The following is a 136,223-nucleotide window of genomic DNA, read 5'->3' on the forward strand; positions in this document are numbered from 1 at the left end:
AAGAAGGATTATCTCATCCCAGAGGGCAATGGCAGACCAAAGACCAGAAAGGAGTTTTAGGCTTTTTGGGTGTTCATTTGTTTTTTTTAAGATACGAATGTAAGGCATCTGTTTAGCGTTTGCTAGGTGTTTACTGCATGACAAGCTCTGCCTTAGAAGCCAGGGGTGCATAACTGGGGGGGCCTCTGCCCCCCAAGTTTGCCTGGCTGGGGACCCCGAGCCTCAAGAAGCAGGACTGCCTGGACTCCAGGAGGATCCTGCTCAGCCTAGGACAAGGCTGAAAGACTCCCAAGAAGCAGGGTGAAGGTCAGGGAAGAAGAATGGGTGACCCAGGGTTCTAGTGTCATTAGCTCTCAGTGGGGGAAGCAGCAAGGAACTCCAGGGGCTGGAGGCGTTAGGAGGTGAGGCCAAGTGTTGAAAGGCAACCAGCACAGCCACTCACAGGCCATCAGGAAAGAAGTCCCCTCCTCCAGGTATCCCCAGGATGCCAAGTCTGCTCCTGCTGCTCTTCAAGTTATCCTCAAAGGGGCTCACCACGTGCACTGCTGATAGGGGGAGGCTCAGCTCAGGGAGGGGGGGGAAGGACCCCCACCCAGCACTCCAGGTCCCAAGGGATTCCCATTGCCCAGAACTTACCCAGCTGCAGCAAGACCAGAGCAACCTGCAGAAGGCCCCTGGGGGCGGTGATAATGAAAAGAAACACTGCTGCCCCCCCTCTACAAGCCCCCTTAAAATGGTCCAGAGGAGGCTGGGGAGGGAACAAGCCTCCTCTGGAGCCCACAGGTGAGCCTAGGGCATGGCTGAGCTGGGCACAGGCTAAATACTTCCACACTCCCCCATCTGCCTGCAGTGCCTCCTGATTTTAGAAAAGATACCAACATCCTCCTTACTCATGAGGATTTAGTGAGGTCTGTAAGAGTTAATGCTGATGGAAGGCTTACCACACAGTGGGCTTCATGTTCTCATCTGTAGGATGAGAACCTACTGCACTGGCTCTGGTGGAGGTTGTATAACACAGTGCTTAGTACAGTGCCTGGCACACAGTAAGTGCTCCATCCATGTTTGCTCTCAGTCTTTCATAACTCTTGTCCAAGGGGAGGGAGGGGCATGATGATGGAGGGGGCTGCACAGCAAGATGATGCTGTCTGGAGAAAAAGTCGAGAAGTGTTCATGGGGCAGGTACCATCAGAGCTGGGGCTGGCAACAGAAGAACACGGAAGTGGAGAGGGCACAGCCTGGGTGAAGGCACAGAGGCTAACGCACAGGGCACATCCAGGGAACGGTGAGGCGTCAGCAGAGGCAGGAATGCAGGTGCAGGGGTGAGTCGTGATGAGAGACGAGGCTGTCAAGGCCTCAAGGCTCTGAATGCCACGCTGAGGTGCTCAGACTGGATCGTGGAGGCTGCCTGGAGTCATTCGAGGTATAGAACAGAAGGCCCTTGGGGAGATTCAGCCACCAGCACGATCAGCTCAGAAGAATGTTCCTTTATGCATTGGGCATTTAAGGAGTTCCCAAGATCTTAGTTCGTACAAATAAGACCACGACGATCACCTTCAGCTGCACATCTTTGGACAATCATCCAATTATTTCCTCTGAATAAATTCTTAGGGAGTGGAATCCTTGAAGCATATAACTGGCATAATTTATATCTGGATTAGTCATCAGATGGAATGATTCAGTCAATTGCCCTTGAAGTAGAGGTCTCTTGACACACTAATAATGGCCAGTGTTCGTGGAGCTCTCTCTGTGAGCCCTGCTCTGGCTGAATGCTTTGTGAGCCATTTCTCCTGTAATCCTGGCAGCAGTTTTAGGAGCTCATTATAGAAGATTGTATGGTGAGGAAACCGAGGCTCAGAGAGGTTAGGTAACTTGCCCATGGTCACACAGCCTGTGAATCAGCTCTGCCCTTGCTGTGTAGAGAACCATGAGTTGGAAGACACTGGGAACAGAATCAGAATTGGGCTGGGGGGAGAGAGGTTAGGGGAGGAGGGAGAGAGGGAAGTTAGAAGAACTGGAGAGAATGTTGAGTTACATGGGAGGGCAGGTAGGGGTGGGGGACAGACTGTGTGAGCTTAGGCTAGTGACTCCAACTCCAAGAAACACAGACCTAACTATGATGTGGTTGTAAAGAGTAAATGAACCACATGGCAGGAAGTGCTTAGCACAGGACTTGGTGCAGGCCCCCAGGGGTTCACTAACATGCTGTTCTCAAAAACCCTGGAGGCAGTTTGAAACAGCCAGCAAAGCATGCTTGGTGGTGCTGCCTCTTTGTGGTGATGCTGAGCATTGCATGAAGTGGCCACTGGGGAGACCCAATTCCCAGAATGCTCTCGGACAAAGGCCTGGGGGGCATTGGGAAAAGACAAACCTCCCTGCCCGTGAATCCCAAAAGGGGCCTGCCCCTCCTTTCAGGCAATGGAGGAAGTATCAGGCTGGAGGGAGCCCAGAGGAAGCTACCAAGCCAGCACTAGGGGGTCAGAGGGTACTTTGAGGGGGAAGGAATTGAGTAGGCTGTAGTCAGGGGAGGGAGGGTGGGCCTACAGTGTGAGGTGGGGTAAAGGTTGGAAGGGAGTGTCCAGTAGGAGGGAACACTGTATGAGAAAGCCCAGTCAAGACAAACGTCAGATCTAAGAAACCAAAAAGGACAGAATGGCTGAAATGAAGATTTAGGGGAAGGGGCAAGGGTGGGGTCATCCATACTATGTAGGGATCTAAGTAAGAGTCCCCACAAGGAGTCTGGACTCTGTTCTGAACATTTTAAGAATGTTGGCTAGGGGCGCCTGGGTGGCGCAGTCGGTTAAGCGTCCGACTTCAGCCAGGTCACGATCTCGCGGTCCGTGAGTTCGAGCCCCGCGTCAGACTCTGGGCTGATGGCTCAGAGCCTGGAGCCTGTTCCCGATTCTGTGTCTCCCTCTCTCTCTGCCCCTCCCCCGTTCATGCTCTGTCTCTCTCTGTCCCAAAAATAAATAAATGTTGAAAAAAAATTAAATAAAAAAAAGAATGTTGGCTAGATAGAAAAGCCAGGGGCGGGGGGGGGGGGGGGCGAGGGGGAGATAAGCCAGAGGCTGCTGCCCTCATCCAAGACTGGAGGGGACAGATAGGACACGTGGTGGCAGAGGATTGGGGCAGAAACTATATGAGTGAATGGGAACACCCAGGGAAGAGCGAGAAGGGCCTGAGCCAGAGCATCAGGTGCTGGGGTAGAAGCCGGAGGAAAGCTGGAGTGAAGGCTCCAGAGGAGCAAGGGTTGCAGCCGAGGCCACCTTTCCTTCTCCCCACCTGGCTTTTTTGGGAGAAGGAGCAGACCAGGGATGAGTCTTACCTATGACCTTACAGGCTGTGAGGCCTCTGCCAGGTCACTTGCCCTCTCTGATCCTAGATGTGGGTCTACACAGGGGGATGATGGTGCTATGACCCACCTCCTGGGTTGGCAGGAGGGCCAGAGCAGTAGTGTGCTGGTAAATGTTTAATTTACTGGCTCCCCAGGCAAGAGGACCCTGATTTGTTGATCTTCGTGGTATAAACAGTGCCATCAAGGAGCACCTGGGTGGCTCAGTCAGTTAAGCGTCCAACTTCAGCTCAGGTCATGATCTCATGGTTTGTGAGTTTGAGCCCTGCAGCAGGCTCTGTACTGATAGTTCAGAGCCTGAAGACGGCTTCAGATTCTGTCTCCTCCCCTGTTCGTGCTCTCTCTCAAAAATAAACATTAAAAAAAAAATGTAATAGTCCCATTGTGACCTATTTCAAGCTACCCAAGAGAAGTTACTGAACACAGAGTTGTAGAAGCAACATGCTAATACTCTAATAGAGTATAGCCACCAAACAGATAACAAGAAATATAAATAACCTCAAGAGCGTAGATAATAATAAAGTCTAGTAAAATCACCAAGAAGCAACATGTTTTGAGTGTTACTACCTGTTCTTTTTTGGTTGAGTGTGTGTGTGTGTGTGTGTGTGTGTGTGTGTGTGTGTGTGTGGTTTTTTGAGATATAATTGACATTATATTAGTTTTGGGTGTAGATGATTTGCAATTTGGATATATTGCAAAATGATTACAATCGTCTAGTGAACATCCATTACCACACATAGCTACAAATTTTTCTTTGTGATGATAACTTTTCAGTACCTTTGTTTTTAATGTAACACATTTTTGTAAAGTTTTACTTATTTAAGTAATCTCTACACCCTACATGGGGCTTGAATCCATGACCGCAAGATCAAGAGCTGCACTGAGCCAACCAGGTGCCCCAATATATCACATTTATTTATTTATTTATTTGGGGGGAGAAAATCAAGGGCACAAGTAATCAAGGGCAGAGAGAGAGAGAGAGAGAGAGAGAGAGAGAAAGAGAGAGAAGCGGGGCTCATGTTCATCTGAGCAGGGTTCAAGCTCACCCGATGAGGGGTTTGTGCTCACCTGAAGCAGGGCTCGAACTCATGAACCATGCGATCCTGACCTGAGCCAAAGTCAGATACTTAACCAGCAGAGCCACCCACGTGCCCCAATATAATGCATTTAAATCTAAGTTTATATCCTTCTTTTTTTCACCTTATTTAATTTTTTTTTTTCCAGCTCTTCCCTAATTTCTTGGCTTGGGCCTCCCCATTGGAACTGGGCGGGTCCAGAAGCACAGCAGTGGCCCCTTGCCACTCTGCCGTGGCCAGACCCAGGCCAGAGACTCTTCCGGTTATTACAGCAACCAGGCCCTTGATGCTCTGACACACTGCAGGCATCTTGCACCAGCCTCTCCCCCTCATTTAATTTTTAATAATGGCTCTGTTTAAAATGATTCCTAAAAAGGTAACAATATCAGCTCTGGCCCCTATGAACAGCACTAGCACACCACTCATTGGCCCACAGCAAGAGGATGTGCAAAGTAAGCCTCCAGATGGGCCCGGGTCTCAGGCATCCAGGAGAGGCCCAACCTCTGCCTAGGGGGCTGCTGGGCAAATATTAGAGGAGACAAGGAGAAGCACCCTAGTCTCAGTGTCCCTGGGTAGGCTACAGGTTTGCCCACCACCCCACCACTCCTGCCCAGGTTCACATTTGGCAGGCACAAGACCTGCTTATTCCCAGGGGCATCGCCTCACAGAAGACCCAACACTAGCTCCTGCTTTGGGGGGGCCTTATTTCCCCAAACTGCCTCAGGAAAATCATAAGTGGTAGAGTCATTGGTGAACATCTCTTTATTGGAAAACTTCGGTAGGGGTTGGGGGCTCCTTAGACCCTGCTGCTTAGGCCTGCAGCTGGACGTGTCTGCAAGGCTCTGTGCCCTGAGCCAGCGGCAGTGGGTGAAGATGCAGAAGCCCATGCCTAGTATAGACATCAACAGCACCATGAGCAGAGTCCCTGACATCTGCATCAGCAACAGCATCAGCAAGCTGGGGAGACTCCCTGGTGTAAGAGGCAGAGGTTGATCAGGGCCTGGAGAGGCAGTAAGTACACCAGCAAGGGCTGGAAAGGGGCTGGGCAACAGCTTCCACCCCCCAGACCGTGTTGTTGACTTGGAGAGAACGGGTGTACTGGGCTAAGTGGTGCCTATGTGACCTCAAGCCTCAGTTTCCTCATCTCTAAAATGGGGCTGGTCATTTACCACGTCTACTGCATAGGATTCTTAGGAGAATCAAGTGAGGTCATCACAGAAAAATGGAAGCTTCCAGGCAACAAAGGGTAGCATTTATTAATATATAGTGGGTGGCAGTTACCCTTCTTCAGGGTGAGGAGGCTCAGAGGGGTGAGTGGCTTCCATAGTGATGGGGTGAGCGAGCTTAAAGCTAACTTGTCTGAGATTTTGGGCTTTACTCTGGCAGGCCATGAATGAGGGCCAAGTGGGGGAAGGGGGAAGGAAGAAGCCAGAACCAGGTTCTACTGGGATTGCCAAGGGTCCCCGAACCTGGGGCCCCAGTGTCTTCCACTGTGAAGGGGACCCTGAAAAGGGCCCAAACTCTGGAAAGGGACTCCCTCGCTCACCTCTGGGCTCCCTGGAGTCAGAAGCCTAACTCAACTAAAAGGACCATGTCATCTGGTGGGAAGCCTCCTCAGTGGCCTTGCCGGAGGCTGGAAGATAAAGATATCTCACCAGAAGGCTTTAAGCCATCCACCCACCCAACCTCTACACATCTAACCTTCTGACCTAGTATCTGCCCACTGGTGCTGAAAGTTGAGAGAAAATGAAGCTATTTATCTCAAAGCAAGAACAGAACATGTTTACACCATGATGTCAGTGACTAAGAGCCTAGACTAAGAGCCTTCTCTCAGTAAGGAGAGAATGAGAGAATGAGAGAGAATGGAGTTGAATGAGTCTCTAGGCATCTGTTTAATAAAGATGAGACCAGAAGCTCAAAAGTGGCAGACCAAGCTTAAGGCCCTCATTTTATACTTGGGGAAATTGAGGCTCAGAGAGGGAAGGGATTTGCCCAAGGTCACACATAGAAAGGGGCTCAGGGGGCTCTGGCTCTCCAGAGGCCAGATCCCTCTTTGATTCTCCTGATCAACAGATAACTTGAGTGGGTCTCATAGTTTGGAAGGGCCAGGGTCAGCTTCCTCAAAGGCCTTCAGAAGCACAACAGTACCTTCCATAGGCCCATCCCCCCACTGCTATGAGTACCTCAGAGCCTACCCCTAACCCCTACCTACAAAACCAAGAGACTCCAACCTGCCAAGGCTCTTTGATGGGGTGACCAGGGGCAGGTAACCACACAACAGGTGCACACTCTCAGAAAGAGCTGAGGGGCAATACAGAAGGGGCATCGGGGCTGGTTATGAAGAATGTTCAAGGTTGACTAAGAGGAAAAGTATTTCCAGCTGAGGAAGAGTGTGGGGTGGGATAAGAGAGGCTAGGAGGCAGGTGATAGGGAAGAACACAAGGCTGGGGCAGGTCCAAGAGCTGTGCCCCAAAACACAGAGGTCTGACTCTGGCCAGCAGCTCCCAGTTTTAGGGGGAACTCAGAGGGTGGAAGGTTAGAGACTAACTGAGCAGGGAACTGGTGGTAGAACCCAGATGTCATAGGGATGCTGGTGTGAACCTGGTGGGGGGTACAGGGCGATGCAGGACTGGAGAGGGGCATAGAAGGGGGCAGAGAAAGGGCTGGAGAATTGCGGGGGCTCAGAGCATTTAAGGGAGCCGGAGGGAGCGCAGGAGACTGAGCAGAGGTCAGGGAGGGCCTGAGAAAGGAACCCAGCTGCTGTGGGATGAGAAGGGCAGCAGAGAAAGGCTCACCGTCAGAGACCCCCAGACATCAGACTCACCCTGCAGCTGCAGACACCCCCAGAGCATGAGCCACAACTGGAGCCCCCATCTTGTCTCACTAGCCGTCCTGCCCAGTCCCTTGGCTCCTATAAGTCCCCATCCAGATGCAGGGGGTCTCTCTGGGGTGGGGTTAGCCCCCCCAGTCTGTAGCTGGGCTGCAAGGGGCATGGCCAGGGTCTCGGCTGGAACCGATTTGTGGCTTGGAGCAGTGCTGAGTGACAGAGACCTAAGCCTGTTTCTGCTCCACATCCAAAACCCCATTCCCCACCTCTCTACCCCTCCAAGTTGTTAACAGCCAAAAAAGGGGCTGGCCCAGAATCAAGGAGGAATGTCTCCCTTCCTACAGTGCTCCCAGGGACAGCCCCTGCGCCCTACTACCGGGTCACTCTTTTTTCTCCAAGACTCCTGAGTCTTCTGTGATACTCATATGGGAGCTGTCTTCACCTCAGGCACCTTCAGATTCAGGTGGTTCCTGCCCAACAGACTCCCCTTCCAGAAGTATTGGTGCTTTAGGCTTGCAAAGAGGTCAATGCCCAAAGGAGGCTGACAGCACCAAGGGTGGGATCCCAGGCATCTGCAGGGGAGCACTGGTGGGTGGGGAGGTACAGACAGGCCCAGTGCTGGCTATTGCAAGCAATGCATAGCCAAAGTTGGCCTCCACCTCTGAGGGCCCCCAGGCTTGCTCCCCACCACCACACCCCTGCTCATCCCCAAGAGGAAAGGAGAAGAGAACTCAACTTTTTGAGGATTTATTGGGCCGGGGGCTGTCCTGTCTTCCAGGCAGGTCCGAGCAGCTCCTGCACCAGGGATGGGCTGGCCGGAGAATCAGTCCTGAGGGTGCCCGCCACTGCACTGCTACATTTCTCCGTGTGTCTGCTGCTCCTCCGTCCAGCCATACTGCCATAGGGCCAAGCCACTGGGACTCCTGGGTCCCCAGCTTGCCAAGTGATCTTGGCTGTATTCCTGGCCCTATTTGGGCCTCAGTCTGCTTATCCTCCATGGGAGGATGTTACTTCCTTGTCAAAAGACAGGTCCACTCCCACTCAGTATCACAGATTCCATGGAAGCAAATAGGGTTCAGGTGTCCCCTTTCTGTGAGTTACTGCAGCTGCTGCTCCTTGAGGCCTTTGTCTCTCACTTTCCATTGGGCTCAAATATACTCAGACGCCAGGGCCTCAGACCCCAGAAAGCCAGCATCCACATCCCCTGGCAAGAGGAGGAAGTTGGACCAGAGCAGGGAGTAGGCCAACTCACAGACCAGGTACCAGGGCGGGATCAGGAGGAGCTGGGCTTCTCCACTGAAGGGTAGAGCTTGCGCAGGCTGGAGTCCAGGAGGAAGTCCACTGATCTGTGGGACAGTGGACAGTGATGAGCAGGTGACCAATGGGTGCTAGTGGGGGAATGGGAGGCACGAGGTCAGGGCCAGCGAAGGGATTCCTAGATGCAGGACACAGTGCCATTTCTCTATTCAGTTGGGGAAACTGAGGCACAGAGAGGTTAAAAGGCTCACCCTTGGGCCTTTGGGTCAGCTATGTTCCCTCGGAAAAAGACTGCTCCTCCCACTCTATGTTGATCTAGGTTGGCCCATCTTTGGTTCTATGAGCAGGCACATGACCCACGCCTGGCCAATCAGAAAAGGGAAATTGGCTCAGGACTAGGCACTCAGTCCAGAATAGACCAATGACAGCCTTCCTTGGGATTTTTTCCTTCCTTCCTTCCTGCCTGCCTTCCTTCCTTCCTTCTTTCCTCCCTCCTTCCCTCCCTCCTTCCCTTCCTTCCTTCCTTCCTTCCTTCCTTCCTTCCTGCCTTCCTTCCTTCTTTCCTCCCTCCTTCCCTCCCTCCTTCCCTTCCTTCCTTCCTTCCTTCCTTCCTTCCTTCCTTCTCAACTATAAGAAGCTTGCTATGGGTCTTGCTAAGCTGGTAGGATGGAAGCTGGGAACTGCTGGAAGCCATCTCTGCTCCCCTGTGGAGAATATGAGTGAAGCCAATAGGGGGTGGTGTCAGAAGACGGACAGCAGGATGGGGAGACCAAGACCCCTAATGACATCATTTGGGTGCCTAGATCCAGCCATGCCTGAAAGGAGCATAACTCTGGACTTTTCAATTTCATGAAGCAATTAATTCTTATTTTACTTAGCCCAGTTTCAGGTGGGCTCCTGTCACCAAAATCTCCCCAAACCCATCCCCTCCAATGCGCACCTGTTCCTGCCTGCCTCCGGTTGTTTTGTAACACTAGGTTTTCTTTCTAGAACTTACTGGTCCTGTGTCCCATACCCTCAAGGCATCCTCCTTATGTTTACTGCCAAAGTACCTGCCAGGATCATATGACGAGGACACAGACTGTCCTTTCTACCTGAGGAGTCCTGAGTGCCAGCCCTGCCTCTGCTGCTACTGTTGTGTGCAAAGTGGGGACACCATGTCTCTCAGAGCTTATCTCCACCTGTAGAGTGGATGATCCCTGAGGCTGGAAGGGGCACTCACCTGTCAATGGGGTGGATGATGACAGGGATGACCAGAAGCCCCAGTGCAGTGGTAGTCCACTTGCGGATGGACAGAGGCCAGCGGGTGGCAGTGCCCAGGATGTAGAGAGAGGCAGCACACACACGGTTGATAGTGAAGCCTGGGATGGCCACAGAAGCCAGAGCCTGCCACACGAAAGTGTCCACCACAGCCACAGTCACCCTGGTGCTGCGGCCTGCTTCAGGGCTTCGTACCTGGTAGGGACAAGAGATACTTCATCCAGCAAGGCAGAGGTGGGAAACGCTGTGGACAAGGGGCATGAGGTTGGACCAAGGGAGGGAAGTGGCTGGTTGGGGGTGTTGGGTTCTGGACTGTACCAATTCAGGGCTGGGGGCAGGATGTAGCACCCTACAAACAGGATGGGGGTATGGACTGCACCAGGCAAGGTTGTAGGGGTTGGACTGTCCCACAAGGGATTTTACCACATGCAAGGCTGGGGACTAAATCACAAGGGAGTGGACTAGGGTCGGGGGTTGAGAGGCAGGCTAACACTCACATCTCCTGCCTTCTTGCCCTTGTCAATGGCATCCGCCAGCACGTAGGAGCTGGATACACCATAGCTCAACCACACCACAGCCGCTGGCACCAGGGAGCGGAATGCCTCTCCCACCTCATTGGCATAGCCTGTTGGAGAGGAGACATTTAATTCCAGGGGTAGGAGTGGGTATGGTTTGCTCCACAAGGGGGCACTAGTCCTAATTCCCAGCCTGCTAAGGAGGAGCTGGGTGACCTTAGGTAAGTGATTTTACTTCTCCGAGCTTTGGGAGCGCTGAGTACAGTCACCATTGTCATCACTCACTTGCCTTCCCAGTCTGGGTTCTAGAAGCATGAGCACTAATGGAAAGACTAAGAGCAAGTTCCCTGATGAGGTACTCACCATGTGCCAGGCCTTTCCTGTGCCTTATCTCTTTCTACCCTTACAACTACCACCCCATGAGAGAGACGCTGCGTTCATTCCTTTATGCTGAGAAAACCAAGAGTCAAACTGAATCGGTATGAGGCCCCATAATCTGACTCTACAGCCAGTAACCCCCCCTCCCCTCCTCCTAGCCCGTCTGGAGCTTACACCTGGGAGACTGATCTGTACAGACAGACCCCGAGGGCAGGGGTGGGCCGACCTGAGCTGTGTGACTCTGGGCAAGTCCCTAGCCCTCTCTGAGCCCAGTCTCTGGCCCGGGCAGAATGAGAACTAAGATCCTTCCACCTTCTCCAGGCCCCTGACCAGCGTCTGGCGACCCCTACCTCTCCAGCCACATGGTGAGGGGTCGCCGAGCCCCTCGCGCACCCCCGGCCCCCTCTCACCTAGGTACCGCACCCACGTGTCTCGGAAAATGTCGCGCTCAGCACCCCGCGGGGGCGGCTCGGACATGGCGTTTCCACCTCCGCACCAGCCACTGCAGCCGGTCCTGCGCCGATACCACTTCAGCTTCCACTACCTCTCCAATCTGCCGCGGCAGGACCGGCTGAAGGTCCGGGACTGAAGGACAGGTCGCGCTGTCCCCGCCAGCAGGGAGCGTCTGCAAATTACCCCGCGCACTGAAGCCCCTCTCCCAGGCTTGGGCTTTACAGATTAATTTTCTTCACGTTTTTTCTGGGTTTGAGCGGTTGGCGCAGTCCTTTCCCACGACTGACTGACTGTAGTTTTGGAGCCTAAGAGAAGGGGGTTCAAATGCGGGAAGCTACACTTCCTAATTACACTTCATAGCTGTGTGACCTCAGGCAATAGGCTGTACTTCGCTAAGCCTCATTTTATTAATGTATTAATGTATTAAATGCGGAACACAATGTTCACTCCTCGGACAGTTGCAAGGATTATTTTTAGGTAACCATTTGTTAAGTTTACTGATCAGACCATTGACTAAAGACTCTAGACAGATTACTTTCTTAAAGCCTCCCACCAACCTGGGACCCCCATTTTACAGATGAGGAAATAGAGGCACAAAAAAGATGGGTCACTTTCCAGGTCATACAGCTAAGTGGTGAAGCTGGCATTTGAATCCAGGCCGTGTGGCTCCAGATTCCACGCTCTTAAGGGGAGTTGAGTTAATGAGTCTGGGGAGTGAATGGTGAGCACCCTGGAGAGGTGGGTATTTGGTGTGCCTTCCTGGCAGGTGCCATGTTCATTTATCAAGCTCTGGGTTCTAACTGGATCCATATAACCCTCAGACCAAGCTTCCTGGGGGCAGGACCTTGAATGAATGAATGAATGAATGAACGAACGAATGAATGAGTCAAGGGAAACAAGACTTCAGGAAAACGAGCAGAACAGAATGTGTGGTCTTGAGGGGGTAGTGGTTATTAAGAAACTCTTCCCCAGCTGGACCTCTGTTTACTCATGTGGGCAATGAGTGCACTTCACTAAAGCTCTGAATCCTTTGGATTTTGCCAGCGAAGATGCAGCCATTAAAGGCAGGTAGTCCTGGGTTCAATCCCAGTTGTGCCACCTATTAGCCACGTCAGTAAAATTTATGAGTAGTCAGTATTTACTGAGCACTCACTTGTTAAGGCTCTCTTCTAAGCGCTTTGCACGTAATTTCCTTGAATTTCTGCAACAACCCAGGGCCCTAACGAAGCACAGGGTTGTTGCATGGTACCTAGTATGCGCTCATTAAAGAATTAGCTTTTATTGTCATTAAATAAAGACAGAGAAAATAAAGACCACTGATTCAATATTAAGGGCCCCATTTTCAGCCCTGGCCGTCTCTGTCATCGTTCGGTCGTGTAGGTCAGCCGGTTGGCGGTGACCTCGCAGGAAGCTGGGCTTGGGCCCAAAGGGATCTCCAGCCCCGGAAACATCGGTAATGCTGACGCGGAATTAGGAGACGGTCCCTAGCACCACGTGAGCGTCGTTCGTCCGCTTCCCCCCCACCCCCCCCCCCCACCTCGGGCCCACCACAGGCGCTGCACGCACTCCCCAGACCCGTACTTAACAGCGCGCAAGAACCTTCCGGCGCTTAACAAGGAACCGAGTGGGGCGGGGCCTCCGCCCTGACCTTGAAGGCGGCCAGTAGCGCGCCCTGGTGCCCTTAACAAAGATGGCGGAAGACAGCAACGGGCTGGGCCAGCCTGGAGGCAAGCTGGCTGTTGGGCCCCAAGGGAAAGCGTGCGCCAGAGGGAAGTAACGGGTGACTTCTGCGCATGCGCCCCACCTATTGCCGGCTAGGTGCTGCTGAGGCGTAAATTTGCCGTTCTGAGGGAGGGGCAGAGAGGAGCGAGGCGGCGGGCATTGATTTCCACTTCCTGTGCACTGAATGTTGCTTTATTCATTGGTTAATTTTCCTAACGGAGCGTTGTAAACCAAGGTCGGGTGACCCCTGCCAAGCGGTCTGGCTGCTGTCCACGCAGCCCAGCCCCTACTCAGTTTCACCAGACCATCTCCCCACGCTGGGCCGGGGCCTGGGTCTCGGAGGGAAAGCAGTCCCTGCGAGGGCCCAGGCGGGTTCGTTTTCCAGTGTTCGTTTGCAGGGCGTGGTGTTAAGTGCTGTGGTTGCCCCCAGGGTCCGTGCCCTCCAGTCCCTGGTCGCCAAGCGCCCCCTGTTCGTCACTGTGGATGGAGGGGCTGGGGACCTGTGAGGCCGTTTGTGGCTGCCCCCAGATGCTGGCCCGGGCTTTGGCCCCCTGCCCGGGCAGCCTCCCCGCCAGACACCAGGAACCCAATGCACCAGCCGAATGCCTCCCACAGAGATGGGACTGCCAAAGCATTGCTGAGGTCAGTCAGGAAGCGGCCTGGCCGGCACCGTGGGAGACTCAGACTGGGAAATGCACTGACTGAGATCTACTGTTTTGAGCCCACTTGTCATTTTTGTGTGGGGTGCTCAAATGGAGAGTTAACTTGATGAGAGGCCGGCAGCACTGAAAAGGGGGGGTGGAAGCCTCAGGACTCACCCCCACCCCTAACCTCCCTGGCCCATCATGGAGCTGGGATCCCTAGAGGTAATTTCCCTGTGCTTTGTTTACGTTGGAGGACAGTGGCTGGGCACCAAATCTCAACTGTCCTGAGAAGCTGAGTCACTGACAATCAGTAATTAAAGAGACAGCCAGTGGGTCCCAAGAATTGCAAAAATCTCAAGGTGGCCTTCCTGTCTACCCCTGAGTGGGAAGATCTACACTGACTCAGACCATCTTCTGAGACCTGGTAGGCAAAGCCAAAAGATCCCAGCCTTGGTGATAGAAAGTTTAGAAGAGTTTTTGACCCCCACCATAACTCTAGCAACCTGCTACCTTGCTATACTCCTCATTATGATCTAGACTTAACATTTTCATTTGGGAACAAGTTCCTCCCCTACAGCTGGCTTCCCTGAAGTGTTAGGTCTCAATCTCTCCCCCCTTTTCTAATTTCTTCCCTGCTGCCACCCCCATCTCCCCCCCTTTCACTTCCTGTCTCAGCTGTCACTGGACAGGTAAAGTTGGCACAGCTTATAGGATGGTAGATCCTATCATGGTGTCCAGCCCCTGGGACTTCTTAGCAATTTGAGAGGCAAGGGGACCCTCTCCTGCTACTCTCCCTCTTCCTAATTCTGAAATGAAAGTTTCCCAAATCCAGCCCAGGGTCTTTCTTGTAGCCCAGTTTTTTGGGAGGCATCTGGATACTGGGCAAATGACTGCTACAAGGGACAGAAACTGACAGGGAGACACTGAGGGAGCCAGGCCTTCTGTGGGAGGAGGCATTACTTTGGGGTGACTGCCCCCAGCTGTTTCATCTTCTCTTCTGAGGCTTTGTCTGGAAGCAGGACCTCCACAGTGAAACTGACCTTCTTGGCATGAATGAAGCTGTAGGTATTGTCAAACCGCAGGACATCTGAGGGGAGGCAGAAAACCAGACATTCAGGCAATTCTAACAAAGGGCAGCGAGTTTTGTTGACTGAACAAGGCAGTGTGGTCCATAATGAGGATGAAGGTAGCATAAGCAATGGTCCTTCACCTTCTGAAACTTAAATCAAGCTGGGTCGACAAGATATTCACAGAGAGAAAAAAATATATGAGACAGAACATGCCGAGCGCCAGATGAGTGAGAGAGACAACCATATCTGTTAACAGCTTGGAAGGAGAGGGCCCTATTGACTGAAATCATGTAAAAAGGCTTTTCAGAGGTGTTAGAACTTGAACTGGGCCTTGAAATGGCATAGCAGAATTAGTAGCAGCAGTAGTTGTCAAAATAATAATAGTTATGGGAAAATGCCTACTTATGTGTCTCAGCCCTGGCTTGGTAATCTATATATACTACTAGACTATTGCTGCAAGTAACTATGAATTCAGTATTAATCCTGCTTTATAGGGTATAAAAAGGAGGTCACTGTGTCACATGGTGAGGTGATAGAGCTGCAATTTCCCTCTGGTCTGCATTGTTGCCTGCCTTGGGCCCTGGAAAAAGACGAGCCCTGTTCAGTTTCTGGCCAAGGTAAAAAATACACAGAATTTTTGAACCAGGAATTCATCCCAGTGAATTTGTCCCAAATAAATGGACAAAGATGCTCATTTCGCCCCTGTTTGTAATCATAAATGATTAGGAAAACTCAAAGTGGGCATGCAGTTGGCAGAGAAGGCTTTGAAGCCTTGGCCGAGGAACAGACTGCTTTTAATCTAACCCTTTTTTTTGTTGTTGTTGAGAAGTTGTTCCATTTCAGTCAAGTACCCCTTCAAGAGAACAGAGTGTGAGAACAAAAACACTCACTCTGCCCTTTCCCTATCCAGGACTTCTCTCACTTTTCCCAGCAAAAATAAAAACTTAGAACAAGCCCCCCCCCCCCAAAAAAAGTATATTTAATCCTGAGAATTAACCTCTCCTCTTTCCTGCCCCTAAATAAAATACATAGTTTAGACCTTGAGTAGACACTCCACCTACACTTTTTTCACGGTATGAAGGAAGTATTACTCATTGATTTTCTCTCTGCACCAGAGGTTTTTCAGAACCAGTAGTCCCTCCGGAAAGAGAGACACTGCCTCACTGTCCTGGACAACAGAGCCCTAGCAACTAAAATCAGTCATGCTAGGGGAAAGGTCTGAGCTCCTTGGACCAAGCACCAGGATCTAGATGGCTCTGCCTTGTATGATATTTTGCTCTCAGAAACAAGGAAGAGGCTGTTCTAAGGCCCAGGCCCAAGGGAAGTGGAGTTCATGAACTACATGGTTCATTTTGACACTAATCATGTACTCACAGGCCTGTAGGGCCCTCAGAGATCCTTCCAGGCTAGGGCTCCTCAACCTTTGTTGGGGAACTGGCCCCTTGAGAATCTGATGAAATCATACAACTTCAGATCCCCTGGACCCCATCATGGACCCTTGGGGGCAGGGGGTCCCAATGGGAAAGGCACCATTCTGAAGAGTCTCAGCACATGGGTGTAATCATGCCTTCTCGTTTATGTATGGAAACAAATATATATTCTAAATTAACTTCCTTTTATTTCTCCCAGTGGGAGATTATATTGCTTTTTAAATCATGTGTTTAGATGGGTTATATTATCCATGAATTTCATTTGAGAATAGAAAAGGGGATGTTAGACACTCTATGTTATAAAAGGGAGGTGGTTTGGTCTTTTAAGATTCACAGTCACATCTATGGGGAGTCCACAAACCCCAGATTAAGACCTCCTGCTCTAGGGGAGCCTGGCTGGCTCAGTTGGTAGAGCATGTGACTCTTAATCTCAGGGATGTGAGTTCAAGCCCCACGTTGGGCATGGAACCTACTTAAAAAATTAAATTAAAAAAAAAAAAAAGACCTCCTGCTCTAGCCCACTCCCCTCATTTTAAGAAGGAAAGCAAAAGCTGGGGCGCCTGGGTGGCTTAGTTAAGCAGCCAACTCTTGACTTTGGCACAGGTCATGATCTCACAGTTCGTGGGATCGAGCCCCACATGGGGCTCTGTGCTGACACTGCAGAGCCTGCCTGGGATTCTCTCTCTCCCTCTCTCTGCTCCACCCCTGCTCATCCTCTCAAAATAAACAAATAAACTTAGAAGGAGGAGGAGGGGGAGGGGGAGGGGGAAGAGGAGGAAAGCAAAAACTACTTAGAGACACCTGCCCAAAACACTTGGAGAGTTGGTGGCACAGGGGGACTCAGAAACCAAGCCTCCTGGAGCCTGGCTAGACTCTCTTCTCCCCAAGACTCTCTTCTCCCAACACTGCCTGGAAGTACTGCTGAACCTTCATCTAGTCTTTTAGGTCTTCTAGACCATGTTAAGTACTCCTGGCAGACAAAGTCTATATCTTTTCTTCTGAATCTTCTTTCCAAGTATTCTAAACTCAGGCCCTCAGGAAATTTTAGTTGAGAAAAAAAATAAGTGAAATCAATTCAGACTTTGTTTCTCCTTCTCAGCCATTAAGTACACTTGGGCAAGGACCCGTGTGGCCTGGGGAGGATTAATGTGTTCTTACCACTGGAGGCTGGCACAGAGTTTTAATTTCTCCACTGAGCGATTATGTTCCACTTTGCAGGGGGTCACCTGGCTCTCCAAGGGCACTGCCCTCCCACAGGTAAGTTTGTAACCTAATACTGCATTCTCTCTGGGCTCAGGTCTAACCTGAGCCACGGCTCCAGACAACAGCTGATCCCACCTCATTGTCTTTACACCTGGGAGGTGGATGCCCTGACCTGCCTCTAATCCTCCTTGGAATGGACAAGAAGCGGCAGTCAAGGCCCCACAGGCCGATAAACGTTCCATCTGGGAATGTATCCAAGAAGAGCTAAAATATATTTGGGATTTGCAAACCTAAACCTGGTTATGTTATAAGGTTCCTGGTCCTCTCTCAGGCTGTGTCCTTCCGGTACTATAATTGGTAATGAGCACTGCTGGAAAATGGGTGGGGCACTGCTGTTGGCTGCATGAATTTGGGTAAATTACTTCCCTGGTCTGGGACTCCACTCTCTGTTCTGTAACATCAGGGCAGACCTGATCATCTCTAAGATAGCTATGGCCTAGAGATCTGGACCAGGACTCTAGGATTGTCTCATGTCCTCTGTCTTTTGGTGTTCATATAAGCTACTTTGTGGGAGAGGTGACATCCCTTCTCTATACCTCAGCTTCCCCGTCCATTAAAAAAAATTCAAGTTGGGGCACCAGGGTGGCTTAGTTGATTAAGCGTCCAACTCTTGGTTTTGGCTCAGGGCATGATCTCATGGTTTGTAAGATTGAGCTCTGCATCAGGCTCTGCACTGACAGCATGGAGTCTACTTAGGATTCTCCTCTCTCTCTCTCTCTCTCTCTCTCTCTCTCTCTCTCTCTCTCTCTCTGCCCCTCCCTGGCTTGCTCGCTCTTTCTCTCTCTCAAAATAAATAAAGTTAAAAAAATATTTTAAAAAATTCAAGCTTGGGGCACCTGGGTGGCTTAGTCGGTTAAGCATCTGACTTCGGCTCAGGTCATGATCTCATGGTTCCTGAGTTTGAGCCCCACATCGGGCTCTGTACTGACAGCTCAGAGCCTGGAGCCTGCTTTGTATTCTGTGTCTCCCTCTTTCTCTGCCCCTCCCCCACTTGTTTTCTCTCTCTCCCTCTCTCTCTCAAAAATAAATAAAACATTTTTACAAACTTTTTTAAAAAAATTGAAGCTTATATACAAAATACTTTATGCTCTGTGGATAATAGTATCTGGGCTGGTGTGCTAGGACTTGTTCTTACTGAAGCATGTAGTAATATGCCTTCTCCTCCAAGGACCTAGCTGCTTGCTCACTAACAAGAATACTCCTCCTCCGTGGGGAGCCATACCACAGAGCATCTGAGGAAAGGGCTGTAGAGACTGAACATTGCCTGGCATGTGGGGAAGTACACGGCATCTGAGATCGGGATGATGTTGTGAGGCATCTGGGGGCTAGCTCAGATCTCCTGGTGATGCTGCCCTAGAAATGGGGCACAGGGCTTCTCCCGTCTCCAACACCATCTCCAGGATGGCCCTTCTCCCTGCCAGGTCTTGCCCTAATAATAATAATGGTGACTACAGTGTGTTAAGTGCTTGCTGTATGCCAAGCATTATGCTAAGTGCTGCACAGACCTATCCCCATGAGGTAGAGAGTTTGATCCCCAGTTAGCAATCAGGAAACTGAAGCCCGGGGAGGCTGTCACTTGCCTAAGGACTAGTCTATAGTCAAATCCAAGTGGCTTAATGATAAAGCCCTTGCTCTCATTGACTTTCCATGCCTGGCCCATTGGCTCTAATAGAAAGGAAACTGGAGACTGGAAGGGAAGTGTGTGTGTGTGTGTGTGTGTGTGTGTGTGTGTGTGTAGTTTTTCTACTTATAAATGTAGTACATGGTCATTGTAAAATTGTAAAACATTGCAGAACTCATGTAAAAAAATTAAAGCCCTCTATAAGCTTCTTACCATCTCAGAGATAACCACTATTCCCCAGAATTATTTTTAATATACATGTTTTTAAAAAAAGCAGAGTGTATACCATATGCTATGCTTCACTCTTTGTTTTTTTAAAACATGTACCAGACATCTTATGTGTCAATTTATTCCCTCTAATGTGTATATTGTATTCCATATACATGTATGCATGGACCATAATTCATTTAACGAGATCTTATTAAGGCCATTTAGTTTATTGCCAGTTTCCCAGACTGCTAGGAACATCCCTGTACCTATATCCTTGTGTCTTTGTATAAACATTCCTGTAGACTAAATTTCCAGAATTAGAATTGCTAAAAGGGAATTTTAATAGATACTACAAAGTTGAGTGAGGTCAAACACTTTTTCAAATGCCTGTTTGCCATTCTTATTCCTCTTGCCCAAACTTCCTATTCATGGTCTGTGCCCATTTTTTTTGATCAAGGTGGAGATAAATGAAGCTCAGAGGGATCAAGACTGGGCTTTTCAGCATCACTCACCCGGGGATCCCTGCACCCACCCAGGCAAGTTCTGCCTCTCTGATGTCTGGGGAGAGGAACATCCCCAAGAAATGTCTGATGACAGTCATAGATCCAGTTAGTCTTGAACCAGATAGCAAATATTCTGAACCTTGTGATCACCTAGCACCATGACTCATCTCTACCTGGGAGTATTTGGTCAGAGTCCCACCCTGCTGCTAACCAGGAGGGTCACCTGGTCATTGTACCTGTCCAAGCCTAGGTTTCCTTATCTATGCCAGGAGAGGGTTGATCTGATGGAGCCCTATGTCTAGTTCTAACAGTCTGAGAGCATAAACCCATGGAGAAAGAGGGACCTCACAGGCAGACAGCTAGGGCAGGGGCTCTAAGCCAAGACTTACAGATGCCAGGATCACTGCAGGTGAGGGTCCCATCCTCAGGGACCAGGTGGGCATTGTACCTCTGGTTGGAAAGCACCTCCGTCATCTCCCCTGCCCGCTGCCGCTCCCCCATTTTGGTCTTCAGGAAAATCCCAAAACCGATGTCTGAACCATCTGACATGAACTGCCACCTGCAGGAGACATCCACCCATTGAGACGCGATTCCGTCCATGTGTGCACTCTCTGGGGTCCTGCCTTCAGGGCTTCTCCCAGCCCAGCCCACCCACTGGCTCAAAGGCACAGGCTGCCTCGTAGGGTCCAGAGCACTACCTGAGGACACAGCCAGGGAAGAGGATCTCATACTCCACTTGGTGGGAGGAGCCACGAGAAATCTGCACACTGTGCTCATACTGCTGTTTCACTTGATCTCGCACATAATACTTCTTCGGAATGTCACCCCCGTAGTTAATCTAGAAGCAGAACACAGAATGAACTGGAATGGGCATTTGAGCCAGGCTTCCCGGGTGATCCCCTAGCCCTATGGGCTACGCGGCGGGGGGCATGCAGTCCCCTACCTTGGATTTGCACTTGGGGTCTCCATTAGAATCAGTCATGGTACCCCCATACTCCATAGGCAGCTGGTCAGGGCTGATATATTTCAGTAAAACCTCCTTCCAGTTTGCTGGGCAGTAGAGGGAAGGAAGGAGAAAAAAAGGGTCACCACTAGGCAAGATTTCCTCACGGCCCTGGTGGTCAACACAAAAGAGGCAGGAAAAACCCTGTCTGCCCCAGGACGCAAAACACAGGCATTAGGAGTACACAGTATACACACAGATCTGCAGGGGATTCAGGAGGAACCATCACCCAGAGGATTGCCCTGCCCTGAACTAAGAATCAGAACACCTTGAGTCGTGTCTCCCCTGCCTCTGGCCAGTTGAACAACCTTGGGCATTGCTTCACTCTGAGCCTGATTCCTCCCACCTTGCAAGGCTTCAGTGGGGGGTGAAGTGAACTAAGTACTTGAGAAGATGCCATAAACTGTTAAGTGCCTTACGCACATCAGAATATATTATCACTCCTTGGAAGATGATACAAATACCTGCAGTGCAGGCAGAGGGAACAAAGAAAGGGAAGGGCATCCCACGTAGAGGGAACAGCATATGCATCAAGCAGGAGGGCCTGAATCAACATAATCTGTCCTGGGTAGACTGAATTCCAGGAGGGCACAACCCTGTGTCTCATCCCCTACTTTCATCTATACGAATCATGCTCAGTCGTGAGTTACTGAATGCACCACTGTAGCGTGGCCCTTGAAATGGGTTCCCTTGGCTTTACCCCAGCCACAACTTTACTTCTGCTGTTTTTCAGGCTGTCTAAGCTGCCAGTGACTCGCCCCCCCCCCCTTTTTTTTGTAAATAACCAAGCCCTTTCCTGACTCGGAGAGTTTGATTCTAGTGCAACCAATGCTGAGAACCAAATTCCTAACCTATTATCAGCCAAGTACAATATTTTGATGCTGGAAACCTTTCCATGCTGACTATATAGACCATAAATAGGCAGCAGCTCCAAGTCATGGGGTACAACCCAGTATCCTCTGTTGTTGGTACTGGCTGGAAGCCCACAGAGACTGTCCAGAGTCTCCCAACCCTCTGATTTCTAGGGTCCCGGGACCATGCAACTCCTGCGACACAGCGTCTGTGGTTTGGGGAGTGATTTAATCTGTGCTTCTAAGCCTCACTGACCAACCCAAAATGAACGTCTTCCCTCCTCTGCTGAAGATCCTGTATCTTCCGAGACTGAGATGGGTTTGGTTGAAAGGGTTTCAGGTGTGGGTGGGAGAACAGACGGCACCTTCTCTACAGCTCTGCTGCCAGGAAACCCAACCACCACATGCTCATGGTGGGTGGTAGCAGCAGAAAAGCCAAGAATCATCAGAGCCTTTTGCTCAGATTTTGTATGTCTTCCCCCAGCTCAGCTGGAGAGTTGGAATAAGGCCAAAAAGAACTTCCCATCTTACAGAGAGAGTAACTGAGGCAACAAGAAGCAGAACTTGTTGCTGTCAGAGTCAGGACCAAATCCCAGAAGTCCTGTACTTTCTAGAATGCTCCACGCTGCTCCCGGGGCTCATTAATACGCACTGGGAAGATTTCCACTTTCAATGTGTTGCCTAATGGTGAACATTCAGAAACTTTCAGAATCTGTATTGCCTACCCCTAAGTTCAACTCCACGGGTGGCATCGAGTCTGCCAGGAGCCAGTCCCAATCTACCTCTGTGGTCTTTTCTTCCCACCAACTTCACCTAATGTTGTGGTAAAACTCAGCTCCTCTCTGTCCGTGGCTGGCTTGATTCCTATGCGTCTCTTGCTCTAGCTTCCCTCTTGTGCCCTGATGTTCTCCCAGCTCCCCAGCACATCCAATCCCTGCCGGGTGTGGTCCTGCCAACCTCATCAATCACTCTTCATTCTCCCTGGTGGGCTCCTCTGGCTCTGCCTGCCCTTGAGCTTGGACAGTCCCCAGGACTGAGCCTCCACTCTTCTGTGGGCATCCTTTATCTACTCACAAGGTTTTAGTTGCTGCCTGTATTTGATAACTCCCGAATTTCCAAACTGGAGTTCTCTCCTCAGCTTCAGGCTCAAGTAACCCCAACATCTGTGTATCTCAGAGATTCCCCAAACTCAACATCAAGCTTATTCTTCCAGTTGTGTTCTCTAGCTGAACGAATTGTACCAGAATGATTGTGATATTCAGTCATTCATGCCAGACACCAGAAAGTCATTTCTAGATTTCTCTTCCTTCCTCTATCCAGTCGACTGAGTTCTGCTGTTTCACTTCCTAAGTAAGTCTCTAGTCCATCCTCTTCTCTCCATCCCTACTGCCACCTCCCCAGCTCAGGTTTGCAACACCTCTTGCATGGACTGTGGCCACACTGCAAATTGGTACCTGTGCTTTGCAAGCTTGCCAGTAAAATGTGTCTCCATTTGAAATCTGATCCTGGTTGGGGTGCCTGGTGGTGCAGTCGGTTAAGCATCTGACTCTTGATCTCAGCTCTGGTCACGATTTCACATTATGTGAGTTTGAGCCCTATGTCGGGCTCTGCGCTGATAGCATGGAACCTGCTTGGGATTCTGTCTCTCCTTCCCTCTGCCCCTCCCCAGCTTGTGCTCTCTCTCACTCTCTATCAAAATAAATAAACTTAAAACATTAAAAAATAAAGTAAAAATCTGATCCTGGTTAAGAAGATGGGGTACACATATACAATTCTACTTTGAATACTACTACATTGAATACTACTCAATGATGAAAAAGAATGAAATCTTGCCATTTGCAACAACGTGGATGGAACTGGAGGCTATTATGCTAAGCAAAATAAGTCAGAGAAAGAAATATATTATTTGACTCATATGTGGAATTTGAGAAACTTAACAGATGATCATAGGGGAAGGGTATGAAAAATAAGATAAAAACAGAGAGGGAGGCAAACCATAAGAGACTCTTAAATACAGAGAACAAACTAAGGGTTGATGGGGGTGGAGGGGTGGGGGAAAATGGGTGAGGGGCATTAAGGAGGGCACTTGTTGGGATGAGCACTGGGTGTTATGTGTAAGTGATGAATCACTGGAATCTACTCCTGAAGCCAAGACCACTGTATGTTAGCTAACTTGAGCATAAATTTTAAAAAATAATAAGGGGTGGCACCTGGGTGGCTCAGTCAGTTAGGCGTCCAACTTCAGCCCGGGTCACGATCTCACGGCTCGTGAATTCGGGCCCCACATCAGGCTCTGTGCTGACAGCTCAGAACCTGGAGCCTGCCTCAGATTCTGTGTCTCCATCTCTCTCTGCCCCTCCCCCACTCACTCTGTGTCTCAAAATAAATACATTATAAATAAATAAATAAATAAATAAATAAATAAATAAATACAAACATTAAAAATAAATAAAATATATAAAAATAAATAAAACAAAATAAATAAAAACATTAAAACATTTTTTTTTGATAATAAAATAGGGGCGCCTGGGTGGCTCAGTTGGTTAAGCGTCCGACTTCAGCTCAGGTCATGATCTCACGGTTTGTGGGTTTGAGCCCTGCGTCGGGCTCTGTGAGCCTGGAGCCTGCTTCAGATTCTGTATCTCCCTCTCTCTCTGCCCCTTCCCTGCTTGCACTCTGTCGATGTGTCTCTCAAAAATAAATAAACATTGGGGCGCCTGGGTGGCGCAGTCGGTTAAGCGTCCTACTTCAGCCAGGTCACGATCTCATGGTCTGGGAGTTCGAGCCCCGCGTTGGGCTCTGTGCTGACAGCTCAGAGCCTGGAGCCTGCTTCCGATTCTGTGTCTCTCTCTCTCTCTCTGCCCCTCCCCCATTTGTGCTCTCTCTCTCTCTCTCTCTCTCTCTCTCTGTCCCAAAAATAAATAAACGTTGAAAAAAAATTTTTTTAAATAAAAAATAAATAAATAAACATTAAAAATAATAATAAAATGGCTAGAAAGTTAATTAATTAATTAATTTAAGAATCTGATGCCTTTACCTTCCCTGCTCAGAATCTTCCGTGGTTCCCAGTAACCTGTAGAGTCATGTCCAGGCTTCTCGGCATGGTGCCCTGGATTCTCTGTGCCCTGGCTCTCGGCCCCTCTCCAGTGTGGCCCCTCTCTTGTCACACCCTGCTGTGCTCTCTACAATTGCCTAAACCACGGTGTGTAAGGTCTTTCCTCAGTGCTGTTCTTTCTGCCCAACAGGTTCCTGCCTGGCATCATCTTGCTGCCTCTTAACTCATTCTGTAGCACTCAGGTGAGGTAGGCATCTGCTCCTTCCTGGGTCAGGAGAAGGTGAGTGTCCCTGCTCAGTGTCCCCACCCACTTGCTTTCTCTCTTTTACATGTAATGTGTTGTCTGCATCTCCCTTCCCCAAGAGGGCCTGGAGCTCTTCAAGGGATTCTGTCTTACTCATCTTTGTCACCTAATCCAAGGGGCCTGGCACATAGTAGGTGCTCATCAAAGGAAGCAACTCCTAGTTGCCCCTAACTGAAAGCAACCTCTGCTCCTGTTTCCTCCATGCACCTTCTCTCTGCTGTTTCTAGTACCTTTTCTAGCTTGTATCATCGCTTTCTCTCTAAAGGTCTTCTCTCTCCTATTACCCTGTAAGCTCCTTAAGGGCAAGACTGGTATTTTGTTCATCTTTGCATCTACAGTGCTGAGCTCAGTACTTTCTTCTAGAGCGTCTGAGTGAAAGAGTTCTTATTAAAACAGAAAGGCAGACCCTAGCCCGGCCCCTATTTGCTCCTGGGTCTCACTGCTACCAAACCAGCAAAGGAAGCCTTCACGTTAGAGACATCTAAAGCTGTCCCCAGTTTGGCCCACAGAGCATCCAGTGGCATTGAGAAGAGTCTGGGCTACTCACCCCCCAGGACCATGATCTTCTTGCGAGTGTCCTCACTCAGGAAGGGCTTGATGAGGTTATAGGCCACAGGAAACAGCTTGGGGGCTGGAACAGAGACCAGGCAATGTGAGACCGGGAGCAAGGCTCACTTTGTCCCTAACAGTGTCCTCCACAGTCCCTTGTGTCAGGCCACAGGCTCCCCAGTGCTGTGGAGCCCACACAGCCCAGGGTGTGAGGCTTGGCACAAGCACCTCTTTGACATCCAGCTTCCCTGTCTAGAAAGTGGGTATTGCCTTCCTATCTCACCCGTCTGGCTGGCTCCAAGGAGGTAATAAATCCTAAAAGCTTTGTGAATTGTAACCCAGTCTGCATATGTCAGGGGTCTCCAGATCCCCTCCTCTGCCTCACCCCATTCTACTCCCCTGGACCTGTCCCAGTAACATTTTGGGCCCCTCTTTCCCATTTGACTTCATCACAGATAGTTCCCAACTTACCTTTATTTTTTTTTAATTGTTTTTTCAACATTTATTTATTTTTGAGAGACAGAGAAAGACAAAGCATGAGGAGGGGAGGGGCAGAGAGACAGGGAGACTCAGAATCTGAAGCAGGCTCCAGGCTCTGAGCTGTCAGCACAGAGACTGACACAGGGCTTGAACCCACAAACCATGAGATCATGACCCGGGCTGAAGTCAGGCACTTAACTGACTGAGCCACCCAGGCGCCCCTCAACTTACCTTTAACAACAAAAAGACGCTTCAGTGTCTCAGGATAGTTTTCCTCAAACATGCAGAGAAACTGTGGAAACAAATCACGGAGTCCCAAGGGCCCAGACCTCTGTACCAGGGAGGCAGGAGGGAGGCAGGCCCCACCTCCTTCAGGCTAAACTCCGCCCCCATCACCTCACCCACAGAGCATCCTAGCAGAGGGGCTCACTCCTACTTTTTCTCCTCCTCACAGCCCCCTCCCAGCCCTGCTCCTCACCTCTCCATAGGCCTCCACCGCAGGCTTCCAGAGATGCTTGAGGCCAAGACCCTCGCAGTCATAAATCAGGGTGACTGTCTCCACCTTCTTCCCCATCTGCAGAGGACAGAGGAGCAGAGTCACATCTTGCTGATTTGGTCATGGGCCCAGATCTGGACAGGGCCATACCAAGGGCCTTCCATGTTGAAATAATCACCCCCAGGCCAGAATTGTGGCCTAGGCTAGTCACTCTTCCTGCCTCGGTGTCCCTGTTCTTGTCCAGTAAACAACTGGGTGGATCTAGATTCTCTCTGAGGTCCCTTCTGTTCTGCAGTTTGACCTCATGGCCCCCCCCCCTTCCTCTGTGTGCAGCACCTGGTAGTGTTCAGTCCGTGGGGCCTCGTTGGGCAACTTTTCTGGTGAGCAGGCACGGAGACTCTCCATCCAACCTAAGCCCTTAAGGGTACATGCCCACCTAATGATTCTCTGTGTCCCCAGCCTGCAGGATCTCTGCACACACTGGGCTCTCAGTGCATGTTTGTGAATGACGGTGTTGGAGTGTTCCCAAATTTATCACATCATTTCACTGGATCCTTATGATAGCTGAAGAGGAAGGCAGAAGAGATGGTCAGTGTGGCTCCAGCTCTCCCTTCAGTCTTTTTCTTAGAGAGGGAATCACCTGTCCTCACCTTTTTGTTTTGAATACAGACTCTGAGCTCATCTCACCAGCGGTACCCAAACACTTGTCTGAGGACAGGCTGGTCCATGACAAAGATTTTACTGGTGCCCAGATGAATGAGAAAAACAATGATAATGTAATAAATTTCTTCAATTTAAAGGACTGCTCTTTATTCTGAGATTATGCCATTCCTATAGTTTTGGGGGCTGATTATGGCAATAGTAGCTGGTACATTTTCTTTTTAAGTCCTTACTTGGAAAAATAAAAATTTGGCAACGTATGTCGGTCCCCAAAACTCTGTAATTTCACTCGTCTGTGAAATCCAAACGTCTGGGCCCCAGTCCTGAAGCTGTGCTTAAATCCCTGTGTGATATGCCTGTTTCTGCTTGAACACCTCTACTGTGATGAACTCATTTTCAACCGTGCTAAGCCCACTTGCCTTTTCGGTCTGGCGGACACACTCCTGAAGAAGCCGCTCACAGTCCCGCATCTTGGTCTTGAGCAAGTCCTGTTTGGTGGCTGAGAGGAGCAGACCCTTGGCATCCAGAGGTCCAATGACATCGTACCAGACGGGGCAGCCATCCAGGTCATAGCCACACATGCCCCCTGACAGATACTTTTGGACCACCTGGGCAAAAACATAGAGGAGGCACCTGGTCAGCAGGCCCAGGGCAGTCGTGCCTTCCCTGTATCCCAGGGCCTTCCCAGGGGTTCATCAAGCTCTCCCTCCACAGCCTTCTCCTGGGTGCCAATAGATAACTCACCCTGGGAACCACTGGGGCTCACTTAGAATTGTTAGACCTTTCCTCTGAAGGTCCCAGTCCACCAGATTCGGGCACAGATTGTGGGTCTAACAGACCCAACATAGGGATGGGGCAAGATCATTTGTCCTCACCTCTGGAGGCTGCCAGCTCATGATGTTGTCAATGTCCTTTTGCTTTCGGAACTCCACGTGCTGCAAACACACAGGGCTTTAAAAGAGCAGGAGTGGGGGGAACCCTTAAGGGGTATCTAGCAATAGATGACAGTATGAAGAGGCCACCATCACATCTCAGGTACGTCATGAGAAGGCAACTGGCAGGAATGGAAAAGAAGGCACTGCATGGTTTAGAGGTCTGGGAAGAAGGGATTATAATTCTTGGCTGGCCCAGAACTATTAAAGTTCTGTGTTTCCAAGGAAGGGAATGCACTTTGTCACAGAGGTATAAGGTAACAATGGTCAGCTAATACTCAGATATGTCACACACGCCAAAAGCTGTGATTGGATGGGCAGGGTGGGCAAAGGAAGCACAGTGTGATTCTGACAGGCAGGAATGGAGGCAACAGCGGGATATGAAGCCAAATGGATCTCACCTTCCGGAGCATGGCTTCGGACTTCTGCAGGTCAAAGTTTCTAGCTGTAACAGGGAAACGTGGTTAGGGTTAGACCAGCAGGCTGGGCATCCAAGGACAGGGAGATTTCCCTATTCCCACGTAGGGGCTGACTCCCAGATCACCCCACAAGCAGAAGGTAACATGAAGACCTTCACTGGGTGCTTCTGGAACACCACAGTCCCTGAAGGTCAAGGATCAGGGCAGGTGGCTAGAGCCTTGCAACTTCAGGATTAAAAGAATTTTACCCTAGTGGATGCAATAGGTGAAAGATCTTATCTTCTCTCATGGAAAGTAAACCCTGGACCCCTTTATCATTCTGCCTCTCCAGTTACACAAAGTTAATCTTCATGGTCTAACATCCAGTTCTGAGAACTTGATCCACAGTTCAAAGATGAGCATAGTTGCCCCACAGTCTGGGGTGGATCTGGCAGAACATCCCAGTAGGATAGAGTTGATGAGCCTGAGTCGACCTTGCCCTATCTTCAAAGGATCCATGCATACCCTAATGAGACACAGAGGGCCCTCCTCCCATGGTTCCTGGAAAGCTTCAGAATTCAAGTTCACCTGGGCCAAGTCTTCATTTTATGTTCCAGCCCCAAGTCGTTCTGCTCAAACTTGAACACAAAGACCTCACTACCCCAAATGCCACCTCCTTCCAGGTAATCTGCACTGCTATTTGCACTCAGTCCTCATTGTTACACTGAGATCCGCCGCCGGGACACTCAGAAAATAGGGTCGCTTCCTCAGTCATGTGACATCCTCTTCAATACTAGTGAACTCGGTGCTGCCACCTGAGTCCTCTCGGCTATCATGTTGCCCATCCATGGATCCTTTCTCTAATCATTTCTCACAGCCCAGTTTCAAGTCCATCTACAGAACTTCCCTTTAGATGTTTCCCAATTGGCCAGTGCCCTTCTTAAAGTGTGCTGTCCAGGGACACCTGGGTGTCTAAGTTGGTTGAGCATCTAACTTCGGCTCAGGTCATGATCTAGTGGTTTGTGGGTTCAAGTCCTGCGTCAGGCTCTGTGCTGACAGCTCAGAGCCTGGAGTCTGTGTCTCCCTCTCTCTCTGCCCCTCCTCCGCTCATGCTCTGTCTCTGTCTCTGTCTCTGCCTCTCAAAGATAAATAAACATTAAAAAAAATTTTTTTAAATGATAAAGTGTGCTGTCCATAACTGAGCACAGCACCAGGTGTTGTCTACCCTTCTCCAACAAAGCCTAAGAAATTTCTCGGCAACAGTCCCACCCTTAACTCAGATGGAGCTTACAGTCAACGGAAACCCCCAAATCCTTTTCAGCTGTGCTGTTGGGAAGCCTCCATCCCATATGTTGTGAGGTGGTTTTCTGGACCCATCCCTATCAGATTTTCTCTTGTTACAATCAGCTTCACTTGATCCTTTAAAGAGTTTTTGAGATCCAGACTCTTACCAATTTTGCCAACTGACCTATGAACTCTGCCTCCCAGCTGCATGTCCTCTGTGGATCTGATTGGTATCTAGAACTGCTGACAGCCCTGGAAGCTGGGCCAGACAGGCTGCCCTCTGGACTGTCACCTTAATCACTGATCTCTGGGAGTGGCTGAGCACATTCCCTGACTCTGCTATCATGAAATCCAGTCCACGCTCCTGCACCCAAAGGGTATATCAAGAGATTTGACCAATGCCACCCCTCTCGTTGGTGCTGGGCACACACTGGTGAACAGCCTTTGCTCTTAGGAAGTTTCTTCTGATGGCCACCCTTTACGTGCCATCATGGCAGCAAGGGGCGGCTTTTAGAGGAATATAATCTGGGTTTGCCTCTCTGCCCCTCCACTTTTTCGCAGTTTGACCTTGCACAAGATACTGCACATCTCTGACTGAATCATCTAATGATCTGGAAACACATGAAAGATGCAAAGCAACATGCTATCATGATGGGGGAACCCAGCTGGTCTGTGAAGGAGTGGTAGTGAACTGTGAGCCCCCTTATCTCCAGGTGGCTCTCCAGTTAACTGGTATCTGCAAGAGTCCAACATCTAGCGTCTTCTTTGAGAGCGCTCCCTAATATCTGCCAGAGTCCAACATCCAGCGTCTTCTTTGAGGGCCCTCCACAAGTTGCCACTTGGCCCTGACTGCCTCCCCATGCCTGCTGAGTCAGGCCTCTCCAGAGCTCCTGCTGCCCTAGTCAGGGACAGCTCAAAGCATGGCTTAGGGCACTGCCAAAGAAGCTGGTCCAGGAGCAGCTGTCCTGGGTTCTTATCTGATCACTTCCTAGTCCTAGTGAAGAAGACTCAGACATCCTTTGCCCCCACCCCGCACGCGCGCGCATGCACACACACACACACACACACACACACACACACAATATTTCTACCACCTCCTCGTTTTCATCTGGCCACCTGACCCTGTACTGAAGCAGTACAGATTCGTGTGCCTGCTCTCAGGGCTTGGGGCCAGCAGAAAACTCAACCCATGTGAGGGAAAGGGGCCAAGAGTAGAAGCCCGAGTTCACACCTAGGTTAGAGAAAGACATTCTGCTGGCATGCGCCTTGAAAATGTTTCCTTTAGAATCAAAGGTAAGAGGGAAAATGTTTCCTTAAAAAAAAAAAAAAAAAGGCAACAAACACCGTAATTGAAATTCATAGCAGAGTCTGACCCAGCCTGAGCTCCTGCCCAGGAAATGTGAGGCACAAAGGGCAGAGGAGACACTTCCTCTGTCTGAAGAGGCAGAGCCTGTCTTCGGAGGGCAGCTGTGGCTTCCTAGAGAGACTGCTGGCCTGGGAGTCTGGGGCCCTAGGTTTCTGCCCTGATTCTGCTTCTCATTAGCTGTGTGCCTTCAGGTAAGTGCCTTCCCCGCTCTGAGCCTCAGTTGTCTTAACTGGCAAATGAGGATGACTATACTCTTCCGTATGCCTGCAAAGAGAGGGGTTATCCAAGGACTGGGGAGTTGGGAATGCCTGGGAAACCAAGTACCAGGAGCCCAGGTGGCCTTCTCTTAGATAAAAGAGCTCTGTTATTTTGTTCATCTCTTTGAAACAACACGTCTCTACCTAACAGCAGCTCAGTGGGGTGTTTGATCATCTTACAGCTGGCTCTTTAAGGCAGCACATTCTTCCCACGCTGCCTACCCGCCCACTTCTAGCTAAGCCCCTTCAGCAAAACATCCTCCACCCCTGGACTGACGCCATTGAGCCCCCGTTCCGCCCCTTCACCCAATCCAAGTGGGCTGATGGTGGTGCTGGTGGGGTGGTCACAGCTCTTTTTGGGGGAAAGGGCAAGTGGCACTTCCAGAGGCACACAGGGCTCCGTGTGGCTTCCCTGGCTGCACCTGTCATAGGATACATACTAGTACCTTTTCTGGACAGAAAAGGAAAATACATCTTTTCACCTGTCCCAAGACCCCTAAGGTATGTACATGTGTGTCTGTGTCTATAAATAAATAATCAGGCATGATTTGTACTTTAATATTTGGGGCTATGATTCTACATCATAATTGAATCTCTGCCAATCTAACACAGTGGAATTTTCTCTATTATTTCAGTGTCTGCTAAGAGAATTTCTATAAAGAAAAAAAAAGTGTGTCACAGGAACCAGAGAGGGTAGTACATGCCTTGAACCACAGGAGGAAAAAAAGGGAAAAAAGAAAGGAGAGATTTCAGGAGTTGGGGCACGGAGCTGAATTGGACTCTGAAGCTAGTAGAAACATGTACATTTCATCACCACACACAGAGTTCTGTCATGTTACATCCTGTAATAGGCAAGGCACCCTGTCTGGTCCTGTTCTAGCAGAGAGGAGCCTAAAGCAGACGTGTGCCCCTGGCCCCCACGCCATAGCCAGACCAGGGCAGAGTTAGAGCTAGAACTTGAGGCTCTGGAGCCTGGTAGTGGCCTGAGGGCAGTCTTATCAACCTAGGTTTGGCTGAGTGCTCCCACGTTCCCCGTGCACTCTGCCCCTCCTTCAAGCTGCCTAAACTGCTGGCAGCAGGTGGCTCGCCATCCCAAGAGGTCACAGAGGGGGCCAGCCTCTCCCAAGGGCCTGCACTCTGGTTCTAAACTTGGCTCTGCCTCTGACTACTCACGTGGCTTGGTCTTCCTAGGCTTTTCTTCAACCCATTTCCCCAAGTCCATCGGGAGAGTGCATTTATCAAATGGATGGAAAGGGCACTGGGCTGGGAGTCAGCCCGCCAGTTCTAGTCTTCTCTCTGCCTGTAATTCAAGCACTGTGTGACTTGGAGCAAGTTACTTCACCTCTCTGAGCCTCAGGGTTGTTATCTACCCAATAGGAGGATCTAGCTTATACAATTGCCAAGAGCCCTTTGGGTTCTAAAGGTTGAATTCTCCAGATTCTCAGATTGCCAGGAGCAGGGTTTCCAGAGTGCACCATTCTGTTACCCAGGACAAGCCCCTGCCCCAGCCTCCCGCAGCCCCGATTCCCTCACCTCGGAGCCAGCGCAGGAGAAAATAGTCATCTGGATTTGGCAGAGTGGGCAGCACATCCTGGACATTCTCCCGAAACTGTAGGGAGAGGCAGTAGGGTGAGCGGCAGGTCCCACCCCAACCACCCTCTGCCGGGGGCTCTCCGCAGGGACTTTGCCAGACCTCTCTTCAATACGGGTCAACTTGTAGACACTGGCTGAGCACATGGGCTGCACAGTACACTCTGCTGCCTCAGTGGATAGCAAGGAGGAGGCAGGAAGGAAGGAAGACACTACCTCTGCCTGGCTGTGTGCACTTCCACTCCAGTGTGGCAGGTGGGCATATGTGTTCCCAGCTGTGATAATAGACACTCTGGCACATGCCACAGTAAAAGCTATCAGTTTGCCAAGCGTTCCCTGTGTGCCCAGCACTGAACTTGGCATTTATCTTATTCATGCCTCACTCAGAGTCCCTGGAGGTTTCACTGTCCCTATTTTACAGATGAAGAAATTAGAGCTCAGAGAGGCTAAGTAACATTCCCAAGGCTGAACAGCTAGTAATCAGCAGAGCTGGGATGCAAAGCCAGGTCTGTCCGAGGCCAGACAGCACACTCTTGCCACTGTAGTCTTCTGCCCTTTAGTAATGGACTGGTGAGCAATGTGCTGGGGGAGCAGAGGAAGAGAAAATTTGATTATGACCGGCCCAGGAAGACAGTGGTCTCACATGACTTCAAAAAAATGGCATATGCATTGGGCTAGAAGGACTTCAAAGGCAGCAGGAGGAGGGAGGAGGGCAATCCAGGTGGAGGGAACAGTTCCAACAGGAAGCCATGAAGGGGGAAAGTGCAGGGAGTGCCAAACAAGGGATGTGGACATCCACCTCCAAGTAGGTGAGCACACCCCCACGTGCTCTCCCCATGCCTCCTGCTCCTGGCCACTCACCTTTCCCTACTCACTGACCTTACAGGACAGCCCAGAGGGGACCAATGAGGACCTGCCACCTCCACCCCTTGCCTAGGTCAGCCAGGGACTTGAACCATCCCATCCCATCCCCCAGACTCCCAGACTCCCAGAGGAACTGCTCATCCAGGGCCCAGGCATGAAGCCACCCCTCACCAAGGACCCTACCCAGCCCCTGGTTTCCAGTTTAATCACCACCTAATCCCTCCTCTGCTTGACTTCGCCTGCAGGTCAGCAGTAAAACCTGAAACCTCCCTATCCAGCCTCCCTGGGATGGGGGAGGCCCAGCCTGGGGCAGAGCCTTCATTGGGGTTGGTGCCTCAGCCCACTGCCATGGCAGGAGACATCTGGCCCCCCACCCCCTGTCCAGCGATGGAAAACTGCTCAGCTGTGAAGATTCCGAACCTTCAGACCGGACCCAATGGGTTCTGGCTCCCAGAACAGCCAACCTCCCCTCTCCTCAAGGGCAACAAAAAGTAGATTCAGTTGGTGGAGAGGGGGTCCAGCTTTCAAACTGCTGCCCCCTCCTCTGCCCAGGCGCCAAGGCAAAGCCAGGCTTACCTTCTAGCCTTCTGAAGAGCATCTGCCCCAATCCCAGGGAGGGGCCTGGATTGCAGGACAAGGGAGGGCTGGTCTGGGCTCAAACTAACCTCAACCCAGTGAGTCGCTGATAGGATTCCAGCCTTCACATGAGGGTGCTCCCTTCAACATCATCGGGTCCAACCCCTCACTTCGTCTCATCAAGGAGCACACAGAGAAGGACGGGTTTTGCCCAAGGTCGGCAGAGAGACTTGGTGCCCCAGAAAGGGCTCTCCAAGTATCCTCAAGAGCTGTCAGGGCCCTGTTCAGGGTGCCGCTGCCCCGTAAGAGGAAAACCTCCCGGAAATGGAAGGAAACCTGGGGCCCTGCCCCAGCCCCCAGGGCCCGGCTGCCAGTCTTGTGAATGAATATTGCCTTTGTGCCCTTAGCTACCTCCGAGGGCTTCCAAGCAACCACTTCTTCCCAGGTGGCACCGCCAAGGTCTCGTTCGGGGCTGAGGCTGGGGTGGCCAAACTTCCCCGGGGCCTCCTCGGCGGGCGGGGGGAGGGAGGGGCAGGCCTCGGGGAGAGGGGCGCGAGGCGCCAGGTGCTGCCGGCCGCAGCTCCACCAGCCTCCCGCCGGTCCCGCACCGTCGCTCGCCCCCCGCCTAGTTCCTTCCCAGCTCTCAGCTGCCGGAAGGTGAGGCCCCGGGCCGGGGGGCGGGGGCCGGGCCAGGATGAGGACTCACCTTGGCCAGCGCCTCCTTCTGCTTGGGGCTCAGATCGCCGACTCTGCCGCTCATCGTGGCTCGGGCGCGGGCGCGGCGGTTGCGGCAGCTGATGGAGCACGGGTCGCTCTCTGCCGCCGGAGTAAAGTCCCAGCCTTTTGCCCGGGCCTCGGGGCTGGCCGCCAAGCCCCGCCTCTTAAAGGATCCCGAGGGGTGGAGTAGGGAGGGATGCGTTGGGCGCGGGAGCCTCTGGCGCGTTGCCCTCTATCCTCCTGAAGTCGGAGACCCTGGCAGGAGGCGACCAGGGGTGCCCCACCCGGGCCGAGGTCAGTGGACATTAGAGGGTCAGGAAATCTGGGTTCTGGTCTCAAATTTATCCTTAGCTCCCCTGTGACCTTGGACGAGACACCTGACTCTCTGGGCCTCAGTTTCCCCATCTAGGTGCTATCTAATGACCTCTCCTGCAATCAGACCCCATAGGGCAGAACCTCACTGCCCCAGATGGTGGAGAGCTTGCCTGGTGCCGCTGTGGAGGGCCAAGTCCTGAAACCTAGACATCGCCCTGTGATGAACAATGGTATTGGCCATTTCTCTCTGGAGCCCCTGCCCTCTTTCTCTTTGCCATTGGTTTTGGACCACTGCTGCCAACCAGCTTGGGGCCTCTCAGTGTTGACAGACTTTTCCCTCCACCTGTGAGGCAGGCAGGCCTAGGGAACAAGGAACCACAGACCAGGTCTCCCAACCCAGGGCCCTGACCTCTGCTTCTGACCTTCCCAGCTCTCCAAGAGCTGCTCCTCAGCAGGCAGAGAGGAGTGCTTCCTCTCTGGGAATCAGAAGTCCTGGGTTTGAATCCTAAATCCTCCACTTCTGTCTGTCAGACTTCAGCAAGCGACTTCACCTCTGTGCACCCAAGCTTCTTCATTCATGACATGGAGGTGATGATCTGGATTTCAAGTCAGCTTGAGAGCATCAAGGGAGCTAACGTATATAAGTCACTCTGTGCCTTATGCACTCAAGTGCCTAACAAAGGGGTTGCCTCTGTGACCACTCCCTAGTGTGCCCTGCACACCTCCCTTTGCCGCCTGCCTGGCCAGGCTTTGGCCTCTGGTGGGGATGTAGGGTGGACATGGAGGAAGCCACAGTAAAGCCACCGCTCAATGAAAGCAGGCCTGCTATCAGCTTATCTGCTTCCCCTGCTTCTGCCCAAGGGCCAGAGCTCTGGGTTCCTATAATTGCGAGTCTGACTTGTGTGATGGATGCTTCAGTGCCATCTGACTGTCTTGCCATGTCTGACAGCCCCTTCCTCATACAATGAAGCCCTTTCCTCCTTTCTGTGCTCAACAGCCTCCTCCCTCTGTCTGCCCCCTCCTGCCTCCCCATAACACACACACTATATACTCTCTTCCTACCTCTGTGGTAGCAGCTGCTCACATACCCTGGACCATTCTTTCCTCCTACTGTGTGCCAGGCCCTAGGCACTATTCTGAAATGAATCAGACACCATCTTGCCTCCCAAAGATAAGATATAGGCACCATCACCTAGAATATAGGAGCGAGATAAATATTCCAAACAGAACAAGTGCCTGGGAGGTTAAGGAGGAGAATTTGCTTTGGGTTGTAAGAATCCTAGAAGGCTTTGTGGAGGGAGAGACATTGGAGCTGCACCCTAAAATATGGGGTAGGGAGGAAATAGAAGGAAATCCATTCATTCCATGCTGGCACAATGGCGTAAGCAAAGTTCAGGTGGTTGATGGGAAGCATGGCTCCTGCCAGAGAGAAGGGGAGAGGAAGAATAGGCAGGAGGGACCGGCAGCACCACAGTGTGGCCCTGCTTAGTAGCATCGGCCCTGCTACACCGTGAGGTCCTTGGGCACACCGTCCTGGCTTACTCATCTCTGAACCCCCACAAGCCCCCTACCCTCAGCAGAGCATCCTATACACAGGAGCTGTTCAATAAATGTATGCTGAATGAATGAAAGTGAGAAATGCTCCAATAGGCATGGAGCCCGGTGCTGAGGGAGCCCAGGGAAGAAGACCTAAGCACAGATCATTCAGGGATCAGGCAGCTCACCTCACTTGACAGCTGTGGAAACTGAAGCCCAGAGAGAGCACGACCCCAAATCGTTAGTGGCGTGACAGATGTGGAGAACTCTGCCCGGTGCCTGGCACATGGAAAACCACCACTTAGTGCCTGCAGAGCTAGGCCCAGGAGTTTGTGGGCATCCCACCTCTCAGAGTTGGTTCCCGCCAACTCTACGCTCCGGTCTCCAGGAGAGTAGAAAGCAGGAGGATCCCAGTTAGAAGGCAGAGGCCGGCTACAGCAGGCCTGTTAAAGACACCTGGGAGGACTCTGCTCTGCACCTGACAAGGCCCCCTACCATGAGGGTCTGCTACAGGGTGCAGAGCTGAGGGTCTCAGATTCAGCTCTGTGACTGAGAAGCCCCCAACTCCCACCTCTGGGAGGAGTTTTCAGGTTGTCCCAGCTGTTCTGCCCTAGTTAAAGAAAGAACCATCGCCTTCTGGCTTAGGGCAGGACAAGGCTGCCTTCCTTGTTGGACTTGTGGCTCAAATCCTTATATAAGACCCTCCCAGGGACAAGATGTAGGACCCATTCAAAGGAAAATAGTAGAATAGCCCCTTTACAGCACTTTACAGTTTAGAAGGCACTTTCAGATCTAGCTTTTCATTTAAGCCTATGGTGACCCTCTGAGTCAGGTGATTTATTGAGGAACCTAGGGAGAGAAGTGATCCTGTAAGAATATGTGCAAATTTAGGACTTGCACCCAAGTCTCTGGCTTCTGGGCCCTATGCTTCCAGGCACCCATAGGCTGGGGTGTGGACTAGCCTCGGAGTTACCTGCATAGGCTACCCAGGAAAACGTTTACACAGCAGGAAATCACCCTCAGCCCCCAACAAACCCCCAGGAATCTGGAGTTACCTACAATAAAGGCCTAAGTGAAGTACCCTTCTTCCAGTCTGTTTTTTCCAAGTCCTGTGGCTACCTGCTTCTCCTTCCTCCACTGAAACTTACCTATCTCTGGCCCACTATGGAAGGACTAGTTAATCTGATAATATAAATCCTAGAATAATAATCTGGTAAATTCCTCTGAGCTGGTTACTAAGAGAGAACCCCTCCTCCACATCCCTACCTTTTCTCTATCCCCCTACCCCTGTCCAGCAATTCTCTCTCCCTGCTAGTTATGTTGTTCCCCTGTTCAAGATTCTGCAGTGGCTCCCTAGTTCCTTCAGGCATCAGCTCAGTCTCACTGACTTGCATTCAAGGCCAAGGCCTATCTCATTCCAGCATCCTTTGGGGCCTTCACTGCCGCTCCTCCCCTCCACACACTTTCGTTTTAGTCAAAGAAGCTCTGTGCTGTTCCTCAGACATACCTTGGCCCTCCTGCCTCTATCAAAATTGCTTCTCTCTCCTGTTTCTTCCTGCCAGATCCTCCTGCCAGATCCTCCCAGGCCATCAGAACCCTGTTCCTGCTGTTTCCGGGAACCTCTCCCTGATTTAACCAATCCAACATGAGCCCTGTAAAACAGTAGCCCCTCTCTCTTGAACTTGACACTGACTACTCTGTATTGCAGTGGTGACTATCAGGCAATGGCCTGGCCCAATAGGAAGAGCCCAGCATCCTTAGTCAGGCAGGTCCCAGGTGAGATCCAGGCCCCACTGCTTGCCAGCTGTGTGACGAGGGTGCTGTGCTGAGTATACCTTGCCAGGCAAGGTGATGTTAACAGCTGAAAGAAGGCTGCTGGGCCTAGGAGGTCTAGAAGGAATGTGGGGTCACTGATGGTTCTAGTCTTGGGAGTTAGTGCCCTGGGGCTAAGATTCCTCTGTGACATGGCTACAGACGTGGGCAGGAGCACTGGACTGGGGTCTCTCTCTCCCTTTTTTTTTTAAGTTTATTTATTTATTTTCTAGAGAAAGAGTGAGCAGAAGAGGGCAGAGAGAGGGAGAGAGAGAGAATCCCAAGCAGTCTCCATGCTGTCAGTGCAGAGCCCCATGCAGGGCTCGATCTCACGAACTGTGAGATCATGACCTGAGCCGAAATCAAGAGTTGGATGCTTAACTGACTGAGCCACCCAGACTCCCCAGAGCTAGGGCTTTTGACTGTGTTCTTGAGTGAATGTGCTACAGTGACTATTTAGCAATGAATACTGGGGAGAGGGGGTGTGCACCTCGGGGCTATCTGCCTTGACCTCTGGGCCTTGGTTGACTCTTCTCTAAAACAAGGGCACTGACCTCCAGATCAGAGGCCCCTAGGTGCGTTGTCCTCTGATTCTCTGGTGCCAGCAGGAAAGGGGTGGTACTGAGATTGGCACAGTGGTCTGAGACCTGAACAGTCTCTTAAACCCTTCAACAAATATTTGTGGAAAACTCTACTTCCATACGGCCAGACAGAACTTTCCAGAAAGCCCTTGTGACCATGCAGAAGGGCCCTGACTCCAGCCTCCATGCTTCCTGTCCTTATCCCAAGCCTGCCATGCAGAGTTTCAGCTGCCTTAAGTTTTTTTCCAACAAAGTGGGGGAAGGAATGAAGAAATCTACCCTACCTGGGATGACACGGTCCTGACAGTGGAGGTGACAGCAGCAGAATGAGGAGGCAACAGTGATAGACTGACTCCTGTTCCTGCCTGCACTGTCCTCCAGATGGTCAAGGCTTCAGCTCCTAACTGGAGCTGGGAGCCAGAGCACCTTTCGTGCCTTGGCTCCATGAGTATTTAGGCAACAGGCATGTCACCAGGCATGGGGACACCTCAGAGAATGAGGCCAACCAGGTCCTGCCCTCAAGGAGTTCCTGGTCCACAGGGAGAATGGCTAAGGCAACAGGTCATTCCAGTATAGTGCAGCCAGCAGCACCACATTGGTGCAGTCAGGAAGTTCTACACCCAGTCAAGAGACCTAATGACTGAGCAGGAGTCTGCCATATTGGAGGAGGCAGGAGTCCTGGAAACCATTCACTCCCCCCTTCCTTCTTTCCTCCCTCCCTTCCTCCCTCCCTTCCTTCCTTCCCTCCTTCCTTCCTCCCTTCCTTCCTTCCTTCCTTCCTTCCTTCCTTCCTTCCTCCTCCTTCCTCCCTCCTTCCTTCTTCTCTCCTTCCTTCCTTCCTTCCTTCCTTCTTCTTCCTCCTTCCTCCTCCTTCCTTCTTTTTCCTTCCTTCCTTCCTTCCTTCCTTCCTTCCTTCCTTCCTTCCCATATTTCACTGAGCACTGTGGTAATCCTGGAGTAAAAAAACTGCCCGCATGGAACTTGGGGTTGGGGCCATGCCCAGACTGAGCTTGGGCTGTGGAGAAGTGAGAGGGGCTAGTAGGGGCTCAGATAAAGAATCAGGGCTTGGGGGTACATGCATGTAGGAGAGGCAGGGGTCAGGAAGGACCTTTGAGCGGTGGTGAGGGGTTATTCTAAGACCCTTGAGCTGGGGATGCTCTGTGTGGATGGCGGGGGTGGGGAAGTCTTCTCCCTTTTGGGGCCTCAACATCCTTGGTGTTGAATAATACTGGGACATCTGCTAGGGTAAATTCAGATTGCAGGCAGAAAGTACCTTTGAAGACTGAAGGGCCACAAATGGATCTCCCTTGGGGAGGGCAGGGTATGTGTAGGAGAAGGGGTGGGGTAAAGAGCCCCCTTGCCAGACCCCTCAGGTCCCAGCCCAGCCCTGCCCAACTGCCCACAATACAGATTGGCAACCTCTCTATTCCCTTACTCTTTCCTCTCCTCCCCAGCTCCCAGTGAGGAGGGCAGGAGTCTTCAAGGACTTCAGGATAGGAGGTGGCAGCCGGGGTTCCTCCCCTGAGGCAGCTCCTTGGCCCCTGCTGTTGCCTCTCCCCCTGAAGTAATGCAGTGAGAACAAGGAAGCCTGGAGCCAAATCCCACCTTTTCAGAGGGCAAAGTCACCTGCCTTCTCCAGGTGCCTGTTTCCTGGGGAGAAAAATAATCCTTGCCTCTTTCGCAGGGCTGCTGTGAGAATTCCAAGTGAAATAATGGCTGAAAAAGTGATGGGTGCACAAATGTGTGTGGGATTATTAGTACTATTATGTGTTAATTCTGAAGGCACAACAGACTGGAGAAACTGAGCCTGCCCAGCTCCTCCCAAGGAGCCCACTTCCTCTTCACTTCCGCAGTCCATCCTGGCTTTGTGAAGACGCAAATCCCCTCCCCGCCCCACTTCCCACAACCGAACCCCCCTAATTAAGTCCCTTACCTTCCCAGCTATCATTATCTAATCCCTAAGCCTTTTCTCACCTGTCTCCAGTTGTCCCAGGGATTCAAATCCCTTTAGAATGAGGTGGCCCAGTTAGCTGTGAACCCAGAAGCTGGGGGCAGGGAGCAGGGGCTTCAGGACTCCCCCCGAGTGGAGGGGACAGTGGAGGAGGGTAGGAAGGGTACTGGAGACCCTGCCCTGGCTCTGGACTAGCTGGCATGAGCCTGGAGACTTCCCTTGGGCAGAGTGGGTTTTCATTTCTACACCTGTACCCTGTATCCGAGATAGAATCCAGATTCTACAGTCAGACTTGCTCAGGGCAGGTCAGTGCCTTTGAGAAACAGAATGGCATGGGATAAGCCCCCCCTGACTCTGGAGTCAGACTACTTGGGTTCAGGTCCTGGTTCCATCACCTACCAAGGTTACTTGACCTCCATGCCTCAATTTCCCTTCCATTAGATGGCAATGATAATCTACTACCTCATATGCCTTTGGTGAGATTAGATGAGCTAATTCATGCAAAGGGACCTTGAACAGTGCCTGGAACATATTAAATGTACTGGCTGTTTTTATTTGTACTTCTTATTTCTTCCCCCCATGATATTCTTGCCATTCAGATCTTAACACACACACCACTTCTCAGAGAGGCCTTTCCTCCCTTGGTACTGAAACTGAAGTAGCCCCCAGCAACCCACCCCCCATGCTATTTTATCTCCTTCATATGGCACTAACCATGGCCTGAAATTACCCTGCTTGTATATGTGGTGATGGTTTCCTATCTATTCGGAAGGGCAGGAGCCATTGCTGGTCCTGGTCACTGTTCCATGTCCAGTGCCTAGAACCCAGCAGGCGCTCCATATCCATTTGTGGGCAGGACCCAGCATTCACTCTGTCCCCCAGGGGCTGGGCCCAGGGAAGGAGCAGGCCCGTGGCCACCCCTCCTTTGGTAGCCCTTCCTCCCCGACACCACAGTTAAGATGCTGCTACTCTGTACCTCTGATCCTGCCCTGTGTGATCTTTGGAAAGTCACCACCCCTTTCTGGGCATCCGGGGGAGGGGAGGGAGAGGGCAATGTAACTAGACAAATTTCTTAAAATCTGCTTTTTTTTTAATGTTAATTTATTTTTGAGAGAGAGAGAGCACGAGTGGGGGAGAGGCAGAGAGAGAAGGCACCAGAGGATCTGAAGAGGGCTCTGTGCTGACAGCCCGACGCAGGGCTTGAACCCATGACCCGTGAGATCATGACCTGAGCCGAAGTTGGATGTTGAACCTACTGAGCCGCCCAGATGCCCCGACAGTCTAAGAATTTTCTAAGAAAATTTGTTACATGTCCCGGAGCTCATGCCTATTAAGTGAAAGGACCTCAAGGATCTCTGAGGTCTGAAAATGCAGCCCCCAGCCTAGCCCTCTCTTGTTGCCACTGGTCCTGAAAGCTCCCATGGGGGTAGGGGCGGGGCGCACTCCCCTCAGCTAAGCATTGCCTTCCTGAAGGCCCTTTTTGAAAACAGCAGAGTGCAGCACGGGGCCCCAGCGTGGTCCCCGGGGACTAGCCTGCCTCCTGGTGGCAGCTTGATTACATTGGCCCTCTTCCATCCCGGGAGGGTACTCCTGGGTGGCAGACACACATTCTGGATATGGACTTACCTTCCCTGCCCTTCATCCTACTTCCAGCATCGCTCACGGAATGCTTTGTCCATTTTTATGCACAGCCTGGCATCACATTGAAGAATTCATTTCACAGCAAAGGAAGAGCAGCCATGGGCTTGTGCCCGTGGAATTCACCGGCCTTACCACATATTCTATTACTGGTGTCGATTCTAAAACATTTCACTGGCCCAACCCTGTTCCACTTGGGGGAACACATGCCATGCCTCACACTTTTGTTAACAGCTTCATTTCTTCCTAGGTCCCTGCAACTTAAGGGGGTGAAGGAGATAGGGTGCATTGGGGCCTCCTCCACACAGTTCACAGCCCAGCCCAGGGCTAGGAAACCTTGTAACCCAAGACACAAGCCATTTGGAATGACAGCATATTCTCGTGAAAGCCTCCCCCAGCTCCAAAGTGTTTGGTCCAACTCCCATTTTACTTTACAGTTGGAGACACGAGCCAAGAAAAGGGAAGTGGCTTGCTCAGAAGAACATGGCAGAAAGAGTGACAGCCCTGTCCCTGCCAGCTCCCCACCCAGCCCCAGAAGTGAAGCAAGCTAGGATCTGAGGAACTTGGCTCCTCTGGAGCGGCCCACAGGGCTGAGCATCCTGTTTGTCCCTCCCTGAGAGCAGGGAAGCCCGAGATACGGCACCAGGTCTAGCTGCCTGCCTCTTCTCCCAGCTGGGATCCCTTCCTTCCCTGTTGGGTCCTCTAGTCTCCTCCTCCTCAGATGCTGTGATCCCAAGCAGGACCTCTCCTGGCATTCATTCCCTGCAGTCAGTCTCCTGACCTTTGCTGCCTTGTCCCTGGGCTGATACTCCCTCCAGCAGTAGCTCCCATCTTCACTGCCCCTCTACCTGCCCCCCACCCCAACCCACCACACACAACAGCAGAAGGGCCCTAGTTGGGCTGGGCTATACCCTGCCACGTTTACAAGCACTTGTCTCTTCGAGGGTAACTAAGGGTTACCCAGTGGGAGGACAGACCACAGAGGAACTCTGATTACTCACCAAGTTTACAAGGGTGCTCAGGCTCCCACTGAGGGAAAGCCAGGATATGTATATTCGTGGGGAAGCAGAAACTTGTTCCAGGCTGGTGACAGACACAGGCAAGGTTCTGTGCCTGGTTTGTGTATGTGCATTAAGGGGGCAGTGAGGACCCCTTGCCTGGGTGGGCAGGATGGGGGTTAGGGAGCAAGTAGTGGGAATGGGGATAGGCAGACAGTGGAGCCAGCAGCCTGGCTGATTACAGGGTGTGTCCTTGCAACCCTGTCATTGGGGCTGACAGATGGGCTGGGACATCCACAGAATTGGAGAAACAAGACTGTCAGTGGACACCAAGGAGACTGCACAGTGCATTTTGCAAATTATGGAGAATGTTTTTTTTAAAAAAAATATTTATTTACTTTTGAGAGAGAGAGAGCAATAGAGAGAGCATGCACACAAGTGGGGGAGGGGCAGAGAGAGAGAATCCCAAGGAGGCTCTGCACTGTCAGCACAGAGCCCCATGTGGGGCTCGAACTCACACACTGTGAGATCATGACCAGAGTTGAAATTAAGAGTTGGGCACTCAACCGACTGAGCCACCCAGGCCCCCCAAGAATGATTTCTTTGACGTATGAAAGAATGTTAGTAACCTACGCAAAGAAATAATGATATAATGAACACTGATGCGATTTAAAAAGCAGAATACTCCTGGGTGCCCTTCCCCAATTATATCCCACAGGTGAACTGAAGTTTGTGTTTCTCATTCCCTTGATTTTCTCTATAGTTATGTTACGGATGAATTTATCTCTTAAAAATATAGTCAGTCTTGCGTGTTTCTTCTTTAATTGAGGTGAAATTCACATAACATAAAATTAACAATTTTAGAGTTAAAAAAAGTCTAGTGGTACTTCGTACATTCACAATGTGGTGCACCCAGCACCTCTATCTAGTTCCAAAACATTTTCATCACCCCGGAAAGAAACCTTATACCCGTTAAGCAGTTACTTACCATTTCCTCTACCTGCCCCCTGACCCAGTCACCAATCAGCTTTCTGTCTCTACAAATTTATCTATTCTGGATATATCATACAATATCTAGGCCTTTTGTGTGGGGGTTATTTCACTTAGCATAACGTTTTCAAGCTTCAACCATATGGTAGCATGGGTCAGTACTTCATTCCTATTTATGGCTAAATAATATTCTATTATATGGACATATCAAAATTTATCCATCAATCAATGGACATTTCAGTTGTTTCCACCTTTCAATCATTGTGAATAACACTGCTATGAACATTGGTGTACAAATCTCTGTTCGAGTCCTTGCCTTCATTTATTTTGGATATATACCCACAAGTAGAATTGCTGGATAATATAGTAATTTTACGTTTAATTTTTTAAGGAACCATCATATTATTTTCTATAGCAGCTGTACCATTTTACATTCCCATTGTTGATCCGTTTTGAGTTAATTTTTGTATATAGCGTGAGGTAGGAGTCCAATTTCATTCTTTTGCATGTAGCTGTCCAGTTGTCCCAGCACCATTTGTTAAAGAGACTATTCTTTCCCTTATTGAATAGTCTTGGCACCCTTATTGAAAATCAGTTGGCCATAGATGTCTGGGTATATTTCTGGACTGGCAATTGTATTCCATTGATCTATGGATCGCTTTATGCCAGTACCACACTGTTTTGATTACTGTCCTTTGTAGTATATTTTTAAATTGGGAAGTGTGAGTCCTCTAAATTTGTTCTCTTCTTTTTCTTTTTAATGTTTATTTACTTATTTGGGAGGTGGGGAGAGAGAGAGAGAGAGTGAGAGAGAGAGAGAGAGAGAGAGAGAGAGAGAGAATGAATACTCCAAGCAGGCTCCACGCTGTCAGTGCACTCTGTCATGGGGCTTAAACTCACAAACCGTGAGATCATGACCTAAGCCCAAATCAAGAGTCAGATGCCCAACCACCAAGCCATCCAGGCGTCCCTGTTCCTTTTTTTCAATATGGGGTATTCAGGGCTCCTTGCGATTCCATATGAATTTTAGGATGAGTTTTCCATGTCTTCAAAAAAGGTCATTAGGATTTCAATAGGGATTGCATTGAATCTGCACATTAATTTGGGTAGTTGGGCCATCTTAATAATATTAAGTCTGCCAACCCATTAACATGGATGTCTCTCCATTTATTTAGGTCTTCTTTAATTTATTTCAGGAATGTTTTGTAGTTTTCAATGCACGTTTTTCAGCTCCTTGCCTAAGCTTATTCCCAGGTAATTTAATTTTTTATGGAAACTATCACAAATAGAATCGTTACCTTAATGTTCTTTTAAAATCTTTCATTGCTGGTGTGGAGATACACAACTGATTTTTGTGTGTTGATCTTATACATTCTGACTTCTTAAGAGTTTATTTTGAGAGAGAGAGCATGTGCAAGCAGGGGAGGGGCAGAGAGAGAGAGGAAGAGGGAAAATCCCAAGCAGGCTCCATGCTGTCAGCCTGGAGTCCAGTGAGGGGCTCCATCTCACAAATCGGGAGATCACGACCTGAGCCGAAATCAAGAGTAGGGTGCTTAACCCACTGAGCCACCCAGGTGCCCTTAAATCCTGATGTTTTGGGGCTTAAATGATATTATTATTTGAAGACTTGCTTTTTGTGCCAAGCATTCTATTAGAATTGTCCATGATGATATGCACAACTAATACATTTGTTTTTCTCTGTTGCGTGGTATTTTACATAAGAAGATCCTACAGTTTATCTCTTCTCCTAGTGATGACGAGTCAGGCTATTTTAGTCTTTTACTATTCAAGCAGGGCTGCTCTGCATATACCCAGGGAATGGTTCTCACCTGGGACTGCACATTAGAGTCATCTGGAGTACAAGTCTTTTGTCATTACCAGCAATAAGGCCCTATCTCCCAAGATTCTGTTGATTTGGAGTAGGGTTTGGGCAGCATTTTTAAGAAGATCCTTAGATGATTCTAATGTTCAGTCTGTGTTGAGAACCACTACTCTAGAGTGTATACCTAGGAGTGGGATTCCTGGGAGTGTACATTTTCAGTTTGATTTGATGTAAAATCGTTGCCAACTGTATGGTACAACCAAGCCATACCACCCTCAATAGTACAGATTCCATTATTCCACATCCCTACCAACCCATGACATGTCAGATTTAAAATTTTTGCCAGTTGATCTCTCGTGTGATCTTAACTTGCATTTTCCTGATTACTGATGACGTTGAGCACCTTGTTATATCTATTGACCATTCTTGTTGCTTTTGTCAATTGCCTAGCGTACCCCAGGCCCTTAACTATCTATCCATTTGTACATTCTGCAGAGGAATCCTTTGGTTGCAAACACCTTCTCCCAGTTTGTGGCTTCCCCTGCCATTCTATTACAAGGTTCTGATTAACAGAAGTTTGTCATTTTAGGGGTGCCTGGGTGGCTTAGTTGGTTAAGCGTCAGACTTTGGCTCAGGCCATGATCTCACGGTTTGTGAGTTCGAGCTTCGGGTCAGGCTCTGGGCTGACAGCTCAGAGCCTGGAGCCTGCTTCAGATTCTGTGTCTCCCCCTCTCTCTGCCCCCTCCCCTGCTCACACTCTGTGTGTCTCTGTCTCTCCATAACAAATAAATGTTAAAAAATAAATAAATAAACATTAAAATAAAATTTAGAAGTTTGTCATTTTATTGTAGATGCATTTTTTTCAATATTTTCCTTTATAATCTGTTTTTACATTGTAAAAAATCTCTCCTGACCTTGAAGGAAATACGATAGCCTTTTATATTTCTTTCTAAAAATGTTTGAAGTATTACTTTTCATATTTAGATCTTTAATTCATACTGAATTGATTTTTTTGTGTATGATGCGCAGAAGAGGTCCAATTTCATTTCTTTTCCTTACGGTAAACTCATTTTCTTAGCACAATTTGCCAAACAGTGATCATACTGGCCCTCCCCACTCCCCCCAACTGCAGCGCTTCCTCTGGCATAGCCACATTTTACGTATGGAGGCCAGTTTCTGGCTTCTCTGTTGGATGCCTGCTTGTCTGTCTTTGGACTTACATCAGACTGTCTTATTCTCTCCATCTTATTCTTCAGGGGCATCTTGACAGTTCATCATCGGTGGTTTTATGGGTGTTCACTATAAAATTCTTTCAAATTTTCTGTATATTTGAAAATGTTCAAAATAAAATACTGGGGAAAGAGTGTTGTGGCTTATCTGGCCTTTGCCCTTTTATCAAGATACAGTTTTTATTTTTAAAAAATTATTTATATTTGAGAGAGAGAGAGGGAGGAGACAGAGAATGCCAAGCAGGCTCTGTGCTGCCAGCGCAGAGCCAGACATGGGGTTGGAACTCACAAACCATGAGATCACACTGAGCCAAAATCAAGAGTAGGTAGCTCAACAGACTGAGCCACCCAGGCGCTCCAGGATACAATTTTTAAAAGGTTCAGATTTCAGACGAGGTAGTTCCCAGCAGCCACAACCTTTGGGAGAAAAGGATGAGTTTTAGGACGTGTGGACCTCTCACATTCCTTTAGGCATCAGAAATTGTTAGAGATGAGGCAGTGCTGCTCTAATATCGCGCTCATTTTACTACCCAGGAAAGTGACCTGCCTGAAGACCCAGCCTGTGGGAGCCACTGAGGAGCTGTGTCTGCCCTGCTTTGTCTAGGCAAGCACCCCGAGCCCCTTTCTCAGCCCTTTCAGGACCCTTCCCCCATCTTCCTCCCACGCCAATGTCTGGTTCTCTGTCTCCTGGAGCTTGGTCTGGAGGAGAGCTAGAAACCCAGGAAGGAGGGGGTTGTGACTTGACCAAGGCCACACCGTATGACCGTGTAACCGTTAAGGCTGGCGCACAGCAAGGGCTGTCCCTTGTTCTTGCCCTTCTGGAGCCCTTATCGTGCCTCCGCCTCCCCTTGCGACCAACTTTTTCCCTCGGTCTCCCCTGCTCTGGTCTCGGCAGGTCTGACAACGGCCACAGGCGGTGACCGCTAACTCTCTTACTTCCCATCTCTGCACAGACCTCTACCCTGGCTCCGCCCCATTCCTGCCTCCGCGGCCGCCGGCGCCTGAATTCTCCGCCGCCACCAGGGGGTGCGCGCGGCCCAGTCTGAGCGCTGGAGTCGCAAAGAACCACCCCCATCCTGGCGCCCCGCCCCGCCCCGTCCGGCCCCGCCCCCGCCCCTCCCGGCGCCCCGCCCCGTCCGGCCGCGGCCTCTTTCCTTAACGTTCCCCACCCCCTCGCCCCCCAGCGCCCCGGACCCCCGGCTCCCGTCTCGTCTGCTCGCAAGGTCCGGCCATGGGCCCCGCCGCTCGCCCCGTTCTGAGGTCGCCCCCGCCGCCTCCTCCGCCGCCGCCGTCGCCACTGCTACTGCTGCTGCCCCTGCTGCCGCTCTGGCTGGGCCTGGCGGGACCCGGCGCCGCGGCGGACGGCAGCGAGCCTGCGGCCAGGGCGGGGCGGGGCGGGGCCCGCGCCGTGAGGGTGGACGTGAGGCTGCCGCGGCAGGACGCTCTGATCCTGGAGGGCGTCAGGATTGGCCCCGAAGCCGACCCAGCACCCACGCTGGGCGGTCGCCTGCTGCTGGTGAGCGCAGCCGAGCCATCTGGCTCCGCACCCAGATCTGGCCTTCATCCTGGACCAAGCCCTAGCAGTGCAGCGCCCCCTCCCCAGGCTGCCCAGGCCCCAGATTCCGGCTTCCAAAACCCGAGATCCAGATGCTCTCCCCTTCAAACTCGCTTCCAAACCCTGGCCTTGAATCCTCCGTGTGTCCCCTCTTCTTCCCCCTCCTCCCTCTGCCCATGGTCCTTTGCCCCACAGATGGACATCGTGGATGCTGAGCAGGAAGTGCCGGTAGAAGGCTGGATTGCAGTGGCATACGTGGGCAAGGAGCAGGCGGCCCAGTTCCACCAGGAGAGTCAGGGCAGCGGCCCGCAGGCCTATCCTAAGGCCCTGGTTCAGCAGGTGCAGAGGGTGTAGGTGGCAAAGGGGGCTAGAGGAAGGGGTTTCAAGGCATCTGCTAGAGCCAGACTACCATGTGGGCCCCTAAGGAGCTTCCAGAGAAACCCTGGGCCTGGGTGAGGCAAGGGCCCCCAGTTTGTAGAATTGAGTCAGTGGAAGCAGGGAGGTGGGAGGAGGCCAGAGAGTCAGGAAACTTCATCAGGCTCTGAGAGTATCAGATGGGGAGTTCCTGCCCAGGGTCTGGGGGCAGGCCCTTCCTGCTAGGACCAGGGAAGGCACAGAATCATTGGAGTCCCACAGAGCATCTGGGGGAATGGCAGGAGGAATAAGAGTTTCTGCCCTTGACCTCAAAGAGTGTACAGCCAGTCTGTTCAGAGGAAACACCTGGTGCAGAGCCACCAACTAAGAACCCTGTCGTGGGTGGTGAGGCAGGTGTGTGGGCAGCGTGCCTGCTAGCTTCTGCCTTTGTCCCCTTGCAGATGCAGAGGGCGCTCTTCCTGGGAGCCTCTGCCCTGCTCCTCCTCATCTTGAACCACAACGTGGTCCGAGAGGTAAACATGTTCAGGCAGTGGGGGTGTGCAGGCCAGGGAAGAGGGGACCAAGGCCTGCTGACCTTCTTGTCCATTAACAGCTAGACATATCGCAGCTTCTGCTCAGACCAGTGATTGTCCTCCATTATTCCTCCAATGTCACCAAGCTACTGGAGGCACTGCTGCAGTGAGTTGGGGTTTGGGTTCCAAAGGACTGGGCCTGGGAGCCTGGGTACTGAGGGGTCCCTGAATCTGCCATGGTTCAGAGGTCTCAGGACCAGGGATTTTCTTGTTGACCTTAAAGCTATAGTCTCTTAGTCTGAAAAATGGGTGAGGGGACTGAAAGAAGATACCAAGGCCTGGAGCAAAGAGACAGCTCTAGGGACAGAGGGGAATTGGCTTCAGCAAGGAGGAAGCTGGATTCCTGATTGACGGGTTCTTTCTGGGACTTGCAGGCCTCCCTGGCCTGGCTGATACAAGAACTGGAAAAACCAATAGCCAGGAAGGACCTAGAAGCCAAAGCAGAAGGGCTGTGGGAGGATACTTGGGGGTATCCTTTTTTTTCTACAAGGCTGGGGTGGATGGGTCTGGGCCTCTCCTCCCAAGAGTCCTTCCGTCTGGCCCCTCTGTGGCTTTCCCTTCCAGGAGGACCCAGGCCACAGCTGAGATCACCAGTGGAGAGTCCCTGTCAGCCAATATCGAGTGGAAGCTGACCCTGTGGACCACCTGTGGCCTCTCCAAGGATGGCTACGGAGGATGGCAGGACTTGGTGTGCCTGGGAGGCAGTCGGGCCCAGGAGCAGGTGGGTGCCTGGGGGGAGGAGACTCAGGTGGGGCCGCACACATGCCTTGTCTCAGATCCTGTGGCCTCTCCTCGCCTTGGTGACCAGGAGCACTTCTTCCACCTCCCAGGGCTGAAATGAGTGTTCATTGACATGGTGGGTGCTCCGTGCAGTGCCTGACCAGGGTCATGCACAGTGTCAACTACTATTGTCATGTTATTCTCCTGCTCAGAAGCCCTCTTTGGCTGCCCATTGCCTACAGAATAAAGCTCAGACCAGTGCTCCTAATTACTCACCTATCCTTTATTTTCTAGCTTTCTCCTTATATTCTGCGTCCTGTGCCATTTACTGGCCTTCACACATACCCTGGTTTCCTGCCGCTAGGCCTTGCCCATGCCTGCTCTTTTTCTCCATCTCCATATGTCTCTGTCTGCCTGCTTTCTTTGGAAAGTTTCCCTCACAACCTCCGCTCACTGTTCCTCTCTCCTTCTTCTAAATCACAGCAGTGCCTTGTCAAGCCCTTCACAGGGTTCTTAGGACAGGCCATCCTGTATATGTGTTGGGGAATGGGTGTCTCCTGAAGGCTGGGGCTATGTCTTACTTATCTCTGGATTTCTCAATGCTGGGCATTGAGAGGGTTCAAAGGTATTCCATCCATAAGCATTTCTCGAGTCCCTACTCTTTGCAGGGCAGGCACGTCCTGGTCTCCTGGTGGGCAGCCTCCGGTAGATGTTGGTGGATGTGGACCATGCGGGGCAACTTCAAGTCAGGCAGACTTGCAATTTTAGCTGAGTGATCTCAGGCTGTGTGTTTAACTTCTCTGGTCTCATATCCCTCGCTTGTGAACCAAGGCCAGCACACAGCCACAGGGTTGTCAGGGAGTCATGTACATAAAGCTCACAGTGGGCATGGAGCAGATGGGCAGGTGCTGCTACCCTGAATATCTTCACTGTTAGAAGTTCCTGAATGAGTTAGCAGTCATCAGATAACTTTTGAGATCTTAGGACACTTAGGGCTCCATGAGAAGGGCTGTGGAGGGTCCAAAAGACCTGAGACACCTGGGCTCTGACCTGAAGGGCTCAAAGATGAGCAGGGCTCTCTCACACAAAAAGGCCTCTGCAGTTCATCCCAGCTTGTGGTATTTACTGTTTGAGCAGCAGGAACTGAACCACAGTTCTGTGAAGGGAAGGAGCAGCCACTGGGACTGGTAGAATGGAAGGGCTTTCTGGAAGAAAAGGGAGCCCCACCGTATTTCCCCCTGGAGGGCAGCCCACTCAGACCTGTGGGTGGGGCAGACATTTGGTGAAGGGCTGTCAGATGAGAGGAAGTGCCTGTAGAAAGACTGGAGATAGGGAAGGGGCAGGCTGGGCAAGGGGCCTGGAGCTGGGAATGTACGCAGTCTTCAGGTCAGTCTGGCTGGTACAGAGGGCAAAGCTGAACAGCCATGCTGCTGGCCACGGTGGACCCATACAATTGTTGGCTAGCCATGATAGCTGAGGAATCTTAAGGGTAGCTGAAGCCAGCTCTCAGCCCCAACCCCAGGGCCTAGTCACCATCCTTCCAGCTTCAAAATCCAGAGCTACAACACCCGTGTATCAGAAAGGTCAGATGAACCACTCCCTTACTGCTCGGATGGACAGACCCTGCCCTCCCTCCTCACCTGGGGGTCCCTAAGATGGGCTGAGCCTGGGGAGGCTGGTCTCCAGCCTGCAGCAGAGCTCCAAGGCGGCCATGCCCTCCACCCACCCAGTGCTCACAGGCTGCTCCAAAGCCTGGAAGTCCAGGTTCCACCCTGGAGAGCTTACATTGCAATGGCCATGGAGTCCTGCCACGTGTCAGTCTGGCTCAGCAGGGTAGCTCCAGCCCTGGGCTCCAGCCCTGGGCCCCATCTGGGGAGGAGATAGGCCATGGCTGTCCCTCTGCTGGGTTGAGCACCGAGCTGATGGTGGGCATCGGCCCTTGGGACACAGCAAATGCATCTGAGCTCAGCCTAAGGCTCTGGGGAAAGCTTCCTGGAGCAGGTGCACAAGGGAGACAGGGACACAAAGACCACAGGGGAGAGGGTTAGGAGTGGGAAGCTGGGGCTCACTGACATCTCTTGATAATGGTCTCTTGGGTGCCACCACTGAGCAAGATTAACATCTTGTGACACTAGTGACACCGAGCCTTATCCAGAGTGGTGTTCTCTTTTGGTAGCAAATCATTTCTCGGCCTCTCTCCCCCAACATGATGATAGTTGAACTTCATTGTTGGCTGAGGAAGAACATGATGGCAGAAAGCTACTAGGAATGCAGAAAGCTTTTAAATGAATGCTTTCATTCCTCCTAACATATCCAAAGACCCTGTGAAAAGGTGAGCCTGTGTGGGTGAGCTGGCTGGAGTTTGCTTACTCTGCTGCATCATTTCCTGAGCCAGCTGTTTTGTAGTCAAAGTCCAGCTGCCACATTGCTGTGGGGGGAGTTCAGTCAAAGTCACTGTGTGCCCCAGAACTCTGAGGCCCTAAGGGGACTCTCAAAGGCTGAGGCAGGTCAGATGTGGTTCCCTCCCACCAGCGGGACCACCAAGGGCGGCGGCAAGGAAGTACCCACTAAAGAGTGTGAGGAGGGCTTGGCTGGGCAGGGGGAGGCAAGTGGGAGCATTTGCTTAGCCCTGATGGTCAGGGAGAGCTTGGGAGCAAGGGACTTCCAAAGGCATTAGCCAAGGGAAGGGGTGAGGAAGAACAGGGAACATGAGAAGAAGCAAGGAACAGAGTGGGTGAAAGATCTAGGGCCTTGTCAGAGGGCTGCTAGAGGAGTTTGGGTTTTCTCCTGAGGGTGGGGGCAAGGGGTGGGGGCATTGCAGGGAAGAGTGTCCAGCAGGGGTCCTCCATGATCAGTTTGCAGGTGAGATCCTTGTGGCTGTGGGAAATGGGCTAATGAGGCTTGAGCAGGTCACCCAAGGAGTGGGGGGGTGACCACCCAAGGAGTGGGACGGAGGGAAGGGATGCATAAGACTCCTAAGCGTGAAGCCACAGGGGACCATGTGAATGTTCTGCCCACACGGAAGTGGATAAGTGATGGCACTCAAGAAAGTAGACCAGGAGAAGTGTGGGTTAGGGATTGGGATGGGAAGGTGAGCTGGGGAGGGGCTGGGGAGTCTGTAAGGCTGCCAGAGAGAAGCTTCCAAGTATGCAAAACATACTGAGTTTGTTGCCCAAGAGAGGCCTGGGCTGGGGACACATGTGGGTCCCCTCAGCTGCTGGACGAGGAGTTGTGTAGACAGCCAGGGGCAGACCCTGGGAGCACACAGATGGGAGGAACAGAGGCTTCAGAAGAGGAAGCCAGGAGCCTGCAGGGACACAGTGCCAACGGACCTTACCTGCCTGGTCCTTTGAGTGGCTTTACTGTGGGAAGAGTGTGGAGTGGCCCCAGGACCCCTGACACTCTACCCCCCTCTCCAGAAGCCCCTGCAGCAGCTGTGGAACGCCATCCTGCTGGTGGCCATGCTCCTGTGCACAGGCCTTGTGGTCCAGGCCCAGCGGCAGGCGTCAAGGCAGAGCCAGCGGGAGCCCGGAGGCCAGGTGAGAGCCAGCTCCTGGGAGCCCCGGTGCCCCAGACCTCCAACCTACCCTTTAACTGTGTCTGCCCTCCCCCAACAGGTAGATCTGTTCAAGCGCCGCGTGGTGCGGAGACTGGCATCCCTCAAGACCCGGCGCTGCCGTCTGGGTAGGGCAGCACAGGGGCCCCCAGAGCCTGGTGCTGAGACTTGCGCCGTGTGTTTGGACTACTTCTGCAACAAGCAGGTTAGTGCCCTGGGCAGAGGCCAGCCATCAGCTGACCCATGATGTCTCTCACTCCACTCCTGAGAGACCCCAGAACCATTCCGACTGGGCCCTTATGCTCCCAGCCCCCACTATAATTAGGAAAGCAGAATGGTGGGCGGGGGATAGGCCACAGGATTTTCATCATTTCCTCAGCTCAGGTGGGGGTCAGGCATCCCCACTTGGAGGCTTGACTCTGGGGCCTGTACTCTTGCCTCACCCCCTGCAGTGGCTCCGGGTGCTGCCCTGTAAGCATGAGTTTCACCGAGACTGCGTGGACCCCTGGCTGATGCTCCAGCAGACCTGCCCTCTGTGCAAATTCAATGTGCTGGGTAAGCACCAAGGGTGGGGACCCTTGGCTAGCTATATACCTGCTTCCCACCTGACCCTTCCCTCCTGTTTTTTCCTCCTCTCCTGCAGGGAACCGCTACTCAGATGATTAGCTGCCGCAGCTGGGTCTCTGCATGTGGGCAAGGGACCCTCCCGCCTGCACCCTGGCCCTAGGCCTGGGCTCGTGGAACACAACAGCAGATGGACGGGAAGCTCTGCCGGTGGGAGGAAGGATAGGGGCCTCCCCTCCTGGGGGGCAAGGCACCCCATCATATTTGTACTGGGAAGGAGGGACCACAGCCCCCAGTTAAGGATGCAGGGTCTGGACCTGCCAGTCAAGAGGGAGAAGCCACTTTGGGGCCCTTCTCTGCCATCCTTGCGTGTCTGTGTCTGCCCTCCCCACAGACAGATCCCATGACCCTGGGTGGGAACCCTGGAAAGAGGGTGTGGGGCAGCGCAGCTGTTCCCAGGGCTCTGGCGGCTCTCTGACCTGCCTGTCCAGGTATCCCTGGGGGCTGAGGCTGCAGTGGCTGGCCAGGCTTTATGCTTATTTATTGGGGTTTGGGTTGTGGGAGGAGCTGTCCAGCCTTGGGGACACCTCTTGGTCAAGGCTGTGATGGTCAACCCAGAGAGGCCCCTCCACTGATACTGCCCTCAGCCCTTGGACACTGGGAGCTATGAGTGCTACTGCCTGTCCAGCGGGGTTCCCTTCCCAGGCCTGGCTGGGATCAGAGGCCTCAAGAGCCATCAAGTCCTGTGCTTCTTGGCCGGGCTATAGGTTGCCGCCCAGGATACTTGAAGCTGCAGGATAAATGTGGTGCATCTTTTAGGGGCAGCCGGTTTTTTTAGATTTGGGGTAGGGGGGAGGTTTAATATTGAAGTAAACATGGATATATTTTAACATAAGCTATCAGATTTGTGTGGATGTTTTAAGACAGAAGAGTCACTTTGGGCTCTACTGTGTGGGAGGTGGATTCTAAAATGGGCCCCAAGATCTCCCAGCCCTCCTGAACATCCCCTGTTATAAACCTGCAACTATGAGTCTAATGGATTTAATTCCCATGATTAGGTTATGTTATATGGCACAGTTGACTTTAAGGTAGAGAAAGTATCCAAGAGGGCCTAACCTAACACGAGAGCCCATTAGAAGCAGAGAGTTTTCTCTAGTTGATGGAAGAAGAAGAAGTCAAAAGTTGAAGCAGGAAGGGCATTCAATGCATGAGAAATTCTCTGTTGCTGACTTAAAGACAGAGGGGGCAAGGAAGACAGACAGCCTCTAAGAGCTAAGAGTGGCCCCTGCTGCCAGTGGCCAGCAAAGAAGTGGACCTCAGTCCTATAGCTGCAAGAATCGGAATTCCTCCAACAATCAGAATGAGCCTAGGAATGGGTTCTTTCCCAGAACTGTCAGAAAGGAATGTAACCTGGCAGATACTTTGATGTGAGTCTTCTAAGATCCTGAATGGAGAACCCAGCCACAGGGCCTGGACTTCTGACCTACAGAACTGTGAGCAGAGGGGAGCTGAGCTGTGACAGGTCCTCCCCCTGGGGCCCATGCCTCCTACCTCAGGGATCCCACCCCAAGGGCTGGCTCTCACCTATAAGGGACAGGGCCAGGGCATCCCAGGACCGCCGGGCTCCACAGAAGCGAGAGTCGGGCAGACAGTGGCCATGTCACTACATGAGCTACACACATGGCCCCTCTCAACCCTTCTCTGTAAATTGAGGCACACTATGTGCTGGCCTCCTCACCAGGGTAAAATGTCACAGGAAGCTGAGAGTGCCTACCCTGAGAAGTCCTCGGTAAGGCCTTAGAGCTTATCCTTCACTGATGAGGTAACTTAGGGCAGGCTGGAGGCTTTGTGAGGAAAACTGGACCATGGGCCTGTTGTGGCTGGTAGCATCTATGCCCAGGTCTTAGGAGACAGGCCTGGGAAGCCAGGGCTTGCTGGGTGTCTGATTAGATGAGGCCTTGCCCTGCCTTCTAGGAATCCAACCTCCTGGATTTAGAAAACGCCTACATTTCTTGAAGGTGAACAGATCCTCGGTAAAAGGAGGGCTGCCTTTCTTGGGTCCTTAATGTCCTCATCCCAGATTCAGAGCTGGGGCAGGAGGTCCCAGGCCCAGTCTGGGGCTGGGGAAGGCTTCCCTGCCCTTTGCCTGCTTCTGTGAGCCCAGAGCCGGGACCCTGTTCTCTGACACCCTTCTGCCTCATACATCCTCACTGGGCCTACCTTGGCAGCTGCTCTCCTTCCCTGACATACCCCCTACCCTGACCTTGCTCTTCATTGGTAGGAATCACCGACTCCACATCACCCTTTTGCCCTTGCTGTGGGCCTTTCACCTGGCCCAGGTACTGGAGCTTCTTTCTGTCCTTGGTGTGCCCTCTTCTCCCATTGCCCTGTCAGGACAGAGGCAGGTAGCACCCATTTACTGAGGGCCCACAGTGTGCCAGGCCTCTCCTGGCAGGTGACCTGCATGACTGGGGACTAGGTGGTCCCTGCCCAGAAAGGGTAAGGAAGGACTCTTCCCCTGGCTCAGCCAGGCCTTTGAGATCAAGGTTGCTGTGGGCAGATGGCCAAGGCTTTATTACATTGAGTGGGTTGCCAGACACCTGCCCTCTAGCCCCACCCCACAGCAGGCTACGTGGGCCGCTCCTGGGGCTGATGTGCAGGGCTGGCCTGGCGTTGGCCTGGTGACAGTCTCCTCCTCAGCCTGGCCAAGGCCCGGATGGGGTTCTGAGCATAGTTGGTCGAGTGGGTCATGTCCTCCAAGGAGGGCTTGCTGGACCGGCTGCAGGGCTGCTGAGGTGGGGATGTCCGGAGCTGGCACGGTAGGGTCCTGCCCGCACTGGCTGTCCTGCTGCTGGGCAGGTGCTGCCTGTCCGGGGGCCTGAGGGAGGACCAGATGGCAAGATCCCCTCTGAGTGAGGGGGACCAGCCCACCTATCTGCCCCACCTCTGGCAAAGCCTTACTCACCCTGGGGATGCGTTCTGGGCCTGGGCCAGGGGCGCTGCTCCGTGGATGCCCTTGTTGTGAGGGGCCCAGAACTGGTCCTGTGGAATCAGCTGCAAAAAAAACCAATGTCAGAAAGGCTCAGGAAATTCTCTGTACTGTTCAGAGAGGGTATCATCACCATGGAGGAGAGGGAGGGCCCAAACCTGTACCCACACCCTTCCTCTGAGGGGCAGGGTTTGGGAAGCCTTCCAGGGCTACCCCAGCTGCAGTAAGTGTGGGACGTTTTGCTTTCTGACAAGCTCCAGGTTGCACTTGAAATAAAGGTACCAAGGACTGGAGGGGGAAATTCGGAGCTGGCAGGCACTGTAACACTCTCATGCCTGCTTGAAACCTGTGTAAGCCACGTGATGAGGCAGGCTTTCAACAGGTTCCCAGGGTGGGGTCTGAAGACCTGCCAGTTAGGTACCTCCTCCAAGTCTGCAAGGGTCGTCCCTCTCAGGTTGGGGAGCCAGGATGCCCACCTTAAGGCCGCCCTGCTGGGCTACTTCCCGGATTTTGGACAGCATAGACTGGAGCCGCCCATTCTCCTCCTGCAGGACCCAGATGCGGATGTCGTTGGCCTGCACCTGCCTCTCCATGTCGTCTGTAACATTGCCGGAGCCTATGGAGACAAGCTCTCTGGTACCTCACCCCAACCCGTGGAACAGGACCTCAGAGGGCACACATGCCAGCTGAGGTATGGCTTGGGTTGGTGGCCTGGCAAGCACAGGTGAGCTGAGCACAGTCAGTGAGTGCACTGAGCCTTCCACCTCATCTTCCTTCTCCTGAGGCCTTGTCTCTGTTTCCCACCCCTACTTGCTGGGAGGTGACTGCAGCATTGTAGAATCTGACAGCTGGGTGGGACCTCCAGCTCACTGAAGACTTTGTAACTAGGCAAGAGAGTGAATCTCTGCCAAAGCCGCCTGTTTTCAGAGGGCCAGAGACAGTGAGCTGTCCAAAGTCACACAGCCAGCTCTTCTTGGGTATGAGTCACAGGAATTCAGCAAAGACGTTCTTTCTCACCACTTGGGGGATGGAGGTTTCTTCTCTGACTCTATGAACCTGAGCAAGTTGTTGCTTGCTGTGGTTCTCAGTTTCACGGTTTGTAAAAGGGCTCTTGCCCGCCTTGTGGGGCAGATGAAGGGACAATGGAAGGGCCTGGAACACAGTGCTCAGGACCACTAAATTGTGGATCTTCCTGGCAGCCTTGCAAATGGATTCACCCCCATCCATTTGGGTGAGGGCTGGAGGGGCTGGAATGAGAACCCAGGTTGCCTGGCATCCAGTCCTCTGCTAAGATGGGTAACTAGCACTCCTGTGCCATGGGCTGCATGACACTGGACAACTGGGGCTGTACCCCTGGAGCTGGCTCCGTGGTGTGGTTTGGGGAGACACCAGGATGGGGGACACGAGGAAGTTGAGCAAGGACTGGCATGTGACATGGTAAAGAACACAGGCTGCGGTGTTACAACTGTACATTGGACTCAGCTGTGTGACAGTGGGCGGTCACCTCACCTCTGGGCTTCTGTGTCCCCATCTACACAGAGTGGATGATGCACTGTGTGTCCTGGGAACTCGGTAGGGGCCACGCTGCAGGCTGGGGAGTTGCAGACCCAGTGTCTTGCCCAGGTGAACCCTCAGCTGCCCGTCCGGGCCCTGATATGCCCTTTCCACCACCTCTGGGTCCCTACTTGGGATCTGGGCCTCGATGGGTCTGTGCAGGTCTGGGAAGGCCACCAGCAGTCGCTCCCGCTCCCTCAGCTCCACGAGCTCCTGTTCCATCCCCGATATGGTCAACTGCAGATCTGTTGTGGTCTGCTCCAGGCTTTGCTTCTCCCGCTGCAGGCTCTGCAGTAGCTCCTGGGGCAGGGAGAGCCTCGTCTTGTCCAAGGAATGGCTCCTGACTCCCCTGGGGACACCCCCTTCCCTTCCAGACAGGGGACTGGCCCACAGGCACTCAGCTGGCTGGATACCCTCTGGTGAAAGGGAAGAGCCATCCCACACCCTTGCCTTGCCTGCTCCCACCTGCTGGGCCAGGAGCTGGCTCTGCCCCTGCTCCCTCTCGCTCCGTACATTCTGCAGCTGCTCCTCCACGTGGGCCCGCTGGGCCTCGGCCTCGTCCAGGCTGCCCCGCAACTCCTCACGTTCCTGGTCCAGGCTGTCCAGCTGCTGCAGCAGGGCTCGCTGTTTGGACTGCAGGGACTGAGCCGGGGTGGGCAGGCGGGTGAGGCCCAGCCGGCTGGTACAAAGAAGGCTATGGTATCTTTGACCCTCCAAGCCCTCTCCCTTGTGCCCTGCCTGTGTAGAGGGGAGGCTGTGCACAAGCATGCAGAAGAAGGGGCACAGGGAACACAGCTGTATACCCTAATGTATACCCCCAGGCCAGTCAGGGCCAAGCCCCCCAACCTGCAGACCGCTGCCCCTTTGTAGAGCAGTTGGCCAATTCATTATCAGTCTCGCCCCCTTCTTTACAGTCACAGTCTCCACTCGGAGAGGCATTCTGGGCAATATGCTTTTCTTCTTCTCCTTAGGTCTTCAGTGTCCCATCAGCCCATGTCACTTGGGACCCACATTTCCTGACACCCACTGAGTGCAAAGCAGGAAGAACCAAAGCTGGTCCGTTCTGAGTCCTGGCTCTACCTCTGGCTAGCTGTGCAGCTTTGGCAATTTCCTTAATCTCACTGAGCCTGTTTCCTTATCCATAAAATAGGGATATGACAAGAGTATCTGCCTCCTTCTGTTGTGATGAGGAATAAGAACAAGAGGGCTCCAGAGGCTGAAACCTACCATCTGGATCACTACACACACCTTTTGCACGGTGACCATGACTGTTTGCAGGGCACTGAGAAAAGCACCTGCTTGCAGTTGACAGGCTTTCCCATACTGGGCCATGCCTGATGCTGGGGACTTCCACCTGGGGTCTTGGCTTCCCAAATGAGCCTCTGAGACTAAGAACAGTCAGGACAGTCCCCAGACCTATCCCTTTCTCTAGGTGGCAGGTTACTTGCTCCCTCAGCCATACTCTTGAGGGTTCCTGCAAGGTCCCTATGCCGAGGGCACAGCTGTATTCTGGGCTTCGGCTCACCCTTGCCCTCCCTATCCTTCCTCTGACTGATGGACTAATCACCAGCCCTTGGCATCCAGTTTAAAGGCCACTTCCTCCCAGAAGCCATCCTGGACTCCCACAGGCAGATGTGCTTGTCCCTCTGTACTCCTGCAGTACTTTTCCTGCCCCTGTTAGCCATCTGGCAGCAGAACTACGGTGGCCCAACTGCTTGTCCTCACTGGGTGGGGAGCTCCTCCAGAACAAGGCCTCCTTTGGCTATATCTGTTCCTGGATCACTGTTTCCCCAGGGCCCAGGGCTCAGGGAAAGGCTCAGACTCTTGGTAAAAATCAAACAACCTGGGTGCATGCTGGGGAGTAGGTACCCTACACGGATAACCCCCCATACCCCACCAATGGAGCTCTCTCTTCCTGCAGCCCACGTTGCAGATACCCTCAGGTGCTGGGGGCCTCACCTCCTGGTGGCGGACCATGCTGTCAACTCGGGCTTTCTCCTTGTCCAGCTCTGTGCTGGCCCAGCGGATCTGCTGGCTGGCCCCATCCAGCCGCCCTGCCAGCACCTGCACCTGCTCCTCCAGCCGGTGTACCTGCCTCTCGGCCTCTGCCCTGCGCTCGGCCTCCTCTTGAAGCTGCTGGGCCTTGGTCTCTGCAGGATTGGGTGGGCATGGGAAAGGGTAGTGCAGGGAAGCCTGGGTGCAAGTCCCTGTGCTGCCTCTGACCCGGATGGGACCTGAGGTGGGGTGCGGAGGGGTCTCATCTCTGGGTCTCAGTGTCCTCAGCCACAAAATGGGGCCCTGAACACTGCCTGAAGTGGGTTGTGAAAATAGAAGGTGCTCTTTGGGCGGGAGGTGGCACCCCAACTCTGGCCATCACCCAACAGCGTGGCCAGTCAGGCCCACTCTCCTTGTGGTTCCCTTTCTCTGCCCCAGAAGCCCAGGGGACAGAGATGGAGAGTGCTCATCCTGCTGCACCACCGAGCACATGGCACGGGGTTCAGGGCCACACGATGGGACTCCTCACCCACAGCCTGCATGGACTCCTGTTGCTGCTTCAGCTCCCTCTCCAGGGTGGCCACCTTCATCCTGAGGTCACTTGTTTCTATGGCAGCCGAGAGAGAGGGGTCTTTCAGAGGCTCCCTTGGCCCCGGCCAGTGCCTTCACACCCAGTGTACCCTGCAAAGCAGTGGCAGCTGTTGCCGTGCAGAGGGGCTCCCTGAGCTTGTAGAAGCTCTAGGGAGATGCCAGGAGGCCTGGGCCCCCATTTACCCTATCTACTGGCTGACTGCCATGCTTCTATACATCTCTGGGCCTTAGTGTCCTCCACAGAGGCAACAGGCTGAGAAAAGGCAGTGGCTTGCCCAAATCCGTCAGGCCACACCGCATCAGTGGGTGCTGGCCCATTTCTGGTGCCATAGCTGTACCTTTGCCTGACGGCTTCCACTGAAGCCAAAGAGGCTGCTCTGCTGGCTGGAGGTGCCAGGGGAGTAGCTCTGCCAGGAGCTACTTCAGCGACACCAGAGTGAGTGGATTAATTCCCTGGCTCCCTCACCCTCCTATGGGGCAGCTCTGAGGTGCGTGTTCTATACCACCAGCTCCAGTGTTCCCCGTTGGGATCAAGCTCCAGTTGCCTGCAGTGTCACCAGCTTGATGAGTTGCCTTCCCTCTGTGTCTCTTGCCCACTCCTTAGCCTGGGTTTCTTTACACCGACTACTGATACCTGCAGCCCTGTTGTGGGGGCTGCTTCTGGGAGAGCCCGCGCTAAGGCCATAGCAGAGCCTTGGGCACTAAGGGTCCGGGATCTGGGGCACAGACCTGTGAGCAGTTGCTGCTTGTTGCGCTCCCACTCCACCAGGTGCTGCGCGGCTTCATCTGCCTGTCGCCGCCGTTCCCCCTGCTCCTGCTGCAGTGCCTTCTCCAGCTCGCCCACCTGCTTCCTCAGTCCATCCTTCTGGCCCTCAGCCTCCTCCAGCTGGGCCCTAAGGGGCCCAACAAGCTGAGCGAGGGCCCCCACATGCTTACTGAGGCGTGTCAGGTCTTTGCTCTGCTCTGCCGCCCAGTGGCCCATGGTGGCGGCCGGCAGCGGCCTGAGCCCCATGTTGTCCTGCACCAGCTGCTGGAACTGGCCTAAGGACGAGGGCAAGTTCTGGCTCTGACATAGGCTGATGACCATGTTGCCCACCTCCCGCAGGCTTCCCTGGACACTGATGCATGCATCACAGGGCACCAGGGCCGTCTCCACAGTCTGGGAGTGGACGCTCCTACTGTTCTTGATGGTCCTGGCTGGACATTGCAGGGATACTCTGGCAGGGAGGCTGTCTGGCTCCTGGCAGGTCTGGGGCGAGCCCGGCATTGGGGAGGGGGGCTTGATGAACTTGGCAGTCACAAATTCAGGGCTCCTGGCTGGCTCACCCTTGGCTGTGGGCTTGGAGGTGAGGGTCTCCCCTTGGCTTACCCTTTTCTGTGGTCAGGAAAAGAAAGGGAAAGCAGATGAGGGAGACAGGCCTGGAAGGTGACCAGTTTCCTGGGGATATTGTGACAGCCTCTCCTGATATTCAGACCCTCATTATCTGACACCAATGTGAATGAGAGAGAGAAACTTCTCCTTTCTACTGGCTCAATTTACCAAGCCAAGGCCCCTTCTCTGCTGCCCCCTGCCCTAGGCTCCGTGTAGTTACATGCATGGCATTAGGTGTCTAACAGTGAAGCTGCAGCTGCCAGTTACTGGGGTCTTGCCTAGTGGACTTGCTTGCTGTCAGGTCACCGTAGCTGCTCGCAGTTTTCCTTTCCTCCCTGTTTCCTTTCCTCCCCCCTGTTTCCTTTCCTCCCCTTCACTGGGGATTTGTGAAGATTACGAGATAAGCCATAACAAACGGGGCTAACATTAACAGTATTACCCAACAACGCCCCGAGAGGTAGGAATTGCTATTATTCCCACTGTACAGATGAACAAACTGAGGTTCAGAGTAGGTAGGGATTTTCCCCAAAGTCCCATGCATAAAGAGCAGAGCCAGGTAGCCCAGACATGACCCCTGAGGCCTGCATTGCTAACTGCGTACTGTATTTGGCATTGATAGGAAGGCTCCAGAGTTGATACTATCTCCTTCAGGAAGCATGGGGCCAGCAAAGGATGTGGTACACACATGGTGTGCAAGGAAGCTGGGACTGCGGCAGGTATGAGGGTGGCCATGGTTGGGGAGTGGGGGGGAGCCAACCCACCTGTGGGGCTGCCTGCTTGTAGAGCATGCCCAGCCTCAGTAGGCTGTTCCAAAAGCACCGCGCTGTGAGCCCCACAGACATGCAGCGCCCCATGGCCTGGGCAGAGGGCACCGTTTGCTCTGAACCAAGGTTCTCCAAGTAGCTGGCACAGCTCTGAAGCAGCAACAGGAGCCTGTGGGCAGAGACGGGAGGGTCAGCTAGGGTAGAGTCTGGTGCAGGCATGCCTACACACCATGCAACTAGCAGCCTCTGGCTCTGAGGACTTAGAGGGCCTTAAAATGTGCTCTACTGGACCAGCTTCAAACCCAATCCAAGAGCCACTTCCTCTAGGAAGCCCTCCCTCAGGGCTGTGCTTGGGGGCCTTTTCCAGGCTTCCTGGGTAACAGCACTGCTACCTGGCTGTTCCCCACTACACTGGGATGCTCTGGGAGACAGGGTCTTGCTTCAGTTGTGCTGTGAGTGCTCGGAAGGTGCTGGGTGGGTGGCTGCATTACATCACATGGCTCAGAGCCTTCACCTTACAGAGGACAGAGCAGAGACTCTGAGAGGGGAAAGGGCCTGCCCACAGCTTCAGGGCGAGCATGCAGGGCAGGCGTGCCCTGGAGTTTCCTGATTCTAGTCAGGGTCTCCTGCAGGGCAAGCTGCTCCTGTGACATGGGACACATGAAGACAGCTGGGTGTCTATGTTAACCTCAGTGTTCAAAATTAGAGTCAGGCTACTTTTAAGGAAGAGAGGCATTAGAAGGATGAGCTTGGATCTGCATGGGAACCAAGCTATTTTAAAGGAAGAGGAATTATGTTTACAGAGCATACTGGGCAGGTAAGCCACCTTCTCTTGTTCCGAGTGCAGAAGGGTCATCCTAAACCCATCGGGGCCTTGGGCAGAGAAGGCCTGGGGAGGATGCACCAAATGCCTCCAGGGCCCACCCCTTTCTGGGCCAAGGTGTCTTCCTCTGTGAATGGGGACAGCTGTGTCTGCTGCAGGGCTGGGCAGCACTGGCGGGGCGGGGGGGGGGGGGGCAGGGGGAAGAGCCTGGAAAGAAGACAGAGCATGGCCTTGACAGAGGGAGTGGAGAAGACATGTCAGCAACAGCTTCCCCAGGGGCATAGGTAGACTGGGCCTTGATGGATGAGTGGGGCTTGGCCGGACCAGGAAGGGCTGGGCAGGGGTGCTCGAGCAGAGGGCACAGTGTATGTAAAGGCACAGAGAAAGGAAGGTGTGTTCTGTGCTTATCCGTGTTTAGCCTTTCACAGGCTCCAAATAATGCTTTCATACTGGGGGGTCATCCCCAGACCGCTGGTGTCCTTGCCTGTCAGGCCCCCATGACTTCGGTACGTGTATGGATTTGGAGCACAGGGAGCCTGGGTTTCGGGCCCCAGGAAGTGGAAGCCTGATGACCATGTTACGTTTAATGATTGTGTGGAAGTGGAGGGGCTTCAGGGCAATCTGCTGGCCTCTTCCCAGCAGGGCCAGAATCTGGAAAAACATATCCCATGTCTGACCTTGTGACACAGAGAATAGCATAGCCCACAAGACACCAGGAAAAAGAGCCTGGGATGGAAACTCTGAGCAGCAGCCGTGGTGTCCCCAAGGCACAGAAACCCTGAGGAGGCAGCGACGGCAGCTGGAGAGGCAGTTGTTGTGGTGGGGTCGCGGGGGGGGGGGGGGGGTGGGGGGGGGAGGTTGCTGGCAACCCCCTGAGGCAGGCACGATAGGAAAGTACAGCACGTGACAGAAGAGATCACTATGAGGGCCTTGAACTGACCAGCCTCCTGACAGGTACTCAGTTAAAGGTGATTATTGTCACCAACATTATCCCTGCTGAGGGGGATCCCAAGGCTGGTCTACTGGTTTAAGGGGCAGATGCCAGCATCCTGAGATCACCAGGTTTGGTGGGGCCCTCACCTGTCGATGACCAGCTCCAGCAGAACAGCATGGGACAGCTGCGTGAACTCGGGGTCACCTGGCACATGGTCATAGTGCTCTAGCAGGGCCACCATGTCCAGGTCGCAAGCCACACGGTCAGGGAACTTCCAGGAGGGGAAGCGCACAGGCCCAGCACGAGAGAACACATCCACAATGGCGCCCTGTAAGTCGGTGAGGTCCTTGCGCAGGCTGTCCATGCAGGACTGGCTGCCCAGCAAGTGCGCCATCCTCGTGGCTCCTGCTGAGCAGAGAGGATCCCCGTTAGCCAGAGCCATGTGGCTGCTGCTGGAGGAAACTTCCTAAAACCCCGATCTGCCCCGTTCTTAGGCCGAAAGTCCAACCTAGACCCTGGGGAAAAGTCTTTCCCAGGCCTGGGTCATGGGCCCTTTGGTACCTGCTGGTGGGTAGACTTTACCAAAGTCCCTCTCATCCCCCCAACGCGATGCCCACACTGCCAATTCCATAGCTCCAGGAGTCCCTCCAAGGGCCCAGGTGTGCCAGACCCCTGCTAAAGGCTGGGCAGATACAGCTATGAACAAGTACCTATAGTCCTTCTCTCCCTGAGCAAACCACTGAACAGGCAACTGACACCTAAAAGAGAGTGGTAGTTACAGGGTGACAGGAAGGGCTGGATCATGCTGGGCCACTGTCAGCTCCTGCCTGGACAGCTGCAGCATCTTCCAGCAGGGCCGCAGGTCTCATCCCTCCAAGTGACGCACTTCAGCTCTAGAGATCTGGGCCAAACCCGACCCGAGCATGTCACACCGGCCAACACCCCCTCAGGACTCCCTTGGGAGAAAGGCCACCTCTGGCCACATCTCCCCCACCGCCATACTCTGCGTCCCAACCACCATCAGCTCCAAACAGCAGTTCAAGTGCCAGCACTCATTTCTAAACCTGGGCCCAATCTGTCTCTCTGTCTATATCATGCTTTCCCCATTCAATTCCCATCACCCCGCTAATTCCTCTCATCCTTTGGGCTTCCTGGATATCACCTCCTTCAGGAAGCCCTCCCTGACCATCCTCTAGGGCAAGACACCAGTAAAAGTGCTCAAGCAATAATAAACATTATTCTTGTGATTACTATTATTAGCAGTAGCAGCAACAAAGACCATCCTTGTCTGGAGCCACTGCCTGCCTTCTATATGTCCCCTTTCCCCCTGCAGCCCATACAGAATGCTTCTTGTCCATCTCTGGAATCTGAGGACATCTGAAGAAAGTGACAAATGGTCCCTGGTCCTTGACTCAGAAGGTGGAGAAGCATGACACTGTCCTGCCCCTCCAGTGGCTCATCGCATGCCCTGCCAGTTTCACCCTCTTCCCTCTGTTCAGAGCTGGGCAGCCCTGGTTCTTCCCCACCCTGCAGCAGGGTCTCTTGTCCTTTGTGGGTTTCTTAGCAGCAGAAAGCACTTCCTTGTACCATAGCTCTTCCCTTCCCTGCATGGGCTGCTTGGGCAGTATTTAGGTCATGGTTGGTTTCCCTGATTCCCAGCAAGTCCAGGCCTGGTACAGAAGTTTCTCTTCCTCCAACCTATTTCTACCCCAACCTCACTCATCTCAGAAAATGGCACCCCCACTATGTGCAACTGGACACTTCCTTGTACTCCCTTCCTTTACCCTCACATCCAAGCGCCTAGTGCTGCCAATCCTGTGTCCAGACCACACTGAGAACCCACCACCGTGTTCGTTAGTGCTGCTCCACACCCCATCTTCTCTCTAGACCACCACCACCGCCTCCCTTAGGAGTCACCCTTGTCCCTCTGCCCAGCACCACCTCGTCCATTCATTCTGTATATGGCCAGAGTGATCATTTAAAAAGCAACTCACCCCCCAGCCTAGAACTCTTGAATGGCTTTCTACAGCATAAACACTGGAACACTTCCTTGGGCTCTGCCCCTGTGTGGTCTGTTCCCACTTCAGCATTTTACCATCCAGAATGTGCCCTCACCTTCCCACACTTTCTCTAGATAAGACACCTTCCTTCAGGTCCCGAGGCCAGGTGAGTTCACCTGTTACACATTCTCAGAGCACTCTGTTCTTTTCCCTCCCAGCATACACCACACTGGCACTGAATTATTATTTGAATAATTATTTGTAGTTAGCAGTCTGTTTCTCTACAAGTGCATGGACTGTCTTTTAAGTTCACTGTGGTATGACCTGGCCACCTGGGCTGAGAGACCTGAGGGACTGCTTGTGTCCACAGCTCCTGGGATGCTCAAAGGCACCCAGAGGTGATTCCTGAGGGCTGAGCTGGCCTCTCTGGCTTCCCAGAGGACTTGGGCCCTGTCCTCACCTCTGCACAGGTGCCTGCCAGTGAAGCTGAATGCCTGAGTATGTCTGGCTGTCAAACTAGCCTGTGGGCTCTGGGGTTCAGGGTCAGAGGCTCATCCGGGTCCCTGGCTTCCTATATCCAGTGCAGGGCTGGCCCCAAGTAGCTCTTCAGTGTCTGGGAATGGATGAAGGCAAGAGTGAGTGAGTGGGCACTCGGCGAGACTTCCTGGGGTGGGGTGGGGGCAGGGAGGAGCCTGTCCCAGAAGAAGAAGAGGATGTCCCAGGCTAGAGGAATGGAGTGAGAGAAAGCACATGTGGGGCCACCTACCTTGAGCCTGAGCACAGAGGTTGTACTTTAATGGTGTTAGGCCCTGACCACAAGGACCTAGTGTGTGTTACTTCCTGAATCTGCCTCCTTTACACAGGTGAGGAACCTGAGGCTCTGGAAAGTTAGGGGATTAACCCGAGGTCACTCAGGGAGCTAGGATTCTTGAGTCCAACATTTCTGCTCTGTCTTCAGGCCATGCTGCTTCTAGAGCAGCACTGTCCAAAAGAATTGTAATGCTAGCCTTATATGGGATTTTAAATTTTCTACTAGCCATAAAAAAGTAAAAAGAAACAGGTAAGTTAGTTTTAACTATATATTTTATTTAACCTAATAAACCCCAAATACTCTCACTCCAACATGAAATCAAAATAACATTATTAAGGAGATTATTTTACAGTCTTTTCCACATTTGGTCTCAAAATCCAGTGTCTATGTGACACAGCACATTTCAATTTGGACCAGCCACCATCTTCAAATGCACCACCACATGGACTGGTGGCTACTGTACTGGACAGTACAGGTATAGAGGGTCACATCCTGTGTGTTCACGAAGCAAATGGTGACTGAGCACCTATGAATGCTGGGCACTGTGTCAAGAATACAGACAGAGAAGGACACACAGAGCCCTGTCCCCAGGGACCACCTCTGAGGACCCCTACGGGGGGCAGGTCTTTGGTGTGTCAGTTCTGTCAGTTCCACCCACGGGGCAATGAGTATCCACCCTACAACACTCATAAACACACACTGGCCCACATCCCGCAAACTCATGTTGCCGTGGTGACCGCCTCTCGTGAGATATTGCCACCTGTGAGATTTTATTTATATCCCCAAGGAATGAGGCAGAAACAAACAAAAAACAGACTGAAAGATTCTGGGTTTCCTTCCTGGAATGGGAGGGAGGAAATAAATAAGGCAAGCAATCCCATCCTGGTGGGAGGCATAGGCAGGTGGCAAAGCACCTGGAACTCAGGAGCTTGCTTGTGAAGACATCAAGAAACACTGACCTATGGGGCGCCTGGGTGGTGCAGTCGGTTAAGCGTCCGACTTCAGCCAGGTCACAATCTCGCGGTCCGGGAGTTCGAGCCCCGCATCAGGCTCTGGGCTGATGGCTCAGAGCCTGGAGCCTGTTTCCGATTCTGTGTCTCCCTCTCTCTCTGCCCCTCCCCCGTTCATGCTCTGATGCTCTGTCTTTCTCTGTCCCAAAAATAAAAATAAACGTTGAAAAAAAAAAAGAAACACTGACCTGTTCACCCTCAAATAACTATAGCTGCCATCTGGGACCATTTGAGATACCAACTCCTGAACTCTGGTTCTGTTAAGTAGAACAAATGCCAAAGCATCAGTAATATGTGAAAGGAAAACAACACTGAAAAATATCCAAGGTTACCACCCGTCGTTTTCTTCTGAACACTAGAGATTTGCAGTTACAAATGTGTTTTGAGAACCACTTAGTTTTGTGTCAAGTGAAGAAGCATTTGACATGGGCTTTCTCTGTAATTCCTGGGTCTTGAGTGGAACCCTCAGCCTGAAGCTGCCAGCCCTGTACTGACTGAGATCATATAGGTGATGGCACTAATTGTGCTAACATTGCCCTGAGGAAGGAGCAGCAGCTAACCCTGCCTCTGAGTTCCCTCATGCTTAAGGTGGACTTTTGACTTGCAGAGAAGGGAAGGGGCCTTTCTTCCACTCCCATTCAACATGAAAGCTCTTTCCTTCTCTGAGCCATAGGACCCTACCCCTCTGGTAAAGATTATGCCCACCTCTGGGGTGCCTGGGTGGCCCAGACTGTTAAGCGTCCGACTTCGGCTCAGGTCATCATTTCAGGTCATCATCTCGAGGTTCTTGGGTTTGAGCCCTGCGTCAGGCTCTGTGCTAACAGCTCAGAGTCTAGAGCCTGCATAGGATTCTGAGTCTCCCTATCTTCCTGCCCCTCCCCAGCTCGCATTCTGTCTCTGTCTCTCAAAAATAAATAAACGTTTAAAAAAAAAAAAGATCTTGCCTACCTCCTGGCCAGTGCCCCTGCTGAGATTCAAGGTCATCAAACACTTTGGAAATTCTAAAACGAGTTGTCAGCCTCTGACTCAGGATTGCTAATTGCCTGGATCCCTGGGGATAATAAAGGACCTGAAGACAAAGGAATAAGTAGCTGCACTAGTAAAGGAACAAGAATGGGTTTGGATTTCCACTCCACCAACTCAAAACTTCACTGTTCTCATCTGTAAATAAGTTGCTATAAGAAATAAATGACGTAAAGCATGTAGTGTTTGGCACAGGGTCAATAAATCCTAGCTATCATCGTTCTACATTAATAATAACAACAATGACATAAACCAGCTATGGAGTGTGTGTGTGTGAGTAAGAGGGCTAGGGTAAGACACTTGGGAGGGCATCTCTTCCTACCCGGGCTCCATTTCACAGGTGAAGAAACTGTTAAACTATCCAGACAGGGCAAAAGCCGGCCCGGATTCAGGAGCTGGGAGGGAGGGGTGACGGGACAAAGAAGACAGTATCTCAGGAGAGGAAGTGGAATGGGCGGGATTCGAGGTGAGCCTCGGGGAAGCTAGGGTCAGCAGGAACGCACCTGAAAAGGTATTGATTTGAGATGGTCTGTGGGGCTTGAGGGCGGGACTATGGGAGGTAGAGGGTGGAACCTAAGAAAGGCAGTCCCACGGGAAAAGGGACCAGTGGGAATTAGGGCTTGGGACTTGGGAAGGGGGTATAGAGGAGGTGGACCTGAAGCAAAAGAGGAGTTTAAGGGAGAAGGAAGGCGGGGTTTTCAGAAGGCAGTCTCGAGGGGAAGGGGCTCTCCAAAGGGACAGGCCAATGTGAGGGAGCGAGGAACCCACCTTAGGACTAAAGGAGAGGGGAGCCAAGGTCGTGAGGTGCGGGCGGAGAGTGTCCGGAGGGTGATATAGGACGTCTCCCCAGTCTCCTGCGTTGCAGCCTCAGCCCCAGTGTCTGGTCGGCTCATGAACTGTCCCCTGCGCGCCTGCTGCTCCTGTGATCGCCTACAAATCCTAGCCTGGTGCCCCGACCGCTGCCATGGCAACGGCGTCTCGCGCCGGCAGCCCTAGGAAAGGGGCAGGAAGTTGCATCACGAAGAAGGGGCGGTCCCGGAAGTGCGTCAGCCTCTTCTCCCCGGCGACGATTTTCTCGGCCGCCGCCATCTTGCGAGCTTGTCTTATCGTCCGTGCGGGGAGCTGCTTTGACGCAGCACCGCTCACCTTCAACAAGGCGGACTGGCAGCCCTGAGCGTCGCAGTCATGCCGGCCGGACCCGTGCAGGCGGTGCCCCCGCCGCCGCCGGCGGCCACCGAGCCCAAACAGGTACCGCGACCCCCGCACCTTAATCGGCAGCCTAAACCTCGGCCTGGGCCCTCCTCTCCGGCGCGGGCGCTCTTCACTCGTGTAGAGGAAGAAGCGGTTGCTTACGAGGGCTTGGAGGGACTGCAAGTCCCAGGAGGCAGCGCGCTTCCCGCCCTACGCTGCCTTCGGGTAGCGAAACAAGCGGTCTTTCAAAGTGTGGTTCGCGGACCAGCAGCATCAGCATCACCTGGGAGTTCATTAGAAATGCCAGAACTAAATACTAATGCATTTTAGCAAGATCCCAAGATGATTGGTTAAAGGTTGAGAAACACCGATCCAGCTCACTTGTAGGTTTTCTGTGGTACTGCCTCTCACCCTGCCCTCTTGCTTTTGCCCAGTAATCCCTAACTTCCCAGCCTGTAGGGTACATTTGTGGTAGTTCTCAGTATCTACTCTTTGCGTACCCTTAAGCCAACCACCGTGTGAGGCTCCGACTGAACCAGAATGAATGGAGCACAGCTAGTTTATGAAGTTGACGGTTCTAGTGGGGAGACAGATGTAAGTGAATTCTCAACAAATGTTTATTGCTTTAATCACCGTAATTGATACCAGCCAGCTCTTAAATCAACCGAGAGGGAAAGAGGTGTGTAAATCATTGCAGTGTGGTGTGATATGCCCTGTAGGTGAAGCCCACATGAATGCTAAGTAAATTGTTTTTAGAAAGATGAATTGGTTTGTCAGATAGGTAATTGGAAAGGGGAAATAGCATCCTTTATTCATTCAGCAAACCTTTATTGAGCACATACAGGTGTGCTGATTACTGCTTTGGGTTCAGTATACAGCAGAGTACGTGAGAGAAGAGGTCCATACCCTTAGCACAAATATTTAAGTATGTCAGTATCCCTGGTATTTTCCCAGTCATTTGGGGAAAAGTAAACAAGGTAATACCAGATAATTGCAAAAACACCAGGGTAGGCATCAGGTGGTGTCTCAGATCAAGAGTAAATTAAAAAGTGTGGTTGAAGCGTAGGGCTGGAAAGGGGTGGCAAAAGATGCATTTGGGGGGGATTTGAACTTTTTCTAGTACACAGTGGGGAGAAAGGGAAGAGTTTTAAGCTGGATAATGACATGTTTGTGTTTCAGAAATTCGGGTAGGCAGGTTGTGATGAGAAATGCTAGGAGCACAGTTATTCAAAAGATGCTGAGGGCCTAGCTTAGATTGTGGCAGGGGGGTGAGACAGACGGGATGGGCAAGCTCAAGTCACAAAATGGCTGGTGGTGCAGACTCTGCAGCTAAAGTGATGTGTTGGAATCCTGGTTCTGCTCTTTGGTCCAGTTAAGCGTTACACTCCTCAATTTTGTCATCTGTAAATGGAATATTCACGTCATAAGGCTCTTATAAGAGTTAATCTATTTAAAGTTTTTAGAAAAGTATATGGAACCCACTACGTTCTTGGTAAATGTTATCATCCAATGTGGAGGCTGAGGAAGGGAGAGGAGGCCCATGTTTCTGGCCTGAATGACTGAGTGCATGGTTGACCATTCATAAGGAAAGTGGTTAGAGAAGAAAGTGCCCGGGAGTCAGCTGGATCTAGAGTTCTCTGGCACATAAGAGTGATCTGGGACATCAGTTTGGGCTGGATTGTTCAACCTAGAGGTGGTAGGGGAAGTAGAGGACATGGTTGTGAGTGCCTGAGTACAGTGTGAATACCTTGGAGAATAGAATTTGGGGGAGCCCTAGGGCAGAAGATGAAACAGGAGCTAGGAAGGAAACTTGGATGGAATGGTGAGCAAGAAGGTAAGACAGGTGAGAATGGGACCTAGGAGTTGAGGAGTAGAGAGTTTTGTGAAGGCATGGTCACTGGTCACATGATCAGATGGCTGCTGTATTTGGCATTTTTTACTTTGGCAAGAGCACTTGAAATGGATGGGAGATGAGGAGGTAGGAATGGCAAGACAGAGAACTCAGGATATTTACCAGAGGAAGAGGGGGAGAGGACAACAGCAGAAAAGAATGTGAGGGCAGGGGTGCTGCTATTTTTTTTTAAGAGGAGAGATGGACCCTTTGTTTACTAAGGAGAAGAAGCTAGTAAAGAAAGAATATTGGAGTTTATGGGACAGTTGATGTTGGGTATTCCAGTGGGGTTTCACAGAACATTTGTGCATTGAGTGGTGGTTAAGACTGGAATAGATGCAGAGGAAAGGGGCATAAGGAGTTGTCAGCAAAGAGTTTCCTGTTTCTTTATTCAGCAAACAATCATTAAATATTCCATGCCAGGCACATCCCTAGGTGCAGACATGGCCTTCTGAATTCTGGGAGATGGTTTCTTAGAATGTGGTCAGATTCTCACCCCCATCTCCCATCTTAATCACCGGGGCACTTGGTAAAAATGTAGATTCCCAGTGTCACTGAGACCACTTGCCTGTGAGGGAGCCAAGGAGGCTGCTTTTTTCACTGGTTTCCCCAGGAGAGTCCCACTCAAGTATAGTGCAGTTAAGATAACCACTTTTCTGGAACAGAGGGTCCTAACTAGAGGAATGTCCACGGAAGAGAGTCTACATTCTCAATAATATCTTAGAGGAGTTTGACAGTGGGGATCCAGTCCCAAATGAGGAACTTTAAGACATTATTTTCCTTTTCTTGTTTTCACAGCCCACAGAAGAAGAAGCTTCTTCAAAGGAGGATTCTACTCCCTCCAAGCCAGTGGTGGGAATTATTTATCCTCCTCCAGAGGTCAGGAATATCGTTGACAAGACTGCCAGCTTTGTGGCCAGGTAACGTAGCTGCTTCTGCGTTGTCAGCCTAGGCCTGTTAGCTCATCTGACACCACAAGCTGGCGGTGAGGTAGGCAGTGGGCAAGATTGGTGTCTGCAGCACAGCATGGTAGGGGCAGAATGTGAATCACACCCAGTCCCAGAGTCACCAGGAACCTGTGCTTCCAAAATGGGCCTGAGGAAGTGCCTGGAAAGTTGCTTTGTCATGGATAGTATGTGTGTCTGTACTACTGTATGATAGTATGATAGTCTGAGCTGCTGACCTGAGGAAGACAAAGAAAGGAGTTGATTGTTCTCATTATGTAAGAACTGTGCTCAGAGCTTCAACTGACCCATCTGTAAAATGGAATAAAATACCATCTCAGAGTTGTTGTAAGGCAGGAGAGGAGGAGTGGGACTGAGCTGCATGTGTCAGCAGTCTTCGTGGATGGCATGGAAGTCAGTCTGAGTTCCTCTCACTCTTCCGCATCTTATATACGCTCCCACTTCCTCAGATGGAATCTTCTTGATGGCCACTTGACTCCAAAGGTCAACACGTCCCCTAGTTTAAAATATTCTTTGGCAGCCAGCAGGCCTCATGCAACCTACAGAGCTCTTGTTTTTCTTCACAGTATATTTTTTTAAAACTAGAATTAGTTGCCACTGTTGAAAAATGTGGAGATTGCACAATAAATCTGGATTTCTGGCTTCTGTGGGCAACCAGACAACTCATTGCATGGAAGAAGTAGCTGGCCTAGAATAGACTCCTGCCTTCGGTCAGGGCGTATACTCCAAAGGGCCACTCCTTGACCCCAAGGCAGCATCCCCATCACAGTACATCATGTAATACAGGACTCCTTCCTTTCCCAACCCCCTAATATAATGAAAGGTAGAAGTTATTCTGCTTGATGGCTTTCACTTGTCAGGCTCCATGCAGATTCATATTATTACATTTCAAAGGCTTTGATTAACTTGGGTATTGCGTTAAATCTGTTCTGTGCTTGATTGAACAGTCAGATTTAGGGCAGTAAGTGTTGTGTTTATGATAAATGTTTAGTATCTCATAGCAACGCTCATACTTCTCTCTTCCCCCTGATAATTTAAAAACAGAATAAATAGGGTGTTAGAGGAAGAATCACCACAGTCTCACTACCAGAATAGTTTCTACCAGCTGTTTTCACTTTCCGGTTTCCTTCTGAGCCTTGGCATCCTTTTTTAGATCCTTTAATACTAGTAGATACTTTCACATCCTGCTTTTCCCTTTTGTGTTGTGTTATAAGCCTTTTCCCATGTAGCTCTGTGGTCCCCTGATGCTGCGCCGTCCTTGATACACCATGCTGAGGTGATGTTCCTTCCTGGACTTGGCAGTCTCCTCTATATTTTCCTTCAAGGTTGTTTCCAACATTTCAATTTGGCAAATGAAGCTGTGGGGAAATCTGAGCATTTTCTTTCCCTTCTAGATTGTTTCCTTAGAAGAGAATTCTGTGTGGCACATAACTGGCTGAAAGAGGGTTTTTAAAGATTTTCTTAAACATTTTGCCAAGTAGCTTTCCAATAATTTTGTGCCAGCCTCTGCTGCCATAGAAATAAGAGTTTCCAAGTTTTCTTAAAAATAAAAATGTATGCTTCCATATTTCTAGATTTATTTTTGGCTAAGGTGATTGCTTTGTAGGCATTTTTAAAATCTGGACTTGCTTTCATGTACATTGCAATGAAGGAACAGACCAGCACCATCCCACTCGGGGATAAAGAAAGCATGCAGGACCCTCTACTTCACTTCTGTTGGGTCACATATATTGATTGATGGAGCATACAGTAAAAATCACTGAGTATGTTTTTCCGAAAGAAGTTTTTTCTCTCTTGGTTTGGTCTTTCCTGAATTTTCCTGTCAAGAAACTGAAGTGGAAATTACCCTTAAAAAGTCCCACCAGCTGGGTTGACTCAGAATCATGTCTTTTTCTGCTGAAATCTATTCCTTGTGTTAGAGAACATAATCCTAAAATTAACATTAAGTTAATTTAAAAGAACAGAATCTCTTGGAACAAACATTCTTGCCTTCTTTTTTTATTTCAGATTATTCCCAGATGTGGTAAGGTTATGGCTTAGGAGGCAGTGATAGAAGAAGCAACCAGAGCCCCCTTTTCTTAGCAGCCCTTTGTCTGCCCTGGGCGTTTGCTGGGTATGATTGTCTAGTTTAGCAATATCTAAGTGTGCACTTACCTTCCTCTTCATATATGGTTTGCATTATAAGAGAGGGAAAGATGCTTCTTCCCCAAGTAGGAGGTTCCAGTTGGACTAATGCACTGTCAAATTGAGACCTCATGGTGTTATTCATGCTACAGGGTGTGGCCAGAGCTTGCAAAGTAGCTAGCCTGGGTGTTTACCACTGCCATGGCAGTTTGTTATGGTTGCTAATCTGGGGCACAGCGTTGCCTTTATGTACCCTGTCTCCTGCCCTCTCTTCAACTAATAGGGCCAGGGTGTGAAAGTCTGAAGAAAGGGAGCAACCTGCTACCAGCAGCCCCTAGAACCATCCCTTGATGATTTTGGAGCATCTTCTGAGTGTTGGGCTCTGTCTGGAGTAGTGAGGGAAGCCCCACAGACATCTAATACCCAGATCATCTCTAATGTTTGTGGAACAGCCCTTTCTAAGTTTCATAGGAGTGACAGCCCTTGGATTTCAGGCCACCCTATGATTCAGAAAAACTTTGGCATCTCCTTAGCTGATTTGATCTTCTCAGTACACCAGGGTAGAGAGAGAAGGTAGTATTAGTTGCATCTTACACATGGGAAATTGAGTCAAAGAGAAGGTTGGGTTCCCAGTTTTGGGGGTGGGGAGGGTAGAGGGGCTGGAGATTGAGTTCACTCGCCAGTGGCCAGTGATTTAATCAATCATGCCTATGTAACTAAGTCTTCATAAAAAACCCTAACTGATGGGATTCAGAGAGCTTCCAGGTCGGTAAGTAAGAACACATCTGAGGGGGTGCTGGGAGGGTGGTGCACCCCACACTCTACAGGGACAGAATCTCCTGTGCTCAGGACCCTACCAGACCTATCCCTGTGTGTCTTTTCATCTGGCTGTTCATTTTTACCCTTTAAAATATCTTTTTTTTTTAATAAACTGGTAATCTAGGAAATTAAAAAAAAAAAGAGCGGGGAGGGTTGATAACTTGAAGAATCGTTAGTGAACCCAAAATATGAATATTGTCCATATCTTATGTCTTTAGGGTTAACGTGCTTTCTGACTGACACAGATGGTGTATATGTCTGACGCCTTGAAGTATTGCCATTGGGCTCTCTGAAAATTAGGGTTTCCTAAATTTCACGACAGGGATTTTTTTTTTTTTTTTATCCTGAAGTTTTAAAGGAATGTAAACTGGGGACCTGGGGTTTATGTGGAAAACTGTCTCAGCTACCGAGAGAGGTAGAGACCTCCCTTCTATTCTTACCGCTCCCCTTGTTATCTGAATGTGCCTTACATAGCAGCACAGATCATGTCCTTGGGGAGCAGTTTTTCCAGTGTGGGCCTCACTTAGTAAATGGGGTGATTTGGTAGTACTTGGACAAAGTACTACTTTGGACAAGGTAGTACTTGGACAAAGCATTACATCAAATGGTCTGTGTTTTGATGTTTTTCTCAATCCTTGTGGTTACCCAAAGGACAAAGTGTCAGTTTGGTGCTAGTGTATCTTTAACAGTACTCCAGCCCTCTTTCTTTTTTTTTTTTTTTTGTCCTCTCTTTAACTAAGATCTGGCCTCAGTCTCAGGAAACCTTGAACTAGACTTTAATGATACTACTTTGTTTTCATTATGTTTAATTTTATGTTTCCTTTTGTTAGTAAAGCCATACTGATTTTTACTTGAAGTAGTAGTATATGCTTTCCTTTTTGAGTAATTCTTAAAATGAATAAACTTCATTAAAAGAACACAGTAGCTTAGATAATTTTGGGAATGGCAAGACTAGCAGAAGGGCTGCAGGAATGACAGAGGTCTGGGACACCCTGTGGTAGAGGTGTTCTGGCCCAGGCTTGAAGGAGGTAGACAACTCTGGCTGGTGACACAAGAGTTTTAGGAGGACCTCTACAGTGCTTAGGGATGGGCTAGTTTGATGAGTGGTGACAAGAAGGGGGCTTGAATGGGTAATGTTCTGAGTCTAGGCAATTGTAAGGGTTGTAGTGTTAATTCTCTTTCCTTCCTTGTAGAAATGGACCTGAATTTGAAGCTAGGATACGACAGAATGAGATCAACAATCCCAAGTTTAACTTCTTGAACCCCAATGACCCTTACCATGCCTACTACCGCCACAAGGTCAGCGAGTTCAAGGAGGGGAAGGCTCAGGAGCCCTCGGCTGCCATCCCCAAGGTCATGCAGCAGCAGCAGCAGGCCACCCAGCAGCAGCTGCCCCAGAAGGTTGGAATTCACCGCTCCCTTCATATCCCCAGGGCTAAGAGGGAAGCCTGGACAGAGAGGGGAGGATAATGAACTCTGCTCTCCAAACCTCTCTACCAGCCAGGAAGAGACACGAGGTTTTTATCTACTGAGGCTCAGATAGCAAAGTACTGTTGACAGTTGGCATTTTCTGAGCACTGCTTGTCCAGCTCTTTGCTCAGTGCTTTAGGAGTCTTCCTGTCACCTCACAGCAGCTGCTTAAGGAGGACAGCAAAGTGACCATTTTACAGCTGAGGAACGTAAGGCTTGGGGAAATACAGTTTACCCAGGCCACAGTCAGGAGTCCAGAGTTCAAACTCTTGGCCCCTGCTCTTTGCCTTGACCGTGGAGTGAGGACAGTGGCTTGTGATCCCCTTCTTGAGCATCCCTCCCTTCCATCTCACCTTCCCAGGGCCCCTCCATCTGGCCTGCCCTAATACCTAATCCTCACTAGGTCCACAAATAGGGACAATTAAGGGTTGTTGGTGTGGACAAGAAGGGCTGGCACAATTTCCCTCCTGTATAGACCTGGACTGGTCCTTTCTCTTTGCTGTTTTCCTGAACCATGGTGGCAAAGGCTACCTCTTGTTTTACAGTGGGAAATAAAGGTTCAAGTAGATTCTGATACCTTGCATTGCAATTTACTACTCCTAGGGCCTCAGGCTACCTCAGTTTCCTCATCTGTAAAAAGGATTCACAGTACCTGTTCTGTCCACCTCGTGGTTTGTGTGGAGGCCAGATGAGGTAACAACCGTGGAGTCCTCTCCAGTGGGCCCTCTGCACACATGTAGGGCTTACTGTGGCCTCCATATCCCTCGGATGGGATTTAATATGGCATGTTCCTGTAGAATCTTCTGCCACCAAGTTTTGGCCTTCAATTTCAGGGCAACAGCAGAAATACAGAGGGGCACGGTTCTTGCTCAAAGCCATGCAGGGAGTTGAGGCCACAGTTGGCCAACTAATTGGTGCTCTTGTGAGTTAGTATTCTCTCACACCATGGGCCAGTGATGTGCACATGGTTAACAGAAGCGTAGAGGTCCATGCCATCCTATCGGAGGTGTCTTCCCACCCCCCTCGAGCCTCACATTCCCTCTATCTGCATCGTAGGTCCAAGCCCAGGTAATCCAAGAGACCATCGTGCCCAAAGAGCCCCCTCCCGAGTTTGAGTTCATCGCAGACCCCCCCTCCATCTCAGCCTTCGACCTGGATGTGGTGAAGCTGACGGCTCAGTTTGTGGCCAGGAATGGCCGCCAGTTTCTGACCCAGCTGATGCAGAAAGAACAGCGCAACTACCAGTTTGACTTCCTCCGCCCTCAGCACAGCCTTTTCAACTACTTCACGAAGCTGGTGGAGCAGTACACCAAGGTGCCTGGGCAGGGCAGGGGCTGGGGTGCTGGGCCTAGGGAAGGAAGGCATCTTGCGGAAGCACTGAATCTATTCATGTCTACAAGGACAGTACTCCACCGTGGGTCCCTGGGCAGATGTAAAAATTCCAGTTCAGTGTAAAGTCTTGATTTCTATTGAGTTTTTCTTTTTAAATGTAACAGATTGCTGGTTTTAAAGAGAAGTGAAACGTGTGATTGATAACTGTCATTAGGTTAGTGCCTGCTATGTGACAAGGCCAAGTGGTACTAGCTGCTCTTAAGTACATTTAAATTTTCAGTTGCCTTGCATAGTACCTGAGAAGAAGCAAGCCGTTAATAATTGCCTCCTTTTTGCCCAGTTTAATCTTCACAAGAACCTAGAATGTGTTCCCCTCTCCCCTTTTTCAGAAGTAGAAACAGGCTCAGAGAGTTGAAGTCACTTACTCATGGTCTCAGCTAGTAAGTGGCTGCACTGACTCTTAACACCTATGTTGTTTTTCACTCTAAAAAGTACCTGGAATTAGAATATAATTTAAGTAGGTATTGAGAAACAGTTCAACATAAGTATAGCCAGTATTGATGGAATACTTGTATATGTAGCATGTTTTCGTTTAATTCCTAATAAACTCTAAGGTAGCCACTGGTCTCCTTATTTTGTAGAAGAGGAAATGGGCACAGCAAAGTTAATTTGGATAGAGTTATACAGCCAGGGCTTGCTGAGCTGGGACATCATCTCTGGCATTTTTACTCCAGACCCTAAGACCTGGATCTTAATTATCCTGTTAAAAATATCTTAATTATTATACTACATTGTTGTAATCAAGAATCTGGACAAGTCAATATTGGTATTGAAAAATAATTGGATCTGGGGTCCCTGGGTGGCTCAGTCGGTTAAATGTCTGACTTCAGCTCAGGTTATGATCTCACATAAGAGTTGTGAGTTTGAGCCCCACATCAGGCTCTACACTGTGTGGAGCCTGCTTGGGATTCCCTTCCCCATTTTCTCTCTCTCTCTCTCTCTTTCTCTTTCTCTCTCTCTCTCTCTCTCTCTCTCTCTCTCAAAATAAATTTTAAAAAATTAGATCATTAATTTATTGCAAAGAACACTGATAACAGATTTGCCAGTGGCTTGTTTTTCTTGTTACACATGTAGTGGAGGTTGTCTTCCTGATTAGTGGCATGATTTGTACATCTTTTCTTGTTATTTAGAAACAGTACATTAAAGATCTGACTTAAAAGGACTCATAATGATTTCCTCTAATTTTGATCTGAGTATGTAACTAGAAAGAATTACAAAGATGTATGCGTTTAGAAAATGATCAAATCCAAAAATGGTAGAGTAGCTAAAATAACAATCATTTGAAGGCCAAAGGGTTAGTGTAATTACACAGTATCAATTTTAAGTGAGCCCTGTGTTAATTTTCCCTAGTGGACTACTTCCAAGGTTAAAGGTCCCCAGATACCTTTTTACTCTGTTACTTTCCTGTTTCTTCTCCCTCAGAACTTGGGTATAGACATTTATTACTCTAACCTGTGGGCACTGGTGTCTGTGTTTAGCCATGGGAGATTCCAGGAGCAGATTTATTCCTGGGATAGAGGTATAGAGAGGATGGGGGCGGGGGAGGGGTGGGCTGAGCCAGTTTACCAGTAACAATAAATAGTATTTGTGGGGGGAGAGGGGTGCCCGGGTGGCTCAAGATGGTTAAGCATCTGACTTCGGCTCAGGTCGTGATCTTGCGGTTTGTGAATTCAAGCCCTGCATTGGGCTTCTTGCTGACAACTTGGAGCCTGCTTCAGATTCTGTTTCTCCCTCTCTCTCTGCCCCTCCCCTGCTCACATTCTCTGTCTCCCTCTCAAAAATAAATATTTTTTAAAAAATTAAAAAAAAAAAAACTATTGGGGCAGGTAGAATGACTGGCTGTTTTGAACAAAGCCATCATTTGTTGTCAAACGTATGTTCATTGTCAGAATTCATTTCAAATTCTGGAATTAACAATAGTGAACAGAAAACAGATTAATTTCCGTCTATGGAGTTTCTGGTCTAGTGAGGGGGCAACAGGCAAGTGCAATGTCAGTGGATATTAGCTGGTAATAAATTCTGTGGAGAAATAGAAAGCAGGGGACAGAGATCTAGGAGATAGGGCCTGTGGGTGGCAGTCTTGGGTAGGGTCATCAGGGGAGCATGTGCAAAAGGGTAGGAACATTTCTGTGCCCTGAGAGCAGCCAGCACATGCTGACTGTACCCTGGGTGATATAGGCAGTGCATTTGTGTATTTTCCTGCTGATTCTTGCAGCAACCTTTTAATGTTGACCGTGCTGACTTTAAGTGGTGGTGTCACCATTTGTAGAAGGAAGCCAAGTTACAGAGGTTAAGTAACTTGCCCAAAGTTGTTGCATAGCCAAGTGGAGCTGGGATTGGGACCTGGAACCCTATGCTCTCACTTTTCTTATGCCTTTCCACAGGCTCCAGAAGGCAACCTCTTTGTCCTGTGTTGTGCACTGACAGTTGCTTTAACTCTTTTGTGTTTCAGATCTTGATTCCACCTAAAGGGTTATTTACAAAGCTCAAGAAAGAGGCTGAGAATCCCCGAGAAGTTTTGGACCAGGTAAACTGAATTATAACCAGTTACTGATGGTGCAAGTTACTTTGGGTTGTTTCATGTTTGGAAATAGTCTCTGAGGTGGTACCTTGCTGTGTTCCATGCACAGGAGTGGTGAGAAGAAAGGCCTTGTGGCCACAAAAAGCCAAAGAAACCTAGATTGTCTGGTTGCTAACTTTCTGTTTTTCTCTCAGCTTTACTGGATCTTCCTCTTTTTTGCTCTCACTAGAAGCCAACTCCTGAGCAGGTTTTCTGGTGACAGATGCCTTTTGAGGCCCCAAGTTCTCAAGAGTCAAGGAGAGAAGGCATATTGGTGCTGCCTGTTTTGGGTAGCTGCATGAAGGTTTTGTTCTCAGACTCTCAGATTGCTGTTGCTTTTGTGGGTACTTGGTTGTCACACAGACTTCCTGGGACGGAGTTTGATGCTCTGTGAGAACAGAGCCTCTTGCCAAATCAAGCAGAAAACTCTGAGGTTATAACAAATGGCTGCCCTTGGGGCCCAGACACAAGGTTTCTGTGACATTTAGAATTTTTTTTTTTTTTTTTTACATTTTATTTATTTTTGAGAGAGAGACAGAGCACAAGTGGGGGAGAGGCAGAGAGAGAGAGGGAGACACAGAACCCGAAGCAGGCTCCAGGCTCTGAGCTGTCCGCACAGAGCTTGACATGGGGCTCGACCTCACAAACTGTGACATCATGACCTGAGCCGAAGTCGGATGCTTAACCGACTGAGCCACCCAGGTGCCCCGACATTTAGAATTTTTATTCTGTCTAAGCTTTGGGCCTGACTGAGACCAGATGCACATACCAGGAATTTCCTCTTGTAGGCAGAACAGTCTCCTCTTCCAAGGGAGATGCTGGCTTTGGTAAAGGTATTGAAGGTGGCTGCTCCATCAGGAGCTGACCCTGATTCAGCATAGCATCATGCTGTTTTCTGTTTCTTCAGGTGTGTTACCGGGTGGAGTGGGCCAAGTTCCAGGAGCGAGAGAGGAAGAAGGAAGAAGAGGAAAAGGAGAAGGAGCGGGTGGCGTATGCACAGATCGACTGGCATGATTTTGTTGTGGTAGAAACAGTAGACTTCCAACCCAATGAGCAAGGTAGGTCTGTGAGGAAGGGAGGTGTGTGACTCCAGATGGGGAGCCAGGAGCTTAGAACCATCCTGGGATATTTCAGATACACGTCTCTTCCCAGGGAGCAGCACAGTGCCCCCGAGGTTTTTATCAGTATGTTTCATCTCTGCTCTCAGAAGACTTTAGATTTACCACATTGCCCCCACTTAAACCCAATTGAGCAAACTTAGTGCCAGACCTTGGGTGGGTGTCTGGAGCTGGGAGAGAAGTCAGACAGCCTTGGCCCTTGGAGAGCTCACAGTGCGGGAAGGGCAGACGGATGGGCCTTTGATAAAGAGCGTCTGTGGAGGTCTCCCTTTGACTCTGGATTGCTTTCTGCCAGGAAACTTCCCTCCCCCTACCACGCCGGAGGAGCTGGGGGCCCGAATCCTTATTCAGGAGCGCTATGAGAAGTTTGGGGAAAGTGAAGAGGTTGAGATGGAGGTCGAGTCTGATGAGGAGGATGAGAAACAAGAAAAAACGGAGGAGCCTCCTTCCCAGTTGGACCAGGACACCCAAGTGCAAGACATGGATGAGGTGTGCTTCTGGGAGGGCCTGTGGGGCTGGCCTTTCCTTCTGGAGCTTAAGGAGATGGGGGTGCTCTCCACCAGAGTCAGAGATCCACCTCCCTTGAGAACCTTGGAAGGAGGCACAGGTCCTGAATAAGGCATCCTGGTTGAGCAGCTGCCCAAACTCAGGCAGTATAGAACCTCTTTCCAGCTCAGGCAACAAAGATTCATTCACAGGCAAGGATCTGAAAGCTGTGCTGGCTCTGTTCTGTGACCTTCCCCCTTTGCCCAGAGGCCCTGCTCCCCACTGCTCCTGTGCCAGCTCTCAGTTAAGGAACGCTTTGCACCACATGCTTTGATACATTTGAGCTTGGGCCCAAATGATCAGCAGTTCCCAGACCTTTTCTAAGTGTAGCCTGTTGCTTCCCTTCGACCGCCTCTACCCCCTCCGAGGCAGGCCCGCCGAGCAGGCATAGAGCCTCTAGAGCCAAGCTGCCTCCTCCCCTTGGAAAGAATTTGTGTGTGAGAAGAAAGGCTCCTGTGTCTGTGGGAATTGACTTTTTCTCTCCCTCCCAGCATTGCTCCATGAGCAGCTACCATTGAGTGCCAGCTTGCCCCCCGCACCCCTCCCCAGCATGTTTAAGTGCCCTTGGCCTCCTGGGACTGCCTGGTGCCAGCTGCTGGAAATGCCTGGGCGGAGTGTTAGCACCACAGCCCCCAGCACTCATTCATGTTGCGAGGAAGCAGCTTGGCTGGCTGCCGGCTGGCCTCGGCTGCCCCCAGAGGCTTAGCACATGGACGCTGGCTGGCAGGGACCTAGGTTCCTTGCCACTCTGAGAGCTGCCAGGGCTCAGCTGCAGGGGGATGGCCTGTCGGCCCTTCTCTAAGTCCTGCCATTGCTTTGCTTTTCAGGGTTCAGATGATGAAGAAGAAGGGCAGAAAGTGCCCCCACCCCCAGAGACACCCATGCCTCCTCCTCTGCCCCCGACTCCAGACCAAGTCATTGTTCGGAAGGATTATGACCCTAAAGGTAGGGCCTGCCTGGTTTCCTGCCTTCACATATTCCTCAGACCTTCTGTTTCTAAGAGGGCTCGAGGTTGCTGGTCGCGAAGGCATTGATAGTCTTTTCCTTTGCAGGCCTGGTGATAGGGAACAGAGCTTAGTCCTCTTTGGTGCCCAGGTGCCTTGCACAGTGCTAGGTACAGCATGGCACTAAATGGATGGGTCTTGGATGAGTAACACATGAATAAAACAATAATTTCTTAACGTCTGTTGCTTCCCAGTATTCTCATTCAAGCATCTCTGTTTTTTGGTTTTTTTTTTTTTTTAGCTTCCAAGCCCCTGCCTCCAGCCCCTGCACCAGATGAATATCTCGTGTCTCCCATCACGGGGGAGAAGATCCCTGCCAGCAAAATGCAGGAACACATGCGCATCGGGCTTCTCGATCCCCGCTGGCTGGAGCAGCGAGACCGCTCCATCCGTGAGAAGCAGAGTGATGATGAGGTGTATGCACCAGGTGAGGTGGGGGTTCTCCCACCCAGTCCACACCCCTTCTGTGACTCCGCCCTGACTCCCTTTGACTCATGGGCACGTCTAGACTTTAAAGAAATGAAAAGCAAGAATTGAGGTCAACAAAAACTTTGGAGGATAGGTATAGTCTGTGATGCTACAAAAGAACTGCCCGTTTTCCAGAAGGACTCTTCGTAAGACTCCTCCAGAGTCAGACACCTGACATGGATGGCATCCCAGACATCCCAGAGTTGGAAGGGTGCTCGTCTTGGAGTTGTCTTAGAATGAGGGCTCTGGTGGCTGGAGCACCTTGAGCAATTTGAAATGAGACACGATAGGGAGAAAACTGTCCCGGAAGCAGGAGACTAAGCTTTTAGTCCTGACTGCTACTTGTCGCTTTTGTGACCCTGTCCTCCCAGTTGCTTTTCGTAAGTTAAGCAATTGGATAGCCTCTAGTGTACGGGCTTTTTGCTGGTTGGGCAGCCTTCCCCAGGCTCAGAGGATAGGCATGCTATGTTGGGACCCAGGTTCAGGCCTGCTCCATGGGACCAGCCTCTACCCTGCACCATGAGAGTTGCTGGTATGTTGGAAGGACACCTGGTTTTAGTTTTCCTTTCTGCTCCCTGCCTCCATTTTATGACTATCCAGGTCTGGATATCGAAAGCAGCTTGAAACAGTTGGCTGAGCGGCGTACTGACATCTTCGGTGTAGAGGAAACAGCCATTGGTAAGAAGATTGGTGAGGAGGAGATCCAGAAGCCAGAGGAAAAGGTGACATTCTGATGGATCCTAGTACTTTCCCCACCCTCACACTCCTATACTTGGGCTCAGTTTCAGAAGCCCTGACAAGCTGCGGCTTTGCTTTCCTTTGTAGGTGACCTGGGACGGTCACTCAGGCAGCATGGCGCGGACCCAGCAGGCTGCCCAGGCCAATATCACCCTCCAGGAGCAGATTGAGGCCATCCACAAGGCCAAGGGCCTAGTGCCAGAGGATGATACGAAGGAGAAGATTGGTCCCAGCAAACCCAATGAACTTCCTCAGCAGCCACCACCTCCATCTTCAGCCACCAACATTCCTAGCTCTGCCCCTCCCATTACCTCTGTGCCTCGGCCACCCGCAGTAAGCCAGTAGCCACTTTGGGACTAATCTTTTAGCATTTGCTTTTTGGGGTTGGACTCTATTGGCTGAGAAGGACAGCTTCCTTGCAGTGGGGCCCAAGGGCTGCTTGGGTTAAGTTGAGAGACAAAGAACTCTTTAATAGTAAGTGGGAACCTCTAGTCTGTGTGGGAGGATTGGAACAGGGAGGGAAGCAGGAGGCAAAAGTGAGAAGCAGGCTTGGGGCAGAGAAGGGCTGCAGGGCTTAACAGGTCTTCGAGGACTGTTGGCCTGTCTCCAGGAAGCTAAGTTGAGGTCAGCCTCTTTAGTGGCTTTTTCAGTGTCTGCCACAAGCAGCTGGTTGAGTCTCAGGAGGAAAGAATGTCACCCTGGGCCTCTCTTGGCGTAGTTCCTGTCAGAGTTTAGTCATGGGCTGCAGTTTGTCAGTCCCAGGGGATTGAGTTGGAGCTTTCCAGCCCCCATCCTCAAAGGTTGCTGGTGGCTAATCACCAGCCATATGTGCCATTGAGGTCCACCTTTGGTTTTCTGTGATCTGTGTGTCCCTTCTTCCCCACAGATGCCACCTCCTGTTCGTACCACGGTTGTGTCTGCAGTACCTGTCATGCCCCGCCCCCCGATGGCATCAGTGGTCCGACTACCCCCAGGCTCAGTGATTGCCCCCATGCCGCCAATCATCCATGCACCCAGGATCAATGTGGTGCCCATGCCTCCCTCAGCCCCTCCTATCATGGCACCCCGCCCACCCCCCATGATTGTGCCAACAGGTCAGTGTCTCTCATGTCGCTTTCCAAGCCATTGGGTCAGGACTTTGGACCAGGTACATCAGCAGTGGCCGATGGTAGCGCCCAGCTTTTCCAGTTGGGCGTCCAGCTCAGAGAAGAGCCTTGGTTTCCCCATATGAACAATCCCTGAGCTAGGAGCTGGGGAACTGGTGGTCCTAGGGGAGATAGGCTGATGTGGCTGAGCTGGGGTCTGTGCACCTGGAGTGGTCAGGCCCCAGACAGGTGCAGAGGCCTAGTGAGACTTGCTGTCAGCTGGCACCTACTCCATCCATCAGTCCTGCCCCTCTTCTAGGCTTCTGTTGCCCAGTGTGGGCAGTCTCTTAGGTCTCCCTGCCAGGGAACTTACTGGCTCTCAGACTGAGCCAGGAGTGACTCTTCACACCCCTGACTATGAGAAGTGGGACACCTTTGCAGTCTTTCCTCATTTATCACTATCCCTGAGTCCCAGGGCCCTTCCTCCCACTCATGCGGCTGCTTATTCCTGTCTTGGCAGCATTTGTGCCTGCTCCTCCTGTGGCACCTGTCCCAGCTCCAGCCCCCATGCCCCCTGTCCACCCCCCACCTCCCATGGAGGATGAGCCTGCCTCCAAGAAACTGAAGACAGAGGACAGCCTTGTGCCTGAGGAAGAGTTCCTACGCAGAAATAAGGTATGTGATACCAGAGTGCCACCTGTGGCCTGGAGTGACTAGTGGGGGGACCCAGTCTTGCCCCAGTTACACACTCCCTGGCGCACCCTCTTCTCCCACCGTTTTGGCTTCTGGGGCCTGGGTCAGTTATTGGAAGCCTGTAAGGGCTTCTGGGTACACAGTAGATGCATAGTCAACAGTGGAAGGACCGGACCAAATAGGCAGTCCCTCTGTTGTGAACTATCATGGAGACCAGTAGGAAAACTAGCTGGTAGGCAGCAGGACTAACGTAGGCAGCAGGACTTGAGTGTGAAGGGACCTTGAATACTGGAAGAAATCCCGGGTGTAGTTCTTAATTTCTTTGCGACCTTCTTCTGTGGCTCCAGTCCTTTGAAGTTCTCCCTGTTGTGGGGATCCTGTTGAGGTGCTAGAAATAAGGAGAACTTTGACACTTCCAGTGCCTAAGGAAGCTGTCCGCCTCTAGTGAGGAGGCAGAAACAGTCCTAGCCGCACTCCCCCAGTGCATTTGACCAGGTTTTTTTTTTTTTCTTTCTGATAGCAGTTCCCATTTTCTGAGTACCAGCTGAAGTGCCAAGAGCTACACGTTTTATGGGCACTTGTTTCTTCAGTGCTTACAACAGTACCATGCAGTCGTTGTGATCACTTGTTTTATAAACTTGGCGTTGAGGCTCAGAGAGACCTAGTTAGCAGGGAAACTCAGTTGGGAGCCTAGGTCTCTAACCTTGCAGTTTATATTCTCTCTGTGGTGCTTCTGGGGTTTGCAGGGCATTTTCTTACTACTTTTTTGGTTCCAGACTCACCAAAAGGCAGGGTAGAGATCGTTTTAAAGATTTCTTTGCTCTGTAAAGGTAAGGTAAGGAAAGATATTTCCTGCTTTGTAAAATGAGACTTGGATTAGTTGATCTCTAAAGATCTTATGATTTGAGAGTCAGAATTTCATGGGGTTGGTCTGGGCCAACTTCTTAGGGAGTTGGCAAAGAGGAAGAATGTGACTTACTAGGAAGGAAGGAAAAGCAGAGCATGCTGGGGGGAACCAGAGACCTTTAATCCCAAATCTTGAAAATGGGGGGGGGATGAGTTGTGACATCATACTAATGGCCTTAATAGTGAATTGGAGCAGAGTCCAGGAGTTCACATGGACAGGAGACATTGTTCAGACTGGTCCAGGAATAGGAGAGCATAGTTGCTGATGGGCTCAGGGTTCCCTGGCCATAATGGCCATGTCCTATTTTGCAGGGTCCAGTGTCCATCAAAGTCCAAGTGCCCAACATGCAGGATAAGACTGAATGGAAACTGAATGGACAAGTTCTGGTCTTCACCCTCCCGCTGACAGATCAGGTATGAGTTGGTGTTGCTAACTGGCATCAGGTGCACTGGATCCCAGGATTCAGGGGGCAGCTTTCTTTAGCTGACCTTAGCAAAGAGGTGAATGACCTCTCTCTGTCCCACAGGTCTCTGTCATCAAGGTGAAGATTCACGAAGCCACGGGTATGCCCGCAGGGAAACAGAAGCTGCAGTATGAGGTGGGTCACATATCAGTGCTCCTGCCCCTTGGGTTCAACACCTCTGCCATCACAGAAGCTTAATGACCTGTGGAATCTAAAGGAGTGGGGAGACATGTGGGGTGGCCATGTGAGTCTATCCTAGAAGTGATGATGCTGGCTAGGAGTGCCAGGGCAGGTTAGCCTGACAGAATGAAACTCTGCTGGGGTCACAGTATAGTCTTGTGTGAGGCCCAAAAAACTTTTTGCCTTAATGACTAGGGTGGACATTTGGTCGCTTTCTGGCCCAGAGGTAGAGGTACGAACGGGAGGTAGAGCCATCCCAGCCAGTGTGGTCTGGGGTAGCCTGGCTTTGGGCAGGGACACAGAGGTCCTAGTCCACCTCAACCTGGTGTCCGCCTGGCATGCTTTATTCTCCGTCTCAGTACTTTGACAAATGCCTACTCTGAGCCTCCGTTTCCTGCTCTGTCAGATGAGACTTGGACTAGTTGATCTCTAAAGATCTTCTGATTTGAGAGTCAGAATTTCATGGGGGTTGGTTTAGGCCAACTTCTTGGGGAGTTGACAAAGAGGAAGAGCGTGACTTACTAGGAAGGAGGGAAAAGCAGAGCATTCTGGGAGGGAACCAGAGACCTTCAGTCCCACCCTTACTCCCTCCCACCCCCCCAACCCCCTGCCATTGTCCTACCTTCTTTCAGGCCCCTGTATTCTCTGAGTTCAGAGTGAATGGATGTTGGGAGTTGTGAGGCTATATACTGTTAAAGGCTAGATTGCCCTGTGCTAAAGCACACCATCTGTTTTCCAGGGCATTTTCATCAAGGATTCCAACTCACTGGCTTACTACAACATGGCCAATGGCGCTGTCATCCACCTGGCCCTCAAGGAGAGAGGCGGGAGGAAGAAGTAGAGGGAAACCTGCTGTCAGATCTCAGCCACTGCCGTTTTTGCCTCTACTATCCCCTACTGCCCCACCCTCTGCCCCAGACCCAGGAGACCCTGCCTTGCACATTTCTTTATTTCTTACTAAGTTTGGAAATTCAAATGGTCCTGAGCTTTCTAAGCCACTCTCCTTCCCAGTGGTCTCTGGAATCCCTTTGTGTTTGAGTCTTGATTTGAGGGGATTCATTTCTTTAGGTAGCATATTAGGAGATATGAACCCAGAGATGTCCTGTGGGATAGTATCATAGTGCCAGGTGGCACTTGGCTGATAGAATATGGTTGTTCTCATTATTAATCATTTTGTATTTTGCCATGGGTTGTCTAATAAACCTCTTGTGTCCTTCTTGTGAAATCAGTGTCCTGAGACTTGGCTCCTCTTCTGCTCTGAGGAGTGCTGGACTTTTAACTAAATTCTTGTTGCCACCAAGTCTTTCATGAATCCGTCTTAGATTTCTTTTTGTGGCTCGTTTAAAACATTTGGACCTTTCAAAGGCATACCCTGCGTATTTAACAGATTGCTACAAAGTGCCTTTAACATGCCAGGACCACAGAAGAACAAGGACAAGTGTGATGCACTTCCTGGGCCAGTGAGCAGCAGAGAGATACATGTAGATGAGACTTGGGGTTGGGGGTGGCAGTATAGTTTCCTGCAGACCTGGAATCACCCATCACCTGATTGGCTCTATGACCTTAGGCAGGTGGCTTACCCTGAGTGAGCACAGGACATGACGTTTTTTAAACTTATTTATTTACAAAATGCTAAATTGTGCCACAGCCTTGAACCATTCCAAGGATTTTATAAAATTTAACCAGTTTACTGTTCATTGTTTTAAGTGTTTCATCAGTTTTAACCTACATAATCTTGAGTATTCCTGTTTTATACTGAGGCACAGAGAAGGTGGATCATATGCCCACAGCCACACAGTAAGAAGATGAAAAGAATGTGTGCAAAATGCTTGTCACAGGCCTTGCTCCCTAGTAAGAGCCAGACGCCGGCTATTATTTTTGGAATTATGCTATCACAGGGACATAGGCGCTGCTGTGGGTGTTTAGAGGAAGGAAGGTGAGAGCCTGTTGAAAACTGTTTCCTGGTTTGAAACCTAAATCCCATTTTATTCTGAAGATTTCACGTGTGTTTATCTTTTGAGAGTTTGTAATGCCTTTTCTTTGCAGTCCCTCCATTCGATCTTCCTAGCTGCTCCATGAGGTCCTCTCCAAGGCTCAGGGGGTAAGGCCATTCCCAAGGTCATAGAACCAGTATTCTAGTCACCACCCTGCTCTACTCTGCACACTATATAGAATTAACTATTCTATATTGTTATATTTTGTTAAAAAGTAAGTGAATAATTATAGATAACTCCTGAGCCATATAATCTATGAAGCAAGACAAGAGATACTCCTATTCCTTGTGCCTAATATACACTTGCAAGCTAAAGCTTCTTACTCTAGACCTGGGGCACAGATGGCCCTTCTGCAGTGCCACTTGCATGGCTCCATTACACACTGCTGGATCCCTCACATTTTTAACTTGGTCAGAGGGATGTTCTTCCTCACCTTGTTTGACATTTACTGGAAGTTCCCCCCCCCAGGGACAGAGTGGGTTCCATGGTTTGGGTGCCTAAAATGAAGGCACTGCTGGTTGCTTCTCTGTAGTCAACACCAAAAACACTAAACACCACCTGGGAAGGGGGTCAGGAGACCTGGGGGAGTCCTGTGCTCCAAGCTCTCCTTTCTTCCATGGATTGGCTCTGGGGATGGGGAGTAGGGTGTGGTGTTGGGCGCTGTCCCCACAGATGGCAGATCCCAAGGGCTCTGGATCACGGAGGCTGTGACTGGAGGCTAGGAATGTATTTGGGTAGAATGTGAGTGGGTCCTTTGAGCCACCCTCTGGGGCCCAAACCCAATTTCCCAGAGCTCCTGAGTGGACATCTGTCCTGGCTTACTCCTGTTGAAGAAGGGCCATTGACCAGGGTAGCCTTGTGACCATCATTGGCCTTGGGCACAGCACTCTGTACTTCTGGGTTAGGGTATGCAACATGAAGGCAATGCCTTGCTCACACAGCTTTTCTGAATCTCGCTGCAATTCTCTGAGAATTATCTGCCCCATTTTTAAGATTAGGTGGATACCCAAGGTCATGTGGCCAGTGAGGGCTCTGGAAGGCCAAAATAGCTCTTATATTCCTGGAGACCATGCTGTCCTACTGCCTCACCAGGGGAGGGGAGAGATGTTCCTGTTATGGGACTGCTGGGAAAATGGGCAGGACTTAATGCTGTCAGAGTGGTTGTCATTTTAGACTTAGGCAAAGAAGACATTGGGAATTATAGACATTAGGAATTTCACTTTCAACTCTACCAGCTGCTTGAATTGTCATGTAGCCGAGAGGAAGCCACCTATGATTACACCCGTTTCATTTTTTTAAAATTAAATATTGTATTAGGGAATATATATAAAGGTTATATTAGGTTACATTAGAGTATATACTTAAATGGAAATATATGGCATACTCGATAGCAGTTCTCATATGTAATAATTCACAAAGGCAAAATACAATACGGCTTAAGCAACGTGTTTAAGGGTACACATACTAGTATGTAATATTTTTAGTTTATTTTTTTTAATACAAGTAAAATGTACCGTTTAAAAAAATTTTTTTTAATGTTTATTTTTGAGAGCGAGAAAGACAGCAAGCAGGGGAGGGGCAGAGAGGGCAACACAGAACCTGAAGCAGGCTCCAGGCTCCGAGCTGTTAGCACAGAGCCTGATGTGGGGCTCAACCCACAAACCATGAGATCATGACCTGAGCTGAAGTCGGACATTCAACTGACTGAGCCATCCAGGCACCCCTAAAATGTACCATCTTGAAATTAACGTTATTAACTCTAGTTTGGGAATTTGCTCTCAACTATTCTATATTGTTATATTTTGTTAAAAAGTAAGTGAATAATTATAGATAACTCCTGAGCCATATAATCCATGAAGCAAGACAAGAGATACTCCTATTCCTTGTATCGTTACAGAGAAGGTACTACTGTTGCCTTTAACTGAGTCCAGTCAGTGTTATCCCTGAGATAATGGTGATTAGATTAGGGTTAGGCGCGTATCCTAGTGTGAACATGATACATGAAGGAATGCCTCCACCTCACTATTGACCAGAAGCTACCAGAAGATTCTGTTGTATTGATGTGTGGAGGAAGGATGTGAGCCTGTAGCTGCTGCCATGAGGGGCTCTAGCTTCAGATGAAGGTAACCACAGGAAGGAGGACAAAAAGAAAAGGGAAAAGAGGAAAATGAGGCTGCTCTCCCTTGTAAATTTCTGGATCAAACTGCTCCTGAAGCTCATTTGCCTATGAATTTCTTTTAAGTTATAGGACCCACTAAATGCAGTTTGGGGGTGAGCCCATTTGGACCGCTGCCACTTGGACCAAAAGAATCTTAACTGTTATTCTCAGTGTAGGGATAAGGAAGTTTTATAGTTTGCCTACTCTTCATTGGCTTCTGGGCACTTAAAACTGTCTACCTTTTAAACCTCAGCTCCATTCTCATTACAAATCCAGGCTATGACATCTGGATATCGGCTCATGGCCAATGCTGCCAGATTTTCTAAGCTCATGCAAGTTTCTCATTCCAGGATCCAGGAGAGGGGACTTCCCCGGGGCCTGTGTAAGCTCCTAGAGCAAAACTTGCAGGAATGACCCCAGTAGATGATGAGACTAGGTTATCCATACATTCCTGTAGCCCTGGCTAAGCATCTAATCCTCAAAAGAACACCTACAGCTGCCAGTCTACCTGGATGTCTCACACCGTTGCCAAAGGCCTCTTAGTATTTCAGGGAGCCACATGACTCTGCAGGGCATTCCTGTGGATCATTCATTCATTCACTCTTGCTTTGTTACTTCAGTCTGATCACCCCAATCTCTGAGCCTCCTTCTCCTTCGTGAGCTTTGCAACTTGCTGCCCTGCTTCCTGCCCACTTTTTCCTAGATCCCCACAGAGAAGCTTCCTTATTTCCATCTACTCCTCACCCCCACCAGCACCCTTTCCCCTAGCATTCTTCCTACCTTACCCTGCTTTATTTTCTTCTTCACACACATGTTCTTCCTCTACTGCAATATAAACTGTTGGTCCTGGTCTTCATCTCTCTTGCTCACTAAATATCAGATAAAGAGTTCTGGAATTTGAAGTAAAGAAATGTAACAATTGAGTGTCTACTATGTGCTGGAGGCTTCAGAAACAGTTCATGGAGTTTACCATATGTCTTTTTTTTTTTTTTTTTTAAGTAAGCTCTACATCCGATGTGGAGTTTGAAATCATGACCCTGAGATGAAGAGTTGCATGCTGTACTGACTGAGCCAGACAGATGCCCCATCACCAAGTAATTATTGACATTTTTCAGAAGAGGAAGCTGAGGTTCTGAGAAGTGAAGTGATTTTGCATAAGAAACGCCCAGTTATTGAGGGGCACAGCCATGAAATGAAGTCTCCCAAGCCATGTTCCATTGGTTAGATTAGGTAAACACCCCTGCTGCAGCCACAGGCCGTGGTGGGAAATATTCAAGACAATAATGGATTTGCAAAGTGCTTTGCAAACTACAAACATCAGCACTCCTGGCTTCCATCTACTGAGTACCTCCATGTGTCAGAAGCTTAGCACATATTATCACACCAAAGTCTCAGAACAACTGCCCCAAGGAGGTATATTTTCCAGTATTTCCACTTTGCAGATGAGGAAATGGGCTCAGAGAGAAGTGGTTTGTTTAAGGTACACAGTGACAGCTGAGATTTGAATTCTGGGTGGTCTTGTGTAAGAAAATTAAAAGCTGGGGCCTCAAGGCCTTAACTTGAGAAACATTTACTCTTCCAAAGATGGACACCCAGGTGCTTCTAATATCCCTCACCCCCACTGCAAATACCTCTGAGCTAAACATCACTGTGCCTATGCCCTTACAGAGCTGAACATATTTGGAATATGATCATCCTAAGACCAGAATTATGAAGTCAAAGGGTTGTCAATACTTTGCCCAACTTCAGGTCTCACATATGCTCTCCGTGTGTCTGGCTCCTCTCTCCCTTCCCTGGGATAGGCCCACATCCCCATGTAAGGCCCACTCTGCCCCTCCTAGGAGCTGGGAGTAAGAGCCCACCACTGTCTAGAGCCATTGGAGAGGAGGAATGTCCTCCTAGACTTGAGAGTTTAAGACCAAAATAGCCTGTGCCCAGTCCCACGTCTGCTGTTGCCCTGTTTATGGAAAACCAGAAGCCTATGGAATGTGAAGATTGCACAGTGAAGTCTTCAAGAATGTCTGGGCCATGTGGCATCAAGGAAACACCCGGTGAAATCACTCAAGTCTTAAGACCCCCTTCTTGGGACCATGCCATGGGCCCCTTAGCTTGCCCCAGGCTCTGCAGCTCAGGCCTGGCTCTCACAGTGCTTTCTTTTTTCTGGGTCTGTCTGCCTCACAGATCTATGGGGAATATCAGATGACAACATGGTTGTGACTTGTAAACTATAAAGTACTGGGCTTAACTGAGGAGCTATATTATAGTGACTCTAAGTGTTGACAATCCTGGGGTGAGAAGTAGGCTTCTGGGAGCTAAGTCTATATAGATACAATTGGTCCATGCCTCCCCATAAACTGTTGGTAAGAGCTATTTTCAAATCCTGCCTCTGCCACAGCTATTGCTGGGACTTTAGGGAGCTGATTTAACTTCCCTGAACCTCAGGGTTTTTTTTAACTGTAAAAATGGGACAAAATTGTATCTACCTCATTGCACGAAGGTTCCAAGAGATGGTGTGACCAATTTGGAAAACAGTTTGCCAGTTCCTCCCTCAGAAGATTAACAGGTTACCATATAACCTAGTAATTCCCACTCCTAGGTATTTACCCAAGAAAAACTAAAATGTATGTCCATACAAAAGCTTGTACCTGACCATCACTGGCAAATGGATAAACAAATGTAGTATTGCATTTGGTGCAATATTATTCAGGCACAGAAAGGAGTGAAGTACTGATAACATGCTACAACATGGATGAACCTTGAAAACATGCTGAATGAAAGAAGCCAGACACAAAGGCCACGTTGTATGATTCCATTTCTATGAAATGTCCAGAAAGGGCAAATCTTTAGAAACAGAAAGCAGATTTGTGGTTGCCAGAGACTAGGGGAGGAAGGATGGTGAGTGACTGCTAATGGATAGGAATTTGGGGGGTGATGAAAATGTTCTAAAATTAGGTTGTGGTGATAGTTGCACAACTCCACAAATATGCTTAAAACGATTGAACTATACACTTTAAACTGGTGATTTTTATGGTAGGTTAGTTATGTCTCAATAAAGCTGCTGGGAAAAAGATTACAAGAGAAAGGTAGAACTTGGGGCAATGAGTGTCTCAATAAACGTTGGTTATTACTCTTATTAACTGGGTCTCCCAAGGGCTCATTTAAAGCCCTAGAGGCAGTGAGCAGGGGTTGCTGAACTTCTAGCTCAGCCTGTGTCTTTAAGACGTTGAGTGTCCCTGGGCGAATCCCAGGACCCTTCCTAGGTCTCCTCAGAGGTCCTCATGAACGGTTGAAACCATCCCTACCTACATCCCTGGGGTCTCGCGAGGAGCCAGGGGCTCAGGAGGCAATGCGGAATCCCCAGCGCACTCCCTCAGCCTGTGACTGAGCGGCGCTTGCAGGTGACGGGCGGGCGGGAGCCAACCGAGAAAGGCCCGGGGAGCTTTTTCAGGTAAGCTCTCTTGATTGACAGCCCGGGGGGGAGGGCTCCCAGTGACGGCTGCCCCGCCCCCTCACGTCGGGTCGGTTGGCGCCAGTCTAGGGCAGGTGGGCGGGCCCTGGGGTCCGCTGCGCCCATTGGGCGTGGGGGGAAGCTCCCGGGAGGGCCTAGGGCCCCGCCCCTGGCCTTGCGGCGGCCAATGGACGCGGCGCGTGGGCGGGGCGTCGGCGGCGTCGGCGGCGGCCCTGAGGCTGAGGCGGCTGAGGTGGCTGAGGTGGCCGCTGGGGCTGAGGCGGCGGGCGCGGCCAGGATGGCGAAGAGCCGCGGAGAGAACGGGCCGCGCGCGCCCGCGGCCGAAGGAAGTCTGTCCGGGACCCGGGAGAGCCTGGCCCCGGGCCCCGACGCCGCAGCCGCGGACGAGCTCAGCTCTCTCGGCTCCGACTCGGAGGCCAACGGCTTCATCGAACGCCGCATCGACAAGTTCGGCTTCATCGTGGGCTCACAAGGCGCGGAGGGCGCGTGAGTAGCGCCGGGGCTTGGGGCCGGGGCCGGCGCGGGACCTTCGCGGGGGGACTCGACGCTGACGGAGCTGCCCTCAGGACAGACCGACGAGCTCCCCTCCCAACCGGGGACAACTGACCCTTTCTCTCCCTGCCCCCCCCCCCACTCCCCCAACCGGGGCCGACTGACCCGCCCCTCGTTCGCGAGCCTGCTTCCGACCTAAGGACGGACAATCCTCCACCTAGCCCCCGCCCTCCAGACACATTGACCCGCCCCCAAGAAGGGCCCACAGTGCCCTCCTCCCAACTGCGGGACAGAACGACAGACACCTGGCCCAACCCCACTGCTGCCACCGCGGCCTTAGGCCTGATTGTGCCACCCCTGACAGGCTCACAGATGGCTGCCCCTCCCCCGACACATACCTTCTCTACCCCCATCCCCCAAGACCCACAGATGCCCTGTCTCCACCCTACTACCCCGCACCAGGGGGATACTTTAGGGAGAGGGACTTCAAAGGGACAGACTGCCCTGCCCTCATTCCACTCCAGGACAGACTGACCCCTTACCTCAAGACACACAGGCTCCTGGGTGGACTGGACTGACATTGGTCATCTCCCTCCCAGACAGTCCCACCCTGGGGCAGATAGTCCCTTCCCTTCAGGGAAGGGTCAGAGAGTGCTCTCCCCGCCCTTCGGAGGCTGATTTCTCCTCACTGGCAACAGGTGGGCAGACACTCCCCCTTCTTGGTACCCACAGGGTGACAGTGCCTCACCTCCAGGACAGACTATTGGCTGTCTTTGTGTATGCTGTGGAAACACACACCTCCTCCCAAACACAGACTCTTGAGGGGGCAGTCATGGAGACAGCAGGGTCCCTGCTGGTAGCACACTCTGATCCCCCACCCCCAGAGCCTCCAGGACCCAGCTGTCAGGCAGAGATACGCAAGGCAGTGAAGCAGCACCTTCCCTCCAAGCTGGGTAACTGGGCAGCCGCACTGCCCCACAGAGCCCTCTGAGAAGGACAGACTCCAGACCCCACTCCCATTCCAGCTGTCCTGTCACATGAGACCAGTGTTCTGCACAGCATTGACAAGCCTTCCTCCTGGTGTGCCTCCCCTTCAACAAAGGGCCTCACATAATTACCTGTGGGGGCCCCACAAGACTCAGCCAAGATCCTACTCCACATGGTCCTTTCTCCCCTTCTCTGACCAGTTGTGACTGTCCAAGCCTCTTCCAGCCTCTCTTATGACTAATGAAAGTGCCTTGACCATCTGTTAAGAACCCCACCCCATACAAGCAGCCCCATAAAGGTCACTTCTGGATTTCTCCCAGTTTCAAATTCACCAGGCCTCCTTCTCCTTTGGAGAAATATAGCCCCCTCCTCTAAGGAGAGCTCCCTCTTACCCACTGGACTGTGTCCTCCAGCCTCTCTCCACTTGCTCACAGCAGGCTAAACCTTGTCCAGTGCAGGACCCCAGAGATCACCCTTTATTCTGATGCTTCATCTTGCTATGATGCTTTGTCACAGCTCCCCAGGGATTAGCCTGTGAGAACCCAAAGGGGACCTGAAGTATATTTTTTGAATTGAGGGATCAATTTTTGAATCACTAGGGATCAGGGCCCTGAGAGGGATGGGATCTTGAGAAGTGGGAAAGGAGTTCCCAGTTGCATTTGTGGGTTCTTGGAAGGAGGACCTCAAATTTGCCTGTGAGTTCTAAGAGATAAGAATTCCTGCTACATTCTTACCAGACAGTTAACCAGATATCGGGGTACACAGCAGTGATATAGTGGGAAAAGACCAGACTTAGGAAAAAAATCACACTTGCTAGCTGTGTGACCTTGGGCAAGATCCTGAATCTCTGAGCCTGTTTGCTCACCATAAAGGGCAGCAGTCACATGTACTCCCAAGATTACTATGGGGATTAAATGAAATCAGGTATATGAAGGTGCCTAGCACTGTGCCTGACCCAAGTAGTGGCCCAGAATATGTTAGTTTCTTTTCTTTTCCTTCTAAGGGTCTGAGAACTGATGAGAAAAATGAGGGCGTACCTCTGGTATTTTTTAACAGAGAGACGCCCCAGTGGGAGCACCTCCCTTTGGCTGTATTCCCCCACCAGACAGCCAGACATCTGTCTTCCCCACACTCCAACCACAAACCCAGATTTTGCAGATGCCCTCTACCTCACTGGTGTTTATAGAACTGGGACTGAGATGGGGTCCCAGGCTCCTTTCTCTCTCCCTGCCTCACTTTTTTGACCCTCTTGGTCAACCTAAAATATCTGGTGTCTGAAAATTTTGACTGTTCCCTGCTGAGTTTATAATGTGGTTCCAAGGAAGCCAAAAGTAAGTCCCTGCCCAAAGCCATAAGAGGGGAAGTTATGGAAAGTATCAGGGTGATTGCCCTAAAGCTAATCTCGTGGTTAAGGGCTAGGAGGCCATGTGTTATCCCAGAGAGTGAAACATTAGCACTGATGGCTGCAGTAGAGAGGGCAGGAACTCTGGCTCTAGATTAAAGGTCCATTTCAGCCACCCTGGACCAAAGGTTGTCTCAAGATGGTCAGTTTTGGCAGTTACCAGGGGCTTGGGGGCAGGGAAGAAAGCAGATCAGAGGCTACCCTGTTTAGGTGACTGTTAGGTGGTTGGCATGAGTAGATCATAAAATCATAGACTGTTGGAACTGGAAGGGATCTTAAGAGATTGACTGAGCTTAGCCCTTGCTTTTACAGATAAGGAAACCAAAGCCCAGGGAGGAGAATCACTTACTTAAGAACACACAGCATATTAGTTGGCAGAACCAGGACTTGAACCCAGGGTTTCTGACTCCTAGGTCGGGATAGTTTCCACTGCTTTCACCATCCATTAATACAGCCTGTGGTCCCAACAGGAAACCAGGTGCCAGGTAGGTAGAACAGAAGGTTCTTAGCAGGAACCTGCCTGCCCTCACTTTCCCTGGCTTAGCTCAGTAGTGTAGGAGGCTAACAAGTCCTGCCCAGCAAGGGTAAGAGTGTGTTGTCATTACCAGTTCATTAGACTATCAACTTTAGGGCTGGGGCCAGGCTTATTCACCTTTTTCTATTCAGGCCTGCAGAGAAGTAAATGCTCAACTAGTATTTACTTACTGAATGACATTAACTGACAGACATTTCAAGTCAGAGAGCTGAAAGTGACCTTAGAGATGGCAATCATCATACAGATAGGTAAACTGAGATCTGAGAGAACTGATTAGCCTCACCTCTTCAGTCTGTTAAGATCAAAGCCAGAAATTGAACCCAGAACTCCTGATTCCCAACCCTGAGCCTTTTCTACTTCTTCACCTCATCTGTCTTTTGAGCCTACTCTATGGGGCACCTTTGGTGAGCCTGTGATAGTCCTCGCCTGCATGTGAGCAGAAGCCAGTGAGGAAAGACAAGAAAGCAACCAAACCAGCAAAGAGCCCTGTGGGAGGCATGGACACAGACAGAGGAGCTGACAGCATTAGTTCTTTTGGCTTGGTTGGGAGTTGAGCTGGTTGTTGAAGCCCAGGAAGGACCAGAGGAGGAAAAAGAAGTGTCCTTAGAGGGGAGGGGTAGGAAGAGTGATGTTACCGTTCCTATCACCTTGGGGTAGGAAGAGCAGATCTATGCGGGGAAGTCCCTTCTGCAGCATAGGGGAGGGGGTCATGAAGGAAAAGAAGGATACCAGTTGGATACTAGGTCTCCTGGCCCAAGGGAGATGGCCTGAGAGAGATGGGTTCCCAACCTCCCTCTACTTTTCCCATGTAATTGCCAGGACTGGCTTCCTTAGGCTGGAGCTTCCCACCCAGCTTCAGTCTGCTCAGTGCTGCAGGCCAGATGAGGTGAGGAGCTATGCTTTCTGGGATCCCGTGGGTGTTGGCTTCCTGCTAGGGGAGAGAGGGATCTGAGCTGGGTCCAGAGAGAAACATCTGGAACAGTAGTATTGTCTTCGGCTGATTCAGTTCTCCTGTCCCCTGGGGTTCTCCACTACTCCTAGCCAACTATGGCAGCCCTGTGGCTTTGGAAATCATAGAACTGGCTTAATTGGCATCCCTATAGTTTGGTTTGTGCCAGTTTTTGTTGGGGTAGGGCCAGGGCCCTCCTGGCAGGCCAGAGCCTGTCTCCCTGCCTTCCCACCACCTTCTCCAGCTTGTAAGCTCAGAGCATCCTCTTTTCTTGAGCTATTATGGTTCCCAGGAGAGCATGGAACTGGCAATGGAGTGGTCCCTGGGTGGTCCATCTGGAAGGAGGCGGCTGTACATGTGGACTAGACCACAGGCCCTCCATTTTCTCTCCTCCTTCTCTTTCCAGCTTCAAAGGAAAATCCAGTTTGGTGGCCCTGTGGGTGTTCTAGGGCCTCAGACAAGACTTGACTTGGTGAAGGGGAAGGCCAGCGCACCAGCTGCTGCCCTGGGAAGGTGCCTGCATGTCCGCCTGCTAGGAAATCCTAAGCTGTGGGAAAGAGATAAAGCAGTGGGACCTGCTTGATGTTTTGTCCTCCTAGCATCTGGGTTTGAAACAGGACCTCCAGAGGACAAGTGAGGCCTGGCTCTGGTCCAGCCACCCAATCTGTTTACACTGAGGTGGGGGAAAGAAGATGCTCTGTGTTCCCTCTTCACACAAACTCTGGAGTCTGGCTGTCTGTGTGACTTTGGACATGTTGCTTCACTTTACTAAGTCTTAGTTTCTCACTGTGAAAATGGTTGTGATAATACTGATTTTGCAGGATGTTGGTGAGGTTTAAATGAGCTGATGTTTGAAAAGAGCCTGGCACACAGTACAGTAGGTGCTCAATGAATGTTCTTGCTCCTTTTATTAAATGTTTATTTATTTATTTTTAGTACTCTCTACACCTAACATGGGGCTTGAACTCATGACCCCGAGATCATGCTCTCATGGTCATGCAAGAGAGTTGCATGCTCTTGTGACTGAACCAGCCAGGTGCCCCTGTTCTTGCTTCTTTTTAAGACTGGAGTGGCTAGTGGTCCTGTCTTTTCATTTTCTATTTGTATCTCTAGATATGATGATGAGTGTCAGTGAGGTCCATTCTCCTGCGGGGAGGAGTGAACTCTAACCAGTGGTGCACCCTCACTTTCCCCGGAGAGAGATAGATATCCCCATTCTATAGATGAACACACCAAAGATCTGAGAAGAAAGTGCCCAAGGTTTGCCAGCTGGTAAATGGCAGAACTAGGACTAGAACCTGTTTCTCAATGCTAAATCCAGTGACTAAGCCTTGCTAATGTGGCAGCAGGCAGATGACAGGTGCTCACTAGTCCCAGAGGCCCCCACACCCAGAGCAGGAGTTAGCAGGAACTTGGCTACCTCTCCAACCTGGTGTGGAGGGCAGTGTGAGTCTCAGTACAGCTTAAGTCCATAGCCAGCCAAATCACAGAAAGACCCAGTGAGAAAGATCCTTGGGGAGACCCTGAAAGCATGACCAGACTGGCCTGGTCTAGTCCTCCCATAGGCCAGAGTCCACACTGCATTGCTCTTGACCCCAAAATACTGCTTAATGGTCATCTGACTTTGATATCCAGTCTGTGCCTTTGTTTCTTTGTAGATTAGGCAGGGATTATGCTCCCCATACAGGTGAGGAATCTGAGGGTTGGAGCAGCCTTGCAGTTAGTTAACAATGGAGCCAAATTAAGGAGGGATCCCAGATCTTCTGATACTCAGCCCACTGCTACCCTATATGTCAGTGCCCATTCTCTTCCTGACTCCAAGCCAATTGAGCCTCCAGGCCAGGAGACATTGCCCACCAGAGCAGAACCCAGCCATCATCCACTCATTGTCAGTGCCCTAGTTGATCACTTTAACCTGCAGGCAGCACAGCTGAGGGGGAGGAGGCCTCCTTTAGCTGCTTTGTCTGCCCCTGACAAATTTGCTATCCAGGGCCCAAGGAACCTCCCTGGCAGAGGGAAAGCTGTCCTGTCCTCCCCACTGGCAAACCAAAGCTCCTGATGCTTCACCTGCTTAGAAGCCTCCTATCCAGGATTTCAGGGTAGCTGCCAACTTTGGCTTTATTTATCTCACCTTTCTTTTTCCCTTCTTCATCCCACCTACTCTGTTTCATGCCCTGTATAGCTCCTAAGAGGCTGTCACAGCTTAGCTCTTTACTGCTCCTCAGGTAGGGAAGTAAGCAGCAGACTCAGGAGTCTGGGAGAGAAAGCCAAGGCTTACTTTTGCCAGCTTATCCACCTTAGTAGTGAGCTTATTTACCAAACATTTATTGAGCACCTACTCTGTCAGCCCCTGTGATTGGAACAAAGGATTCAGAACTGAACAAAGGCATCTTTGTCTTATTGCCCTCAAGAGGTTCATAGACTTGTTGGAAAATAGAACCACAAATAAATCATTACAATGTTGAGCAATAAAGGCCATAATTGAGGTGTGTGGTCGCTCTGGAATATATAGGAAGAGATAGCCAGCTCCATCTATAGGAGCCCAGGAAGAAGTGACATTTGATCCAGGCCTCAGAAGTAGCAAGGAAGGGCATTTCACTGGGTGGGAGGGGACCTATGTACAAGACCCCCTCCCCCCCACCAGAATCCAGCTGTTTAAGAAACGTGGTATGCCAAGAAGAGAGGTGACAAGAAGAGCAGAAGGCAGGAGGTGGATGTGAAGCAAGGGGAGGCTAGGAAAGTAGGTTGGGCAGACCATGCCTAGCCTTGAATGTCAGACTGAGGCCTCCTGTGTTTCATCAAAGTCAGTCTGGTGCTGGTGTGGAAGATGGCATAGGGAAGAACTGGACCACAGGCAGCGAGACCAGTTGAGAGAGCTCAGGACAGCCCAAAAGGGCTATGGAGAGGCCTGGAAGATGTCTGGAGCTGTGAGGATGAAGAGACCAGCAAATCAGTAGGGCTTGGTGCCTGGCAGGCTGTGTGGACTGATGGGGAATTGGGAAGTCTCAGGATAAGCTGAAGAGGCCCTAGTCTCTCACAGAACCCATCCTGGGGCCTTCTGGCCACAGGGAGGGAAGGCCAGCTGTGGCCTTCCTGTGAAGTGGACAGTGGGCTGCTGCTAACTCTGCTTTGTCACAGCCCTGGGCTCCCCAAGGTGCCTGGCATGGCTGGCATGCCCAGGACACATCAAGGGGTTCTTTGTCTCTCTCCAGTGGGAGAGCGGGTTAGCTGGCCTGGTTGGGAGGGGGTGGGGTGAGTGGTACTGAGCTTTGTGTTCTCTGCCCAGTAAACATACTGATGGCAAGGAGAGCCAGACTCCTCTCCAAGGAGAGAGGAGTAAGGCCTAAGGGCATAGAAAACCAGCCTTAGGGTAGTGTGCAGCTGGAGAGGGTAGGTTTGGGGGTTTGGGGGTTTGGGCATAGATAAACTGATCAAGGGGAGGCAGATGGCAGCCAGGGCTGGCTTGACCTCAACCTCATGTCTTTATTCTGTTCCTGGAGGTGGTTCCTCAGATGGGACAGGTGGAAATAAGTCCAGTAGCTATGAGAAGGTGAACCCCTTAGCACTTAGGGACATCACCAGCCATTTCTCAGAGATTAAAGATTCTGGCTGGAAATATAGGTTTAGGCTAGTAGTCGGAAAAGGCTCTGAATGAGGCACAGGAGTCAAGGCACTAATGCCGGCTCTACCTCAGACCGTTATGGTATATGACTTAGGCACATCCCCTCACCTGATCATGGGACTGATGCTCCCTGTTTCTCACCCAGCACTTACTATGTGTACAGCTGTGTGCTAGGCTCAGGGGATGCAGATCTGGTCCTGCCCTCCCGGGGCTTACAGCCTAGCAGGGAAGTGAGACGTTCAGTAGGTAGTTAAAGGCATGGCCTGTGTACAAAAGGATTGTGAGGATCAAATGAGATAAGTGGATTATGAGCATAGCATAAACAAAGACTACTGAACAGGGGTCAGGAGACCTGAGTCCTGGGCCTCGTGGATCCCTAACTAGCTGTGTGACCTTGAGAAATTTGCTTAATCTTTCTAAGCCTCAGTTTTCCCCACATATAAACTAAGGTAGTTTTTTTTTTTTTTTAATGTTTATTTTTGAGAGAGAGCACATGCATGCACGCACATTAGCTGGGGAGGGGCAGAAAGAGAGGGAGACAGAGGATCTGAAGTGGGTTCTGGGATGACAGCAGAGAGCCTGATGCTGGGCTTGAACTCACGAAACCATGAGACCGTGGCCTGAGCTGAAGTTGGACGTTTAACTAGCTGAGCCCCCCAGGTACCCCTAAACTAAGGCAGTTTTAATGGGATGATGTTGAAAAGCTCTTTCACTTCTAATATTCTGAGACTGACCTTGGAGTATATGAAAAGTGCTTTGAGAAGTTTTTTATGAGGTGTCACGCAAGTGCAAGGGGTCGTTATGGCACAGCCCACAGAAGCCAGTTCTTTCAGCATGCTCTGTTCTTCTTGTGGGAGGACCTCTCTTTGTGTGTAGGACCAGTGGCCCTCATGTCTTAGGGAGTATAATCAAATCAAAGGATGCTTTGATTTGTTTAGCTTTTTAGTCTGCAAAGTGCTTTCATTCCCATTGCCTTACAGTAGTCCTTATAGGAGCAATGGGAAATTGGTAGGCTAAGTTTTATTTTCCCGTTTACAGCCAAGGAAACCAAAGCTGAGCAAGTAATGGAATTGGGCCTGGGACTCAGGACTGCTTTTTTCCAGTTTTCTATCTTACCAAAGCTGGTGGCCACTGTGTGGCCTCTCTGGCCCCTCCCTGTCTCAACTTTAGAACTTCAGTTCAGCCCCAAGCGTTTGTGCTTCTCCTAGTAGGCCTCTCAAGTTGTTTGAATTGTTGTGATGAATGGAGCACTTCTTGTCCCAGATCTCCACACACAGCCCCTCATATGTACCCCAAGACAAGGCAGGAACAGCTGGCTAGTGAGGGGGTCCAGAAACATAGTGTGGAGAGCTCTTGTTCCTTCTGAGTGCACTCTGGGCCCTAGACTCTGTATGTCCAGAAACGATCCTTTCCAACCATCCACTTTTGGAGGATGCTGCTTCTTTTCCCTTACCTCTCTGTATTGGTTTCACAAAAAGGGAGAACCTAAATTTGACCCTTGGGTTTAAGACACAGGCAGACCTGACTTCTAGTCCTGGCTCTTGTCACTTTCTGGTCATGTGACCTCTCTAAGGTAAATAGGCCGTGTTGACACTGGGAGAGAGGGGTGTTATGAGGATTAGGAGAGCTAATGTTGGTAAAACACCCAGCACAGTGTCTGTCACAAAATAAAGGTACAGGGTGGCTCTTATAATTCGAGTGTGAATTATCCTCTGAGGTTTGCTTCAAGCCTTTGGCATAATGGTGAGACAGCAAGGCAATATGGGTGTGAAGATCCAGATTTCTTTATGTGCTCTGCCCACCACCCTTGGGAGTGGTGGGCAGAGGAGCCAGTCCCACTCAGCTTGTGGTCTGGAGCATTCTGGCATGCCAGGGCAGACTGGGAATCCCCCATCAGTTCCTCTTTGAGTCATTTGGAACAGAGTCCTCAGGTGACCCTGACTCGGAGGGCCTGATCTTCCTTCTCTTTGGACTGTGAAGATCAAGCAGAAGTGAGAATAAAGGTGGGTCTCCTGAAAGATTCACCTCAAAGCATGTAACCATAGTGCTGCCTGGGACCTCAGCCTTCCTGGGTAATGGCAGTTACTTGGGGAAGAAATCAGAATTTGCTTCATAATTACTACCACCCTCCTTCTGTGCTTCTTGTAGACTTTGATCCTGAGCTTCCTGTCCTGCTTCAGGGTGACCTCCTCCACCCTCCCAGCATAGTCACATGGTAATGCCGGTTCACAGAGGAGCCTGAATGGTGGACCAGGCTTTTACTGACACTGCCCCCATTTAATTCTGTGAGATACAGTTCATCATAATCTCCATTTCACAGAAGCAGATACCAAATTTCAGAGAGGGTAAGTGACTTACCAAACACCACACAGTTTATGGCTCTGAGTCCACAAAGCTCCAAGTTCCCTGGGATCAAGGCTGGTATGAACCCTGCCTAGTGGTTAGCACTCTGTGCTGGAGTTGAGTGACAGAGCAGAAGAAGAACAGGGTCTGGATTCATCTCCCAGGGCTGTCTTCTGCTCACCCTAGACCTTAGTTACTGGCTTACTGAAAACCTGTTTCTTCATCTGTGGAAGGGGAGGCGGTGATAATTAGAGGACCTATTTCATGGGCCTGTTGTCAAGATTAAATGAAATAATGTAAGTTAAGTGCTGAGCACCATGTCTGTTGCGTAGCAAGTGCCTGGTAAGTGCTCTAACAGACATTCAGTTGCATTAATTGAATATTCGAATTATAATGTTGTAAAAGGCTGTCACTAAGCACATCTGTTCAACCCTGTACTGGGCTTCAAGGAAGATCCAGAGCTGGTATCAGGCCAGAGAGGGAATGTTCTTTATGAAGCACTTTCTGTGTTTTACCCACCTGATCTCAAGGTTGAGGACAGTATTCCCATCTCACTGTGGAGAAAACTGAAACACAGAGTTCCCGAGGTCACAAAGCTAATGATTCTGTCAACACACATTTATTGGGCACCAACAAAACCAAGCTCTGTTCTAGGCCCAGAACACACTGTGGAGAATGAGACGGGCAGAGCCCTCCAGGAGTGTACCTTCTCACGGAATGCTGCCTCAGCAGAGCAGATAGGATATTCGGGTGGAGAAGCTGTACCTGCTCCACTAGACTGCTCACATTCCCCAAACAAGCCGTGGTCTTTTCTGTTAACTTGTGCTTGCTCATACTGGGTCTTCTGGCTGGTGTGCCCTTTCCCCTTTCTCACCCTGGCTACTTCCTGTCACCCTTCAAAGACCATCTCAAAAATCAGCCCCTTCTTAAAAGCTTTCTCTGAACACCACCCCCACCCCCCACCAACCACTAGCACCACCCTGGGGGCTTCTTGCAGTTTCTTAGCACCTTCTACATGCTTCTGTGATAGCACTTCTATGTGTGCTAGTTTTCTACTCACCCATCTGTCTCCTCTGCCAGATTGACCTCTTCAAGGGCAAGGACTGCATTTTATTCATCTTTGTAGATTCAGGGCCTGGAACACAAGCTCTAGAGAAATGTGTATGGAATATAATGAGGGGCTGATTGTGTTTTGTCCCTGGAGTAGTTAGGAAAGGCTTTGTAGACATGAGAGGGAGTTCTGAATGAGGCCTTGGAAGATGAGTGGGACTGCACTAGAGTGGGGGTAGGGGTGAGGGAGGCCAGTTCAGAGAGAGGGCCACCTAGAGATAGGGCTGGGGAAAGAAGAGGGATGTTTAGAGGAAATAGGAGGACCTGAGATTTCTGTTGGACAAGGAGGGCAGTAGGGAGCCTTGAAGGAATGTGAGCAGAGGAAAGGCCTTATATAAACAGTGAGTCAAAACTAATTTGGTAAAATCTATCAGTAAGATCTAGCAATTTGGTAAGGATGGCTAAGGAGCCCATACATGAGTCAGGATGGCCCCTGGGTGCCCACAGTGAGATTGTGATCTGAAAACCCAGTTGCCAGTGGGAAATTTCAAGCACTACTCAGCCTGCTAAGGTTGAAGGCTTGGGGAAGGGAAGTCTATTGAGAATAGTCTCCATACCTTTCTGCAGTTGTCAGGGAGAGCTGCCCTGGAGGTTTCTGCTGTGGTCTGTGCCTTTCCCTAGCTGGGTGAGGAAGTGGGGATTCCTTGCTTTTTGGAACCAGCAAGGTTGGTGCCTAAAGGAACCATTTCTTCCATCTGACATCAAGAGGGGTGGAGCTGAACAGAGTGGAGAGCTGGGCAGAGGCCCAAGGCCAGTGAAGGGTGGAGAGAACCTGTTTACCATTGTGCACTGACCCAGGGCTAGAAGGAGCAAAGCCAGGGAATTCCTTATGGGAAAGGGAAGCAGACCCAAAACTAGCTTGCACTGGGAATTGGGGAGAGTGAAGCAAGCCAGACTCTCACCCAGACAGAGAGCCTGGACATTGCCCTACCCTTAAACCAGTGGCTGCCAGGCTGCAGGAGGGAGTGCCAGGCTTCTGCAGACCATCTTGCTTTTCCACACTGACTCACAGCATGGCCTTGGGCAAATCACTTACCCTTTGGGCTATAGGCCTTGCTGGCTCTCTGAGGAGGAGTAGACCCCCTGGGTGATTTCACAGGCCTTCCAGCCTGGACTGTCAGCCATTTGTACCCTCCCAACCCACCCTCTCTTGCATTCCAGTTTCTTATCATTAGTTATTATGGAGCTGGCATAAAAGCTATTTATACTTGCAGTCCTTACCAACTCTTAGGTTAATGAACTCCAGAGGTTGTTACCCAGTGTGCAAAGTAGGTCAGCCTTTTGTTTATCCTCACTTTTTCCAGCTCTGGGAGAAGGGAGCCCCCCCCCCCCCCCCCCGCCTTGTCACTGGATCTGTCATTGGCTATGCTCTTTCTGGACATCTAGTTCCCAATTTTCCACACTTCCTTATTGCTCACTTCTACCGTTCTCAGCACAGAGGGTAGTGGCTCTCTATTGGTACTAAAGAAGAGGAAAGAGAATGTGACAGGCACTGAGGGCTTTAGATTGTATTGAGGCCAGGTGGTGAGACATTTTATATTTATTGGATAATTTAGTGCTTAAGTGGCAGCCTCCACTTCCAAGCTGTGTAACCTTGGGCAGATTACTCAACCATACTGAGCTTTAGTTTTCTTGTCTATTAAATGGAGACAATAAAAGCTACTTCCTTGGGGAATTGTGTGCATATGTAGTACTTGGCAGAGCTACTACATGGCCAATGCTGGAAATGTATCAGCTCTTACTGCCTCGTGTGATCTTTACCGCTGCCCTCTAAGGAGGTGGCAGTGCCCCCATATTACAGATGGGGAACCTGCTTGGAGTGGAGCAGCCTGCCCTGTTTCAGGCAGCTATAAAATGATAGAGCTGGGATCAGAAGCCAGGAGTTACAGTCTTTGTGTCATTGAGTAAATTACTTAATCTCTCTGGACCTTAATTGCTTCATAGTTAAATGGGCATAATCCTGCCCTGCTGCATGTGTATGTGGCTGTATATGTGGACCAGTCAGATGACAAGTGGGATATGAAAGTGCTAGGTTAGCTGCAAATATCAGTCACCTAATAGCTACCATTTTCTGTCCACTCATCAGGCTTGTTTCAGCCCTGTAAAATCTGAGGTGTGTATTATAGTCCCACTTAAAGATGAAGAAGTCAAGACTTAGGGAGGACAAGTATTTTGTCCATGGTTTCCCAGGTGGAGGAGCTGGAAGTTGATTGGCCTCAAGATCTCCACTCTGTTCACTCGCTCCATAACCTAGCTGGCCTCCAGTGCTTAAGATGAGGATCAATCCTGTGATCTGTGGCCTTGGGCTTTCTGCTTAGGCTGTGTTTCTCTTCATTTGGGCTTCTTTGAAGAGTGAAGCTTGAAGGAGGAGGTTGCACTGGGTCTTTGGGACCAAGATTTATCTTCCACCATCGGATAAAGGGGGCATGGGCATGGGCACCATACCTGGCTGACTGCCAGCCAGAAGGGCTGAGGTGTGCTTGGGCAGAAGGCACAAGTGCGGAGAGAGCCCCAGTCTTTGGTCTTGATAGCCTTGGGAACTGGTCTTGTTCCTCTGAGTTCTTGGAAACTTCCAGTTCTGAGTTTGGAGAAAAGAGTAGGTAACTGGGAGCCTTCAGAGCACAGGGTCAGCAGAGTGTTACTACTGCCTTGGGCCATGGCCTGGCATAACACCACTAAGCCTAGCTCAGCCTGAGAGCCCAACAGAATCTGGTCTCAGTCACCCCCCTGGCTGCCCACTTTTGTCTCCTCTGTGCCTCTCTCCGTCAGGAGGGGTGGCTGGCAAACAGTACATTGCCCAGGCTTGCCATCTCCAACTGAGGTTGTGCTTGGAACCTGTGCCCATCCAGCATATTGGCTTCCCTGAGCATTACTAGGAGTGGGCAAGATGCTCACTGGGACAGTCAGAACACTGACGATGGGGATAGACTGGCTTCAGGGGCTTGGGGGCTAGAGATAGATCCCCACAGTGGCATCTGGAGAATAGCCTGATTTCCTCATAGTCTTCCCAGGGGAGTCCAAAACAGCACACGAGTCACTGTGGCAGAGGGGAAGCCCTAGTTCTGCCACTTAACTTATTACCTTTGTGACGTTGCCCAAGTCATGTAACGTCTCTGATTGGGTCAAATCTCTCATGGACCAAGTGGAAATAGTAAATCATCTATTAATTAAGGAGGGCTCCACCTCACTGAGCTATTAGGGGCACAAATAAAATTGCTGTAGGCAGCAGTGGCTTGTAGACCTGAAGGCAATTCATATGAAAGTAATGATGTCATGGAGAAAAGCAGGCAGGCACTGTTGAATACCTGTGAGGTGCTTGGTGGGAGTTACAGAAGTTCAAGACCCAGTCTAGTTAGGGAGGGACAGTGCTAAGCAATATGAGCAAGGTGTAATGAAGTGTTAATTTCATGTCTTGATTTATTAGTGAATTACTGCTGAAATTAATTTTAGGGGATTGGGACAGCATTAAAAGAAAAAAGGCGGGGGGTATCGCCTGGGTGGCTCAGTCATTAAGCATCTGACTTAGGCTCAAGTCATGATCTCACGTCATGGTTCGGGAGCTTGAGCCCCACATTGGGTGAACTCGAGCCCCACTTCAGGTGAACACAAGCCCCACTTCAGGTGAGCCCTACTTCTCTCTCTCTCTGCCCCTTGTGGGATTCTCTCACTCTGCTCTTGCTCACTTGTGCCCTCTCTCTCTCTCTCAAAAAAAAAAAAAAAAAAAAAAAAGGAAGAAAATAGAATAATATAAAACTAAACTGAAAATTTTGGAGTGCATGTAAGAATAAATTATTACGGGATGCCTGGATGGCCCGGTCAGTTAAGCATCCAACTCTTGTTTTTGGCTCAGGTCTTGATCTCACGGTTCATGACATTGAGTGCCAAGCCCAATGAGGGAGCAAAGAGACTGCTTAGGATTGATTCTCTTTTTCACTCTCTCTGCACCTCTCCCACATGTGTGTGCACATGCACACACTCTCTCTCAAAATAAAAAAAATAAACTTAAAAAAAGTAAATTATTTCATAAAATGTATTTCAGCTGTGTGTGTGTGTGTGTGTGTGTGTGTGTGTGTGTGTGTGTATAAAATCTCAATATATAATGTATTTCTTATTGTGGGTCTCAGTTTTAAAACTTGTGAGAAATGGTATTCTAAGTCAAGATAAAAGTCTTCAGATTGGAGGACAGTTAATGAGATCTGAGCAAGTGTGGAGGCCATGTGGATGGAGGCTGAGGGCTTGACCTATAGGACCAGAGGGCTATAGTACAAGGGTCAAGAGCATGGACTATGGAGTCAGGCAGGCCTGGATTTGAGTCCCAGCTTTGTCTCTTCCAGCTATTTGGCCTTAAGTAAGTCACTTAACTTTACTAAGTCTTGGATTCTACTTCTGGAAAATTAAAAGAATGATATTATGGTAGGGTTATTATGAAAGGTACATGATAAAAATGTATATAACACTTTTAGGAAGAAATCGGTAAGTAGAAAATGATGTATAAATGGTAACTACTATTGCTGCTGGTATTGTTGCAGTTGTGATTTGTATTGTTATATACAACCTGAAAGGGTTGCTGTGACTTGGAGAGGGGAGAAGAAGGGGCATTCTAGGTAAGGATGGGTCGGTGACAAGGGATAAGTATGTGTGTGCCTGGTATGAGACTGATCTGGCTGAGATGTGTGTAGCCTTAAAAGGAGTGTTGAGATTATAGATAGATGGTGCCAGGAAAGTTTTGGCATTACAGGGGGAGGAAATTTTTAGCACTAGAAATTTCAACAATAGGGTGGCTTCACCTGGTGATAATGAGACCCATCCCTGGCAGAATTCCAGCATAGATTGGGCCACTAGAGACTGTTCCTCATTAGGCTCTTTTGATTGCAGAGAGTCCCTCAAGCCACTTGAAAGAAAGAGGGGTTTTCTGAAGGGAGAGTGAAGCTCTGAGACCTGAAACATCCCCAGTGGGCCGTTTGATCCCTTAAACTGGCCATTTGGTCAACTTCCTTGTCACTAGAAACTGGCTCATGCTCTCCCTCCACTGTCAGGAGGAAACCACCTCAGATAGCCTCTACACCATCATGCCGTTTGCAGGGACACACCTGACTCTATCTTCATCTCATGGCTCTTTTCTGGGCTTCCTTTGAGGATCAATTCACAATGCAGATCATTCTAATCATGTAGGGAAATTGAGGTCTGAAGAGGGCAAGCAGCTTACCTGTTGTAGAAGGGATTCCTATACCAGACAGCAGTCTGATCAGATACCTTTTAAGATCCTGACTGACTAGACCAAAGGATATGTGAACTTTCTGGTTTTAAAAAAAGGATAGCCTGCAACTTTTCAGGAGCACATCCTGTGCATAGAGAGAAATCTACCTGCAGTTAGAGAGCATGTGGTGTGGTGAGTTCTGGGTACAACCAGACCTCTAGTGGTCTTCCTTTTCACCATCTCCAGGTGGCTTAAACTCCTCTACTATTGGAGGAGAAGCTACTCAAATGACCCTATTTCCTCAAAGTTTTCCCAGTTTAAGGTTTTAAAAGTCAAAGCAGATCTTTCAGTTGACATGTACATTTCAAGTAGTGGTGGGTTTTTTGTTTCTGAGAAGATCTTGCCAAATCAATGGTATAGCTTAAAGTCAGTAGCGTCGTAGAATCCAGGAAATATGGTCGTTTGTTTTGTAACCAATTGAAATTCCTGTTTGAGGTTTGATGTTGGGGCTTTGAAACTGCCAAAGCTGTTATCTGACATCATTTAAAGGAACACTGAACTTGAATGTGTTCCCCTGTGTATCTGCAATTGGGAGAATGGATCTCTGAGGCCCTGCAATCAGATCTTATCAACAAAGACCTGGAGGGTTGAGGTATCAAATGGGCATGTATTTAATCACATGGGAATTCACTGGAAACATAGTCTCAGGCAAAAGCCTTGCCCTCTTTGAGCCTCAGTTTTCTCATCTGCTCAGTGGAGGGGTTGTATCAAATATTATCCACATCCACAACTGCCAAAACTTCCTGTTAACACAGTGTGGGCATCCCCTTTCATTTAGCTAACCAGAAGCCTCGTCCCCTGACTTGTATAAGCTAGTGCTTTGTAGGTGGTGGGAGGCAGCATGCCCTGTGGTGTCTGGGCCTTTGGTTTCCGTTTCCTGGGTGTTTAGGGGTTGCCTGGAGACATACATCTGTCAGTTTATTTGATCTAAAGGTGTGGTCTCTGGTTTTCTCCCATGAGGAAGGAAAGGAAAGAAGTGTCCTCACACCCTGGTTCTGCCTCTGGGTGGTGAGTAGAGAGTCAGCAGTTCAAGAGGAGAATGACTTTTGTCAGTGTGTTGAGGGGGCTAAGTTTGCCCTAGACTGCCTTTCCTCCTCAGCTCTTCAGCTCCAAAGCTGCTCTCAGGCCTGTGCAGTTCCCCAGAATAAAGTGCATAAAGAAGACCTGCCCTTTTGTGTCTGGGAGGCCTCTGCTCTGCCAAGGCCCCTCCCTCTGCTCTTCCAACCAGTAAAAGTCACAGCAGCGCATTTCCTTCCGTTAGAGAATCAAGGCCTGGGCCAAGCCCTAGCCCCATTATGTCCTGTTCCTAAGGGCCTCCTCCCAGCTGCCTGAGTGCTTCTGACCCTGCACTCTTTTCTGGGAGGTCAGGCAGGACTGAGTGCAGGCTCTTGGCTAGGATCTAACTTGGATTCTGGGATTTTCCACTGATTTGCTGTTTGACTCTGAGCAAGATACCCTCCCTGGGTATCTTACCTCTAAATAACATCAAGCACTTTTTTTAATTGAAAAAAAAATGTTAAAAATAAGAAAGTCAAAATCTACCACTTAAAAAATGATTTTAAGAAGAGAGCTTGGGACACCTGAGTGGTTCAGTCGGTTAAGCCTCCGACTTTGGCCCAGGTCATGATCTCACGGTTCATGAGTTTGAGCCCCGCATCGGGCTCTGTGCTAACAGCTCAGAGCCTGGAGCCTGCTTCAGATTCTGTGTCTCCCTCTCTCTGCCCCCCCCCCCCCCCGCTCACGCTCACACACTCTCTCTGTCAGAAATAAATAAACTTAAAAAAAAAAAAAAGAAGAAGAAGACAGCATGTATGTAGGGCACCTGGGTGGCATAGTCAGTCAAGCGTCCAACTCTTGATCTTGGCTCAGGTCATGATGTCCGTGTTTGTGAGTTCAAGCCCCGCATCAGGCTCTGTACTGATGATGGGGAGCCTGCTTGGGATTCTGTCTCTCCTGCTCTCTGCCCCTCCCCCATCATGCTCCCTCTCTCTCAAAATAAGTAAACTTAAAAAATAAAATAAAAAAAGAAGAGAGCATGTATGTGTGTGTACAGAAGTGTACACATACATTTTTTCATTTTTTTCTTATCAATATTGCTCTGTAGTCTAAATAAGAAAGCATATGTAGAATAATCACTCTATAAATGCTAGTCTCCTCCTCTTTGCCCCTCAGTTATTTGAACTCAGGAATTCTCAGGAAGTCACTTTTTAGAGGAAGCCTACTCACTTGAAGCACCCTCTGGCTAAGCCAGGGATTCTGCCCCAACCTGCCTCAGCTGCTCCGGTGCTGATCTTCTTGCCTAGGGTGGGTCTCCATGCCCAGTGTTTCTGCCACTGACTCTAGTGGGCATTCAGAGTCCAGTAGAATGTCAATGCCATGAAGGCCAGGACTTTGTTCTAGTCAAAGGAGTGTTCCCTCACAGCCTGCCCAGAAGCCCTGGACCTAGAACAATGCTAGCACAGCTGTGATAGCTGCTCAGTTAGTAGATGTACAAATACAAGTGATATTGATGAGGATTTGAAGCATGTGTAGGATTTTGATAGGTAGAGACAACTTGGAGTCCCTTCCAGCAAAGGCACTGGCATGAGCAAGGTTGAGAGGTGGGAAAGGGCCAGGGCATAATTGTGGAAACTATGAATAACTAGTTTTGCTAGAATGAAGAGGTGAGCATGTTATTTATGTACTTGTTTGACTGTTTTGTTTTGTTTTGTTTTGTTTTGTTTTGTTTTGATCCAGCTCTACACCTTGCATGCAGGCCCCCTAAGAGGCTTATTTATCTAGACAGACCCAGGACAGGAATGCTTTGCTTTGGTGCACAGATGCACGCACTCAGACCTCTGTCCCCAGAGAGGCACAGTGACCCCTGGCCCCTTGACACATTGGGGGAGTGGGCACTTAACCTGGTGTCTCTCTGGCCTGTGCCTTCTAGGGAGGAGGCAGCATTCCCTCTTGTCTGTGTAAGCATGTTCAAGAGTTAGCAGCCCTGAAGGGAACAGCAGGGATGGAAGATGGGTAGGAATGAAGGCCTGACAAGGCTGGTGGCTGGGGCTTAAGCCAGGGCCTTTGCTTCCTTTGGCACTTCTGACAGGTCCTACCCTTTGCTCCACAGGCTAGAGGAAGTCCCCCTGGAGGTGCTGAGGCAGAGGGAGTCCAAGTGGCTGGACATGCTCAACAACTGGGACAAATGGATGGCCAAGAAGCACAAAAAGGTGAGGGGCCTGGCCTTGGGCCTTGGGCTGGGAGTTGGCAGCCTGGAGAAGAAAAGGAAGAAGGAGGAATTGTATCAGCTTAGAGGAGCAGTAGCCAACTGCCAGTAGCCTTCTCCAACTGCCAGTAGCCTTCTCCAACTGCCAGTAGCCTTAAGTGTCTCTGTCTGCCAGCTCTGAAAAGGAAACAGAAGCTGGCTGGAGGGCAGGGACCAGTCTTTACTTGATCTTCCAAGATGGCTTCAGACTCACCTAGAACTTTGTCCTGGAGTCAAACTTCAAAGCCGCTTTTAGCCAAAAACCCTTATAGGTAGCTTTCCTCCAGCCCTCTTTTGGGAGAAGTTCTTACTGCCATTTACTACCTATCAGGGAGGACTTTATAATACTAATAATAACTAACATGTGTTGAACATTTGCAGTGTGCTGGACACTTGACTTGAGTAGTCCTTATAACACTTCAGTGAGGTTGGTAGCAGTAGTACCCCTACTTTATGGATGACACACAAAATCAAAATTTGCACCCAGGCAATCTACATTTAGTACCTTCATTCTTCATCACCACCCTCTAGATGAATTTGATGAGTTCCCTCTTGCCTCCTGGCCAAAGAAAAGTAACCTCGCAGTTTAATGGTCTTATTAAAATGAAAATACCCTCTGGCGCTCTTCTAATTGGTCTTTCTTTAGACACTAGCTCTATTGCCCCATAGGAACATCGTAGCCTAGCACAATGTGTGTGTTGGTGCCCTTGGATACCTGGGCAGGATCTAGTTACTCCTGGGCCTAGTGGAGACCTGTCCAGAACTTCATAGCCAGGGTGTCTCTGCATAAGTTCCCACTGCACAGAGTGAACCTGCTGTCCTGCTCTTATCACCTGACATGCTGGTCTGGTCTAGGCTGGCATAGCTGGCTGCAGGGTCAAGCAGAAATCTCAGGCCTGAAAGTCATATATGGGCTTGGGCCCAGCCCCACTACCTTCCCCTCTTCATGCCTGTGGCTAGCTGTGCAACTTTGTGTGAGCCACTTCACCCTCAGTTTCCCTGGTTGAATGGAAATGACAGTCATGTTGGGAGGCTCCCATCAGTTGGTGACTGCAAAGCCTTGTGCCTATGGAGAAGAGGCACACCTAGCCCAGACTCTTTCTTGCTGTTCTATGTAGGCTTTGGAGCATTCATTTTTTGCTTATTAACATTTCTCTTAAAAAAATTTTTTTTTTAAAGACAGCTCTTCTCAACTGTATCATGCATGACTCTGGAGTCTATTTTCCTCCCTCCTTACCCCTCAGGCTCTTACCCTGAGCTTCAGATCCCTCTCCAATCTCGTGATTAGTGACTAGCAGGGATGGTGGATCCTTCTTGCCCCAGTATCCCTTGCAAATGGGGGATTCCAGAAGGGAGCCTTGGGGAGATCCTTTCAGCAGAGCAGGCAGTACCACTTCCTCTTCCCCTTTGCTTCCCTGGCACTGTGGTTAGGAAGCCAAGAGTTCCCCTTGTCCAGCAGGGGCCACCACAAGAGGCTATACCCTATCCTACCCAGAAGCCCTAGCTCACTGCTCTCTGCTCCTGCCACCTCAGCTGTGGTCACACTGGCCCTAGGATCTCTTCCTGTCTGGCTGCACAGGCTTGGGCTCTCCCCTTGGTCAGGAAGTCATGGCACAGGAAGGATAATACCTGCTTCAGGAAGTGGGTCCAGACCCAACACCTCTCCTGGACTTAGAATCTGAATCCCCAGGAGGGGGTCCAGGCCCTGTAGGGAGGCAAGGCTGTGGCTGGAATGCTGTCTTCCCCTGTAGGGCTCTGCTCAAACTGTGGCCTAGCTCTCCCAGAGTTCAGCAGGCAGGGTGTGGCCTCACTCAGCTGTCGTCAGAGAATAATAACCCTTGTGCTTTCTGTTTGCTGAGCATTTTCTCTTGCTTTTTCTTTTCTGATCCCCACCATTGCCTCCTCTCTAAGGCTGGCAGGTAGAAATTGCCATCTCTAACACCTCTGTGCTGAGGAGGATTCCAGAGGCCAGAGTGGGAAAAGATGGCTATACTCCTGGTTCTCCATCCCCACCTCCCCAGCTCTGGCCTGAATGAGGGCAGGGCCTTTTTGAGAGCCTTAATGAACTGAAGGTATTCCTGGGCTCCCCTGTGGCAGGCCAACTATGACAGGGGGCTATGATGATGTGGGGGCTGGCTTAGGTCAGCTAAGCTTGGCCCTGGGGAGAGCCCAAAGGACCTGTGGCTCTAGGCCATACTATATCCCTTTGCCAAAACCTTCTCAGACCAAGTGGACTCCTTAAGGAGACTCTCGTCCCACACAGCAGGAAACTATTATTCCCAGAGTCTGGGGCAGTTCCCTTCCACTCCCTTCTTTGCCCCCCTTTGCAAGCAGTCCCAGAAGCTCCAGCTTAGCTCTCATGACCAGCTACTCTGCTCTCTTCCCCCACTGCCTCCTGCCTGTCTGCCTGTCTCCTTCCTGGTTCTTGATACTCTCTGACCCTTGGAAAGTTTTCTCTTGTTTGTGCTCATCATCAGGAAGGCTAGGCCTTCTGTGCTCCTCTGAGAGATTCCAACGGGACTATTTGAGGGGGTTTCCAGGTAAGGGAAAGTTAGGTGTGAGCAGGAGCCCCTGGGGTTTCTGTGTCAGGCATCTTCCTGGGATGGAGGGGTGGAAAGGAAGGCATTTATTAAACACAGACTGTGTGTCAAGCCCCATTCTAGGCATTTTCCCAACCTTCTAATAGAATCCTGGGTATTACCATTCTGTTTTTAACTATTGATGAGACTTGATTGGTTGAATCCAGTGCTGGATTCAAACTCATATCCAGTTGCTCTTCCCAGTGCCCTGAGCTCCCATCTCCGTCCCAGGCCAGGCTGCTTAGTGCAGGGGTTGAGGGGAGTGTCATTGGTCAGTACCCCCACCTCCATTCTATAGGATTGGTACCTCTGCTTTTGGTCTTATCATCCTTGACCATCCTTGGCCTTGAGGTCAAAGAGGATGATCAGGGCAGCTGCCCTCAGTCTCATTCTGTCCCAAAGTCCAGGTGGAGCTCATCTCCCAACTAGTCCTGTGAGGCCAGTGAAGTGGAAAGCTCATGGGGCTGGATCCCCCTAGCCTGTGTGGTATAGGAAGTAGTGGGTTCCTTATGGTGTGACCTTAATATTTTCCCACTCTGTCTTCAGTTTTCCCATTCGTAAAAGATGATTTTTCAAACTGGATTTTGACACAGAAGTCTTTTTCTTTTAAAGACAGCAAGCATAAGAATTGAGCATAGCTCTGGGTCATGAGTTATGCCAGATACTTTCTCCCTCACCTCTCCCAGTCTATGGGACTTTTCCTATGAGTAGGAAAGACCCATGCCATTGTAGCAAGGGTTGGAATCAGGATTCACAGCCAGGAAAGCTGCCTCTGACTTGGGCTGGGCTGGTAATTATGGGAGCTCAGGGTCAAGGAGCGCAGAAGAGAGAGGATTCATGACTAAAACAAGTATGGAGCCATTCTGCTCAGTTCCCATCTCCCTTGAGTTCTGCTGACTTTCCACTCTAGGTGGCCACACGGCTACTTAAACAAACCCCCTGTGAAAGTGCCCAGGCCATGTCTCTGGGCACAGTCTGGGTCATCTCATAAGCTACCCTTTCCTGAGCTGCAGCTGTGCCCCACACCATGCAGATTCCTCCCTAGTGATATCCCATGGGGCTCCTCCAACTTGAATGGTTCCATTTTTGGTCCAGAAAATGGTCATGGGGATTCAGAATTATGTGGTAGATCTTAGAAATAACCTGTTTTATCACTGGACCAGGGGACATAGAGACTGCCATCACCTTGTGGCAGCATATCTAATTACAGTCATTACTTGTCACCACCCCCACTGCCCCCACCAGCATCCTAGGCTGTGCATTGTAGCAACAGTAGCAGCAGGAGGGGAGTCCTATTTTCTCCACTTTACAGCTTGCCCAGTGTGCTAACTAAAAGCCCGCCAAACACCAATAGAGGAGCTGGACTGGCACACAGCCTCTGGAGGAGCTGCCTGGGTGGATGTATAAGCACAGTCCTTTTGACTTTCAGATCCGTCTGCGGTGCCAGAAGGGCATCCCACCTTCTCTGCGGGGCCGTGCTTGGCAGTACTTGTCAGGAGGCAAGGTGAAGCTACAGCAGAACCCTGGAAAGTTTGACGTGAGTGGCCCTTCCTTCACCCTACCCTCCCTTCCATGTCTCTTGATGCCCTACCCATGGCAGCAGTCCTCCATGTACTCACTTGGACCTCAGCAATATGAGCTGATCAATAGGACCACCCATAAAATGCCCCATTGGCCAGGCCTATTCAACCTGTGACTCCTGGGGGCTCTGTCCATCTGAAGCTCCAACTGTGCAGGCTTCAGTGGGATGGACAGATTTTGCATCCTCTATTCCAGCTCTTTATTTTGTCAACTACCCAGTTTTGTTTTCTTGGGGTTAGCAGGCCATCTCCCAGCTCTTGGTTGTCAGGAGGGGATACTCAGACCACTTCCCTGACTTCCTTGGGCTCCGTGCTCTGGGCTTTTGGAGGCCTGCCCTCAGGACCACAGGACCTTCAGTAATCTTAGCCTCCCATCCTCAACTCTTTTCTCCTGCCTCATCCAAGCTGGCCAGACACAGTTCACCTGTGCTGCTAGTTGTCAGCCTTAGGGGTGGCATAGCCAAACCAGTATCCTTAAGGGTTAGAAACCAGTCAGTGACCAGAGAGGGTGTCCTCTGCAGGCATGCCTTCCCCTCCCCACCTGCTGCTCCCTACCCCATCACTGCCAGAGTAAGAACACCCCTTCTTTCATGGGCTTCTTAGGGCCCACCTGGGCGGGGCAGCTTCTCCAGGAGTTGGCTCCCCTGGGGTTGCTTACCTCCTAGACCTGGCTGTAGGCATCAGGGTTTCTTCCAACCTCTTGGGACTGGTGACAGGCAGTGAGAAAGAGCTGCCAGCTACCAGCTTTTTGTTGACATACTTCATGCTTCAGCAAACACTCCTGTTTTGCCAAACCTGTTCCCTAAGAAGAGTAGGTGGGGCAGGGGAGCCTAGAGTTTCTGCTGTTGACCTGAAGAGGGTGAGAGCCTTTTACTAACAGTACTTGGCCCTGGGGCTGGGGGATTTGGTGGAGTGTCTGGCTGAGGGCAGCTCTGAATCAGATTGGACTGTCCTACCAAACATCAATACCAGGTCCTACTAGAGCAGCCTCTTGACTCCAAAGCCTACCTCCCAGTGTCTTCCTCCCATCCCTTACATTTCAGGAGGCTGCATCCTGGATGGAGGGAAAAACTCAGTGGTGGGAACCTCACCCCAGGGTTACCTCTGGCTGCCAGAGCACAGGCATAGGAGCCAAGAGCTTAGTTGGCCTGGCCAGACTCCTGGTTCCATAGTTAGCAAATGTGAGCACGTGTTGTGTGAATAGCAGAGTATGGAGCATGTGTGTGCATTTTGTGTGTGGGGAATAGTGTATCTGGAGAGGAATCAGCCACCTCTGTGGAGTCTTGAGGGTTGCTTGTGGGAAAAGGTAGATTTTTCCCAGAAAGGCTTTCTAGATACTCTGAAGCTGAGTAGTGGGTCCCCAAGGCAGTCCTGGGGGCTGGAACAGTAGTTTTCGAGCACACCTAGAAGGACTTTGCCTGTGGATGACATGGAGGAAGTAAGCAAGGTTGAGAAGCTCCCTCTGGCTGCTGTGGACAAGATAGCCAAAGGCAAGGGTACAGTGACAGGCTATTGGTGGCAGCACATAACAGCATCTATTCCTGTGTTCCCCTGAAGATCCAGGTAGTTGACCCCAACCTCAGCTGTCAGAGAAGGTTCTGCAGCCTCTTGTGGTTCTGTCTTCTCCCACACTTGCTCTTCTTCCTCCTTCATTGGGCAGGCAAGTCCTTTCCTTACCCGGTTTTCTTCTCTGGCTTCACCTCATGATGGTGCCAGTGCCTTCAGGCTCTCTTGGAGGCTGCAATAGTGGCATGAGTTGCCAGCGGCTCACACCTGCCTTTGGTTCCCAGAGCGCTTTCTCCCCATAGGTCCTTCAGCCTTTTTCTTTCTCACCCACCCATGTGTGGTCAAGTGCTTTGGGCTGCTGAGGTGTCAGGCAAGTACATCCTAGGAACTGACTTTTTGGAGTCTCGGGTCCCTACTTTACCAGAGCCCTCAGGAGAATTTGTAGGATCCTCCTCCACTTTCTGACAAAAGCAATCCTGCATTGTGTTCAGACAGCATCCAGCCCTGGGCTTGACTTGGGAAGTTCATAGGACATGCACAGACCCCCATCTTTAGAATATGTGGGACTCTAGAGGTTGTATACCCACTTCTTCACTCTGTGCCTGCTCAAGGGCCCTCTGTGGAGGCACCTCGCCCTTCCTTCCACCTTCCAGCCTTGAACATTCCATCAGTTTTTTCTCTCAGACTCACTCTCTCATGTCAAGTTACCTGGCACCCTAGGGTTTTTAGCTTAATATTGGGACACCCCCACTGAAAGGGCACAAGAGAGAAAGGAGCTTGTATGAAGACACCTGCCAGTCAAGGCCAAGGCCTGGGTCTGTGCGCACTGGTGTGTTTGCTGAGAACCTGGCCCTCATCCCAGGGGCCTTCCCTAATGCTGCACGAGCCCCGCAGGCAACATGTACTTAATCTGTTTCCCTGCTCAGCCCTCTGGGTTTCCTTTTTATTGATATATTCTTTCTTTTTTTAAAGTTGGGGCATGAATTTACAGAGGGTAAAATGCACAGATCTTAAGTGTGCAGTTCAGTGAGTTTTGACAAATAATACATATCCATGTAACTAACAAGCAAATCACACTATAGGACATTTCAAATGATGAGGAAATGATTTTTGTTTGTGTAATACTTTGTTTTTTAAAACTCATGACAAAATGTTCACAGAAGTTCAAAGAAAACAGTAAAACTTAGTTGAAACCCCAGCACCCAGAGATGGCTGAGTTTAATGGTTTGACAAATGTCGTATCCTTCCACATAACACTCTATGCAGATCTCTCCCTCTCTTCCCCTCTCTCACTGTCTCTTTCTCACACCCACACCCACACACAAACACCCTTACCTGAATAGGTGACACCACTTGCACAGGGAGACAGAGAGCAGAGGAGTTGGGATCAACGGCTCTGAGTCAACCTGGCTTCCAGGCCCAGCTCTACCATTTTTCTAACCATGAGGATTTGGGCAAGTGACTTTTCTTTCACCTTCAGTTTCCTTATCTGTGAACAGTATAATGGTAGGACTTTTGGGATTAAGGAAAAGAGTCAGTGACGCCCATGGGTGGCTCAGAGCAGTGGCAACAGGTGGTAGCTATTGCTTTGATAGTAAGTAGCCTTCCATCTTAAGGATGTGACATAAGGTATTTGAGTAAGTCCTGAATAAAGTGTCTAGGGGTTATTTCTAGCCACAGCTATGACAGACACTTGACCACATGGGTCTTCCTGGATCACCCCTCAGAGTTTCTAGGGCCCTCCCTCCTTGCCTTTTTGCCTCTGCCCAGGCTTCCTTACCTGAGCTTCCTGACTTGTCTTCAGGAGGGCCCAGTTCATGATAGGATTGGGTGGGCATTACTCCTGGCAGGGGGCTCCTCCAGTACCCAGGACAATTGTATATTCCAGCAGCTATTCCTAACTCCTAATACATGCTCTTGACCTTGTTTCTAGGAGCTGGACATGTCCCCTGGGGACCCCAAGTGGCTAGATGTGATTGAGCGTGACCTGCACCGGCAGTTCCCTTTCCATGAGATGTTTGTGTCCCGGGGAGGCCATGGGTGAGTAGGCTGGGCCTTGCACACTGGAGGTGGCTCTGAGCCCTGTCCCTCAGAGTGCAGAGGGGGTAAAATGAGTTCCAGAAGCTGGCAGCCCCAAACTCCACTGTTAGAGTTTCCCTTTGGTTTGAATCTGATGGGTCTTCTTAGCTTCTCCTCTTACCTCTGGGGTAACTTTCATTTACTCCCCAGAGTGCTAGAGCTTGCCTGGTCCTCTTCTAGAAATAAGTTTCGGTGGTAAGAAAGAGTGTTAGAGATAATTGGGTGCACAGAGGTATGTAGGAAGGGAAGAATAGGCAGGCCAGGCCAAGGGACCAAGACAGACACCTAGGACAAAGCTGACTTGGCCAAGGGGACACAACTGCTGAGTAAGAGCCCCAGACTTCCAGCCCTGACACACCCTTACCTTGTATCTGGTATCCTGCCTGGCTCTGCCTCTGCTTTGTCTTTGAGCCTCTGCCCTCACCTTTCAAACTGGGGGAGGGGGTGCCCTCCTGCCTCCCTCCTCTGGTCTTGTGAGAGTCTGTGTGCTACAGTGGGAGACTGACCCCTTGCTGACCACAGTCAGGTCACCAGAGAAGAGCAAATTCTAAGACAGGTCTGGTCTGGTAGGGCATAGGTAAGGACAGCGGATGGCAGAGTCACACCTATCTTCCCTGCCCCACTTGGCCCTTCCACAGCCAGCAGGACCTATTCCGTGTGCTGAAGGCCTACACCCTATACCGACCTGAGGAGGGATACTGCCAGGCCCAGGCGCCCATTGCTGCTGTTCTGCTCATGCACATGCCTGCTGAGGTACCACCAGGCCCTGGGTGGGTGAGTAGGTGGGCAGGAAATACCCAGCAGCAAGACCTCATGTCTCTCTTGCCCCCAGCAAGCCTTCTGGTGCCTGGTGCAGATCTGTGAGAAGTACCTGCCTGGCTACTACAGTGAGAAACTGGTGAGTGTTTGTGGTTGGAGACCTGGCCTGGGACCTGGTGTTTGTAGCCTCTCCAGGCCTTTCTCTCCGCAGCCACTCTTGCCCCAGCTTAAAACCTTCCCAGACTTCTGTTGCTTTCAGGCTGAAGACCCAAGGCCTGACACGATCAGGTCTTCTAGGCTCCAGACTCATTGGTTCCACCCTGCCATCCATCCCTGCTTCAAGCCATCTGGCTGTTGTCAGGATCTCAGTTCCACCAGTGCACCAAGTTCTTCCCTGCCTCAGCCTTGGCATAGGCTTAAATCTCTACCCCCTTCCTTCTTTTAATAACCCCTGCTTTCCTTCAGTTTTCAGCCCTTAGGGAGCTTTCTGTGACCCTGACAGGTGGGATCTCTGGCACATGCTAATCCAGCATTCCTGGTCCTGCCATATTCTGGGCACTTAGCCACCCCCTATGCCCTGCTGCTAGTCTCTTTGCTCCTGTAATTCATCTGTCTGCCCCTTTTTACTACATGCTCCATGAGGGGGACCAGCTATGTCTTGTTTGCTCTTCATTGTATCCCAGCACCCAACACAAGGTTGGCTGCCTACAGGCAGTAGCTGCCTGAGAGATGAATGAATGCCTGCCTGGTACTGGGAGCCAGGGCGTAGTCTCTGTCCTGCCTGCTGTGAGCCTACATTCCTGGTCCCATGGCCTTGCTGTGTCCCCAGGAGGCGATCCAACTGGATGGGGAGATCCTCTTCTCACTGCTGCAGAAGGTGTCACCCGTGGCCCACAAGCACCTCAGCAGGCAGAAGATCGACCCACTGCTGTACATGACAGAGTGGTTCATGTGTGCCTTTGCCCGCACCCTGCCCTGGAGCTCTGTGTTGCGCGTCTGGGATATGTTCTTTTGCGAAGGTACTGGGTTGGGCTCAGGGGAGCACCCCTGCTTCTAACCCAGCCCAAGGAGGCCTCTATTTCCAGAGAAATTCCTTACAGGCCCCCTTACCACCCCCTCATGCAGGAGTCAAGATCATCTTCCGTGTGGGACTGGTGCTGCTGAAACATGCATTGGGCTCCCCTGACAAGCTCAAAGCCTGCCAGGGCCAGTATGAGACTATCGAGCAGCTGCGGAGCCTTAGCCCCAAAATCATGCAGGAGGCCTTCCTGGTCCAGGAGGTATGACCCACACCCTTCCCTTACCCCTGGGTGGGAGCAGGAGACATGGGGGTCCTTTGGAAGGGGCCTTGTAGCTCTGCCCTTGAAGGTGAGTCACTGGTGTCAGGCCTGGTGCTCAGCAGCTTAGGATAGTATGGGTAGACCTTATCCTCCTGTCTCAATGAGAAGACAGGGTCACAGAGAGGCCTAGGTTTGCAGGGCCTCCCAAGTTCTGAACCACTTTGGAATGAAAGAAGCTGCAACTCATCACCTCTCTTTTTCCCTGGTACCACATCCATGGCCTTGGCTTTATTTTCCCTTTTTTCTTTCTTTTGTGCAATTTTGTCTCTCAGGGGCTATACTTTGGTGACGTATAGTTGGGCAAGTGGACTCATGAGTTGTGGGCAGCTTTCTCCATAGAGGCAGTGGGCCTCAAGTGCCTGGCTCACCTGGCACTCAGCTCTGGGACTTGTGATCACCACAGGAACCAGACCCCCATTATTCCTAAGGTCAACCATTAGTGACCAAGACTGGAGGACACTGAGGGAGAACAGACACCAGGCTGGGAGACAGAGGGGAGGTGTCTTCCTGGTCTTATCTGCCTGTCACCACCCACACAGGTGGTAGAGTTGCCAGTGACAGAGCGCCAGATTGAACGTGAGCACCTCATTCAGCTGCGGCGCTGGCAAGAGACCCGGGGTGAGCTGCAGTGCTGCTCCCCGCCCAGGCTGCATGGTGCCAAGGCCATCCTGGAGGCGGAGCCAGGCCCCCGGCCCACACTGCAACCCTCACCATCCATCCGCCTGCCCCCGGATGCCCCCCTCCCTGGCTCCAAAGGCAAGCCCAAGCCACCCAAACAGAGCCAGAAGGAGAAGGAGCAGTGGAAGCAGGCAAAGGCAAGTGGGCAGCTGGACAAGCCCCCAGTCCCAAGTCAAGCCAAGGTGGCAGCTGCTGCAGGAGATGCATGTCCCCCACAGGATGTACCCCCAAAGGATCCAGCCCACCAGGACTCAGCCCCGCAGGACTCAGCTCCCCAGGATTCAGCCCACCACCACTCCCAGGATTCAGCCCACCACCATTCCCAGGAGAGCCTGACGTCCCAGGAGAGTGAGGACACCTACTTGTAACCCTGGCAGCTCAGGCCTGTGGCGTGGGGTCTCCACATACCTGACATACCTACACGGTTCATGAACTGACATTCGAGGGCCAGCCCACGCACTGAGGGCCCAGCTGCCTGGCCACTGGGTGGCAGAGAGTCTGGCTGGCCCAGCACAGATTCTGCCTGAGCCTCCTTATTTATTTTCTCCAGAGTGGAGCTTGGGCCAGCCCAGCTGGGACAGGCAGAAGTGAGGACCCATGGGTGGTGCCTCACTCAGCCCCCTCCTCCTGGGGGGATGCTCCCCAGGGCTAGGGTGCTGTTGTGAGGAGAGAGGGTGGGGTAAAGGGTGGGGTGCTCTTTGTGTAAAATAGAAAAATGATTTTGTACAGAAATAAACAGGCTTGTGTAGAGAGTTGCTGTGCAACTAGGGACTGGGAAGGAGAGCTACCTCTGTGCTCAGTATCTCCTCTGTGCCCTATAGAGCCCCCCATCCTTGCCCCAGCCCAGCACCAGGGCCTCTCTAGAAATGATTTTGCCATAAGGATGCCAAGTCCAGGGCCAGTCCTGTTGCTGGCCCCCACTTTCTCTCACCCTATCCACTCTTCCCCATGTCTACCAGCTGCCATAGATGAGGGTCACCGGAGCTAGAGCCCAGTGCTGGAGCAGAGCAGGGGCCTGCTTCCCAGGCCTTGATATCTACCCACCTCTGACGGGGAGGGGCTCCTTAAGAAGGTCTTTTCAGGGCCTTCCTCCACCAAGGCCTGACCTGGATACCACTTCAGATCCCAGTAAGGGTCTGAGTGTTCATTTAGGTTGAGTGCTGGAGCCAGGGGTGGGGGACCATGAATGCCGTTACATGCTAAGTCCAGACCTCCACTTTAGGTAGAGGGGTGAGGGGAGAAGTTTGGGTCTTTGATAAAAGGCTGCCTGTCATTTCCTGGTGCTCAGCATGTGCCAGGCTGGGCTGGTTATATCACCTGCTGATCAGGTAGGCTCTATTATTATCCCCATTTTACAGATGAGCAAACAGGGGAGCTGAGTGGGAAAGATGAAGCTGATTGATTTGCGCCTAGAGTCCCTCAGTTACCTCTCCTGAGCAGCGTGCCTGGTGACCTGGCAATGCCATTGAGGGCCCAGGCAGGCACTATGGTCACAACCTGATGACTGTGAGGGTAAGGACAGGGTGTCCCTGGGAAAGGCCCTCCCTTCTGCTGAGGAAGCAGCTTTTCCAGTCAAACAATAGCGTCTGTTCCTGGCAGGCTATCAAGCTGGGCTGGGCTGGGCTGGGCCATTGTGGGAGGGGGTGGGAGAGGGAGGAATAGAGCCTCCCTAAGAGCTTTCAGGCATCACAGGGCCTGGGCCTGGAACATCTTGTCCTGGTACAGCTGGGGATACTGAGGCCTAGGGAGGTCAAGCACCTCTGAGTCTATCAGGGCAGGCTACCACTTCCTGCCTCCCACCCCTCACCCCTGTGGTTTCCCACCCCATCTGTACCTGTCATGAGGGGTTTTGAGGACTCCCTTCCCCCTGGCTTTCCAGGGAACAGGCCAGGATGTGGCAGCTGCAGTGTTCCACAGGAGCCCCCTGAGCCAGAGAGCCCAGGGAGGGAGGGTGCTGCCCAGCTTCCATCCACCTACAGTAGAGGCTTCTGAGCAGGCAGGAGGCTTGTGTAGGCCTGCTGGGTCCCAGTCAGGCCTGAGGCCTGCTTTAACCTGTTTGGTTCAAAGCTTCAGTTCTGAGGCCTAAGGATGCTTGGGCCAGACAAAGGTCCCCCAGAGCATGCTCTGTCTGTCTTGCTACAGAGCCAGCCTAGGTATGCTGATGCCTGCTTAGACTTTGAAGTCTTCTTAGACCTGAGGCAGCCTGAGCAGAACACATTCTAATGTTGAAATGAGCCCAACTTGGTCCTAACAAGCCTCAGATCTGGGGCATCTGCCAGTGCTGAGGGCCTCTCTGGGCATGAAGCAAGTTTACATGTGCTCAGGCCAACTGGGTTCTGCTAATGGCTCACTCTTTGGGAGGTCTCAACAGGGCTCAAGTCTCAAGTCTGAGATCTGAGTACCCATGAGCCCCAGATGCATGGGAGTGTCTACTGAAGTCTGAGCCTTCCCTTGGGCATCCCTGGCCCAAGCGCTTAGTCTTGAGGGGTCTCAAGCCATAAATAAGCCTGGCCACCTTCATTACCCTACCCTACAGTATGTTGCTCAGACATAAGTGGCTGGGGCCCTCCCTATCTCTATGACCCCCGTGAGTAAGTGCATTCTTCCTCCGCAAGAGGAAGAGGGAGAAAGGCAGCAGGACACTTCGTTGGGAGAGAATCACAGGGTCACCAGGGCTTTACAGCATACCCCTCCATACTCCAGAGTTTTGGAGGCGACATTCTGGTCCCAGCTGAGCCCTGGTTCGCCTCACGGCCCTTCGGAGCCTCAAGGATATCAATCATAAGACCCATATGGGGACCCGAAGGACAAAAACCTATTCCACACCTCCCCCATGCTCCCGACCCCAGCAAGGCAGGAGGCCTGCGGAAAAGCCGGCTGAGGGGGCGCGGCATAGGCGGGGCCTGGAGGACTCAATGGGGCGGGATCAGCCTAAAATCCCCAGCCAACGCTAAAGGGGCGGAGTCATCGGGGGCGGAGCTCGGCGGGCTGGAACACGAGGGAAGAGGCTCTGGCCTCAAAAAGGAGGCGTGGCCACTCCAGATAGGCCGCTCATTCCTGAGGGCGTGGCCGTCAGGGAGGTGGACAAGGCATGGGGCTAGGAAGATCCACGGCTTAGCGGGCGGCGTGGAAGCGGCTGCAGAGCGGCTCCTTTAAGCCCCCGGCACCGCCCCCACCGCCCCGCCCCCCGCGGCGGTCTGGGTCTGGTTGGCGACCCGGTCGGGTCCGCGCGGACCGGGATGGAGCTGCACATCCTAGAGCACCGGGTGCGGGTGCTGAGCCTCGCCCGCCCAGGTCTCTGGCTCTACACCCACCCGCTCATCAAGCTACTCTTCCTACCCCGCCGCAGCCGGTGCGCGCCCGGGTTCGGAGGCATAGATGGGGGTGGGCTTCGCTGTTGTTCCGGGACGGAGTCGGGAGATTAACATAGCCGCGGGGCAAGCGGGAGCGGGCGGGGAGGGCCCTTCTCCTCTCTACCCCCCGCCCTCCCCGCACCCCTTCCCCCCCACCCCCCCGCCCCGTCCCGGCCTCCATCCGGCTTGGGCCTACCTCCCTGGGACCGCCGCCTATCCGGCCCCGTGAGGCCCCCTCCCAGAGCTAGTTAAGGCGCAAACAACCCGGGGTGGGCAATGCTTAACTCCGAGTGGTGTCAAATGGACGCAGTTCCTTCCTGGCGACTATGGGGAGCTTTTTCCAGATGCCTCGCATCGGGTCAGAGGGACCGATCTAGGGGGCCCAAAGTCCGACGCCCCCGGGGGTGTCGCCGTGGGTGAGCCTCCCCTTCCGGAATGGAGGGTCCGGAGCTTCTGCGGAGGTCGGGAGGCGAAAAACAGTTTGTGATTCCGGTGATGAGGCCCACACTCCCCTGGCCCGGGAAGAAAATTGGGGCTTGAGGGGGCAAGCAGGGGTCTTTCCAGGCGCTTGAAGTGAAGTCTGCTCGCCCCCTCCGCTCAACCCAGGCTGAAGATGCCCCCCACCCCCATCCAGGTGCAAGTTCTTCAGCCTGACGGAGACCCCCGAGGATTACACGCTCATGGTGGACGAGGAGGGCTTCAAAGGTGGGGGCTGGGGAAGGATGTTGTGCTCCCCTCTTTGTGGGATTCTCACTAGATGCTGGAATCCAGAGTCCCAAGATCTGGATGCGAATTTGACTCCGCCACTCACTGGCTGTGTGCCCTTGAGCAAGTCACTTCCTCTCTCTGAGCTGTTTGTTTCCTCTTATGTAAAATGGGTATAGTTATGGTTCTTGCCTAATAGAATCCCATGAGAACTTTATAGACAGGGGTTTGAAAGGCACTTGGCAGCCTCAGGCCAGTAGCAGGGCTTCAGTTACAGTTCAGAGCAAGAATCGGGGTGTTCCTGAGGCATTTATATCCCCCTGGCCATTATTTCACGCTAGACTTATCTCCCTGGTGCGGATCATCCCCTCCCTGACTGGTCTGGGAACACCAGGAGTCTGAGGGCTGGGAAAGGAATGCAGGAGCAGGCAGCCAGTCCAGGGCAGGGTCCTGGGGGCCTCCTGGCTGCGGTTGGGAGATTAGCAGACACCTTGGCCCCAGCTTCTGCTCCGGACTGGACGCCAGCCTGGTTCCTCCCTCCCTGGTCTCTGGAGCTGATATCTGGCTCCTACTCCTGCCAGCCTGACCCGTCCTCACAGGTCTGGAGTCTCAGGCCATGAAACTGTGGCTTGGCCCATCCGCTGGACCCTTCCAGGCCTTAGTTTCCCTGTTTGTAATGAGGGAAAGTCTGGGTCTGCCAAGGGAGAAGGGCATCTCTCTGCCAACCTGATCTGCTGGCGCCCCCTGGTGGTGCCAGGTGGTATAAAACCTCTGTTCACCCAAAGAATGCCATCATGAGATATAATGCTGTCATCCCATTTTACAGATGAGGAAACTGAGATTCAGAGAAGTTAAATCATTTGCCCCAGGTCAACAGCAAGTAAATGGTGAAGCTGGTATTTAAACCCAAGTCTGTCTAAATCTGGAGTTCCAGTCTTAACTGGAAAGTTTGGATCCCTGGCAGGCCAGCACCTGAAGAACTTCTCAGTCCTTACATACATGCAATTCTCAGGAGCAGAACTTAGGAGAGGGAGACAGCCCCAGTCTCCAGACCTGCTCCTACCTTGGTAGAGCACGCCCCACCTCCCCCCTCTTCACCCCTGCCAAGGCATAGACAGGGAAACTGAGCGGCAGGGGACAGCCCAGTAGGTCCTGACATGGTGTATACTTCCTGCTCACAGAACTACCCCCATCTGAGTTCCTTCAAGTGGCTGAGGCCACATGGCTGGTGCTGAACGTGTCATCCCACAGTGGTGCAGCAGTGCAGGCTGCTGGGGTCACCAAAATCGCGCGCTCAGTCATTGCACCACTGGCCGAGCACCATGTGTCTGTGCTGATGCTGTCTACTTACCAGACGGACTTCATCCTGGTGAGTTTTCTGCAAGCTCCAGTGCAGGGCAGGGTGGGTATGGGTGCCTGGGGGCTCATGTGATATATCATCTCCCTGTGGTCCAGGTGCGGGAACAGGACCTGTCTGTGGTGATCCACACGCTATCCCAGGAGTTCAACATTTACCGAGAAGTGGGCGGGGAGCCTGTGCCTGTTGCCAGGGATGATTCCAGCAATGGCTTTCCCCGTTCTCAGCATGGTGAGGTTACCCTCTGACACCCAGACCTAGGCAGGGCCTCCTTTTCCCACTGGGACCCTTCCCTTGTGAGGATTGGTCTGCGGGCATGGGGATACCAGCTGATACTGACTGCCTCACAAGACAGGGAAATGTGGAGGAAAGAGGTGGGTTCCTGTGGAGCATGACCCTACACCCCACCCAGATGGCCCTATCTGGCCACCAGGGGGCACCCCAACCCACAGTCTCCTTAACACCGGCTGCTGCCTGGTCCCTCCTAGCAGGACCCAGCCCCACTGTGCATCCCATCCAGAGCCCACAGAACCGCTTCTGTGTCCTTACGCTGGACCCTGAGACACTGCCAGCCATTGCTACCACCCTCATCGATGTTCTCTTCTACTCATACAGGTGGGCCTTGTTTGCACTTTGTTTCTCTTTTCACACCATTGTTCCCTATCCTGTGTTCCACTACCTTCCGCTTGTCCCTCAGTTCTGCAGCTCTGTGCCCTGTTCTATGTCTTGGGTTCCTGGCAGCCTGTGATACCCGTGTGCCCCTCACTGATGTTCAGGGAAGATCTCGATGCCACAGCTGCAACCCTTTCCTGTATTGTGAACAGACAACCCCGAGCCATGCCTTGGTCTGGTCCTCTGCCAGCCCTGGGGTCCAGTGTCTTTGGAACAGGCGAGATTTATTGTCCTCCCCCACCTCCACCTGACACCATCAGGAGATCAGGGCCCTTGGACAGAGGAGGAGAGTGGCCCAGAGATAGGAGGAGATGCAGTGGGCCGGGTGCCCTGAAGAGCACTTGAGCCTTCTGTCCCTTCCCAGTGCCCCCAAGGAGGCAGCCTCTGGTGGTCCTGGACCCAGCTCTATTACATTCTTTGCCTTCTCCCTCATCGAGGGCTACATCTCCATCGTCATGGATGCTGAGACGCAGAAAAAGTATGTGACTCCTGACCCCTAGTGGACCATAGATCCTAAGCCAGTCCTAGGGAGGGAGGAGGAGGTGGAGCATCAGACTCTGAGTTCACCAGGTCAACCTGCTCCCAGGGGCTCACATTGGGGCAGGGAGGGGACAGGTGGGTGCCCTGCCCACTGCCTGCCTGCCTCTCCAGGTTCCCCAGTGACCTCCTGCTGACCAGCTCCTCGGGGGAGCTGTGGAGGATGGTGCGCATCGGTGGACAGCCCCTGGGCTTTGGTAAGGGCTGCTCCTGGTGGGCTGGGGACTTGGGGGGAATCTGGGGGGGGGCAACCAGGATGATCCACATGCACCCCCCCTCCCCCCCCCCCATAACCTTCAGATGAGTGTGGAATCGTGGCTCAGATCGCAGGCCCCCTGGCTGCGGCCGACATCTCTGCCTACTACATCAGCACCTTCAACTTTGACCATGCCCTGGTAAGCACCATGGGTTGGGCTCCTGGAAAGACACTGAGGCCCAGGAGAGTGGGGAGGGTACAGGATGTAGTCCATCTGGGCCAGGAAGTCAGCATGGCCCTGACCCCTCTCTCCGTCCACCTGCCCGCAGGTGCCTGAGGATGGCATCGGCAGCGCCATTGAGGTCCTCCAACGACGGCAGGACGGCCAGGGCTCCTGAGGCCTCCATGCTGTCCCCTCACCCCAGGCTTCCAGAGACGTCTCTAAGCTATTTCCTCAAGCTCTGGGATGAGTCCTCCCCACCCCCATTCCTGCTGGGGGACCCCTCCTTCTGCTCTCTGTATGTAAGCTGCGTGCAGGCACCGGCTCTCACGTGGACACGCGTGTCTGCCCACGCAGGGGAACACGGTGCTCTGGGCTTCCTCCAGGAAGCCCTCACCCCTCACTCCCTGCTCGGCCTCAGTGTTTGCACATTCCCTGCCTGAGGC

General features: G+C 51.1%; 7 protein-coding genes, 1 long non-coding RNA gene and 1 other non-coding gene across 33 annotated transcripts in view; 6 read left to right on the forward strand and 3 right to left on the reverse strand.

Annotated features, from left to right (window-relative positions):
- Positions 1-7,983: 7,983 nt before the first annotated feature.
- On the reverse strand, positions 7,984-11,347 carry MTFP1 (mitochondrial fission process 1). Of its 2 annotated transcripts, none has more exons than XM_027050812.2 (4): positions 11,073-11,347; positions 10,267-10,394; positions 9,732-9,964; positions 7,984-8,640 (listed from the first exon to the last, which is right to left on the reverse strand). In XM_027050812.2, exons 1-4 carry the CDS (start codon positions 11,137-11,139, stop codon positions 8,526-8,528), a joined length of 543 nt encoding a protein of 180 aa, XP_026906613.1. In that variant the 5' UTR covers positions 11,140-11,347; the 3' UTR covers positions 7,984-8,525. The 2 variants fall into 2 exon arrangements, with proteins under 2 accessions (XP_026906613.1, XP_026906614.1); XM_027050813.2 differs by having other exon boundaries at positions 7,984-8,598; positions 11,073-11,320.
- A 2,953-nt stretch (positions 11,348-14,300) lies between these two features.
- On the reverse strand, positions 14,301-35,115 carry SEC14L2 (SEC14 like lipid binding 2). Of its 4 annotated transcripts, none has more exons than XM_027050743.2 (12): positions 34,950-35,115; positions 32,747-32,822; positions 28,310-28,353; positions 27,852-27,911; positions 27,396-27,584; positions 26,299-26,394; positions 26,052-26,112; positions 25,339-25,422; positions 20,522-20,628; positions 20,277-20,416; positions 19,968-20,137; positions 14,301-14,568 (listed from the first exon to the last, which is right to left on the reverse strand). In XM_027050743.2, the coding sequence occupies exons 1-12, from the start codon at positions 35,001-35,003 to the stop codon at positions 14,438-14,440; spliced, it is 1,212 nt and encodes a 403-aa protein (XP_026906544.2). In that variant the 5' UTR covers positions 35,004-35,115; the 3' UTR covers positions 14,301-14,437. The 4 variants fall into 4 exon arrangements, with proteins under 4 accessions (XP_026906544.2, XP_014936990.3, XP_026906546.2 ...); XM_015081504.3 differs by lacking the exon at positions 34,950-35,115 and adding an exon at positions 34,655-34,858; XM_027050745.2 differs by lacking the exon at positions 32,747-32,822 and having other exon boundaries at positions 34,950-35,060.
- LOC128312348 (uncharacterized) lies at positions 14,567-23,862 on the forward strand. The gene is made up of 2 exons (XR_008291486.1): positions 14,567-17,238; positions 19,533-23,862. It is a non-coding gene; the product is annotated as an uncharacterized LOC128312348 (long non-coding RNA).
- On the forward strand, positions 16,372-16,444 carry TRNAK-CUU (transfer RNA lysine (anticodon CUU)). Its single transcript has one exon. It is a non-coding gene; the product is annotated as a tRNA-Lys (tRNA).
- A 13,851-nt stretch (positions 35,116-48,966) lies between the features above and the next one.
- Positions 48,967-56,069, forward strand: RNF215 (ring finger protein 215). The gene is made up of 9 exons (XM_015081444.3): positions 48,967-49,348; positions 49,583-49,726; positions 50,203-50,274; positions 50,355-50,440; positions 50,899-51,055; positions 54,474-54,593; positions 54,672-54,815; positions 55,063-55,165; positions 55,254-56,069. The coding sequence occupies exons 1-9, from the start codon at positions 49,064-49,066 to the stop codon at positions 55,274-55,276; spliced, it is 1,134 nt and encodes a 377-aa protein (XP_014936930.2). The 5' UTR covers positions 48,967-49,063; the 3' UTR covers positions 55,277-56,069.
- Positions 56,070-57,715: 1,646 nt separating this feature from the next.
- CCDC157 (coiled-coil domain containing 157) lies at positions 57,716-72,021 on the reverse strand. 16 transcript variants are annotated; one of them, XM_027050782.2, is made up of 15 exons: positions 71,809-72,016; positions 70,966-71,068; positions 70,206-70,274; positions 68,963-69,076; positions 68,657-68,809; positions 66,343-66,601; positions 64,437-64,608; positions 63,033-63,678; positions 62,242-62,319; positions 61,677-61,867; positions 60,183-60,359; positions 59,849-60,017; positions 58,640-58,779; positions 58,140-58,228; positions 57,716-58,052 (listed from the first exon to the last, which is right to left on the reverse strand). In XM_027050782.2, the coding sequence occupies exons 6-15, from the start codon at positions 66,588-66,590 to the stop codon at positions 57,803-57,805; spliced, it is 2,160 nt and encodes a 719-aa protein (XP_026906583.2). In that variant the 5' UTR covers positions 66,591-66,601; positions 68,657-68,809; positions 68,963-69,076; positions 70,206-70,274; positions 70,966-71,068; positions 71,809-72,016; the 3' UTR covers positions 57,716-57,802. The 16 variants fall into 16 exon arrangements, with proteins under 16 accessions (XP_026906583.2, XP_026906593.2, XP_026906592.2 ...); XM_027050792.2 differs by lacking the exon at positions 68,963-69,076 and having other exon boundaries at positions 60,231-60,359; positions 71,809-72,021; XM_027050791.2 differs by lacking the exon at positions 68,963-69,076 and having other exon boundaries at positions 60,183-60,350; positions 71,809-72,020.
- A 77-nt stretch (positions 72,022-72,098) lies between these two features.
- SF3A1 (splicing factor 3a subunit 1) lies at positions 72,099-91,879 on the forward strand. The gene is made up of 16 exons (XM_015081487.3): positions 72,099-72,288; positions 74,921-75,042; positions 79,224-79,431; positions 80,557-80,814; positions 83,345-83,419; positions 84,360-84,510; positions 84,866-85,059; positions 85,944-86,061; positions 86,362-86,547; positions 87,189-87,310; positions 87,414-87,659; positions 88,213-88,420; positions 88,932-89,086; positions 90,323-90,424; positions 90,538-90,609; positions 91,394-91,879. The coding sequence occupies exons 1-16, from the start codon at positions 72,226-72,228 to the stop codon at positions 91,493-91,495; spliced, it is 2,382 nt and encodes a 793-aa protein (XP_014936973.2). The 5' UTR covers positions 72,099-72,225; the 3' UTR covers positions 91,496-91,879.
- A 6,188-nt stretch (positions 91,880-98,067) lies between these two features.
- TBC1D10A (TBC1 domain family member 10A) lies at positions 98,068-129,489 on the forward strand. Its single transcript, XM_027050793.2, has 9 exons — positions 98,068-98,761; positions 118,082-118,181; positions 122,225-122,332; positions 125,815-125,921; positions 126,599-126,713; positions 126,793-126,858; positions 127,549-127,738; positions 127,845-127,999; positions 128,599-129,489. Exons 1-9 carry the CDS (start codon positions 98,442-98,444, stop codon positions 129,103-129,105), a joined length of 1,668 nt encoding a protein of 555 aa, XP_026906594.2. The 5' UTR covers positions 98,068-98,441; the 3' UTR covers positions 129,106-129,489.
- A 143-nt stretch (positions 129,490-129,632) lies between these two features.
- The window catches only part of CASTOR1 (cytosolic arginine sensor for mTORC1 subunit 1), a 6,792-nt gene continuing 201 nt past the window's right edge, over positions 129,633-136,223 (forward strand). The window contains exons 1-9 of one of the 6 annotated variants that reach the window (XM_027050796.2): positions 129,633-132,089; positions 132,725-132,795; positions 133,977-134,164; positions 134,251-134,383; positions 134,641-134,767; positions 135,189-135,302; positions 135,476-135,558; positions 135,662-135,756; positions 135,887-136,223. The exon at positions 135,887-136,223 is cut by the window's right edge and continues 201 nt beyond it. In XM_027050796.2, the coding sequence (XP_026906597.1) occupies positions 131,977-132,089; positions 132,725-132,795; positions 133,977-134,164; positions 134,251-134,383; positions 134,641-134,767; positions 135,189-135,302; positions 135,476-135,558; positions 135,662-135,756; positions 135,887-135,955 (993 nt within the window). In that variant the 5' untranslated portion in view covers positions 129,633-131,976 and the 3' untranslated portion in view covers positions 135,956-136,223. Of the gene's footprint in view, positions 132,090-132,251; positions 132,507-132,724; positions 132,796-133,976; positions 134,165-134,250; positions 134,384-134,640; positions 134,768-135,188; positions 135,303-135,475; positions 135,559-135,661; positions 135,757-135,886 lie in introns of those variants that run through there. The other 5 variants (XM_027050797.2, XM_027050794.2, XM_027050795.2 and 2 more) reach the window with 5 other exon arrangements.

This window comes from Acinonyx jubatus, chromosome D3 (genome assembly GCF_027475565.1).
Source record: "Acinonyx jubatus isolate Ajub_Pintada_27869175 chromosome D3, VMU_Ajub_asm_v1.0, whole genome shotgun sequence".
In the NCBI taxonomy this organism is placed as follows: domain Eukaryota; kingdom Metazoa; phylum Chordata; class Mammalia; order Carnivora; family Felidae; genus Acinonyx; species Acinonyx jubatus.

What these genes read in the sequence shown, in the direction of transcription:
- SEC14L2 (XM_027050743.2), bottom strand. Translation starts at nt 35,003, where the DNA reads ATGAGCGGCAGAGTCGGCGATCTGAGCCCCAAGCAGAAGGAGGCGCTG. An exon ending in TCTCCTGCGCTGGCTCCGAG is followed by an intron (nt 28,354 to 32,746) that starts GTGAGGGAATCG and finishes TCCCTGTTACAG; the next exon opens with CTAGAAACTTTGACCTGCAG. An exon ending in ACCCCAAGTGCAAATCCAAG is followed by an intron (nt 20,417 to 20,521) that starts GTAGGGGACTGC and finishes TTCTGCTTCTAG; the next exon opens with ATTAACTACGGGGGTGACAT.
- CCDC157 (XM_027050790.2), bottom strand. Translation starts at nt 66,590, where the DNA reads ATGGCGCACTTGCTGGGCAGCCAGTCCTGCATGGACAGCCTGCGCAAG. An exon ending in CTGGAGCTGGTCATCGACAG is followed by an intron (nt 64,609 to 66,342) that starts GTGAGGGCCCCA and finishes CTCTGCCCACAG; the next exon opens with GCTCCTGTTGCTGCTTCAGA. An exon ending in CCCAGCAGGGCGGCCTTAAG is followed by an intron (nt 58,229 to 58,639) that starts GTGGGCATCCTG and finishes TTTTTTTTGCAG; the next exon opens with CTGATTCCACAGGACCAGTT.
- SF3A1 (XM_015081487.3), top strand. Translation starts at nt 72,226, where the DNA reads ATGCCGGCCGGACCCGTGCAGGCGGTGCCCCCGCCGCCGCCGGCGGCC. An exon ending in CCCGAGAAGTTTTGGACCAG is followed by an intron (nt 83,420 to 84,359) that starts GTAAACTGAATT and finishes CTGTTTCTTCAG; the next exon opens with GTGTGTTACCGGGTGGAGTG. An exon ending in CCCCATGATTGTGCCAACAG is followed by an intron (nt 88,421 to 88,931) that starts GTCAGTGTCTCT and finishes CTGTCTTGGCAG; the next exon opens with CATTTGTGCCTGCTCCTCCT.
- TBC1D10A (XM_027050793.2), top strand. Translation starts at nt 98,442, where the DNA reads ATGGACGCGGCGCGTGGGCGGGGCGTCGGCGGCGTCGGCGGCGGCCCT. An exon ending in TCACAAGGCGCGGAGGGCGC is followed by an intron (nt 98,762 to 118,081) that starts GTGAGTAGCGCC and finishes TTTGCTCCACAG; the next exon opens with GCTAGAGGAAGTCCCCCTGG. An exon ending in AGAACCCTGGAAAGTTTGAC is followed by an intron (nt 122,333 to 125,814) that starts GTGAGTGGCCCT and finishes CCTTGTTTCTAG; the next exon opens with GAGCTGGACATGTCCCCTGG.
- RNF215 (XM_015081444.3), top strand. Translation starts at nt 49,064, where the DNA reads ATGGGCCCCGCCGCTCGCCCCGTTCTGAGGTCGCCCCCGCCGCCTCCT. An exon ending in ACCACAACGTGGTCCGAGAG is followed by an intron (nt 50,275 to 50,354) that starts GTAAACATGTTC and finishes GTCCATTAACAG; the next exon opens with CTAGACATATCGCAGCTTCT. An exon ending in CTACTGGAGGCACTGCTGCA is followed by an intron (nt 50,441 to 50,898) that starts GTGAGTTGGGGT and finishes TTTCCCTTCCAG; the next exon opens with GAGGACCCAGGCCACAGCTG.
- MTFP1 (XM_027050812.2), bottom strand. Translation starts at nt 11,139, where the DNA reads ATGTCCGAGCCGCCCCCGCGGGGTGCTGAGCGCGACATTTTCCGAGAC. An exon ending in CACGTGGGTGCGGTACCTAG is followed by an intron (nt 10,395 to 11,072) that starts GTGAGAGGGGGC and finishes CCTCTCCAACAG; the next exon opens with GCTATGCCAATGAGGTGGGA. An exon ending in AGGGCAAGAAGGCAGGAGAT is followed by an intron (nt 9,965 to 10,266) that starts GTGAGTGTTAGC and finishes TGTCCCTACCAG; the next exon opens with GTACGAAGCCCTGAAGCAGG.